Below are 102,262 nucleotides of genomic sequence, written 5' to 3'. Positions count from 1 at the left end.
GGACCCCAAAATAGCCCTTTTTCTGGCCGGGCGCCGCCCGCAGGACGGCTAATTTTGGGTGCTGGCTCCGCCGCAGGACATCGAATTGCAGAGTGCTGCAAAGCGAACCCACGCCCCGACCCCCCCCATCGTGCTCGCAGGGCGGGGGAAGCGGTATCTGCGGCTCTGCAGGACGTGTAATTGGGGCCGGGATCGCCAGTGATTAAGGGAAAAAAAAAAAAAAAAGGGAAAAAAAAAAGCAAAGCGCTGCTTGTATAAAGTCTGCACTGAGGACGCACGCAGGGAGGGACGCAACAGCGTGGCATTGAAAAACACGTACCGAAGTGGCTGCCAGAAGATGGGTTTTGTCCTGCTTTTTAATTAACGGCGGCTAAAGAAAGGAAGGAGCCGCGCTAAATTGAAGAAGAGCTGCACAAATTGGAGTTCTCCCGTGCCAGCTGTGCTGCGGAGCGCTCCCTGCCCGCAGTCCCAGGCGTAGCCCCGTGGATCCCCCCCAATTTCTCCAAAATTCAGCCCCAGCCCGCAGCGTTACTGCAGCCAAAGCGCTGCTATTTTGAGATCTCTCCTAGCGGACTTTGCTTCTAAGAGTTAAAGCACACTGACTGCTACGCAGTGAGAGCTGCCTGCAGGCACCCGTCCTCCCTTCTGAAAGAATCCAGGTTATCAAGGAACTATTTTACCATCTATTTAGTCTGGGACACTGGGGCTGTTACAGCCCCCCGTGGTCACAACCACCTCCCAGGAATGCAGCAGGCTGCGTTTGTGTGATCCATCAGTAGGACCAAGGCAATAGGAAACCCAACAAGGGCACGTTGTCCCCTGCATGCTGTCTCTTTCCTACTGAGCAGCAGCACCAGGGCGAAGATCATTCCAGAAACATCACAGGCAGAGGAGTTTGGCAAGGGTAATCCTGTATCCCAGTGATTTTCCACTGTTCAGAATCCAGGAGAGCAAGTGAGGACGGCATGGCTCTGCATCGGGCTGCTCTGGTTCCTGGCAACCCCCAGATGGGCAAGCAACCCTCTTATGAACACACAATTTCCCCACAATGGGTGTAACATCCCCTATGCTGAAGGAAATTCACTGCTGTATGCTTCTCTCCAATCCTGCTGTCCTGTTTTCTAACCAACAAGTGGATTGCATCAGCAACCCAGCAAGCCTACAATTGCACACAGCTGCCAGCCACCCCATTGCTGCCCATGGGCCTCCAGCAACACACAGCAGCACTCAGGTGAAGCCTAATTCAACAGACCCCATGAAATCCATCTGGCCAACTGTCTCACAGTCCTTGGATTACACCTTTGGAGTAAATTACACCATCTTGGAGTAAAACTGCAGCTTTTCTCTATTCACACGGGGAACTCTGTTGTCTTTAAGGTACACAGACAAGGAACCTTCAATTGCAGTCACCTTGTGCTATCTCCTTCCCAACACACTGTCATCTTACACATTTCTTTTATAGCAATAAACATCTGCTGAGCAAATAATATTTGTTCAGAGAGAGGAAAAAAACAACAACAAAGCACCACCAAAAACCAAACCGTCAAGAAAAGAGAGAACAAAACTCCATTCCTTGCTTTTCAGTGCATGGGGTGACTTCCCCATGCATCCACATCTGTAAACCCCCCAGTGCAACAGCTGGGACACGACACAGAGCAGGCAGGTGTGCTCAGTTCAGGCCATTCCAGGTCTCCTGAGGTTCCTCCAACACAGGCTTCAATTTTGTACTGGTAATAATCCCTAAAAAAGACAGAAAGACTCACCAGAGTGGTCAGGTAACCATCCAGCAGGAGACAAGAATCCCACACCTTTTCCATCTTATAAATGCTGGTTTTTATGGAAATAAGTTATTAAATGGGGCAAATAAAACAGCCGTGCTCTGTACCTCCCCACAGTCACCTTATTTGTACTCATGTGGTCAGGGGATGAGTACGACTCCAATTTCTTTTTAAAGAAAAGTGAATCAAATGTGTAACTTAAATTCTGGGCAAGCTCTTCACCCACTGGCTTACAGAGGACTTACATCTCCCTTCTTCCCCACTAAGTATGCACATTTCCCCCCTTTTCCCCAATAAAGATGCACAATTTCCCCTTCTTCACCTAGACAGGACTGTCACGTAGTTCAGACAACCTGAAAAACAACTCTCCCTCTCAGAACTTATTCACCAAAAGCTCCTTTCTGTCTCTAGTTAAGCATCTTGAGGAAGTTTTACATTAAGACTCATAGTTAAGAAAGCATTTACAAGATTAATCACCATTAATGATTCATTTAACAAGCTGCTGTAATATAAAGGTACAACAAGGGATTAAAAAGAAACACCAAACTGGAACTGTGCAGCTCCATATAAAACAGAGCACTCAATATGTTCTGTTCTGTGTAATACTTAGAAATCAGGAAATACAGGCAACAAGACAGGGCTTTTTATCAGGTGGGATAAGCTTCTGCTGAAGCAGTGTAAGAGAGGCACTGATAGTGCTATCTCTGCACACTACAGGTCAGCAGAATCTGCTGCTTTAACTGCTCTCACGCTGCCAGGCTGGTGAGCTGAGCAACACATTCCCTCTCAGTAACTGCAGTCCTATTGAATACATTTCAATCATTCAGCTGGAAATCCTATTCTTTCACATGGAAGTAACTCCAATCTCTGTGTGTTTCATAATAAACCAATCCTAAAAATACTGGAGTGCAGAACTTACTGGGAGTTGGTACAGCAGAAGGAAGGGATGCCATCCAAAGGGACCCCAACAAGTTTGAGAAATGGGCTGTGAGCTGTGCTTGTTCAGCCTGGAGAAGGTTGCAGGGAGACCTCATTGTGACCTGCCAATACTTAAAGGAACTCAGAAAAAAACATGGAGAGCATCTTTTGACTCAGTCTGATAGTGACAGGACAAGGGGGAATGGCTTTAAACTAGAAGAGGAGAGATGTGAGGAGGAAATTCTTTACACAGAGGGCGGTGAGGCCATGGCACTGGGGGTGCCCCATCCCTGGAGTTGCCTGTGGCCATGGATAAGCCCTGGGCTGCCTGAGCTGCTGGGGGGCACCCAGCCCATGGCAGGAGTGGAAGTGGATGGGCTTCAAGGCCCTTTCCAACACAACCATTCTGTGATTGCAAACCTGCAACTGCAATGGACAGTTAGATGACATGCTTCCTTGATGCCTTCTTTTCCCAGTGCACCTGTTCTTTTTCTCCCCCCCTGGAAACAAGGTCATCTTGTGCCTACTATCAAATTCAACTTCAAATTCAACCTCTCTGTTGACATATGATACATTTTCTTTTATCACTCTCCAGAACCTGTTGTGAAAGAGAGCTGTAGGATGCCTTAACCTATTGAAATCACAGTTGCTATGTAAGAACCAGAGCCATTACCACACCAGAGTTTGAACAGGACACCGTCGTTCATTTTAGGTGTCCTAAGACCTTCAGACTATTAATGATATCTACCAGAAAGCTGATATCTTCATGCTCGGGCTGTCTTGGAAAGTATCAATTTTCAGTCTGAACTAATTTTGTTTATCATTGCCCATTGAAAATACAGGCTGTGCTCTGTTCCACGCTTACCTTAAGCAATCAGTGTGTTCCACATTGTCAGATGGGTCAGATTCCTGAGCTGCTATTTTTCCTGTTGACACAGTAGCTACCATATAACCACAAAGGAGCTGACTCTTATCTCCTTTATTGTAATATAATCCATCTACTGTCTGAAAAACCTTGTGGAGGAAATTATGCAGAAAATCTAAAAAGAACTGAAAAGGGAAATGGTGATCCTGTGGTTAGGGCAGTAGTCTGGATCAGAAATAACTCAGAACTCTGTCCCCAGCTGTCATTTGCTTACATAATGTCAGTCTCTCAGTTTCACATCTGCAGAACACGGATATTTACTCATCTGACAGTAATACATTAAATTTATGCACACAGGCTGCTCAAGTAAACACCAAAGGAAACCTTTAGATAAATGATTCTGTTTTGCAACAATTCTTTTTTAATACGCTTCCTAATTTTAACACATCTGATGGAAAAAGTTATCTTCCTGGTAAAGGTATAAAGAAATTCTTACAGTGTGCAGAAGGGAGGCTGAGAGTTTTAAGCACTGAGATGAAAGCACCCCAGTATTTTATATGGAAAGCAAGCAGACAACTGTTCATCGCCTGGCATTGCAGGCTGGATTCCTGTTTGAGAGCAAAACTGGCAGCTATTTTGTAACATGCTTTCTCAGCCTTTCATTTTGCAAGCTCTCAGATATGCCAACACACAGTTGCAGAATTATTTTGCAGCTCACAATTCAGACAAGAACACACCATCCTTTAATTTTAACTCACAGATCCCACTCCAATGTGCAGCACATGTGAAGGACTGCCCATCACACTTACTGAGGCCACTGTCAGCTGTCCCTTGATTGTTACTCTCAGACAACAGGCAAAACAGAGCTAAGGCAATCTGAAGATGAAATTGCAAAATTAAGATGGTAAACATAAGCAGCACTTAGTCACAATACACTCAGTTACATTTGGGCTGCATAAGCAAGAAGTGTGGTGTAACCAACAATTACAGATCCTTACTGTTTGTCAGGTCAAGGTCACTGCAGGGCTGTCAGACGTTTGGTGGCCATGCTGCAGCATTCTCCTGACTTCACTTTGTGGACCTCTTATACTCCTTTTGCTAGCATCAGCTTTCACTTGAAATCTCAATGCAGAAACTGTAATAGGGGTTCAGGAGAAGCAGAGTCAGAACACTTTAGCTTCCTATATGCTCATCTCTCTTCTTTTAATCTGTTAAATAACTTTTCAGGTGGGGAAAACTCATAACTATGCTTTTCTACAGCTGCAGCTTTTGAACAGAGCAACAACCCTTTTTCATAACCTTCCCATCAAGATATTATACCATTGCTGCTTTCAAACAAACACACACCAAGCTCTCCAACATCATTTGACAACTGATCCTGGAGTTTAAGGTTGAAGAATGAAAGGTGCTGCATCACTAAGCCCCTCTTACCACATGGGCTGCAACCTCAACTGACATTAGCACCAAACCAGCTGCTGTACCTGCTAAGAGCATCAAATAATACGTTACCAATGGCAGCTGAAAGAATTAATTCAGACTTTTTGTAAAAATACAGTTACAAATTAAGTTTATTTTTCAAGCTTCAATCGTGTTAGGGGAGAAAAAAACTGAGACAGACTGCTTCTATTTGGAAAAGCTCAAATTGTCTTTGGAAACACTGCCTGCTGTTTGTTCCAGCTGAGCTATGGCAAACCTCAAGGGGACACAAAAACCTTTGTTCTTACAATGGTTTCCTTTCTAAACCTTCCAATCTAAGACACGAGAAAATGCAATTCACCTGCAGCTTACCCAAAGAACCTTCTGCTTTCTTACCAACAAGAATTCCTGTCAAATCATTATGCTCCTGCAATTTATAACAAGAATGGTGAAGTCCTCCCCAACGTGAGAAACCACCTGTATTACTCAGTGACACAATTTATCCCAGTATTTCTAATGAACTCAGTGTGTCTAGCAAGATTGTCTTTAGAGGTGATCATTTTAACAAAGTTAAATCTGAACAGACGATGCACATTTGCATCTTTAAACTGCATATTAGACTTTAGCTCTTGCACTTGATGCCTCTCCTTATCTTAGGAAAGTGCATTAATTCAACAGCATATCAGAAAATCAAACGACTTCACTTTCCATGAGAACTGGAGGGGTGTTTTCCCACCAGCTTTTATGTCTGGGTTCTGTACCCGGTCAATGGAGCTTGAAAGGCTTCAATGACCCTTTAGGAAACCAGACACCTAGCTCAGGAAAATGTAGATGTGCAGTTTATTGAAAAGACATCCTCTACTGATTACTGTCAGTGTGGTTACAAATGTCACCTTTGTGCAGAATCGAGATAAAAAATATCACAGAGCCACGCTGTTGTCATATGGGTTGATTAAAAAGAAAAAGTAACAACAGTGTTCAGAGTTCTCCAAGCAAAAGATAATAATTAACGTTAATAGATCACTTCAGCAAGGGACTTCTGCTCTGCCTCCACCTGGGCAGGTTTTTCAGGGTAGGGAATTCAAACACAAACCAAACCAAAGCAGCATTTCCTTTCTGGTGCAAAATATTCTATCAATTCTCCATTTCAGATCTGTTTGAAGTTCATATCATAAGGGTATTCTGCTGGAGTACGTGGTGTAGGGAAACAGCATGAAAATTGGGAGTGCAAGCATGTACCACACAAACCTACCTCCATGCCAAATGAAAAGGATGAAAGAACTATTTAGCAATATGACGAAACAGACTGTGAACACCTACACCCACTGCTGCACTCAGGGAAGCTCCATTTGACTACGTTTGTATACATAAATTCCCAGTACACAAAGAGGCCTGCACTGCAATAATGCACTTTGTTCACACATGGGCCATGACTGAGCACAAAGGCAATTCCCAATATCCAGAGAAATTTCATCAGAAGATGCATTTGCTGATTCCAATCTGTAAAAGCAGCAACAGATCAACGCAGCAGGAGGATTTCTTTGCAAAAAAAAAGAAAAGAAAAAAAAAGAAAAAAAAAGAGGACAGGCCAATTTTTAGAATGGAGAAAGAAAAAGAAAGCCTTCAAATCTTTATTCTCATTTGGAAAAGGCACAGCTCTGTCTGAATTTCTGAGAGCAGAGGGCGCCCTCTGTGATCCATAGGGAACTTCTGCACCACAATTAATGGGAACAGGTCAGCTCAGGCTGAAATTATTGTGGAGAGATGCTGAGTGAATATGAAATTTGAATCATGGCATCACTAACCTAACTCTCATCTCTCATTCAGTTTTATATCAGAAGTTTAAAAGCTGCACCATTCTCCTGTTGCTGCTAGGATAACCAGCTTTTATTACCAACACGTGAATGCTAATAACTTTAGTATCTACACAAAATGCTTGCCTTCCCATTGGATGTCTCTTTCCTTTGCAGTGGGTTTTAACTTTTCTGCCATGCCTTCAATACACCTACAATATACAGTAGTGTTCGTTCTCAGCTTAAATCCAAACATGAACTAATTTATGCCTTCTTTGGTCAGCAAGACAGTACTAATTAGTGCCAGGTTACTTCAAATTTCCTTCTCTGTTACTAAAGTTGAATTAAATTCCAGTTATGAAAATCCAAAATTTCCACCAAAAATGATCACATTTCATCCACGTTGACACAAACTCTGAAAACAAATGATCCTTCTTCCCTACCTGCACCCTTTAAAGAACAGATCCTTTGAGTTGATAGCAAAGAGCACTGTTCAAACAAAACACAACAAAACCAAATGGTGACAGAGGTGCAAAACTGTTTCAGGTACAAGCAGAACAGCCATTATGGTACAAGGCAGATTTATTTGATGGAAGCTGGAAAGTGATGAGCCACAGAGGGCTGTTTAAACCTTACCATGCATGTCAAAACTCGCACGGTGACACTTCTGCTTTCAAAGTTGAACTGAAGAAGAATGACACCATTTAAAAGTCATTAATTTTCACAGTACCTTTTTTCTACTTTGGAAATACTTAACTTTTACTACGTGGTCTAGAGAGGAATGGGATTTATCTGTTTTGGACTGATGAGCTTATAGCTAACGATGGTTATTTACAAGTGAGATGTTCCTCAGTAGCAGGTAAAAAAAAAATCCTTTTGAGTCACACATCATGGTGGTGGGTTTTCTTTTTTAATACTGCTGGTTAATAGAAATATGAAAGCATAAAACAATTACTGAAACATTTTACAACCCTGAGGTCAAGTCCCAAGAGAAAAGAAAAAAGAAGTTTGACATTATTTAGTGTTCTCCATCGCTGTATTTGCACATTGCTTATTCTTTTATTGTTTTCTCAAAGGCCTATGTACCCTGCAATTCATAATCAAACCAGAATGTGTCAATGCAACACTACAAGAATAGAAACAGCTCTGCACAAGAGACTCTCCACCTCCAAACAAAATGGTACTCAGCCCCATAATGGTCACACCGTAGGCTACTATAGTGCAAAGAAATAGGCAATCAGTAAATAAATTACAAAAATAGCAAGCTTTCCAGCTCAGGGAGAAACTTGGTCTTTCAGGTAACCTGTTTAAAACAGACTGAAAGTATCAAAGGGAAGCACTATCTTTAAACTGCATACTTGTGAGTTTTGCCTTCTCTCCAATAAACTGAAAATTGCTATTACATGCTCAAGAGATGCAACAGGGCAAAGGCAAAAATATCCAAAGGGATTGCAGTGCTGAGATACAACTAATCTCCCAGTGATAAGAGCCTACATTCAGCTCAAAGCACTCTTTCAAAAGCCCATAATTTGAGATGTGGTTGGGAACACAAGGTGGGTGACAGTAACTTTTGATGTGCACAGCAATACAAATTAGATCATCTACCAAGCATCCACGCTGTGTAAATAGGAGAGCCAATAACTCAGACAGGCAAGTCAATACAAAACAGATAATCACCACACCTTCATCTAGGAAGGTAAATGAGCCTGAGATAGTACACTGAATAAACAAGCCCACACAGCCAGTGCCCTTAGTAAGGAAAAGGCATTGTCTGCAGGACTAGCAGCTTTTAGAAAAGACACTGTCCTTTAAACAGCCAATCTCCAGATTGCAATATTAATTCTGTTCAATTCTTCCCCTTAAAAATGTAATTTCAAAAATTAAGTAAAAGTTCCCCTTAGGCTGTAGGATGCTTTGGAAAACTAATGGAGAAGTCAGTCTCACCTTCCAAAAACACTCAAATCAAACCTGAAGTTGGGGTTACTTGTCCTTGCTCTTCTTGAAGAAAGCACTTCAGTAACACAAACCAAGCTTATGTGCTAACCAAATGTAATAAAGCTCTACACAAAATATTATTCCCAGCTTGTTAACATGCAAAAAGTAGTAAACGCACTTGAATACATTCCTTAGTGTTGCACAAATTCTGTAGGTGTGCATACTTATGCAAATCAAAGCAGGAGTGAAAAGCCTCAGCAAACCTTACCCTTTAATTTCCAGACTTTTGTAACACCCACTTTCCTTTTTCGGTAAAAGATGTACTTTATAAAATCCCACATTGCAGCACTCCTAGACCAGTCTGTCAGCTTTCACTACGTCTGTCCCAGACAATGAGGAGAATCTGTTGACATTATGACAGACTGTGAAACTGGTTAGAAAGTTTAATCTTCTTCCACAGAAAGGGATTCCTAAGTTTGTTAAGTCTTGGAAGAAAAACAAAAGGGATCATTGCTATGAACTAAACACTAAAGGAAAAAAAAAGTGTTCCAAATTTCAGAATTCTGAATAGCAGCCTAATATGGTACATTTATTGAGAAGAAGATCATTTTGCAAAAACGGAATACAACTGATTTTTAGCATTTAAAAATCATTTAATAATGGGCCTGACCGTAAAATAGTGGCACAACAGAAATGTAGGGTGCAAACGTGACATGGAATGCATAGAACCTCTGGGGCGGACCAGCCACAGTAAATACAACAGTTGTCATCACGAGTGTAAATTCACTTTTGTTGGCTTTTTTTGCCTAGAAGATAAGAGAGTGTATATAAATACTGTAGAGAAAACATTTAAAAAACACATTGTTTTATTTTTCAGAAATGCTGGAAGGGGTTTCAGCTCAGTCAAAAACGAATAGGTTTGTTGGGCCAAAATTGCCCTTCCTGGTTCCTACAGTTTGCTATGCACGTTATGAAAAAAATATTAATGATTAGATGGTAGAAAATTGTGAAAAACATCAACTAAGGAACTAATTCTTGACAGACAGAGGACATAGTGTTTCAAAACACAGTGCTTAAAAGCATTAACTTCAAGGAAGTAACAGGAAGAAGAATTTCCACCATTTCTGCTGTCTTGAAGACTGAAAAAAATTACTCCCATCAGCCACAAAACCCCAGTTCATTAGTAAGCAGAATGGTATGTTAGACATCTGCCTAGAGGATCTCTGGATCTACAGTTTGGTGGGATTTAATTTAAAAAGCAGCTCAGAAGATACAAATTTTAAAGAAATGAGAACTTACAGTACGTTGCCTTGAGCATCTGTCTTCATTGAAGGTGGCAACAATGTACTAGATTGCATAATGCTGCTATACTTAGTTTTAGTTGAAGAGAAATACAAACCTGAAAAATTAATAACTACTTGATGGTTAAAACGTACATGTTTGGCATTCCAGCCCACCATCCCTGCACTACTTGTCATTTCCTCCTCATTGCCTCCCAGGATTATGGAACAGTGACATGCCTACAATTCAAAGCTTCCTATCCTACAACTGTAGAACTTAGATTTGCCAAACATGTGACTACAACTCCTAGAAATCATCCCATAATTTTATGCACAGTATATTTATGGGATGGAGCTTCCCATGGCACATACACTGCTGTCAGTGTTTTCTTAACAATGCAACTGAAACACCATTGTCTCATCCAAACTGCTCACTCTTACAATCAACCAGTCAGAAACACTGCATTTATGATTTCACTTAATTACCCTCTTCTAACTCCAGGAATTCCAAAAAGCAATCTGAAGAGCAGCATTTGATAGGATCCCCAGCTTAAAATCATACCATGAAAAGCCATTAAAACAGGCTCTCCTACATAAAGATGCTTGGTTGACTTGAAATACTCCCTCTCCAGCCCATTTCACAGCTGACTCCAGTTGAATTTAATGAAATCTGAGGAGGGAGAATACAGTATCTCAACATCCTTCTCCATAAACTCTTAACAGAAACCGTGGAAAGGGAAACTTAAGGTAGAAAAACAAAACAAAACAAAAAAAAACCCCACCAACCTACTAAAATAAATTACATAAAGTTCTGAAATCAACATCACTTTTGAGGCAACCTTTCCAGAGACCTCTTGGATTCCTTTCTTCTCTGAAGCACCTTTTGTTGTTTTAAGTTGTACGGTTGTAAGAATAACTTTAACTATAGAAGCTATATGCATCTTTTAAGAATCACATTTTGATGATTATAAAAATTTATCTATTATACAACATAGGTCCAGCTACACTGAAAAAATTACACCGCTTATTGAAATACATTTCATTTTAGAAACTGACTACTAAATAGGTCTATACAAAAAACTCTAAAATAATTTCTGTAGTAAAATAAAGAGTGTGTTAGGAGAGCTACACAAACAAGAAATTTTTTTGTCTTTCTTTATAATGCTCAAATATATCGTGATACGTGGCTGGATCACTCCATAGCCGGCACCAAAAGCTGAAAAGAATCCATTACGATACACAGTGATACAATTAATGCTCTGTATTAATCTCACAGCCTTTCCGATTAGTACAAAGAAAACCAGGCCTCTCTCCTCTTTGAGGAGAAGTCCAGGATATAAAAGCAAGCATACCTCATCAGCTGATATGAAATTATAAAATTCCACAAGTCTCAGTATCCGAAATTTATAAAAGTCACCAGGAAAACACAAGCAAATTGGGGTTAAGTCCTTTTGGTTCCCAGGTTCAAATGAGCACTGCTGATCCAAAACAGGATTTCCTTGTTTGCTAAATGATTCAAAGGAAAAATCGGGACCATCTGCTGGGGGCTATGAGAGAGACGAAAGTCCTCATCAACTAACCCTCTGCACTTCCATGAGGGCATGTTTCCATGTGCATAAAATGGGAAAATAGCTGGCAGGAAGCAAGGATGTTAGTGGTGCTGTGCTGAACTGTTTTTTTCTGCCAGGTGTCGCAAAAAGCTGTCCTCACTCTGACCCCTGTGATTTAAAGGCTCACTCTTAAAAAGAGCAGGAGGAGGGGGTAAATGGGGAACGGGGGGAACTGGAAGATGATGTGGATGGTGAGGATGAGGATGTAGGTGAAGATGTGAATACGGATGGGGAATGGGACGTGGAGGAAGTGTGCTCACTGGGTTCAGGTTGATTGGTGGGGTTGGGGCGGTGGGTGTGTTCACTACAGCAGGAACTGTGGTGGCAGAAGTTGTGGACAGTGGGATCTGGACAGCAGATGACACATTAACAGGGCTGGTAACACGGAAGCACTTCTCCTTGTGTGCCTTGAGCATGTTGGAGAAGCGAAATCGCTGGCCACACACATCACATGGGTAGGGCTTCTCCCCTGTGTGAGTTCGGCGATGTCTCTTCATGTTTGGGCGGCTGGTGAAGCTTTTCCCACAGATTTCACAGATAAAGGGCTTCTCTCCTGACAAACAGGGATATGGCAGTTGGTTAGACACTGAACATTTGCCTACACTTACTTCAGCATGCTTATACAAATTGTAGACTACAAAAGCTATTCTGACTGCTACCTTCAGCAAACAGATTCATCTGTTTCACAGAAGCCCCCAGTCTTTATGATACCCTCTCTCACCTTTGGATTATGATGGCCCAAGAGAGTCGTCCATAAGGCCTAACCTCTCAGTTCCCCAGGCAGTGAATCACAGGTTTATAAACGCTTCTTATCATTTAACAGGAAGCTATCCTATTACCATCTCTTTTCTGATTTTCTGTGTTGGGTCACAGCTTTGATCCCAAGTTCCAAGGGAGGGAATACAGGCAAAAGAGTAGGAATGTTTCTGTCCTGCAGGCACCTGTACTTTTCTCTGCTAAGTTCTTACCAGTGTGTGTCTTCATGTGCTCATCGAAGTACTGTTTCATATTGAAGTCTTTGCCACACCACTGGCACATGAACTGTTTGTGCCCGATGTGGATGCTCATGTGGGAACGCAGCTGATACTTGTACTGAAACCTCTCATCACAGTTCTGCAACAGAAGGACAGCAATCCAGATATTTCAGGCATCACACATCAGAAAGCAAGGCAATCAAAGGATAGCGCTCAAACATACTAAGTGAAGGAGGAAAGAATTCATCAATTAGCACAAATGCAGACCCTCATGTCCTACAAATGTTACTTAATGACAGAAGAATCTGGCCTGTACTAAAAGGTCTGCTGCCACAGCAGTCTTAGCAAGAAGCACGGAATGCTTTATTTGACATAGCTATTGGTAAAACTCTGGGAGAGACATAGTTATGGCACAGTTATGGCAACAGAAAAGTGCTTCTGTTCACTTAATATACCAGTTGGAGATTCTGAAGCTTTGCCAGCGTAGCTGTTGGATTACAGCATGCCTCCACTAGAGGACTCTGCTCACACAGCAAAACCAAAAGCAGTGCACTAAGGCTTGCGTTTCAGAAAGACAGATCGGTTTCCCAGCCATTATTTATTGGCATGAAGTAATTTGTTTTCCTACAAGGTCTGTGTGGCTGCAGTACTGCCATTACTATTTCACATGCTGCTGGAGTTTTTCTCCACTTTGTAGACAAGGCGAGGCACTGGACCTGACCTGGAAGCAGGAAGTGCTCTGCACCAGGGCCTGCCTCCATCATGTGATATCCACAAGCATCCCCATCACATGATCGAGACATTATCTGCACTAGACATATGACTGGCTAAGTCTATCCCATACAGACCTCCTTCCTGGGGTCAGGCAAAGAACTACAAATTACAAATACACATGAATGCATTACTGAGATCCTCCCTACTTCCAACTGGCGTTCAAATCCTGCTGTAGTATTTCTGTAGTGTTCTTGTTGAGAAAAACACGACAGCCAACCTTAAAAGCAAACCAAATACCTCTCAGTTTGAATTGCTGTTAGATGTGCTCTGCCTGCTCCCAAATGGAGAATAATTTCCCCCAAATTCTTGTGAAACTGCACCTCGTTTACAAGTCAGTCAGTTCTATTTTCACCCACCGACAGTGTTATTAATCTTACGTCTTAAGCCACCACATCTAAAAATACTCATATTTACAGGCTCACCTCACATCTGAAAGGCTTCTCTCCAGAATGCTGTAGGGAATGTACCTTGAGAGACATACTGCGTTTGAATGATTTCCCACAGGTTTCACATGTAAAAGGCATGTCCTTTGTGTGTGCTGCAACACAATAGTACGTTACAGATGGTCACTAAAATGCAAACAGTTCTTGAATCAAATTTCTTCTCCAGCACTGAGCAGGAAGATGATTAGTATTACACAGCTTACAAGAACATATACATATGCTACGTTACATTTTTTGATGTTAATATTACAGACTTGACCTTTTAGCTATGGATAATGCTTGGACAACTGAATTTGCCTTATTTTTTGTCTCCCCCAGACAATTTTGAATGACAAACAACGAAGACATTTTGGGGTAGAACCAACAGAAGCACTGATCAATAACTCACCAACCATATGTTTCCGCACATGGGCCATGGTGTAGAACTTCTTTTCACAAATCTCACAAGAGAATTTCTTTTCTGCGTATCCATGGACAATCTTGATATGCTCATGGAGGGACCAGAGTTTCTTGAAAGACTTATTACAGGAAACACACTGAATGAATAGGATAAATACAAGGAAGTTTACATTAGAAAGATTCAACTTGCAGAGTTAAACCATGTGTCTTCCTCTCATGTCGCAAAAGGAAACCCCAAAGAAGGCAAAATGCTGTGTACTGCCTCAGACTGCACTTCAGAATGCTTTCACTGTTTCACAGCTGAAACAAATGCACTAAGAAAAGCCTGCAATTTTAATTAAGCAGGATTAGAGAGGGTGTTAACACACTGCATTTTGGTGCTAGCCAAAGACGATGACAGCCTCGGTGCTTATTTCCAAAACACATACATAGCTGGATGCAGCCTCCAGGGAACAAAGCTGCACGCCCTAACAGAGACTACAACTTCACAGGCCCTGATGCTGCTGGTAATCTAAACCCCAAAATGGGAAGAAGCCAACAAAGGTGAAGGGACCTACCATCATCCAGCTATTAAGCCTTTCTGTCCACTTAACCTGGCTTTGGGAGCACTGTGACTCCTGAGATTGCAGATCTACTAACCCTTGAACTAGTCAAAGCACTCTCAGTCTTTTAGCTCTTTACAGAAGACACTTCCATCTTGCAATTATTCATCATGCAAAGAACCTGGCACACAGTTGGTACAGCATGTTGTCATTGCCATGTGTTACATTCTAACTCTTCACTTAGACACCTCAGTAGTGCTGAAGGTCTAAAATGACTACATGCAAACAGTATTTTAAATCTCTTCCCATAACTACTGTGAAACATCCATTAAGTCTGTGATGAGCAGGATGAACAGGCTTTTTTTATATGTGTTTTCTTCCCAACGGTTCTTGCTAAAGACTTCATAAAAATCCTTGCACAATTCTGAAAATTCCATAATAATCTGAGTTTTGAAACTTGACAGCAGCCATACATATGAGGATACCAAGTCAGTTTCATCTTTCAAGTGAAGAAGGAAGGAACTGTAGTTTGCTGGCTTTGATAGCTGTTGGGGTGTTCAGGGTTTCCAGTACATCAATTACCCTTCTCCCCCAAAGCTGGAACAGCTGAATGCTCTGCACTGAAGAACTAACAAATATCATGCCTTCTGTCAGCTTGAGGTGTTTCTTCTCTGCATCAAGCAAGTAATGCTGCTTCCACGGTACTCGAATCTCTGTAGGCCTGGAGAATCTGGTACAACACTCACCATGCTGACTGCAAGGAGATCCTTTACCTCAGAAAGTATCTACTTGGAGGCATGTCAGGAACAAAGTGCAGTGCAGGGGAGCTGGGGGGAGAACACAGAGTGGAACCGGACCCTAGAGAGCAAAGTAATGCTAAGAAATGATGAAAAAGCCTTTAAGGTTAAATGAGACCTTGAAGCTGTCAATCTACAATTTCACTGATGACCAGCAGCAATTCAGACCACTAACATTGGCATCTACTACACAGACTCTAAGATGACAGTGAAAATTCTGGGAAGGTGCTCAGTTTGAAAGGATAAAAACAGAAATTATCTGAAAAAAAACAAAAAGACATATTCCATCACTTAGATGAAAACTACAGGGAACAGTCAGTCATATTCATCACCTCTTACATAATGTAGCCATTTGCATTTAGATAATTGTATCTCCCTTGACATATTAAACCCTACATTAATGTAACACTTTCACATCCCTTTACTCCTTTTGCCAAGTGTAATAAAAACAAATTTGCAGGCAGCTGTGAAACGCATTCCAAATGTTAAGCCTAACAAAAATAACTGCTGAATATATACTTATAGCAAAATTGTGAAGATGTGTAGCAGTGCCTCCCCCACTAGGAATAACTAGGAAGCTTCCTGGAGCTGATTCTTCTGGCACTGGATATAGAACAATTTCTACAACTTCTTTTTCTATTCCTTTGGACAAAGGAATATGCAACCCCTCAAAGGCCCATGGTTGCATGGATTATGAGATGCTTCTCTGTTCTATGCTACACATTCAAACTACTCATGAATTCTTGTTTAAAATCAAAAGATTTTATGCTGTGAATGAGCCATCTGGATGATGGAGTATTCCTGCACCTTAAGTGCCCTGTGCCATACAAAACTTCGCAACAGTTTATTTCAAAAATTCCAAGAGCATACTGAGATATCTATGCATTTTACTAACTGTGCTCAAGACTCATTATATTATATATTCTTTCCTTCAGTCTTCCTCCTATGAGCTGAAACATAAGGAAAAATAGCACAGAGTTATACAGATCTGCATTTGAGTCGTAGAGCAAAGAGAAATTGCAACAAGTATTTCAACCCGTCTCCTACACAGTGGGAACTGAATAACAATTCAGTTTAGCACTTCAGCAAATAAACAAACTAAAAATGTTTTTGGTAAAACTCACTGGACAGACAAAAAAAACCTTGTTGCCCTACAGACTCCAGACATTTCAGCTGCACAGAAACTGAACCCAAGCTGCTTCACCCTGGCAGTGGAAGAATTTCAACTAGGCAACACCACGCCAAGTTTAACAAGGCAAAAAAGCACGTTCAAATCGCCAGATAAAACAACACTGCCCCCAGTTACATGAGAACACAGATGCCTATGAGCAAAGTACAAACCACAGATGAATAAGAAACTAAAACTCTTTCCACAACTTTAACTTTAAAATGGTTCTATTACAACACAGGCTTCCATTGTTGTATAAAATTATATGCTGCAAATCTTCTGGTGAGTAAGACTAGACATCTTTGTATTATCAGTAAGATTTACTTGCACTGAGAACAGGGCAGGCTCATGAACAGGTTTACTCACTGAATTCATGCATTTCCCTGTGAATACATGAGCTATATGCAATGCTGTAAGTTACTTATATATGATTATCTCAGTAGGATTTAAAGAAGTTACATTTTAACACAACTCCAAATCCTGACTTTGCTAGTTTCTTTCTCACCTGCTTGCCTCTCCAGTTTTGTAAAGCTTTCTGCTTATAATACCACTTATATAATTTCATTCTCCCCTGAAACCTTAGCTTCTAAACTTGAAAGCTAGTGATAGCTGCAGGTGCTCAGCACCTGAAGAAGTTGGCTCTACTCTGTCAAATGCACTTGTTTCCAGGCCAGTTACTCTAGAGTTTGACATTTGTTAAAGTGGCTTTGCATTTTCCCCAACATACAGTTAAATACTAGAGTAACTCTGCTAAATCAGACGACGCTTGCACACTTTGTTCCCTACCATTTACTTCTTTTGGAAGACACCAAGTGTTGATAAGCAGAGACAAGGCCTTGGTCAGAACCTGGTCTGCACAAAAGATTTCCCCCTCTGAAGTGTCCGCTAGCTGTATCCAGGGCACGACAGAAGGTATGGAAATCTGGCAAGCAGGTGAGCAAACCTACCTGGATATTTTTTTCACAGTCTGTTTGCTGGTGAAGGGACAGCTCACTTTCTAGAACAAATTTCTTCCCACATTTGTCGCAGATCTGCATGCGCCTGTGAGTGACGTTCATGTGCTTCTCCAGGTACCAGCGTGTGTTAAACACCCTGGGGCACTTCTCACAGGTTAAAGTCTCCTTCTCTTCACACTTTGATTTCTGCACAGGTGCCTTGGGCTCCTTTGCAGCTTTCTTCTTACGCTTGGGGGGCTCCACACTCTTTCTACGACCCCTTGTAGTTCTGGGTGATGGGGAAGTTGTGGCTGCTGCAGCAGATGCAGCTCTCCTTGTTCTCCTTTGTGCAACACTAACTTTTTCCACTCTTTTCTCTTTTTTCTTCTGCCTCTCATTTTCCTCATAATCATTACTGTCTTCAGTGGCCTCTTCCCCACTGTCACCCTCCTCTTCCTCACTGCTGGTCTTAAGAACAGCAGTCTCTTTGGACTGGGAGGGGACACCCTTCTCCCCTTTTGATACATTTAATGTTTGGTTGTTAAGGTTTACCTCTACTATAATCTGCTCCCTTTTGTAAGTCACTTCATCTTCCTCCTCTTCCTCCTCCTCAGAGTCGTCAGAGTTTTCTCTATCTTCTTTCACAGCCCGGACTTCTCCTACTGATCTGTTCTCCCTGAAATACGGCTGCTCCTCTCTTTCATGGAGATGTGGTTTGCTCATTTTGCTGTCCACCAACACTGGGTAAGGACTTCCTGACTCTCTCTTGTATACTTTGGTGGACAGATCGAGTTCCTGGCTGGCACCATGATAAAATGTGGGTGGCACTTGACCACGGCGACTGTCCTCTTGCGCCATACCTGCTACATGCACAGCACAGTTTTCAACCAACTGTTGGCAAGAATTGGCTGTTTGATTCATCTGGGGGGGCCTGATTCATTAAGCACCTTTAATCCCAGAAAACCAAGCAAGCAGCTTTAAATCAGGATGGGTTCTCATGACCGATGCCTGTTCCATCTACACAGAAGGAACAAACCAGGATTCTCTGCTGATGTTTAGCACGGATGTGTAGGTCACAGAACTCTGATATTATGGCAAGAGCAGAGCAGTAGTAATTATTCTTCTGAAGAAAGTTGCCAACGAACTGTTGAACATTTTATCTATAAGAGACAACAGAGAAGATAAGGTCAATTAAAAAAAAAAAAATCACTAAAATATTCACCAAATTCTTTTGAGTTTGTACAACTGAGGTAAAGCCCAGCGTATACCATCTATGAGCTGTATCTCTTGCAGGGGGGGGGACTGCCCTACAGCATTATCTCAAGCAAATGTGGGAGTCAGGCACAAATACACACACACACCTTCATGTGAGCCAGAACTAGAACTAGACTTGTGAGGATCTGAAATCAAAGCACACTATTAATTTCTAGATGAATGCTCTCCACCTGCCAAAGACCACGACCACTGCCTCAAAGCTGAGTCAATACGCTGACCTGTGTTTCTGCTGGACACTCTGGAGGACTGATGGTCCCAAGACAATGCACTATTCTACATGCCTCTTCATCAAAAGAGGTGTACACCTACATAGAAACACCTCTTCTTCATCAGAACCTCCACTGGAAAGCCCATTCTTACCCAGAAAGTGAGCATATAAAGTTTTTATACCAAACAACATTCCATTAGTGTAGATACGCATGAAGAATTTCAATGGAAACATTTTCAACTGGCAGCACTGACTCAGGTTAAGAACAGTGTGTCCCCTACTTGTTTCCACCTCAGAAATCCCTCACAACCTCTTGATTTAAGATACCTTATTCTTTTGTCTCACTCTCCCTTCCCCCAGCTATTTATTCCTCACTGCAGTAGCCAAGTGATATTACATTTGCCCATCTAAATTTCAGTTATGTTATCCAAGTTGGAATTTGACCAGGACACCATTACTTCCTCTTGCAAAAATTATCACGTGATCCCTAATGAATACAAGTAATCAAGCTCTCTCATTTATTTTTTACCAGGACAATTACATTTTAGTAGCACAGTAGTAACAATACCAAGCCAAGATTGTTGGTTGTATGGATCAAGTCAGAAATACATCAGGGCTGCTCACGCAAACAGGACTTGAAACTACAGGATGCAGAGGTTAATGAAGGAGAGACTGGGAGAGATCCCACGAGGAGATCATCACTTATGTTTTCTTTTAGGGACCTTCTCTAAGTATGAAGAAAACAGAATTCCCGTTATCAGGGCCTGAAAATCTCACTGAGTTTCATGTTAGAAACTTCAGGCAGCAGACAGGAATAAAACATTTACACTTGCAGACTCGTACTCTGATTTTTATTATTCTTGGTGCAGTAATGAAAAACAATCAATCTGAAGCACTAATACAGACATGAATTTTTATGATAAATTTCCTTCCACTTCATTCTCAGTTACCCACCACACAACAAATGCAGTAACTTCCTTCCAAACATGTTTTCACACAATTTTTTTATATATTGCACTTTTAAGCTTGCTGCTCCAACAAAAATTTCCCCCTTCAAAATGAATTTAACTGAACAGGAAATAAACCTACCAATGGTCTCAGTTGTTCAAATAATAAAAAACACTGAACCTTGCCCTAATCTTTGTGAAATAACACACTAGGGAAAGTGACTTACCAACAAGCAGTTACTTGATTACAAGCCTGCAGCTAGTTAAAAAGACTCCTGAACAGCTCTCACTATTTCCAAATGCACTCAGCAAGAACCCTGCAGGCAGACTCACAAGCACCCCAGCAGCAGGGTCTGCTCCTGATGCTCCTGCTCTCCCCTGCCCAGCAGGCTCCCAGTTGCAGCTTCCCAGCTGCAGAGGTGAGGGAGGAGGAGGAGAGCCAAGCCCAGCTGGGCCAGGAAATACGTGGAGATGGGGCTGTTAACTTTGGCTTGTGATCACAAGTAACGTTTGGATGGAAATGCTAGTAAATAACCAAATAAGCTGGCTGTGATTGCAAGCCAGAATTAACAATCCTATACCCAGGAAGGAGCTTAAAAGCAGTGGGCACGATGCAATCCACTGTTCAGCTTTTCTCTGACAACATTTAATAAATTATTCAGCTGCTCCCAAAAAATCACTATGTTGCATAGAAAACCACACCTGATTACTTCCTGGGCACATTAAGCATTTCTCACAAACTGCAGGAAGAGTTTGGGAAGGCTACCCAATTCTGCTGCTACACAGCCAGAAAAAGCAAAATCTCATAGTGAGAAGGAAGCTTTAACTTCAACCTCCCCCCATTAATGCTGAAATATTTGTCTGCCATCATTTCATCTGTGCCCATTTATGGCACATTCAATACAATACACCACTTTGTATGAACACGTTACCACTTCAAAAAACAGCTTTAAAAGAAGGGCAGATTACGAGTTATCAAAGCTTCTGGGTCTGAAAACCACTTCAGCCTGCAGGCACCTTAACCTACTTTCGCTTTCAGTGCACTGCTTGCCACCCTCGAGGGACCCACAACTTTCGAACAAAATTATTTAGCAGCCAAACAGCTGGTAAAGCAAAGCCCTCCTCATACATCAAACACAAACAATGCACTGTTGGGCAGCTGACAGTTCTGAGAGGCAGCAGTTCAAATACCGTGAAAAAATCCTGCAACAGAACTTGTTTTTTTGTTTTGTTTTTTTTTTTTTTTTCTAATCCCAAACATAAGAAACCTTACAGGGGGAATCCATTTCGTTTTCAAAGCTGCTGAACAGCTTGGGCTCACCGAATGAATTTCAGCCATACTACAAATGAGAGCAAAGAACATTCTCATTAAAACATAGATGGGATCATAGAATCATAGAATGGCCTGGGTTGCAAAGAACAACAAGGATCATCTGGTTCCAACCCCCTGCTATGTGCAGGGTCACCAACCAGCAGACCAGGCTGCCCAGAGCCACATCCAGCCTGGCCTTGAATGCCTGCAGGGATGGGGCATCCACAACCTCCTTGGGCAACCTGTTCCAGTGCCTCACCACCCTCAATCTAAAGCTTCAAAGTTGCTTTTTGGAGATTCAAGACATTAAAACAAACAAACAAAAAAAAGGAATGACCATTATGAGCACAGAACAAACTCAGGAGGCGCATGCAATGTTTGGTAATCGAAGATTGCATGAGAAATGTTTGCAAGCCTACCAATATCAAAGCTCACACCCAGAAAGAAAGCACACATACACACACATATACACACACATACACACGGGTGGAGGAAGCACTGTGTCTGTGGGAATAACACTTCACATAACGCTTCTGCTGCTTCTGAAGAAAAACACATTTCTTCATGCTCTCTGGACTAAAAATAGACCAGTTTCTAACAGAGAACACTGCCTGCCTCAACTTTGACTCAGCTGATGCCTTGAAATCAGTAAAGACCAAGTTCAATATTCAGAGGGGTTAATGAACTTAAATTACATGTCCTTTAGGGCAAAGGGAGGCCTCTGAAAGCAGCCAGCTTGAAGTCTGGGTATCTCAGATTTTAGTCTGATGTGCATTCAGGTTGTGTGATTTGTGTGCTGGCAAGCATCCACCAAAAGCAGACAGTGATGTAAAGAGAAATTACTGCTCATCCACCCTTTCTAAGTCAGTCAAGTGGTAGCACAGCCATTCTTGCATATCAAGGCTCCCTGGAAGCTCCTGACCCCTGCGTGGCCTACAGCTGTTTGCCTGAGGTCAGAAATAGGCTGCCAGCTCCACAGATGTACACTGAACTACTCATTCTTTCTGTCTGCACTGTTTCTGCTGGCTCCCAGAAGGGGGATGGAAAGGCTCTTTGGGGCACCCCACAACCAGCAACGATCCACTCTTTTAAGTACCAGTTTCACTGCTGCCCACCAAGTTATCAGTATTATATCTGAAAACTGGCAGACATAGGGCTAATTTATTTTGCTGCAGGTTGGCAAATCTAGGAGAAGTAATGCAGGCACATGGAGTGATGCATATACATGTAAAGATAGCACTGCATTGACTTATTACTTAGTTAACACCTGGAGGCTTCCCCACTCTTCCCAGATAGCTGTAAGGGCCAGAAAATCACTTCAAAAGATAGAAATCTATCCTTCAATTTACAAACCAACGTCATTCTGTGTCTGCATTAACAGTCTGAAGGTGTAAAAGATCCTGGATGTCCTTTGGTTGGTTGGAAGCTACGATCCAGCAGCACCATTGCAGCCTGGGGCAGCCAATGTTGCACACAGTCTGCAAGCACTGAAACAACCATGTGTATAAAATAAATCACTTATATTATACAAGATAATGTGCCAATTTCAAACTAGTCAAGTATTTGTTGAAGAAACTATTCTTGGAAGAGGTGCAAGGCAGCAATAGCAGGTTGGGGGGATTAAATGAACACAGCCCCAACATTATGCCATGCTGGGGATGTGTCACATGCTGACCACCACCCAAATTTCTAACTGAAACTAGAGAATCTGCTTCTCTGCTTCCTGTGGCTGTGTGTTAATTCAACAGGTAGGAATGCCCAGGACAGCTAAAAACTGAATTAAGAATACAGCAGAATAGCTCAACCCTTTCAAAATGGGAGAATTTTAAGTAAGAACATTTCCACACCTATTAATGACCTCATTTGGGCATAGAAGAAGTATGAGGATTGTTTTAAGACAGCATTAGTTGTGTTCAGTTTGAAAGGTAAGTGTAAATGTAGAAGTAAACCAGAGGTGATTTTCTGCTCAGCTTCTGTAAATATTTGTAGTAATCAGTGTTACCCATTAATCAATTTAATGCCACAAATTTCATCAGATGGCAAGACAGAGATACAAGAAAACGCATCAGCAAAATGAGTTTCTCTCTGAATTCTGAGTAGCACATTAACAAGAAATGACTATGGATGCAATGCTGAAGTAAAGGCTAGGAGTAAAATGCTCCTTGCACATTTCAATACATCAGCAATATCTCAGAGCACATGAAAAAAAAAAAAACTGCAATACAGCCACACAGTTTGAAGAACAGGTGCACGAAACAGAGCAGTGCACAGGCACAGCAATTCCCAGTTAATGGTAAAACACATCTGGTACAAGTTACATCGTGTCAGCAGAGGGTAATCAGGACTATAGGACAAGAGGGAATTATTTACATCGTCGTACAATCGCTCCTTTCTTGTGCATCTCAGCTGCTTTATATAAAAAAAATAAAAAGGAAACGTTCTTTACTTGTAAATCCTATCTCAAGACAGCACAGTGCTGCTGTTTCTACTCTGCCTTTGCCCACCTGAATTCAGAATAAAAGAAGAAATGCAACTGTCGGTTGCACCATCAGTGATACCCACCTAAGAGATGGCACCTGCCAACAGGTTTGAGACTGAGGAAAAGCTACAAAGGAAAGCAGAGATGAGCAATCCTTTCTGCTGAATCAGAACGTTAATTCTGCACTTTGGGATATATGGCTTAACGTGGAGAGAGGATGTTTGGAAGCAGCGTTCAAAAAGGAACTGCTGAGACTGTACTGTGAAAACAAAAATCATAACTCTCTTCACTTGAAGCAGATTTTCCCATCAACTCGTATGTAAGCTGAGATACAAAACATGTGCAGCACCGTGGTTTGCATTTTGGTGAAATTAAAGCTGTTCAGACATCATTAAAAAAAAAAAAAAAAAGAATCCAACAAAACACAACAGTGCTGGCAGTAACTGGAAATATTGCAGGGAGTCTTGGCAAGGAAACAAAAGACTGGAGAGTGAGTAAATAGTGCCCAGCTCTCCAAGCAGAGGTTGGGCACAAGTATGCTTGGCAGGATGGTATATGAAAGGCAGAGATGAAATACAACATCCAGTCTCATCTCCCACTTTTTGTTTTCTTTTCCCCAACTGTTCCTAAAATAATCTGTGATAGGTATCTCGCTAACTCAGCAGGCAACATATTTTCACTGTATGGAGCTGTCTTTTTACCTCTAAATATTTAACAACCTAATGGAAAAAAAAGAGGCAGTGTCTTTCCAATCTGAGGGAAATGCCTCCCATAATTCTATAATATCCCACAGTTAAAACACAACAGCGAGGATAAAAAACCTCCAGAATTATTCTGTTTCTGAAGATGAAATACTTTGGCTGTATCTAGAAATGTGCTTTGAAGGACAAAGGCTTTCGAAACCAGCGATTTTCACAATCTAGAATATTTTCAAGCATTATCTGCACAGAAAATAGTTGAAGAATTTGCCACTTCAGAACTCAGCAGCATTATAATTCCTCAGATTTTGCCACAAGCTGAAGGCTTTCTGCTGGGAAGGAACTACTTTGAAATAAATAGCCATGGATCTCAACATTGTTATCCTGAAAGATGTTCTGTAAAGCACAACCTACGTAAAAATTAAAAGCCTTAGCACTTCCTGCTGTCTTTAATATATCAAAATTAAACACTTATGGTAAGGAACTTCCTTGTATTCAAATCTATTCTGAGCAGTTTTATTTCTTTCAATGCAAAAAACAGAAAGCGAGATAAAAACAAAACCAGGTAGTTACTTAACCGTAGTCATTCACGTATACATGCCTAGCTTTCATGCTAATCACATTTCTGTAATAACTGTAATTATGGAAAGATTATCTGTCCTTTTGAATGTGTATATTCCTCAAAGTATGTGCCCAAATCCCCAGAACTGCCATGATACTGAAAGGCAATTGTTTCAGCCATTAGTCTGTCCTTTGTTCCAAACCACTCAGTTTTTGGCCTGGTTTTCTTCTTGTTCAGTAGCAGGATTCCTTTCTGCTTCAGAAATTCTCCCTTCCTCATTATCTGTTTGCATATCTTGAAAACTAATAAAAACTCCACGAACGTTTTAAACTGTTCATTTATTTTCGCAGATGCCCAGTGATGATATTACTTATTAAACAACACCGACAAGACTGCAAATTAATTGCCCTAACAATATAGGCTACACAGACTGGCATACGAAGTCTAATCCTCAAGATCTGTACTTTTTTTCCCCTAAGTTAACATTTTTCCTCCCAGAGGGTGAGGAGTGACAGAAGTGGCAGTAGATGTGCAGCTGTGCCTTTCAATGGAGATCAGTGGAGTGAACTTAAAAAAATATAATAGTAAACAGTCTGTCCACAAAGCAAAGTTGACAAGTATATCTTCCATCTGGACATATATTCTAAAGGAAAGGTGTTCTTCTTCAGTTTAAACTAACAGCAATAACTTGGTGAGAAATAATAAACCTTAAGGGATACCTGCACTCAGAATTAAACCCAGAACAGCTGTAACTCATAGCTTAGCGAGCCCTACAGGAGACATTTGCAGTGTGCAGAATGGAGAAGGCCATCCGCCTTCAACGGAACCGTTCTGTATGAAGCACATGAAAGCTCACAGACAGGTTCACTAACACTGCTGTTTGCCAACACGTTTTCTGTTCATCAGTCCATGCTGCACATCGCAGCACATCACGTCCTCCTGCATCATTCATCTTTCAGGGGAATGTTTAAAATGATTCCACCCCAGCTGGAAGCGTGATGTTACAATACACACTTTACAGAATCCCTGTTTAATTTACATTTATTAAAAAAAAAAGAAAAAACGAAAAAAAAAGAAGGAAAGCTTCACTTGCAGTCCACCAAAAATCTGCTAGATATTTTTGGCTGAGAGTTGTATGTGATGGGGAATAAAGGTTTCAACAGCAAAACCTTTAGCTTTGTGAAAGTATGAATTCGTTTTGTTCTTCTCACACCAGTGAAACATAAAAGTAAGATTTAAATCCTCTGTGTTCCCATTTTCTAACTTCCAGCAGCATTTTAACTACTGAATTGCCAAACACTACTCGAAGCTACTCTATTTGACCTCATACTTCATGCAGAGAAGTGTGTTCATGCAAGCAAAACGACCAGAACTGCCGTCCTGGAATGATTGCTGTGACATTTAGACAAGCTAGGGTAGACAAAAAAAATATGTCAGTATTAGAACTATACCACTGTATGTGCTTCTCCTTGCACAATGTCACAGTGTTCCTCTAAACACTGACTAACTGTTTGATACTGTATCTTATATTACCAATTACTGTCTTGTTTTGGGCTACTGAATCTGCTGAAACACGGTGCACTGTTTTAGATGCACAATGTAAATGTTTGGAAAACATACAGTCTTGCTTTTAAAATATTTATGTTACTTCAAGTACATTTAGCAACACACAATTTTATCAGTGTTCAACAAATGCTAACTGGGGAACAGAAATTCCTACTTGCATAAGCTCTACCTCTGCGAGCAGAAATGACATTAAGTGCTAAAGTTACCAGAGTTGGACATGGAGATAGAAAGCCTTCAACAAGCCTAGATTCACCTGAAGGTGTGATGGAAACACACAGTGCACCAAGAAGAACTCCATTTCAAGCTTCACATTTGGCAGGTGCAGCTCTCAAACATAAGTACTCCCTCCACTGATACAGCAGCTTTGCTTCCCAGTTCTTCCTCCACTTCCTTCTTCAGCCACCTACACCTTATCTCCACTCTGTGATAAATTTCCTTCTGGGTGAAGTGAGGACAATAATCAACTTAAGGTCAAAGTTACTTGGTTATTTTAATCTGATCTAAGTCTGTGTGACGGCCAGAGGAGACAGCACACTCTTTGCAGTTCTGTGCCAGCAGTGGCATTTTTATGGCTGCACAGAGAGATGTCTTGGGAAATCAGTCCAAAACATCATCATTCCTTGGGATTTGTTTTCAGCTGGACCAGTGAACCAGCTCACTCTGCACACACATGAATGCTACCATCTACTGCAAGATTTTGCTTCCTGAAACCACCCACTTGTTCCATAGGTGTGATCTGGCTTTCAATGCCCATAAAACAGCAAAGTAAGAAAACTAGAGGCACCACAACAACCTCAGGATGATGCTTAATAATTTATGCTGAAAAAATAATGCTTTTTCAAGAGCCTGTAGCAAACAGGACTTCTTTTCCAATGACTTTAGCCCTTGTGTAGCTCAAATTCTCACTTAAAAATGAATTCCAAGGCCTAGTGATGACAGGTTCACCAACAGAGATGCTGCCTTTACAGGAGCTAACAAGTTTCAGGGTGGTAACAATTAGAAGGGGCAGTAGAAAACACTGCAGTAAAGAAAGACAAGGAGAGCAGACACCAAACATGGGCACAGAAGATACAGAGTGAGTTTAGAATGATACAACTAGAAGCAAAGTGCAACAAGGTATGTGTTAAATGCCAGGAGAAAAGATGCCATTAAATTCAGTGCTTAGGTTTTCTCAGACTTTTAAACTGCAGAGTGCTGTATCACTCCAATAGATTTTGCCTGCAGTTAGGAAGTGTGAAATGAATGATTCAAGATATGCATGTTACAATAAAGCTAACTAGAGCTCCCCAGCAAACATATTTACTACTACATGACGTGGGTGATAAAGATGCACAAGGACACATTTCTGTCCCTGCTGAAGCCTTCTGAAATCACATCTCTGCATCACAACGTGTATTTTTGTGTCACTGATGTCACAGTGCACGTCATACCTCTTCCAACTTAAGTCCCTCAAAGTGATGTGCAGCCAAAATGTGAGATCTAAATGCAGAGTGTGTGATTTAACAGAGAAGGGATAGAACTTACTGCAGTGAGAAAGCATACGAAGATAAGGAATGGCAATATATCTGACCCCATAATTTCTATGAGAAATGCCTCAAATTTGCTAGCCTGTGAGGGAAAAAAATAATGAAAAATTATGAGAATGAAGAAAAGAGCTCCATCACTGTATGAAACAGTACAGTAGAAAGGACAGAACCAGAAAACCTATACAAGTGTGACTAGAAGAGCTGTTTCTTTAAAACATATACAGCTAAGAAGATCTCCATCAGTCAGAAATCATAAACACTGTTCAGCCAGTGTCCAAAAACATTAGTGCTAGTACCTACTACACATTAGGAGAAGCCTTATCCCTGCCATCACAGAATGGCCTGGGTTGAAAAGGACCACAAGGATCACCTGGTTCCAACCCCCTGCTGTGTGCGGCGTCACCAACCAGCAGCCCAGGCTGCCCAGAGCCACATCCAGCCTGGCCTTGAATGCCTGCAGGGATGGGGCATCCACAACCTCCTTGGGCAACCTGTTCCAGTGCCTCACCACCCTCTGGCTGAAAAACTTCCACCTAATATCCAACCTAAACCTCCCCTGTCTCAGTTTAAAACCATTCCCCCTTGTCCTATCACTATCCACCCTCATAAACAGCCATTCCCCTCCTGTTTATACGCTCCCTTCAAGTACTGGAAGGCCACAATGAGGTCTCCCTGCAGCCTTCTCTTCTAAAGAAGCCCATTTCCCTCAACCTTTCCTCATAGAAGAGGTGCTCCAGCCCTCTGATCATCAGATACCAGACACCAACAGCAACCAGGCCTTCAGTTAGAAATAGCTGCCTTCTACACCACAGTACACACTTATCACCATACGTAATTTGTATACACCCAGCACAGCTAAGAAATATTCTATAAATCCCCTTCCATCCCATTAGAACTAACAAAGTCGTCACGACTTCCAAAGAACTGTAAAGCTGAGAACAGATTTCCAGACCTCCATCAGACTTGTCAGCCACAGGAAAAGCAGTTCTGGTCCACATTCTGCACCTGCAAGATTCAACTGTGCTCCAACTCAAATATTTGCAACTTTCTGTGTACCAAATTCCCACCAAAGAATGCACATCGATCAATGGATGCTTGTCTGCAGATTCCCAACTGTAAAACTTTCTGCTTGTAAAAATAAATAAAATTAGGAAAGCTTCACAAGATTTACTTCTACACTACCCTACCAGGCCATCTGATTGCACAGTGGCACCACAAATATATATCTAAAATTCCAGCTGAAAAGCTTTCTGCTTGGTAATATTTAGTACCCGAGAAAGGATGGGATTGGCTTAACAGCTTTTGTCTCAAATGTCTCGATGTGGATCCTAGCAGTGATCTACCAGCTAGCAGGCCAGCTCTCTATTTCCATATTACATTTCTAAAATCACTTTTCCACGAAAAGAATCGGGTTTCAAAACTTAGATATACACAACGAGAGCATATAAGTGCTGGGAGCTGCTTAGCATAGCAAAACGTTTCTCTTGAGTGAAAACTACCAGTCTGAAACCTCCTCAGGGAAGGGTGTCTTAAAGTGTCAAGGAAACTCATGCAAGCTGCTTGCCTTAATGAGTTTAAGCTGCTGGCACCAGAGCTACTGCCAAAGTTTCACTCCCCATGCAATTGTTTTGCAGGAGGGAGGAGCAATTAAAAAAAAAAAATCATCAATTTAAATTCACTCAGAAAACTAAGTATTTGCAAAAGTAATTGGGAAATTATGTACTGGAAGTTTAGGTTATAGGTATGTTTTAAGTGAACTCGGAAAGTCTGTCCCTTGTGCTTCTAATAGTTACAGGACCACCATCAGTTTTAATTCAGAGCTATAAGCACAGTGCACCCACTTTCTGAAACACTGAAATGAAGATCCTTCAAAAACCTGAGAGATGATATGATTTTATTCACATATTTTTTTATTCTAAGGGTGTTCAAGCGATCTGTAACTTCAAGGCCAAATCATGCCTTTTGTTAAAATGTTCTGAAAGGCATCAAATGGTAACTTCTACACAAAACATCCCTATATGGTAACAGACAATAGTTCTTTGGATACAATAAAAGAAATACTGCAGAGTTTTTAAATTTGTAAGCCTAGCATTTACAGTGGAGATATTGAAGTTGGGCTTTTCAATCCACAAAAACAACAGGTTAAAATCTACAAACCCTTATGGAAAACATTGAAATAATTCAGCCATGCTTCCTCAGCTTGAAGAAGCTCAAAATATTATAGGGCAATGTCAATTGCAGACAGCATCTGCTACATTGATTTGCATTAATACTGAAAGTGCATGATAATAAAATGACTTCCACATAAGAATCCACAGTTTTTCTGCTTGCTGTGGGGGTCTCATCCTTCCCTGTACTATGAGATTCTGAAAAGACAGATAGCAAAGACAAAGCAAAACATAAAGTAAGAATGCTTAAAGGAACTGTTCACTCTTAAAATTTGCTTAATCTTCCATTTAGAAGGCAAAATCTTGCTGAAGGGGCTGTTTTTCTGCAGAATACATTCAAAGATCAGCTGTTACATACTGCAGGAATTTAACCAACAAAGAGAAGGTTATAAAACATCTTAATACAACAATAATCCACAGCATCAGGCTGAGGAGAACACATCAATCTTCTCAGTGGGTTCGCACTTTCTTCCAATTGTCTTTTTGTTTATGGAGTTAGAAAGAAGTTTATTCTTTGATAATGTTACGTTGTGCCACAGAAATAGGTCACGGATGACATGTAGTTTTGTAATCACTGTAAATATGCATATGTGCATCTCAGATATGCTGTTGGTACACCACTCTGCCATTAGGCACTGAGAAATACAGCACATGGTATCAAGACTGGAAGATGCAATCTTGTTTACTGAAAATATGGATTGAATGCAGTTGTCAACACTCAAAGGTCTCTTCGTAAGTAGTTCCTACAGGGATACCTTAAGCTCTAGGTTGGACTGCATGAGACAACTTCCAACCTCTAAGCAGTTCTTTGTGCACACAACAACTTCTTATCTTTAGATGAAATTGCACCTCTCAGTCTGAAATCTTCACGTTGTATTATTTTAGCAACGAGAGCAAAACCACAACATCCCAGTACCCTGCGCTCACAGGAGAACCTCACAGCTCTTTAAATTTAGCTCCTGTATACAACTAAACATTCATACCAAACTGCTAAAGAAATGAGGCTCCAAAAAATATCAGCCAAAGGTTTTCTGGAACAGTATTAAGAAATAATATGATCAACAATGTCCTTTAAGACAAATTAGTAAGTTTCTAATGACAAAATCTCTTTGATCACATAAATATGTGGAAGTTTGTTTCTTTATAAATGCTTTATAAACGAATGCTAAGCCACAAAATATTTTATCTTACCAAGTATCTGATCTATTACTACAACTAGATGCTGAAGTTCCCATGAATGCTAAACTCACCAAACACTGGATAGCATTATAAATAAAACCTCGAGTCTCAGGCAGACTATTACATGTAATTGCTTGGTTAGAAAAACAAAAAGCCTTCACGATTCGGCATTCCTCTTTCAAACACCAACTCACTGAAAGCGCTTTCAAAATCTCTATCCTTCAACTATAAATTTACACTGAGTTTCTATCTCAGCTTTATTATCAGTATCTACATTTGAGTGTTGGCTGCCTGGGGCAAGGACTGAGTTCGTACAGCACGCCAATCATACTGCAAAGTACTGGATTCATCTCTATAAAGCAAAAAGAATGCAGGTGGAAAGAGAGAGAAGAGATACCAATGATAGCAGCAAGTCCACGTAAAGGAAATAAATTATATGCAATAGTTCCCTTCTACCTAAGATTTTAAAACTGGTGTTTTTAGCCACGTAAGTTGCATAGACTTCTGCAACCATAGCACGCACGTTGTCCAGCTATTCCAACAGAAGGAGGGCACAACTCCTGCAGGTGAAGCTGCAGCCAGCGCAGTGACAGAGCAACCTGCACCTCCACAAATCGCTGCTCGCACCACAGCTCCTGCATTCAGTCCATACTCATTCCTACCACCGTTCTCTTGCTTCACACCGCATCCACCACCGCCAACACAGCGTGTGCCAGTTGCCATCCCCAGAACAATACACAGCTCCCCTGAAAAGACAAATCTCACGTTCCTCACACGTTTTCTGCGTACAGCACTTCCTCCTCCTTTCCCTTCCATCACTTCCACGGCACGGCGTGACAAAACTCAGCGACAACAACAGAACGCACCATTAAAAGAGAAACACGCCTCGAAGAATCCGTTCTTCACACTTGCGAGCCAAAAAAAAAAAAAAAAAAAGCTAAAAAGCAAACCAAAAAAGCGCGGCGACGCGCATCCTACAACCGACATCCCGAGAGCAGCGGGGAGAGGAAAAACACCACAGCAAAGAGCTGAGGGAGAAGAAAACCTTCCGTTTTCTCCCTACCTGCACCTACACAACAGCGGGCTTCCGCAGGAGCCGCCTCCTCACCTGACACCTCCAGGAAGGAGCGCGTTTCATCGCGATCAGAATCACAGCGGTGGGGGGCACACAAAGCCGGTTTTAGGGGCTGCCATCTCCCCTCCCTCCCCCCCCCCGCCCCTCCCAGCAGGTGGCAGCCCCCCAACCCCCCGCAATTCTTCACCCCTTCCCCCCCGCCTCTCACCGGTCCCTCAGGCGGTTCAGCCCCGCTCCCTCCGCCCCCCACCCGCGGTCGGGCCTAGCGCTGCCGCCAGGCCTGAGAGAAGGGGGAAGGGGAGCCGGGCCGGCCGGGCGGCCCGCATTCACTCACTCACTCCCTCACTCACTCACCCAGGCCGATCCCCTCAGGGCCGCCCCCGCCGCCTTCCATGCCGGGCGGCGAGAGGAGGAGGGGGGCACGGGCGAGGCGGCGGAGGGCGGGTGGAGGAGGCGAGGCGAGGCGAGGCGAGGCGAAGCGGGAGGGCGGAGGGCAGGGCGGCCGGGGCCGGCCCTCCCTCTCCTCCTTCCCTCCCCTCCCCTCCCCTCCGCTCGGCCCCCCTCAGCCGCCTCCGAGACGTTCCGAGCGATCGCCGCCTTCGGGCTGAGGGTTCGGCTTTACGCCGAAGGACGCGCTTCCCGCTCGGACTCGGCGGCTCGCCGTTCCTCTCCTCCTCCTCCTCCGCCGCCGCCGCCGCAGCGCTACGTGGCCGCCCGCAGCCAGTCTCGCGACTCCGCCGCGCGCACGCGCGGGCACGCGCCGAGGAGGTGGTTGCCGCGGGGGCGCGCGCGCGGGGGGGAGACACCCATAGGCTGAGGGGAGGGCGAGCGGCGCGAGGCGGCGCATGCGCGGCTGCCTCTCTTTCCTCTGGCCTCCCCCCCCCGCTTTCCTCTCTATTCAGCTTAGGCGGCGGAGGGGGCGCGGAGCGCAGGTGAGCGCACGTTGTGGGGGAGCTGTGCGCATGCGCGGCGGCCCGGCGGGGTTCAGGTGAGGCGCGCGCGCGGCGGAAGGAGGGGCCGAGCGGCGGCTGCTGCCCCCGGCCGCGCCGACCGTTATTCCGCTGAGGTAATAAAAGAGGCCGCCCTAATTGCAGTCAGCTGAGCTGGGCAAGCTGCGGCTTCGCTCCTGTCCACGCCTCCTTCCCTCGGGCACCTCGGTGGCTCTGCTGAAGGCGGGAGGGATGGAGGTAACGCTTCACTGCTGGAAGAGGCCGGGCGGGTCTCTGAGGGCCGCCCCTCAGGAGCCAGGTAAGGGGAGAGAAAACCCACCGGACCGAGGATCCTATCATTCCGTTAGAACAAAGCCCGGTTTCTTCTTGTTCTCAACCCTTCTCTTGTCTTTAAAACACTAATAACCGCTTAACTCTGGCCTGTGGTTTCTTGATTGCACCCACCCGCAGGGCCTGTGTGATGTGTGAGAGAGAGATGCGACGAGAAATGGATTTTGCTGGTGGAATTGGCAGCTCGGGGCAGGTATGGGGCTTGTGAAGGGCTGGGGGGGGTCGGTAGGGGGGTGGGGGTTTGAGGGGGGCTTTGTGTGGTGTGGGTCAGGGCCCACAGTGCTGAGCAGCAGTCCCACCTCCCCCAGGAAGCAGCAGTGCCTCCTCCATAGCCGTGAAAACCACTTCTGAGAGCTGTGTAGGAGGGGAGAGCACTGCTGTGGTTTAGGTTTGGCGGCAGCAAAAGGACGGGCGAGAGTGGCAGAAACAGGAAAAAGGGGCAGGGCACAGCCTTTTTGGTGGTGTTAGCTGCATCCAAAGACTTAAGGAATTTTGTGCTGCGTAGCTTTGACTCCCTCCTGCCTGATTTCAGACCCGTATCCCTTCCATAGCCCCCTCTTAAAATCATTTAGTCCCTTCCTTTACCTATGGTTTGTTTCCTTGTTTGCTGTAAACGGTCCCCAAATGGTGTAGGAATCTAATGTGATTTTTTTGGGGGGGAAACAAAAAGTCTTTTTGCCTACTGAAATGCTACCTGCTGGAATATTTGACCTGCTTTTTATTACTGCACATAAAACCCAGATTTCAGCTCCCTGTGGAGAGCAGGGATTGGGGCTCTCAAAGTTCACAATCAAATAAAAGGGACAGTGTGTGCTTGGGAAGCACCATGGTAAGATCAGAATGGTGTTTATAGAATCACAGATTGGCTTGGGTTGGAAAGAACCTTAAAGATCATCTAGTTCCAACTGCCTGCCAGCTTTCTTCTTTGCCCCAGCAACTCCTGCTGTGTGGGCATGGGAAAGGAGTAAAGCACAACATACTTTGCTCAGGCCAGCCCTGTTGGAGTTATTACTGCAGGCTCAGTTCAGAGCAGACCCCAGGCTGTTCTCATCTCTGCAGGGACTGTGTATAGCTGGGAGGGGAGAGGGTAGCTAAGGGAGACCCAGGTTTTGAGAGCATGTTGTTGCCCCTGCTCAGCCCCACACCTTTGTGCAATATAGCTCTTCATAAAGAGAGGCCATGTAATTAAATTTCAGACCTTGGAAAGGACAGGAAGAAAAGCTCTGGAGACTTTTTTCTTGACAGATGGATGAACAAGAAAACAATGGGTCGTAGAGATTTCAAATGTGAAATTCTATCAGAGGGATAACTATGTCCATTGCTTGCCAGTATCCCACTTGGCTCCAAAGGAGTGCAGGTGAGGAGTCAAGCCACCAGCTATTTCCATTTCTGTATAAAAGCACAGCCACTGCTAATGTCTCTTCGTGGGACAAAAGCAGGCAAGTACCTTGATAAGTTTTTTCTCCAGTGTGTGGGGAGAGCACTTAGTCTCTCAATTTGTTGTGCTGTACCCCCCTTCCCTGATGCTGTGCCTGTGGTAAAGAAGCCTGGCTTTTTTGAACCTGTGGCATGAAGTCCCCTTACCTTAAAATAGATCCTGGAAGATTGCAGAGGCTTTCCTGTAAAAGATGCTTTTTGACTTCAGTTTCACATAGTGATTTTGCTCTCTCCAAGAACAAATTGTACAGAGGTTAAAAGGAAATGTTAACTCCCTCTTTCTCAGCAGACACCTAGGACTCTGCAGAGGAAGGACTTGAAAAGATAAGGGACTGAGTGCAAGTATTCTTGGACTGTCAGACTTCCAACACCACAACAAAGCACTTGTCCTTATCTCTCTGCTTTGTCACTTCTGCATCTGTGTTGGGGAAGAGGCTGCTGCAGAGGAGACTGACTCTTCTAAGCCTTGCTGTGTGATTTGGCTCCTGAATGCCCAGGGCACCCTGCAGTTGCACACTTTCTTCCCTGGCTGTTTTATTAATGGAAGTTGACATCCTCATGCTGGCTCCCAGGGAGGGATCTGTCTGAGTCATTGGCTGTAACACAGCCCTTTTCCCACAAAGGGCTCCCTTCAGCTATTTACATCCCTCTCTTTGATCTATCTTTTGACATGAAAAGACATGTCAGCCAGGTAAAGGGAAACAAACAAAATGCAGGAACAGTCCCACATCTCTGCTTGCACATGATCCGTTCCCTAGCACACGCCTGCCTGACAGCCACAGATCCTTATCAGCCCTCTGATTTCCTTGCTATCATTTCTGTCTTTCCCTTCATGCTGTTGTTTAACTTCGAGAGGCATATATGTGCATCTTGTTCACTGCTCAGTAAGATGCTGTGGCACGTTTGCCTACTCTTTCTGGTATTTCCCTTCTATCTATAGTACAACTAGTATGGGAAATGCCCTCACACATCCTCCTCACTTCATGCAGTGCCAGGAACAGGTGATACAGATCTTCATTTCCTGCCTTAAACTGCTGCAGTGTTTCAGCAAGCAGCTGTTTGCAGCTCACTCCAGAAGTAGCAGCAATGCAACTGTAGGTGAATTCCTTTGTGGAAACCAGATCTTTCATTGCTTAGTAGCTTAAGATCTTTCAGAGTTAAAATAAATAAAAAGACTAAATATTATGCAAATTCAAATTAGATGCACCAGAACACAGTATCACACACCTGTGTTTTTTCTATAGGACTGGGTGTTCTAGAATTGCTGAGAAAGCAAATCTAATGGATAAGAATGTTGTTGAGATGCAGCTCTTTGGAGATGACTGCTAGTGCCAGGTGCAGAATAGTGTGGGAAGGAGAAAAATCGAACAGAGCTTAGTTCCTACCTTTATCAGCAGTTAATTTTCTTGTGGCATTGGCCAGCTTGTTGGGTTTGCACAGCTTGGTGCTCTTGGGCAATCTCTGAGCTGATTGGTCTGGTCATTTTATGTCTTCCAGGTAGTAAACTGGTGCTGGAGTGCTCTGGTAAAGGAGATGTCTGTCCGGTCCAGGGCATGCAGTCCCATTTAAGCTGTGCTGCTGCGGTGGCTCCATTGGTGAGGGTTCTCTACTCTACCCAAGCAGTGATAGCTCTCTGCTTCACCTGGACTTGTGCTATGGTAATTTCTGGGGAAACTCTCAGCAGCCAGTGAAACAGCCCTGATAGTGTTCTTTCTTCCTACAGCCAGCAGGGAGGTGGGCTGCCTTCCTTTTTCCTACTCACTGTTCCCACAGGTGAATCTTCATGGCTTGTGCTGTTTCAGGGCTGGCAGCAAGCATAGCAAGGTGATGTTTGACTGAGGCCTCCACATCATAACAGTTCTGCTTTGGGAAAAACCTGAAGTCAGCATTGAGGGCCTGGTGAGAATGCGGTTGCAAGTAGGATTCTTTCTCCTTCCCCAAAGGGGAAACGCCCTCAGGGTTAGATGTTGCTCAAGGATGCTGCAGTGAACAGGCATTGAGTGAGAAGCGAAACTTAAGCACAGACAGGAGCACTGATGTCTTGCTCTAACCCAACCACTTTCGTTTTGGAATAATACTTGAACTTCAGGTATTGTGCTATGTCTTGCAGGATTCAGGATCCTCTCAAGCAATGGGAAAGGAAGCAAAAGGGAAACAAAGGACTTTTCCTGCCAGCTCCTGTCACAGGAAGCCCTATGCTCAAAGGGAACCACCCCCTTGAGTGTTGGGCTTTGACACTGTATCAGCACAGAGAAGATCAGACAGAGGAAATTCCTGTTCCCACTCTCCCTTCTCCTTTGCTAGCTCAGTGTAAGGCCACAGTTAAAGATTATCTGTCTCCAAATAATGCAGTTAACACCCACTAGCACCTCTCTTCATACCCTTGGTTAGACCTTAAGAGCAGCAGGATGCAGAGTGGCCATACAGAGATTGAGTAAACTCCTGATTCCACACAGAACTACCTAGAAATTAAACCATATGTCTAAGCTTGCTGTTCAGACACTTGGTGCTATGACTGATACGTAAGCTTTAAGACTTGTGATGAAGTAATTAAGTGTGAGTATCACCTTACCAGGCTGTGGAGACACACTCTTTTGTCAAGAACACCTCTACTCTGATCAGCATAAACTTCCTACCAGAGCTATATGAGTGCAGGTCCATTATATGTTGAGAATGTATATAGTGAGAGAAAAAAAGTGGCTAAACTGTGGTCCTTTCCACTCACGTCCAATATTATAGCCCAGCTTCTTGTGTAAGAACACCTCTATGGGTTTGAAAATCACCCATTAAAAGCTGTGTTTGAGAGGAAACAATTGCTTCAATAGAGCAATATTTACTAGCTTTACAGAAGGAGCACAGTGAGACTCACCCCTATGAAAGTCATGTTGTGTTAATGTCTCTGGGATGGGTTTACCTTATTCAGGCTTAATCTTTGCTTCCTTCCTGTCCTTGCATCTGCTGTGTATTTTTAACCTATGGCTTCAGAAGCATCCTGCACACATTCTTCCCTAGCCTCCTCCTGCCCTTCCTGCCTCGCTTTGTCTACCTGCTTGGGGGACAGGAGCATATCTTGCAGCTGGCATCTCACACTGTTAATTTTCTGCACTGTCCCAGGCTTAGGCACAGTTATGGCCTGTCAAAGATTAGGTGTAACTCACTGCAAGTTTCTGATGCGGTCCAGAACAGCATTGTATGCAGATCTAGTGTAGGGAGTCTCAAATGCTGTGTTCATAGCAGCAATAGAGCTAAGCCTCAGAGGGGACCCTCTGCCCCCTGTGCTGCCTAGTGTCATGCAAGGAATTAATTAAACTAGCTGAGCTCCAGCCTGGCTTAGGCAATTATTCACTTCCTACCTACTTCCACAAGAGCTTCCCCCCATTCTCTGCATTTTGGGACAGGCTTTTTCTGCTTGATCCCCAGTACAAAAGAAGCAATAAGGAAACTCCTCCCTATTCCTTGTTCTAACCACTTCAGACATGCTGCCAGTTTGCTGCAGGGTACAAATTATCATAAACTCAGGGAGCTCCCTTACCTAGAGAGGTTTCAGCAGTTTTGGTATACTAGCAACTATCAGGGTAGATGCCCATTCCTCTGCAACAAGCATTCTGCAAAGTACAGCTGCTCCAGAGCACCTGTGTGTGGTTTCTTTTGCTCTCCTCTCAACTCAGGTAAGCTGGTTGTCTGTTAAATAGGAAGAGAGAGGGTGAACACAGAGGAAATCAAACAGTTTCCTGTTTGTTTATCATGAACAAAAGCTTGTTTGGCTGGTCTGCGTGTTGCTAGCGGGCTAACCCAGCTGCTGTGGTTAGTGCAAAGCTGAGCTCTTCCACTAGCATGAAAGGAAGTAGTAAAGCCAAGTCTCCAGGGGATGAGAGAGAAGAATCTCCCCCCACAAGCTGCTTTGGAAGTTTGCAGACAAGGCAGAGCAGGGTGGGCTGGGAGATTTCACTATGGATTGTAAGGCTTTGATGTGTGAAGGTAGCAACCAAATGCTGCTCTTTGGTCTAAAGCAGGAGATGCATTCTGGCACCTCTGCCAGCACAGAAGGTTGCATACAGGGCCCTGCAACAACCCCAGCATGTCTCTCATGTTGCTCACAAACAGCAGACCTTACCCAAAGCTGTCATTCCCCATAGCTTAGTTTTTGGGCCACTTTCAGATAATTACCAGTGATGAGTCTATGCTGCCATTACTGTAATTGCTATGGTGCCAAGTAACTATGGGGCTTTAGACTGAAAAAATGCCAATCTTTTACCAACACTGGGGTCTTCCAGTATGAATTGGACATACTAGTTGTCTGGATCCAAAATCTCAATTCTGTTTCCTAAGGTCAAGCTAAACAACTTCAACCCTGAAGTCATGCCTAGATGACTTTGTTACTTCTGCCCACCCTGTTAGTACTAAGCTAGGGAGAGCTTTTAGGATCAAAAGGAGCACAGGAGGAACAGCAGAAGGGCTGCAAGAGACGCACAACAAAGCAAAACCACCTTGGGACCAAGGTTAGAAGGTGACAGGCATTTGCACAGTTCAGTATTTTCTGTAGTTTAAATGGGATAAAAACTGGAGCTGGGACCAGAGATGCTCAATATAGTCAAACAGTCATCAGTTTTACTAGCACAGCCTGACACAGGGAATAAATACTTTTACCTGCTTTCCAGAACAGCACTGCCTGTCAGAAAGCTTGTATAAGCTTTTTTTTTTCCTCCCTTGTCTGAGCAGCGTGCTACTGTGTGTGAGCCTTTGTCCAGCTCTGCTCTGTGCATCCACTGCCCAAGCCAGGGGAACCTCCTCTCCGGGCAGGCTGAGGCACAGCTTGGTCCCCACCACCCTCCACCCTCCACGTGCACATAGCAGAATAGCTGCTGCCACCATCTGGTTGGAGAGCAGCATAGCTGCCGCCCCAATCCCCTCTTCAGTTTGCATTCGTTTTGCTTTCTGAGCACTATTTTTTAGAGTGCAAGCGTCACATCCACTAACCTTGGTGAAAGAACTAAAGCTACACAACAGGAGAAGTGGCAGGGAATAAATCAGGATGCAGCAAAAGCAGTGTCCAGCACGCACGTAAAAAGTTCTTCCTGCAGAAATATCTTTTCCTCCATGCTAGTGTTATCCCACTACCCACCATGTTAAGTGAATCTCTGCTTTGTCACCCCCAAACACCTTTGTCACCCCCAAACACAATCCACTGTCCCTCCAGCTGTCACTGTCATGATTCACAAATAGCAAAGCCACTACACAGCCCAGGTGTCCTCTTGCTCTTAGCTAACACTGAGAAAATACTGGCTTGACTGAAGAGCTAGTTCTCAGCTTCTGTTCCATAGTCCAAGAACCTGCAACTTTGTAACAGCCCACATTCAATCAGCCTAAAGGCACTGAACATTACAGCAACACCTGATACAAGCACCGTGGTGTTCTGAGTGTCACTGGGCCACTTCATTGTGCCCAGAAACAAACAGAAGAAAACCCCTTTATTCAAGCTTCCTGAGAAGTTGGCATTCTCAAACCTAGCTTAATTAATGGTCAATGAAGCCACTACTCTGGCAATACATGCGAGGCACACGTGTCTGTTCTGAAGCGCGTTCAGTTTTATTTAAGAATCCTGTATCAATTGAATTTTCATTTTCTCTGCTTTACCCAATCAGGAAAATGCAAGGATTTTTCTGCAAAGAACTGATCTGGCAGGTAAAGGTGATCAGGGTAGCTGTGGCTGCAGAGCCAGGTTCACTGTGGCAACTGGAGGAGTACAGACTGTCCAGAGGGCAAGTAGGTAATGTTGCGAGACCTTGAAAGCTGGTAAGCAATATCTTCAGCTGCCTCCAGCTTGCGTAGCTCAATTAAGCCATCACCTGCAGTGGCTAGTGAGTTGGCAATCAGCTCAGCTGCTTTGGAGTCTCCCTCAGCTGAGATGACAGCTGCTTTCTTCTGCTGCTCAGCCTGCAGGGGAACAAGATGAGAAGAAAAGTGAGCAGAAAAGAAAACTACTAAAGATACTACTGTCAAGTTCAAAGTATAAATTTCCCCTTCACCAGCCTACTGTTTCTTTCCTCCAGAAGACTTAAGAGAGCTAAAACAGGTGTTTTTATCTTAAAGCTGTATATATATACACATTTTTTTGCCTACTGTGGAGGAGAGGTTTAAAAATCAATTTGAAATTGTCTTATCTTAACATCCTGGAACAGCTACTCACCTAAGGGCACTCTTGGTGGATAGCTATCTAAGAAGATTTGAGAACTGTGAATTATACTAGCATTATGGTTCTGAGTGAGATCAGGTAAATGAAACATTCACCATGAGGTGAAATGACAGAGATACCAGGGACTGTTTTCAAGCCAAAGTTTCTCAGAAGGATAAAGTACCTTTTCCACAATGAACCTGGCTCGCTCTGCTTCTTGCTGGGCCACTTGCTTCATTTCAACTGCTTCAGTGAATTCCTTGCCAAAGGTCAGATGGGTCTGCAGGGCAGAAATCACAGTTCACAACAGCATTTACAGCGACACTGCTATCAACAGCACACCTCTAAGGCAGGAGGCATCCTGCCTTTATCAGAGAAGATGGAAAGCCAGTATCACAAAAAAAAAAAAAAAAAATTAAAAATGCAGTGTTACAAAAGCTAAGTCTAGCAAACTTTCCCTCCTTTTAAAAAAAGTCTCAAGGAAGACACCATAAACAGAGTTTCAATCCAGCAGGTGGGTCAACACAAATATCTTGAGAGAGATACCACGCTCTCCTACCATTTCTTGCTTAGAAATTAGGAGCCTGCAGTCTGCCAAGCAACCCTGTTCTCTTCATGCTCAACTGTGCACTGTTGTGCCCTCCCTGAGCTGTTCTGTACACATACAGACTATTGGGATGCTACAAGGGAAGTGTGAGTTTCCTTAAGTAGTGTATTCAGAAAAAAAAAAAAAGACTCAAAAAAAATCACAAAGCCACATTCCTGCAAATGCTTCCTGTGTGTTCAAAGCCAGATGAAAATGCTTATTTCCCTTTTCTCTAGACAGGATTTTGGAAGGAAATCCCAGAAGGGAGAGATGCATGCATAGATCAGTCTGCCAAAGATTTAATTTACAAAGCTTCTAGGGAGGAACGAGGGGAGTACTTACTCCCTGAATAGTCTTAAAAAAAAGATGCTATGTCTCAGAGTATTTGTGGAACAGCAGGCTTCTCTATAGCAATCTGCAGACATCATCACAAAATCATCTGCTTCTCATTTTAACTACACAAGCCCTTTAATAATGGAGTCTGTTGATAAGCTAGTGCAAGAATTTGCTCAAGGACATAGGAGGCCAGTGACACAACCAACTGCTTTGAACTGTAACCACTGTATCATGTGCAACTGCAGACAAACATGGTTCACATACACAAACTTTCATACCCCTTCCCTGATCCTCTGTCAATTTTCTTCCCTACTGCTCTTATTTGTGCAGAAAGAAAAACTGAAAGAGAACTCTTACCAAGGATACATCATCCAGAATGAGGCCAAAAGTTGCTGCTCTCTCTGTGAGGTCTTCACTCACTTGCCTGGAGACCAGTTCTCTTTGAGTGATCAATTCTCCAGCATCAAAGCGAGCCTGAAGTTGGGATAAACAACAGTGAGAGGAAAGCTCTCAGATGCTCTGCTTGTCACTCAATGAAAGTAAAGCCAAGTAGTTAGAATGACAGAGAAGCAATTAGCATAGCTGCAGTTTTAACTCCTCTGGATTGCCCGTTAGAGCTAAGGGGTAGAAAGAGAATCCTCATTTTGGAGCTTTACATTTTCCACAATTCAGCAGGTCCCATAAACGCTAAAACAAAAAAAAGGTGGTGGGTGGAGCCCAGCAGCATTCACACTGTTCTTACCACAACAGACTTGAGGATTTCAGTTGTGATGGAGGGCAGGACACGCTCATCGTAGTCCTCTCCAATGCTTGTGAAAATGCGGGGTAACTGCGCAGTCACGGGTCTGAACAGGATACGCAGTGTGATGTTCACATTCTGTAGATCTGCAGAAACAGTCACAGATTTAGCAGCAAACCTCATGAGGAGGAGATATCCTAAAGTTGTCCTTTTCAGAGGAAAGCAAAATAAGACAAACGTTCAGATTTCTAAGAAAGGAAAGGTTTTTAGTATTTTTTTCACCAAGGACTGCTTTTGACCTAGGGATCCAAATCCTCCTTACAGATTAAATTTAAGCTTCAGTTTGTTTGTAACTCAGGGAATTACTGACCCTACCGCAAACAGAAATTTTTTATTCAAGGGACAAGTATCAAACTATTCCTGACTGCTAAAATGGACTCTACACACACAGAATCTCCATGTTCAGAAAAGGAAACCCTCATGCCTATAGTCCTCTTCAGCAGGTTAATACATAATAAAGGTCTTGACTGTGGGAAAGCTTTTTCTCATGCCTCTGTTCACCCAGCTGCAAAGCAGCAAAAGAGTGAGACACACACAGCACATCAGAGAGCCCAGATCTTGTAGAGCTGCCCATCCAAAAACTCACCTTTGCTGCCAGTGATGACAGGTATGTTACGTGGGCGAGAACGGCAGTCAAAAATGATTGGTTTCTGTACCCAGGGGATGAGGAAGTGAGTGCCTTCTCCTACCACTGTGTCCTGGACCCCACGGAATCGATCAAAGATAACAGCTCTGTGTCCTGCATCAACTGGAAAATAAAACAACATCGTTTCAGTAGTGTCACAAGTTATGCCTGCACAGCACCAAAACCTCCATAGAAACAGTCTGTGGGAGTTAATTAAGGCCTTTTGCACCGTGAAACTGGTGAAGATATTTATATTCTTAGGAGGAACAGATCAAAAGAGAATACTCATCCATAACCCTTGACCACTCAGTTTGCTCACAAGAGACAGTTTTCTTGAGAAAAGTCTGCAGTCCTCCTCCTTACGCAATGCATGAGGTACAAAACAGCCCTGAAAGGCTTCATGGCTGTTTTCCCCAGACACCATTAGCAACAAAAGTACAGAGCAACCAAGAGCCTAGCAAAAGGGATATAAAGAGAACTGGAAGCGCTCAGCCTGTCCCACTCACCATTGTATAGAGCAGAATTGACAACTCCACCTGCAACAGCCAGCCCCAGGCCAAACTTCCCAATGCTTTCAAACACCTTGGCGGCCATTTCACACGTGCAGTTCTAGCCCCTTTAAGAAACACCTCCTGCAAAAATCCACGACTTCTGTAAAACTACACGAAACAAGAAAGCCAGGCAGCCCTGCACGTGTGTACCTACAGACCTGAGAAGTAAAGAAGTAACCCTCCTCCAAAGAACCCGCCCTGCAATGGGAGCATTCATCACAGCAGCTCTTTCTCTCCCCCTCAGCAGCCACACAGGCCTCCTTTCCCCTCCTCCCCCCCACCACACTGCTCATCCCTGAGCTCCGAGCCCAAAGCCCCGCAGTTCTCCCCAGCTCCCCCCATCCCCCTCGAGTAACCCCACACCCCGAACCCACTTTAAGCTCCTCTCACGTCCCCGTTGTCCCCGCCGCCCTCCTCCCATCCACGCTCTCCGAGGCCGCTGACTCCCAGGACAGACGCCTGGTGGGTGGAGGTCCCGCTCCTACCCGCAGCGCAGCTCCAACGATCCGAGACCCTCCGCCCCTTCCCACCCCGCTCTCCTCCCGCAGCGCCCCTGACCTCCACATGAATCCGCGGCCGCCCGCCCTACCGCGCCTGCGTGCTACGTCAAGACGCCCGCTCCCCATTGGTCCACGCTTCCTCGCGGCATTCTGGGACGTGTAGTTTTTCTTTGCCTTTTCACCTGGCGGGCGGGACACAACTCCCAGCAAGCTCCGCGGCGGCCCGCTTTCTGAGCAAGACTGCTTCCCATTGGCTGTTTCTCCCGCTGCCCGCTGCTGCCGCCCGCTGACAGAAATGAGGTACTGCGGCCTGAGGGAGCGGGGCCAGTCAAAGTGGTGGAGGGGCCTCGAAGCCTCCAAGGGCAACTCAACGTGCTCTGATACACTAGAGGTCTCCTAGAGTTCCTCAGCGTGCTCCAGGGTGCCCTAGAGTACTTCAAGGGCACCTCACTGAACCCTAGAGCACGCTAGAAGCCTCCCTAAGTTCCCCAGTGTGTTCCAGGGTGCTCTAGAGGCACCAAGGACTCCCAGCGTTTCTTTATTTCTCTTGGTCTTTTAAAAGAGAGAGAAAAAAAACTTTACAGGAGGACCAGCCCTGTCAACCTTGTGTCTGACCGCAGTAGCACCACCTATATGACAGGTGTATTAAACGGATGCTTTGAGTTCTAGTTTAGGTGCTGCCTGATGCATTCTAGATGGAAAAATAGCAGAATTTTTTACTCAAGAGCTGAGGTTTTTCTTACCTCTATCCTACTTAAGGGGAGTACCAAAGCACCAGAACAGCTGAAGAAAACCTCTGAACCTTTCTTCAAAACATGCTTCCTGAACTGGCAACAAGCAAAGGGCTGTGAGTGTGGAGCATTGTCCCTCACTGTGTCATCTGCTGGGATCACGCAGAAATAGTGAAGCTTCCTCCCTGGGGCAGCTCTCAGACAGCAATTCCGAAGCCTGGCAGCCCCAGGGAGAGGATAGGGAATGACAACCAGAGTGAATAAGGATTTGGGAGAGCACTCACTGCTTAAGAGAGACTGTTCCCTTTGAGGCGCAATGCTGTTTTATTTAGCTGTTAGCTTTTGCTGCTGACATTGGTGAAATGGCCCTTAGTGCTGTACACAGGCGGTGCTGGGTTCGTTCTGCTTGTGGTGGAGGTCTGGGAGTCTCTTGGTCCTCACCATTGTTGCATGTACTGTACAGCCTAAAGATGCAAAGGGAAATTACTTTGTCTCTTCTGTACCACAGCGCTGCATGATGTTCTGCTCTGTTTCCTGTACGTGTGAAACGCTCAAGGAGTCATTTTGCACGATTCACACTAAGCCTACAGGAAGAAATTACCAACCATCTCCTCAACGATCTAAGCACAAAATAAAACAGTAACACCACAAATCTAAACGTGTCCTGCGTGGCTCTCACGTGCGTTCCAGCTTTTTCAGGAGCTCCTTACCGAGAAGCGGTTGGGCAGCTTGGCACTAGGGTTCGAAGCATGATGACACGGGCAGCAGCAGCGGCCGGGCTGAGGCTCTGTGACAGGAACGAAGCAGCCCTGAGCCGGGCTGGGGCCGGCTCTCAGCCCCTCTTTTCACCCCGGGACCGCGGGGCCGCTTTCTGCTCACCGGGCTGCAAGGCCTGCGTCGCGCCGCTATCGGTGCCGTGCCTGGTATCCATCCTGGAGCCACCCGCAGCCTGCAAAGCACAGACGGGGCGATGAGATCCATCCCAACGCCGCGCCCCCGGCCCCGCCCCGGCCCTACACGCACCCGTAGGAGCGCGGCCCTGCGCCGCTCCAGCGCCGCCTGTCTGCGCCTCGCCTCCCAGTGGAAGGCCGACATGGCGGCGGCACGCGTCGCCTAGCAACGGGCACTTCCTGCGCCCCGAGCGCCCACCGCCTGCGCTGATTGGCTCCGGAGCGAGCCGCTCTAGCACACCCACATCCTCTCTATGATTAGCCCGACTTCCGGTGCCTCCCGGATGCGGAAGTGGCTCCGGGTATGCGGGGGAAGCTATGGCGGATCTAGCGGCTTTAGAGGAGCTCGCCAAGCTCGAGTACTTGTCGCTGGTCTCCAAAGTCTGCACCGAGCTCGACAACCACCTGGGCATTAACGACAAGGACCTGGGTGAGTGAGGCGGGGCGGCAGCTGCGGGGGGCGGGCGGTTGTAGCCGGGCCTGACGGCCATAACGCCTTTAGCGTAGGGCCTTTGGAACTCAGAAAAAAACAAAAAAAGCCTTCCGAAGAAACATTGTGACGAAATTTGATGTGAACTCCTAGAAGGGGAAGGCGCTGCCCTGTAGATAGATGGATCTAGCTAGGCACTGCCCTCGCGCTGTTTGATTGACTTTGTGCTCTTTCTTTGTAGCCGAATTTGTGATCAATCTCGCCGAGAAAAACACCACGTTTGACACGTTTAAAGCTGTTCTCCAAAAGAATGGGGCTGAGTTCACTGTAAGTGAGATCTGAATGCTTTTTGTGTATTCCTTTGTCCTGATTTATCAGAGAGGTGTGGGGATTGGCTGCTGATTTTTTTCAACTGCAGAGCTATGCAATATTCAGCTTTTCTGTTTTCTTTGCTCTCTTGTTTACCCCTCTATTGTGGTTTGTAATAATGAACAAAAGTAATGCTATCACTTCTTAGATCTAAGCTTTCCATTTCCTTTTCTAGGATTCCCTTATTAGTAACTTGCTGCGCCTCATACAGACAATGCGGCCTCCATCAAAACCATCCACAAGTAAAGGTGAGTGAAGTCTTTTCCCTTTCATCAGTTCAGTAAAAAGAAACAAAAATAACAAAACTACTCTCAAATCCTTTGCAGTTTTTGTCTGTATTTATAGAGACAATAGATATTTGTCTGTATTTATACGGAGCAATATACTTTAGTATTCTAAAATCTATAAGATCTGTATTAACCTTTGTATTCGGCTGAAACTTCATGTTTAATTTCAGAAAGGCTGAGCAGAAATCATTTTGACTCTTTCTTGTTTGTTTGTTTTATTAATCTCCCAATCAGAGGCCGTTGTCAAACCCAAGTCGGAAAAGGAAAGGTTGAAGGAATTATTTCCAGCCCTTTGCAGGCCAGACAATCCCAGCGTTAGGGTAAGGTTATGATTTCAGTTTTCTTTCAAGAGTGTGCAAAAACACAGTTTGTGGCTTTTTTGATGTCTCTGTTTATTTCAAGTTTCACATTAGAGTTTGTATCTCCAGCCAAAGCATGAATAAGAGCAGACTGAGAAATAAAACATAAAAGAGCCCAAAGGCTGATATTATTGAATGTAGTCATCACGAACTGTTACAAACAGTTGCTTCTACAAACTTACATTTTGTAACTCAATAATAATTTGAGGTGTTGGGATGAAGCTATCTTTCATGTAAAAGCAGAATTGGCACACTATTGTGGCAAAATAAGAATAACTTTGTTACGCTTTTCATCTGTTCTTATCATATATTCTGATTTTTTTTTTTTAATAACTTGTATTCTTTTAATTTGTACTCTTTCTGAATAGAAATGCATGAGATAATTTTTTCTGTAGGTGAATTAGATTTTTTTTCTCAGCTGTTTTATAGAATGATTCTCTGTTCTTGTAGAATATGCTGGATGAAGATGATGTGAAAGTGGCAGCTGATGCACTTAAAGAACTTGAAGCTCTGATGCCTAGTGCAGACAGGCAAGGCAAACAAAGGAACAGTGAACACCGGTGTGTTTTTAATTCATCTTTAAGGGAATGGATATTGGCAGTTAATATTGCCTGCTTGCTCTGTGGAATTTCAGTGTGAATATATTTTCTTTTGTTTGTTAAGGGCAAAGAAAAAGAGGAGGAGCCGGAGCAGGGACAGGAAACGAAGGCACAGATCTCGCTCTAGGTCTCGTTCCAGGACTCGGGATAGGAACAGGGGTAAATCTAGATACTACTCAAGGAGCAGGAGCAGGAGTCCAAGTAGGGACCGTAGGGATCGAGACAAGTATGTTGAGAAGAGCAATGAGAGATGGAGAGACAAGCATGTCGACCGTCCACCACCTGAGGAGCCTTCCATTGGAGACATTTACAATGGCAAAGTCACCAGTATAATGCAGTTTGGGTGCTTTGTGCAGCTGGAAGGTCTGAGGTATGTTATAATAATTGCAACAAATCTGGTACTGTTCTGTCTCTGCTTTTTTCTGCTGGTGTCTTTAAGAAGTTACAGTGCTACAAAAAGGTACACTGAGTTTTATTGCTAAAATGAAGTTCTGTTTCAGAAAAATAAGGTAGACAGAGGAGAATGTTAACTATTTTTACAAAAAACAGTTTACGAACATACACAGACAATCAGTTGACAACAAAATATTTTAATCCAGACTCTGAATGATCTGAAGGACCATCTGAGTAATAACGTTCAGCATCTCATATTGCTGTGTTTCACCTACAGGAAGCGTTGGGAGGGCTTGGTCCACATCTCAGAGCTTCGAAGAGAAGGACGTGTTGCCAACGTTGCTGATGTTGTGAGCAAAGGTCAAAGAGTAAAGGTCAAAGTGTTATCCTTTACTGGATCCAAAACCAGCCTGAGCATGAAGGTATGGAATTGTCACATCCCACTGGATGTGGAATCCATTCTGTGGTGCTTAGTGTAGAAGTTTTGGGATGCTAAGATGTTTAAAGATTGCATTTCTTTTTGTTATCTTGCTAGTGAATACTAACATGTAACTCCTCAAGTTAGGGAACTGTAACTCGTTTTTTAAGTAACCTGTTATCTCATATTCATTTTCTTTAGTTCTTTTGTGTGTTTCTGATGTAATAGTCCAAACAGTTTTTTTGATTTGACACTCACCTGAGCGACTGATGAAACTTCAAGCAGTTGCTATACTTGTCTAGATGGAACACAGGTAGAGCTGTCTAATTAATCTATCTGATGTAGGATGTTGATCAAGACACTGGAGAAGACTTAAATCCAAATCGGAGGAGAAATTTGGTTGGAGAAACCAATGAAGAAACTTCTATGAGAAACCCAGACAGACCCAGTCACCTGTCCTTGGTGAATGCCCCGGAGGTGGAGGATGATACCTTGGAACGGAAACGGCTCACCCGAATTTCAGACCCAGAGAAATGGGAAATAAAGCAGGTACCTAGTTTAATTTATGCTTTGACTCTAAGTATAGAGTCTGCTGTTTTCTCATGGGACTTTTTGGCCAGCTGTATCATGCTTATGCTATGCAGAGTAACAGAAAGACTGTTCTGAGGCTTGATGACGTGGGGAGATGTGTCCAGAATGTGAGAATGTCCTGAACAAAGGAATGGTCCTTTGCTTTGAAATCAGAACATTCCTTTATTCCTGGCTTGCAAGTCTGACAGTATCATTAGAACTGAGACCTCATGGGTGTAAGCTGTTTTTGTTCATGGGGATAAATTCATGTTTTATTCATTCTCTTACTAGATGATTGCTGCTAACGTGCTTTCTAAGGAAGAGTTTCCTGACTTTGATGAGGAGACTGGGATTCTTCCTAAAGTTGATGATGAAGAAGGTAGGTTTCTAAGTAGTCTTATGCTTCTTAATTCCTTATGTTTCTGGACATAAAGTATCACATTTCTGCTGTGAAAAGAATATGAAACGTATTACAATTTTCAAACATTTAGAACTTTCTATTAAAATTACCACTTCTTGATTTTAGATGAAGATCTTGAGATTGAGTTAGTTGAAGAGGAACCACCATTCCTTCGAGGTCATACTAAACAGAGCATGGATATGAGTCCTATAAAAATAGTAAAGGTAAGAAGAGATCTTTAGGATTAAATACAGTACTCTTTATTTAATTGATTTAATTGGGAGCACTTGAAATTTTAATTTTTTCTCTTGCTTTTCAGAATCCAGATGGTTCGTTGTCCCAGGCTGCAATGATGCAGAGTGCTTTAGCTAAAGAAAGAAGGGAACTTAAACAAGCCCAAAGAGAAGCAGAGATGGATTCTATCCCCATGGGACTCAACACACATTGGGTGGATCCTCTCCCTGATGGTATGCCTGAACACATCTAAATGTGAACCGTGCATTTTTTGTGGCAGTTGAGGATGCATTACTAAACAGCAAGATGGATGGTGAACAATTTTATTTTGTTTTTAGCCTGGAAATTGATGTAATAGAGGGGGTAGACCTACAGGAACTTTGAAAGTGCATAAACACACAAGAAAAATATAGAAGGTGTGGATGATGAAGCGATAGGAGCTTAAATGTATAATGAAATTGTTTCTTTTTTAGTGGATGGAAGACAAATAGCTGCAAATATGCGAGGTATTGGGATGATGCCCAATGATATCCCAGAGTGGAAGAAACATGCGTTTGGTGGCAATAAAGCCTCTTATGGTAAGAAGACACAGCTTTCTATCATTGAGCAGAGAGAAAGTCTCCCAATCTTCAGACTGAAGGAGCAGCTGATACAAGTAAGACTCTTGAAATGATGTTTGAACAAGCAGTAATTTGATACAAATGTTGTTTTAGCTTGTTAGTCGGTGAATAACCATTTGATAAGCAGAGCTGTAGCTCAGAGTAATTATTTTTATTTACAAATATATATGTTAGTAAAGCAAAATTAAAACTAAAATCACATGGGAAAACAGATTTGTCAGCTGTGTGGTTGAGAAGTTTGCAAACTCTTTCAGTAAGAGTATATCACTTTTGGTCTGGGTCAGCTGGAGCAAGAAAAGTAGGTTTTCAGTCTAGTCCGTGTTTATTTTTGCTTGTTCTCATTTTTGAAGTTGTTAATATATGTATTTTTAATGATCTTTTCTAGGCTGTGCACGACAACCAGATTCTGATTGTTATTGGAGAGACAGGATCTGGGAAAACAACACAGATAACCCAATACCTGGCGGAGGCAGGGTATACATCAAGAGGAAAGATTGGATGCACTCAGCCTCGCAGAGTGGCTGCAATGTCTGTTGCGAAGAGAGTGTCAGAAGAATTTGGTTGCTGTTTGGGGCAAGAGGTGAATTTCAGAGTTGAACAATGTGCCAGAATAATCATGAAGAAAAGCAGGAGGAAATCAATAGTGGAGCTGTTTTGGGTTTTTTTTGCTAATGTACATGTGTGTGTTCCATTGTAAGCTGTAAAATTGGCTGGCAGAATAATCAAACTAAGAACTAATGGTGGTAATTATTTCTTTTGGGTGCAGATTCAGTTTTAATGTAAAAATGGTGTGTTTTCTATTCAACTCTTCCTGTTAGGTTGGCTACACCATTCGATTTGAAGACTGTACTAGCCCTGAAACTGTCATCAAGTACATGACAGATGGTATGTTACTGAGAGAGTGCTTGATAGATCCTGATCTGACTCAGTATGCCATTATTATGCTGGATGAAGCCCATGAGAGGACAATTCACACAGATGTGCTCTTTGGACTCCTGAAGAAGGTAATGTCATATCTGATTTTTATTGCTCTGATGTCCTCTGTGTGCTATACACAGGTAGGAGCCCAATGGGAAAGGAAAGGCCACACAGATTAATTTCACTTCAGTACTGAGTTTCCTAAGAAGCAAAGCTATGTTCCTAATAATTTGTAGTCCGCATTTTTCTCTGTGTGAAGATAAAGCAAGCAAAATTCAACAGAAACAAAAAGCTTCAGCTCTTCAAGGCGCTCTTAATATTGGATGAGCAGAGGAACGCTATTGTGTTGCTCTTCATTCTCTGACCAAAGCTTTCTGTGATGGATGCTGCTAAGGAAGGTTTGAAATGTGACCTCAGTGGCTGATTATTTGAAAATCTCAATGCTAGAATGAGCCACCCAATTATTTGTCAAATTGCCTGAGACAGCTGGTCACATTTCTTTCTTAAATACGAAATATTTCTTTGACTGAAGTCAACTGCTGTATGTTAGTTGTCTCAAAGACAATAAATGACCTGAGAACTTTCTTTTCTGCCACAGACAGTGCAGAAACGGCAGGATATGAAGTTGATAGTGACGTCGGCAACACTGGATGCTGTGAAGTTCTCTCAGTATTTCTATGAGGCTCCAATCTTCACAATTCCTGGCAGAACATATCCAGTCGAAATTCTGTACACAAAAGAGCCAGAGACAGATTATTTGGATGCTAGTCTGATTACAGTAATGCAGATCCACTTAACCGAACCACCAGGTGAGTGGAGAGTCATGATGTATGGATGGTGAGTCTGGTTGATAGGAGGAACTGTAGCCTATGAGCAATATCTTTCTGTCTCGTTGAATGTAATTGGTAACAGGAGCAGAACAGAGCCCTTGGCACTATTGTCTGTTGTTTGCAAATACAGTAAATAAAATGTTAAAGATGTTGGGTGAAAGATTAAAGTGTGTTGCTTCTGGCTGAGGGAGCTAGCAAAAGTGGGGCTCTCTGCTTCAAATGGAAAGGTGTCCTATGGAAATGTGGTAATACAGGAGTTGTACTAAGCATAGTTGATTCTATGCATATTTTACTTCCTTTGTAGGCGATATTTTGGTGTTTCTAACTGGCCAGGAGGAGATTGACACAGCCTGTGAGATCCTTTATGAAAGGATGAAATCTCTGGGACCTGATGTTCCAGAGCTGATTATCCTCCCGGTATATTCAGCCTTACCCAGCGAAATGCAAACCAGGATCTTCGACCCAGCCCCACCAGGAAGCAGAAAGGTAATTTCAGCTAAGTATGACTTCATTTTCTCCTGGTATATTTTAATAGTTGGGTATATTACAGTGCTGATCATACTTATTTTAGTATTTCCGATCCTTATAGTCACTATTTCAAACAAAGGGAAGTACTTTTGGAGAAAAGGTGGCTTTTACATAGCATGGAGAATGTTTTTGGTTCCATATATGCCTATACAAAGTGGTTACTGAAACAAGCTGTTGTTTGTAGGTTGTTATTGCCACTAACATTGCTGAGACATCGCTTACTATTGATGGAATATATTATGTAGTCGATCCTGGCTTTGTGAAACAGAAGGTATACAACTCCAAGACTGGGATTGACCAGCTGGTTGTTACACCAATCTCACAGGTAGGCATTCTGCACTCAATGCTTTTATTTCCTGCTGTTAACATGCATTTAAATGGTATGGAATCCAAGCACATGAAAGTAAAGCAAGATAAAACTGCATTTTTGAAAACTCCTTGAGATTCTTTGTGGCCATGCTAAGGAAAATGTAACTTTTCTGGGATGTATTGGAAATCTTTTTTTTCTATTGCAACAAATAAAATGGTGAATAATTATTTTATTTCACATTTTTTAATGGTACCTGTTTACACCTGTTTGCTGACATGCCTTTTTGCCTTTAGGCTCAAGCAAAGCAGCGAGCAGGAAGAGCTGGGAGAACAGGACCTGGGAAATGCTATAGGCTGTACACAGAGCGTGCTTATCGAGATGAAATGCTAACAACCAACGTGCCTGAAATCCAGAGAACAAATTTAGCCAGTACAGTACTCTCCCTCAAGGTGGGTATTTCTTTGACTTTCAGCAAATCAGCCTGATCATAAACTTTTCAGTGAATTAGATTCTGTCTCAACCCTGGTGGTTCAGTCAGTTGAAGTTAGTGTTTTGTTTTGATGCTTATGTATCACTGGCTGGAGTTTGGTGTCTTCCTTCTCCTCCATGTTGTAACTTGCCTCTTCTCCACTCCATCTGCTTAGGCTATGGGCATCAATGATTTGCTGTCCTTTGACTTTATGGATGCTCCCCCAATGGAAACTCTCATCACTGCCATGGAGCAGCTGTACACTCTGGGAGCTCTGGATGATGAGGGATTACTCACTCGACTTGGGCGCAGGGTAGGCTAAATGAAATACTTCTTGGTGCTGTCTGGATTGCCAGTATTTAGAGGGTGACATGGAGCAGTTGTTCTGTATTTTCTGCTTTTTAAGGATCAGCTGTTATTTTTGCTTATTCGTAAGGTTACTTATATGAATATCTGAAATAATTTCCTGTAAGTGTTGAGATATCCTTGTGAGTGTGTGTATAGACAAATAATTTAATGTTGAATATAATTATTCTGGGTAATACACACAGTTTTGATGAGAAAGCTTAGGAGAAAGAGCTTTTCTCTATTCCACTGAGGGAACTCAAGATTTTTTTAAGGCTTTTCAGGGTACTCTGAAACAATTCTTTTGCAGATGGCAGAATTCCCCTTGGAACCCATGTTGTGTAAAATGTTGATCATGTCTGTACATCTGGGATGCAGTGAGGAAATGTTGACAATAGTCTCCATGCTGTCTGTTCAGAATGTGTTCTACAGGCCAAAGGTAAGGATTGCTGCTGAGAGGAAGCACTATTACAATATGAATGTGTTTTGCCTTAGGTCTTAGGGAGTGAGATATCTGCCAAAACAAACCTGTTGGTTCATGCATTGCATATCTGATACCTTTTTTGGACACTGTAGCTGGGGGGATGCTAGTAGTTTCTTTGCAGGTGGGAAGATGGAAGTTACAAGTCTTTTTCTTTTCCCAGTAAATACGTATAATCCTAAACCAAGTCAGCTTTAGCTCTGCAGATCAGAATGGCTTTGTCATTTTCACACATATGGAATGTATTTCTTCAGGACAAGCCACTGATGATTGCTTTTAAGTCAGCAAGCAGCAGGCTGTGCTGTGGTAGGATTCCTTTGCAGCAGACTCCTCTTGAAACCATTGGTTCTTTGTTAGGATGGCCTGCTGCAACTTAGACCAAAATGAAGTTAACTATGTAATACAGTGTCTAATTAATGATTGATGAGCAGATTGGACAAGTGGGGAGGGGTTGGAAGAGCAGCAGGGTCAAAGCCACTGCTTCAGTACCTCTGCTAAGATGTAAGTGATGGATGCATACTTTCTGTGTTAGGATAAACAAGCACTTGCTGATCAGAAGAAAGCCAAGTTCCATCAGACAGAAGGTGACCACCTCACTCTGCTGGCTGTGTACAATTCCTGGAAGAACAATAAGTTTTCCAATCCTTGGTGCTATGAAAACTTTATCCAAGCCCGCTCCTTACGCAGGGCACAGGACATCCGCAAGCAGATGTTGGGCATTATGGACAGGTGAGCATCTCCAGAGGAACAGCTACTGACTTGGTAGTGTTCTTATACTATAGTAACTGAATAAAATTTATTAATCTGATGATAGTGGCTCCACTTGGATATGGAGAATTCTGATTTTTTTTTTCTTTTTTCTCCTTAACTCTTTTCTGGCAGGCACAAACTGGATGTGGTGTCCTGTGGCAAGGCAACAGTTCGAGTCCAGAAGGCCATTTGCAGTGGTTTCTTCCGAAATGCAGCAAAGAAGGATCCTCAGGAGGGTTATCGAACGCTCATTGATCAACAAGTAGTCTATATTCACCCATCCAGTGCTCTCTTCAACAGGCAGCCAGAATGGTAAGGTGTCATAGTTTTGGTTTTTTTTCTTGTCTAATGGATGTAAGAAAAAGGATATCATGTAATTTCCTGTTTCAGTTCAAACTCCGTAACTTAAAAGCCTGTTGTGTGCACTATTTGTAGTATACAAATCGAGGTGTAGGCTTCTGACTTTCTGCAGTGACTGGAGTGAGAGAAGTTTCATATCTGCTTTTGGCTCTTTCTACTGCTAGAATTTGTGCCTCTGCAGGCATGAGGGCTTTGTTTAGAACCAAAGCTGGGACTGAATTAGTGGTAGTTCTGTGTTTCTGTTTGTGGAATTGAGATTTGTGGAATGTTAAGAGAATGAGTTGTTTTGGACTGAATGGAACATTTCTATGCTGAAGAGGTAGGAGAGGAAAAAGAAATGTTTCTTCTGGAGGGTTCTTTTGGAGTGTTGTGTTGGACAAGGGAAGAATCAGAGATGCAGTGCAGCCCTTGACGTGCCTCTTTTTTATTTTTTTGAGATCTCAATATCCCCAATTCCTGTCTCTTTTCACAGGGTGGTGTATCACGAACTGGTGCTGACCACTAAGGAATACATGCGTGAAGTGACAACCATTGATCCCCGCTGGCTGGTGGAATTTGCACCAGCATTCTTCAAGGTTTCAGATCCAACCAAACTGAGCAAACAGAAGAAGCAGCAGAGGCTTGAACCTCTGTACAACCGCTACGAGGAGCCCAACGCCTGGAGAATATCGCGTGCGTTCCGACGCCGATAACCTCCCTGCCCTCCTCCAAAAACAGACTGCTTTTCTATGTGATTTTTAGACTGCTGTGTCCAAAAGCAAATCCAAAAGCAAGTGTCCTTTCTTTTAGAACGCTTGCAATTGGAGTTTACTTACAAAGTTGACAGGAAAGAGGTGTTTTCAGAGAAAAAGCACAAGGGGGCGGTGCTTGCTTATGTCAGCTGCTCTTCAGATTTCTACAGCAGTGTGACAAATGTCCTCTGTATTGCATCACTTCAAAAACGGTCCTTGAAACACTTTTTGAGTCATTCCCATTTTTTTTTTCTTTTCTTTTTTTAGAGACAAAACCTTAAGGCTCAGAAATCTGAGCAGAGCAACAACAATAAAAAGGCAGTGGTTAAGAAATAGCTGCTAACCAACCTCACTGTTTGGAATGACCAGATTTATTTCTTTACTCTGCTAAGGGACTTATTTCAACTTACACTCTCAGACAGTGGCTGTTTTGAGGGAGCTGCTTATTCTGCATTTTTCCTGTTCACTTTTTGTCCCTTCTGCAATGAGCTATTTAGTATCTATGGCTTTGGAATAATGCAGGAAAGATCCCTTGAAACTCAGCTAGAATGTCTGTTACACTTGGATAATGGCACAGGTCAGACTGCAAGTCTTATCCTTCCTCACCATCTCCTATGTGCTGAAGGCTAGTATATCAAATGATAATTAACCACATCCACTCTGTAGCACGGCTCTGTCTATGAGCATAAGTGGTTGCAGATGTTTGGACTTTCTCTACAATGTGTCATGTGTTTTATTTCCACTTACAATGCTTGGTGACATCACAACTGTTGGTTTTTCAATAGAATATTCTCTTACAGCTGAAATGTCTGTAAAACACGGTGTAACAGTTCCCTGTTTAAGAGCAGATCTGACTGCCCAGTGTGCACTATGTCATGCTGGAGGTATCTGTAAATTGTTTTATTTTTTTTTTCTGTTGCAAACAGATGAAACTTATTTGGTGCCATAGATGGAGATCTCCAACTTTTTTGTTTGCTAAGGTTGTTTAAATGAGTAGAAAGAACTTGGCTGGTTGTTCTGTACCCAGCCACCAAGAAATATGCTTTAATCTGAAAGGAGATGTGTTGTATCTATGTACAAAAGTGGACAGGGTTGTTGTATATACTGTTTTATTATGTTATATAAATACCCTGAGCTCTTCCCTGCTGTTACATCTTTACAGAGCTAAATAGAATTAGAAACTTTGTACATTTGGAGGCTGTTTATTTTCCTTGTGTCACTGTGCAGATACAGTTGTCTAATCCTCTTCTGAGCCATTTTCCTTCTGCCCGCTGGCAGAGAACAAGCTTAGCAGTGAATTAGCTACAAGTAAAGGGGGAAAGGATACAGGGAGTGAATAACTCACAAATAAACTGAAGGGTTGCAATGAGTGCCATTCCCCAATGGTTGGCAAGCAGACTTATTTGCCTCCAGCTTGTGCTAGTGAGCTGCATCAAGCTATGGTTGGTTTATATATATGTGTATATATTATATATGTTTTTATATCTTATTTTGTATGTCTTATTTCTTCCTGGAAGTCCAACCTTTTGCCCTTTATGCAAGAAAGATAAATGTGATTTTTACAGCCGCCCTCACACGTGCTCCATCTGCTATAGTAACTACTTTAGCCTCATTAATGGGCTTGTTACCAGAGCCAGTGTGACAGCAAAGTGCTCCTTATACAACAGGGGCTTTGTTTGTAGTAATTCAGTTTCCATGAGCTTTCTGTGACAATTGCAGAGGGCTGTGATGTCGACCCATTAGCACTTGTGTGGAATTTTTCATTTATGAATGTATTGTTCTCTTCAAGCCAGCTGGGAATACAGTGAGTACCCATTTTTTTAGCACACGTGTTTTGTGTGTGCATTTTCTGTCACCTGCATAAATCCTTGGGCTGGTGTCTCTGTGCTGGAGCTGCGTTGTGCTGCTTGGTCTGGGCTGAAAATGGTGCTGGAGCTCGTGGAGCTGCTTGGCCAGCAGTCTGTGTTCAGGAGGGAAAGGAGGGAATCCTTGAATGCAGAAAAGTTTCTCTTCTCTTTTTGAAACAACGGTTCCCTTTGGCCAGAATAAAAGCAAAGAGGTGGAAAAGAATTGGATCCTGGTGGCTTCTGGCTGTTTTGGAAGTGTTACCATTCATTTCTACCACCAAGTTCTGCCTCACTGCCAGTGTCTGAAAACTCTGCTGATGGAAATCCATTGTCAGATTGGTGCACCTGAGCAGAGCCAGCAAGGGGAAGAGGAGCTGCTGGGTGACAAGGTGATATTGAGCAGTGCTGAGGGCCACAGCTGCCAACTCTGTCCTCTGTGTGTCTACTGGAGCCCTGGGGTCCTCCTGCAGTGAGCTGCCTCTGAGCATGGATGTGTGACCTTCACTACAAATCCAGGGAAACCTCTCAAGGATCAGAGCTGGGCAGAGCACCCAGAGCCCCTGCAGCACCAATGGTAAATACAGGCATTGCTCAGCTGTGCTCAGATGTGCATCCTTGCACTGCTTTCTTTCATAATTTTCATAATTTCTATGTTGTGCATTAATGCAAATGCTTCAAAACTGTACCTGCTGGCCTGTTTATGTAGTTGGTCTTTTTGGTTTTGCTTTTTTTTTGTTGTTGTTGTTCCCTCTTTAGTAACTCACGTTTAATTCATTTGTACTGGGATCTTTGAACTACACTGGGCTTTTGGATAGGCAAAAATCAGTTTGGTTGGGGCTCTGTCAAGTGCTGGGATGTCCCTGCCTGACCCTGTGGGCTCTGTCTGTCTCTGCCTGATGGAATGAAGGCAGAAAGAGCAGCAGAAAGAGCAGTGCACCCTAAACTCCCATGGAGCTCACTCAGAGAAATGGAAACAGGTGCCATGGAGCTGAGCCAGAACATGAGAGGCACTTCAGGTGCCATTAACTGCTCCAGCTAACGAGCTGCTATTGTGGATGGCACCTGTTACTGTGATTCAAGGAGGAGGGGGAGATGTGCAGAGGAGGCATTGTGGGGCTGAGGAATTGAGCAGAGCAAATCTCTTGAGTGTATCTGCAAGCTCAATGCCTGCATCCTTTTCAGGAGTGTTACATCTCCAGAAAACACTGCAGGGATTTGGGTGTCCTGCTGTTACACACCATGGGTGAGCACAACCCCGGGGCACTAACATGGCATGCACTGCTCAGCATTCTGTCTGCTGCTCCTGGGACAAGACCTGCACCAAAGCAGTGGAGCAGTGGAGCAGCTGGATCAGGGAGAGATGTTTGCATTGTGTTAATAATCCCTCTCCCAGTCAGGTGAGATTTGCTGTCGCTTTTCTTCATTCTCACCATTCAGCCTTATGGAATCCAGTAGTAGAATATTTCCTGCACCAACCTCCGTTCAGAAAATCCTATAGATGTGGTCTCAAGAGAGTTCAGCTCCACTTGGCAACCTGTTAAGGCTCATTCCTTTGTCCCAGACAGCACACACTTAAGGGTACATCTGGGACATGCTGTAATGTTGCACGTTAATTATTTACTATGACCAGAAAGGAACTTTGCATTGTGTTCTGTGTGAGAGATTTACAGCACATCCTGCTGGGCTCTGGGCTGTTGCTGGAGGCAGAGGGACAGTAAGGCCGTGGCAACAGGAGCAACCCATTGAACAGACATGCTAGAAAAAAGTAAAATTGGAAAGAAATGAGTGCTGAGGGTTTATTTCCTGCTGCTCCCAAAGCACCATCGTATCCTGAGGAATAAGCCAGTAGGATAAATCTTAAATAGGGTGAGGAAACAATAGTAGAAAGTGTGAGAATATCAGGTGTACTTGCATCCAGGTGGCAGAGCATCGTCATGAGCAGAAATTGCCCCTGGGGGCTTTTCCATGAAGAGCAATGGTGTGAGTTATGTCCTTTCTCCTTATCCTACCCACCAAGCATGTAGAAGAGCTGGTCTGGAAATTTATAGGGGGAAGGGACAGCGCTGTGCAGGAGCACTGTCTGCACAACCCCTTGCACCCATGGATGTGCCACAAGGATCCAGCTTGGAGAAAGGCAGCGCTGCTGGCTGCAACTGTGGGCATTTGGGTTTCTGAGTGCTGGAAACTCCCACGAAGGGTGGGATGGGGTTGGCACCTCCAGGAGCAGCACAAGGAGTGGTGGCACTTGGCACCCCAGCAGCCTTGGCCTGGCTGAACTGGAACTGCAGAGTGCATTCATTAGCTCCCACTGTCTGATGTGGGTGGGTATTATAAATCTCTGCCTTTAGAGGTCACCCCCCCCCCCCCCTCAATTATGAGAACCTGATCTTGCTGATTCCCAGAACTGCTCCCTGCAGCATTGATCCGTGCACTGACAACTCCGAGTGAAAGATGGGGCTGCAATGTCATCCGACTGATAATCAGCTCCCTCCTCCTTTCTGGAATGAAGTTTGAATGGGCTCAAGGGTAACTCAAAGAACTTCAGAAAGCAAATTGCTTTGGGCATCCTGCAGCTTTGAGGCATAGAGTCAAAACAAGTTGGTGGAACAGCCAGGGGCTAAAAGGAAGGGGCAGCAGCCAAAGACATAGACCAATTTATTAATTATAGTATTTTTTTTTACACTCATAAATAGTAAAGGCAGATTATACCAACAGCAGGGTCCCCCTTTGCCATCAGTATGGGACAGCGGAGGCACTCGGTAGAGTGGGATGAGGCAGCAAGACTGGGAGCCCAGGGCTGAGCAGGGGAAGGCAGCAGCAGAAGGGGGTTCCTCCTGTGCCCCCCCATGAGGGGCTGCTGTCAGCCCTGCAGGACTGAAGCACAGAGGGAATGGGTCTTTCAGTCAAGGAGGAAAGAGGCTGTTTTGGTGCAGATTCACCACGCTGCTCCTCACCCCACTGGGCACTGGATTGGAGCAGCTGATTAAGAAGCTCAGCACCTCTTCATGGGGATGTGGTGCCCACTGTTAATTTTCACTATTGTGGAAAAACAGTTAAAATGCTGCTTTGGGCTGCAGGTATATCTGCCTTTCCCCCACTTCAGACTTTCCTTCAAAGAGGTAAATGCATACAGAGGTTAGGTCTAAATTCAGACAGTAAAAGCTCAGATTTAAGTTATTCTAAAGAGCATTTTCATAATCTCTCCCCCCTCCCTCTCATGTTCTTTTTACACCTCAGATGATTTTCTAGCCAAGCCCATGAGCCTCCAAAGATCCTAGAGATGGTCCTAGCCCTTGTCTAGGTTGAAACAACCACACCACACTGCTGCACAGGTGGCAGAGGCAATGACATTGATTTGACTCACACCCAGCATAGCACATCAGGCAGCTCTGTGGTTGCCCTGTGCTGATTTCAGTGTCACACACACTGAGAGTGCTCTCACTCTGCCCCACATCTTCAGCTGCACAGCTCAGAAATACGTAGCAGCCCTGGCATGAGGTGCTGCAGGCGAGGAGGTGGCAATGCAGGAGCATGCACATACAAGATAGGTACTTCTCAGTGCCAACAGAGCAGTTCAGGGGGAGGCATTTGGTCTGAAGCCACATGGCACAGCTCTGCTGGGCAGAAGGGAAGGTTGGCCCTGAGGAGGTGAATCTGCACAGGTCTGGGCTGCTTTTGGCTGAGGGCCAAGGGATCAGCACTGGAGGAACACAGCCAGCAGCAGCTGTAGCATCTCCAGCTGTGAGAAGAAGCTGAGCAGGATGGCATCATCTCTGCCGAGGGGAAGGATGTTGTAGGTGGGCTCCTGCTGGAGGCAGCAACCACCAGTGATGCTGGGAAGCCACAGCTGCCCTGCTCAGGTGATGACTTCACACTGAGGAGTGGTTCCATCCTGCCATCTATGGGGTCAGCACCCAGCAGCCCCATTAACCCCTTGCTGGCTATCCATCCACACATCAACCTGAACCCTTCTCCTGCCCACAGCAGGTATCATAGTTCCGTGCAGCCCCAGGCTGGCCTGGGAAAACACTTATACAGCTTGGATACTAACCAGACATCTCCTTATATACACGAGCAGGGTGGCACACAGCTCCAGCAGCTCTAATAGTTGTAACCTTTGCCATAGAGCTGCGGGGGGAGGCTCCCAAGGTCAGGCAGGTAAGCAGTGCTCTCATCCAGGTGGGAAAGAGGCACTGTGTCCTCCTCACTGATCTGTCGCTCCAGTTCTGCCTTCAGGGCCGGCCTCTGGTTGTCAGGGAAGGCCAGAGAGAACAGAGCCTCAGGCTCACACACGAACTTGTAGACATAACGTTCCCCTGCCACCTGTAGGGAGAGAGAGAGAGCAGAGGATGCTGCCAACCACCTCATTGCCCAGCATGGTGTCACACACACAGTTATCCCCTCCAATATCCTGGATGTGGGAGAGAACATCCCCACCATGCAGGGCCAAGCCACAGGCAGTGGATCTCTCTTTCAGCTGATCGTACACCTTTGCAGCTGCCTAAATTCAAGTTCTTCTTACTACTGATATGCAGGAAAATAATACAGAGAGAAGCCATAATTTCTTTATGTCATTCCTGGCTTCAGCTCCTTTGCACCATCCTCATTTAGCTGCTGCACAGAGCGGATAAGGAGTGAGTAGATCAGCCCAAGGACGTGGTGCACCTGCAGGGCTTCCTGATTCTCCTAACAGGACCATCACTTGTGCCACAAAAGCTCCAGCTCTGTTTATGGTGGTGGATAGTGATAGGACAAGGGGGATGGTTTTAAAGTGAGACAGGGGAGGTTTAGGTTGGATATGAGGAGGAAGTTTTTCATGCAGAGGGTGGTGAGGCACTGGAACAGGTTGCCCAAGGAGGCTGTGGATGCCCCATCCCTGCAGGCATCCAAGGCCAGGCTGGATGTGGCTCTGTTCAGCCTGGTCTGCTGGTTGGTGACCTGCACACAGCAGGGGGTTGGAACTACATAAGCATTGTGGTCCTTTTCAACCCAGGCCATTCTGTGATTCTCTGATTCTTTGCAAACTCACCTTCTGCATGATGCCTTTCTCATAATAGTAGCGAAGAGAGCGGCTCAGCTTGTCGTAGTTCATGGCTGGCCGGTTCTTCTGGATGCCCCACAGCCTGGCGACCTGCAGGATAAAACCGCAGAGCACGTGAGCAGCTGTGAACAGAGAACACCACCCATCTGATCATCACAGTCCATATAGAAACATTTACAGCATTTGAGGAGGAGGCTCAAACGATAGCACGGGCTCAGCAGTTCCAATTGCCTCCAGGCCATTAAGAACAGTGAAAACGTGGCACTGAGATGTGGTTGGTGGGCACAGTGGGGGTGGGCTGAGGTTGGACTTGGGGGTCTCAGAGGTCAGCAGCTGTTCCCCCTGAACATGCAGAAAAACGAGAGGGCTTCACCTCTTCTGGCTCAATCAGCTTGAACTCCATCCCTCTTCCAGTCCAGGCAATGAAGTGGGAGTTGGTGGGATCATCCAATAGAGCCACAAGGAACTGCCAAAGCTGGAGAGATCCCCTCCGCTGGTAGGGGGGGCCCTCCCGGTACCCTCCAACCTCCTGCTTGATGTCACCTGCTGAGAGGGACAAACAAAGTGCTTCTGAGGATAAAACACAGCTGCAAAGAGAGCACATCCCATAAAAACGTACCCAGAATATTTCAGTTCACGTTAACAAAGGGGCAAATTCACCAGCAGCTCTTCTAGAAGCTCTGATGCGCTTCCCAGTGAAGATACAATCATTAGAACGTGCTGCTAAAGATGCTCAGGAAATGGGGTGCCAAAGAGTTGCTCATGAATCACAGCGAATGCACTATGAGCAACGCAGGCAGTGGCCAAGCCATGAGCACAGAGGCTGGATAATCCCATTTAAAAGAAGTTATTCTTCCTCTAACCTTCAAATTTTTCTGGAACAACGCAGACATCGTCAGCAAAGGGCCTCATCTGCTTGTCATAGCTGCAGCCTGGAAGGGGAAAGAAGGCACAAAGGAGTCAGATGCAGAAAGGGCAGCACAAGCACAAGCTTTCAGCAGCACCCACTTGGTGCAGGTGACAGACAGACCCCTTCTTACAGCCCAGCTAACCCAGTACAGCTTTATCTTCACCACATTTTGTACCAGTTGATCTCTATGGTGCTACCTGGTTCCCTCCAGAACACATCAGGTTCAGTTTGCACATCTCCTCTCCCTTATCTGAAGCTTAGTATAAGATGACCATGCACTTCGGTGCTGTTTTCACAGGTGAGGAGACATTATGGTTTTTTCAGTATGAAAAAACTATGCACAGAGAGCAGTCAACATTCAGGTGCTGATATGCAGTGTCTTCCCATTGAAATAGAGCCAACACGAAGGCAAAAAACAATCAGAGTCCAAAATCAAGCAGAAAGTCTTCTTCAGATCTGGATGCCAAAATTAATACCCTCTCTATCTTGTTTCTGCATCCTGCATCTTCTGTATCAAACCCCCCCTGGATGGGGAGCTGTGATGGGAGCTCTGGGTGAATGCAGCCCACGTCCTTCATACTCTCATGTAAAACCATCAGTGCCCACAGACATTTTGCTGATGCTGAGGGCAGAAGGCTGTTCTGAGCCGACAGACTCTGCGTTATTACAATCATAAACCAGTCTCAAAGAAAAGGTTTTCTGGGTTTGCCCATTTTCTCCTCCATCTGCCCAGCAAGGCCCAGTGAAAGCATGGTATCAGCAGGGGCACAGCATTCCCTGCTCCCACGAGAGCTTTTGGTGATGGATTTATATCTGCTAAGAAGGAATAAATTCCAAACCTTCATTAAAACACAGGGAAAGCAGAAGGAACATTCCCTCTAGAACAGCACACAGGGTGAGCACTGTCAGGGCAGCACATCTTCAGACAGAAACAAATAAGATTTTTCCCTTGTGGAAAATGAGAATTATCCAATTGCTCTGGCACGTAGAAAGCTATTTTCAGAACCATGAACTTGATTTCTGTTGGTGACCCTCTGAGGTCTCTGCTGTTTGCTCTGCCTTGCCCTGCTCCTATGGGAAGCAGCAGGTGGAGGCTGACACAGATCTGCACTGAGATCTGTGCTTTGGCCATGGGACAGGCCAGGTTGGGGGCAGCCAATCTGCTTTAGTGGCAAGCTTTTAGCTCAGATCATCAGCAGGTTTCACTCACACAACACAGGGTTTTGCTGCAGGGAGCAGCACTCAGGTTTCCAGCAGCCAACAGCAGCTGTGGGTACAAGGCAGCAGTAGAAGGTGATTCCAGCATCTCCATTTTGTGAATGAAATCCCTCTGCCTCCATTCAGAGCAGAGGAACGGGGCCAGGAGGGCACAGAGTGTGACCCCATAATGCCACCCCATAGCATTATCCCATAGGGTCACCTCATAGCACTACCCCATAACACTGCCCCATAACATCATCAGGTTGTACAATGCAAACCCTGCATCCCGAGCAGCTCAGGGTCATCTGTGCTGCAGAGACCTGAGGTGGATGTTCTGTACTGGCTCTGAGATATTGGATGCCTTCCTCTCTGCTCTTAATGGTAGAAGGTTTTTGGTATCATTCCATCCACGCTGATCTCACATCTCTCCCTCTCTGCTTCCTGCCAGCCTCCACCTCTCCCTCAAGAGGGAAACTCCCCTTGAAGCTGGGAACATCTTTTCCCTCTCCTCCATTTCTAATGCCTTCGATGGGAAACTTCAGCACCCAGTGTTGGAGTTCCCTGCACAGGGCTCTCCAACATATTAATTCATCTGGTTAGGGTCTTCTATGCAGGCACTGCTATGGTCTCCAAACGCCTTCTGAAGGAAGTGAATAGCAGAAGTCTTGAGATTCCTCCTAGATCCTGTTTTTGATTGCCTCTTATTACCAAGGAGATAGACAAAAAAAGAGCTAAAGGGGAGGAAAAAAGGTCCTTTTAACACAGTGCACGGCTGCAAGGAGCTGAAAGGAAGTTTATCTGCTTGTGTCTGTTGCTGCACTTGTTTGCACTTTTGCACAGATGTGTAACCCAGATCACAGACCTGGGCAGCACAGAGAAGCAGCTCCTATAATTCCTTGGCATTGGGGCAAACAGTTCCTTTGGCTGTATGCTTCCATTTGAATCATTTCTTGTTCTATGGCAGTGGCAATGCATTGCTACCAAGATACAAGAGAAGCTTGTAGAGCAGAAAATGAAGCAGAGAGATGAGCCCCAACTCCACTTTCTCTGCCAGTCCTTTGGCAGAGCCAAGCTCCTGCCTTCAGGGACTCCAAGCTCCTGCCCTTGGAATCCAACCAGAATGATCAGCATTACCTGACCAGATAAAAATATATCTAAGAATGCAAGATTCTTGTCCAAACCTCCCAAATGCACTGGGCTGGGCAGGAGCCCAAGTGGTTTTTAGAGACTGTGGCCAAGAAGCTGGTTTTGGTTCCATTAATGCAAATGAAATCAGTGGTGCTTATTAATGCAGTGATCCAGTCTGGCTGAAATGAAGTATGGCATTGCACGACCATTTCCCAGGTTTTTAATTACCTACAAACACAGGGTTCCTTTCTCATGCTTTATAGATTCAGTTTGTGATGAATGTGATCCCAGATGCCCACGTTGCCCTGGGAAAACCGCAGGGTTGGGGAATAGAAATCTGGTTCAGACCTCAGCAGAGAGCATGGGATTAATGATGAGCACAAGCTTGCAGTTTCTGGAGCAGCTTCACCAGAAAGGAATGGGCAGGAGAGCACTTTTCAAGTCAGAACGGGCTTCTCATCCTGTCAAAACCAGCTGTTGTCCAAAGGCACTCAGCTTCAGCATGAGGCAAGGAAGAACGTTTGACCTCCAGGGCTGCCAAAACAGGCTTAAGAATAAACCAAGTTTTTCTAGGTTAATCAAGGAATTGCAAAGCCTCCTCCAAAGGCTGCTTATTCTCTTGTAAAACAAGATGCATGCCTTGAATCTAGTCTGAGTGGGGTTATCTTCACCTTTGAGCTCCTATATCTAGTTTTCCACCTATCAGAAATTCCTTCCTATAACACAATACAGAAAGCGAATACCCTGACCTCCTCTTTGAACCCCAAGCAGCCAGAACTGCTTGCATCCCCCACTACTCAGCCACCTTCCCAGCTCCTGAAGATGCAACAAAGCACGATTGGAAAGGCCAGAACCCACCAAGGATGGATTTTCACCCACGGACTTGGCTCACCCATAGCAATGGGACAGTCAGAAGGAGCTCCCACCTGAGTCATACATGTAGTCCACCTGCTCCTGCTTGATGACCACAGCTGCTGGGTACTGGCAGCTGCTGCCTGCCTGCTCATACCGAGGGTCGTGGAACTCCTGCTTGAAACCCTGTGGGGGGAACTGAAGGCATTGCTCAGATATGGGGCGCTGGTAGGCGATGGGAGCATCCCGAGCCATGGCCTGGGAGGAGGGGAAGGAGCGGCACATCTCCACGGGTGGCTGGTAGGCAGAGCTGCAAGAGAAGAGAGTGTGTGGGATGCTTTCCTACATGCTTCTGAGGTGGTGTTGGGCTGCTCAAGGGGACAAAGGGCCCCGTTCTGCTTGTTGTGTGGGCTGGAGGAGCTGCATGCAGAGGTGGGGCAGGGAGTTGACCCTATAGTGGGTATTTACAATGACAACAACACAGCCCAACGTTTGCAACAACTGATGAGCTTCATGTCAGACTTCCCTTCAAACCCCTGACAGCAGCTGTGGATTCAAGGTGCTTTAGGCTGGGGGGATTGCTGGAAGCTGAGCACTTGGGGCTGGATCATAGAATGGTTGTATTGGAAAAGATCCTAAAAATATCTGGTTCCACTCCCCCTGCCATGGGCTGGGTGCCCCCCAGCAGCTCAGACACCCAGGGCCCATCCATGGCCAAGGGCACCTCCAGGGAAGGGCACCTCCTGCACCTCACTGCCCTCTGGGTTAAGAATTTTCTCCCTCTTTTAGTTTAAAGGCATTCTCCTGTTTATAAACCCCTCTCAAGTACAAGGTGGCTGCAATGAGGTCTCCCCCAGAGCCTTCTCTTCTCCCTCAACCTTTCTCCATAGCAGAGGTGCTGTAAGCTCTGAGCATCTTTGTGGCCTCCTCTGAACCCCTCCCTCTACATCTTTGTTTCTCTGGGGGTCCCAAAAGAGCAGAGCAGAGGGGCATGGTCTCCTCCCTGCCCTGCTGACACAGCCATCTCTCCTTCCCAAACCCAAACAGACAGACCCAACCAATGGCTGCTACAGCTCACCTGTTTTCAATGAGGTATCCACAGCTGGACGTTGGGTGGGGTGGCACTGGAGGGGTCAGGAAGTTCCTGTCCTGTCTGGGGAACTGCTGGAGCTGTGACTGGATTGGGGTTCCTGGGTCAGGGGATTTGATCCCAACCGGTCTGGGTTGATCATAGGCACTGGGAGAGTCAAACAGATATTGGAGCATTACAATCCTATGATTATAATGCACTCAGCATTGCTCCCATCAGCACTGGGGAGGAAGAAAAATGCCAACCCTGATCTCCCCGTGGCTCTAAGCTATGCCATGCACTAGAAATAGTGACCCCTCTGTGATCCATGCTGCAGATCCACACCACGCTGCCCTCCCCCAGGTCAGGTCGTGGCAATAAGATCTCATCAGATAACACAGCAGCACCCAGATTCCCAACAGCCCCCACCCCTCCCTGCGTTACCTGGCGTAAAGGCACTGCTCTCCATTGTGGTATTGGAATGGCTGCTTGTGGTTGCAGGACAGCGTGGGGTCCGAGGAGGGACTCTGTGGCTCCTTTTTAATCTTTGCAGGAGGACTGTGAAAAGCTACTGAGGGGGAGAGGTGGGAAAAATTAAGCTGAAACTTCTCTCATTTATGGAGAAAGTCCTGAGGGGTTGCATGCAGGAATCCTATTTTTTTAAATACATGAAAGCAAAGCTTTGGTTTGCATCACCAGGCAAAACTCTCTTCTGTTGGCATACTTGTTAAACATGTCTTATGGGTAGCATTACCACATAACACTGCATTAATTTATAATGCAATAATACGATGCCACACTGAGGATTTCCTGATTGTATGGTTTGTCCTGCATAAAAATAAGTGTGAGGCTTCTGTAGACAATGAACCGAGGGCTTTCCCTGGGAAAATACTATTACAGATTGCATCCTATTACATACATTGGCATCCTATTGCAGGCAGTCACCAGGATAACACTCACAAAAAGCATTTCCAGAAGCACAACCAACTCAGAACTGGAGGTCCTGTTCTAGAAGAGCTGCATCACTGCTCACACAGAGCAAACAGCAGAACTTGGCTTCAGGTCCCTGTTTTCACCAAACCCACCTCCAAGCTGGAAGAGCAGCTTGCAGGTCCTCTCTGCAGCCTCCTTCCTAGCCTGTAACAGGAGGAATATTTCTGGGCTGGTTAAGGTTTCATGAATAACAAGTGTGGGTTGCAGTTCACAGTGTCAGGATGTGGGTAGCGTTACTTCTTGTGCTTAATTAAATCCAGCAGGGAACTCAACTTCCTTCACCCATTCCTCTGGAAATCTCACCCTGCCTTAGGGATGTGGTGAGCATCTTTTGTACATGGGCTCTGCTTCTGCTGGTAGGAGGCTATGGCACTTAGGCAGGAAGGAAGAGTAACCCCAAAGAAATGCCCAGCTCTGTTTGTACAAACAAGGGAGAGATCAGTCTCCCAAACGAGGGCTGAGCCCTTCCCAAGGCTTGCTGCAGTCCCTTTGCCAGTTTCCTCCCACCTCTTTGAGGTGACACAACCCTGCTTGCGAGGAGTGGGATGTCCAGAGCTGTGATTACAGTTTGAAGGATGAAAGATCACATCCTGAGCCACGAATAACTCACTTTGCTGGGTTTGTTTCTGCACTAACCTATGCCATAGGAGCACCAGCTGTGCCTCGCTGCAAGCCTGGCAATTCCTAAGTGCCCCAGCAAGCTGCTAACAAGAGGGTTGGGGAAGGGGCTGCTGCTTCTTTCCCTCAATACACGATGTTCTGACCACTTCTTACTGCTAGCACTTCCCCCACCCTGCTCCAGAATTAGATCTCTGCAAGAAGGGGGAAAAAAATAGCCCACCAGTCTGGCTCTGTTTGCCTGCCTTTGGATTCAGATCACTCCAGGAAAGCCTGTCTTCACCCTTTGCATCGTGCCAGCACCCAGAGGGACCCAAGCAGCCTGACAGAATCAGAGTAAATAAATACATCCACCAGAGAGCAGAGCCTCAAACTGCTTTCGGCTCCCTGAGGATAAGGGGCTCCCGTGGGCAGCCCTGAGCTGCTCTTCCCAATGCACAACGTAAAGGGATAGACAGAACCCATCTAAAAACACTGATGTGTTGGCTGAGCCTGCAGGGAAAAAAACAAAAACAAAAAACAAGACACAAATAGAAATGCTCTGCCCAGTACACTGAGCTCCATTGAAACCTCAAGCAGTAAAATGTGCTGGGAGCAGCCCACTCCTTCTGGCCCCTGCTAGCTGGAACAGGCTATCGCATTACAACTGGCTCATTCATTGAGATAGAAACATGGGACCGGCCCTCCTCTCAGTTCTAGGTCAAAGAGAGGAAGAAACAAGCTGCATGACTCAGAAAGCACGTCCAGAGCCAAGTCGGGAAGGAAGGAGGAGGAGAAAAACCACTCGGAGGAGCGTTTCGTTTCGGTTTTCATGGGGAAAACTGCCCCAAGCAGAGAGGAACAGAGATGGGATAACAGCACAGCTGACTGCAGTGGCTGTAAATGAATATTTACATCCTGCCCAGAGGATGGAGTGACTGCTGTGCCATTGGCATTTGGGCAGGAGAAGAGCAGGAATTGCTGCACAGCCATGGGCAGAAGCTCCCAGCCCTATGCAGGACCTGCATAGTGCTCTGCAGGATGGATGCTTTGCACACTCTGGTGCAAACAGGGTCATTTTCAGCACGTGTTTTCAGTTCCTAAGGGCAGGATGAGCTCAGGTGGGTGAGCAGAGTCCCAGAGCATTCCCCCTTAGGACATGCAACACCCAGAATTCCACACACAGCCTTACTCCTTCCAGTCTGGGATGAACAACAGCACAAATTCTTCCTTTGATTATTGTATTAATGCACTAAGCTCTTCAGGATGCCTTATCATTCACACGTGCACCACCTAAAAACACACCCACTGAATCAGCTCAGCATAAGGTTTGGTAGCTGCGAGCACACAGACATCCCTGCATTGTATGAATGGGAACACTGGGGCTTCGTTGTCACTGTCACAACAAAGCAGGACTGAGCAGAGCAATTCAGCCTCCATATCTGTGTCACATCTGCAGAGTCCTTTGGGGGTAAATGGATCCTGGAAACGTATCCAACCCTTCTCCCTTGAGGTGCACAGCCGCCCCGCGCCACTTACGGTTTTCTGAATGGAAGTCAGGCACAAATTGCTCATCACTGTCTGGAACCTGAGCTGCCAGGGGGAGGGGAAAGAGAGAGAGAGAGAGGAGAATTAGATTTGGTACTTTGTATGGTGTAATTAGCAGTAAGGTAGAAATGATTCTATGCTGGAATGACCTGAGCCTTCTGTGGGGAGGCACTTTAGAGCTGCTGCCCTTTGGTATTGATGAATCCAGCTCCGCTGCACACAGAGCTATGCTTCAGCATCCTATCCCTTCCTTGGGAGTAAAAAGGGTGACAGCAAGTTTACTAGCTCCAGGTTCACTTTTCCCAACCAACATCACACGTGGGATCTTTTTTTTTTATAGCATTTAGCAAAGGAAACTCTCTGACCAGCTGGTGGATTTGGAAAGGCTGTGCCAAAGCAGCAAGGAAAGCACGAATCTCCTACATCTCTGTATAGAAAGGATCCTTCCAGCAGCTCCAGCAGCAGGGGATAGCTGGTAGCAGGATAGATCACTTGTAAATGGGCAGGAAGACAACACTTAGGAGGAAAATAACAATACCTGGAAGAAGATATTGCTGAACAACTCCAGCATCTCACTAACAGCACAAAGTCCAGACTTAACGTCTCCCTCAGCCAACATGAAGAGCCTCATGGCAAAAATTCAGCACACAATAGAGGAAGGAGTTTGATTGCAAGGTGCTCAAGTGGGTCTTTGGCAGATTAACATTAAAAATAATCAAATGCTTTCATAGTCCATAGTGCTACTGTACACTGTTTTGACACCAGAATGCTGGTGCTGCTTTGTTTGTTGTAGTTACCAGCTCTTGTGATTTCACAGCCGTCAGCCACACGTCCTCCTGCACTTCCTGCATCTCCCATTTGCCAAGAGCAGCATTCCTAACTTCACCCTTGCACATCCATGCAGGGAACAATTCCTTCCAACGTTCCAAGCACCAACACTGCTGAGCCCCATCCTTGGTGATGGGTGTGCTCTGCTTCCTTCAGCCCACATCCCACAGCCCTCACTGCACAGCAGGAATCATCTTGGGGAGAACCTTCACCACAGCACACGACTGTTGCAATAATATTTTATAACTTCCAGCTATTACTTTTATGTCCCTTTAACTGCAGGGAAGGGAAAGCTTGCAGCTTAAGTCACAAAACCACTTACAGAATATACTGCTGGTTCACTGCAGACCTTGCTCTGGATATTGCGGCGTGAATACAAGTCTGCACTTAGCTCTAAAGCAATGCAGTCAGAGTAAAGGGAGATGAGGAATGGAAGCCCACTAATCTCGGTCATGTGAAGCCAAGATAGACAAGACATGCCAAAAATAAACCTCAGGGAATAATCCCAGGCTAACAATGGGCAGCGGATTAGAGTGGAACTAGCTGAGCTCTTCTCACTGCAATCACTGCTCCTTAAAATAACCAGTGTGACAGCTAACGGGAACCTTAAGTCACAAAAGGAGGGGAACAGAAGCAAACCTGCCCAATTAATGGTAGGAACCACCTTCAGAAAGTGATTTAGAAATAATACAATCACAGCCTCTGAGCCGAGGTTGGGTTTCTCAGCTTAGTGTGCATCGCTTTGCTGACAGCTTCATTCCAAGATCTGCACTGTCACCATCTGCCAGCGTCACATCAGCACATTCTGACAGATTCTGGATGTGGATGAGCTGTGTAAAACCTTCCTCTTTTCTGAAAGCATGCAGTAGTTTTTATCACAGGGCATTTTCTCACACGTGTTTCTCTTGCATTCAGCCTGGAGGTTTAATCTGATAACAAGGATAAAGGGGACAGAAGATCTGCTTGCTAACAGACAGCAACAAAACAGCCTTCAACAGATTTTTGTTCTCCACTTCTACTGTAACCTCTCAGAAATAATCCATTGCACAAAGACACGTCCGGAGCCTTCCTTTAATGGCTCTTATTTCTGGGCTCTACCCTCTCATTTCATTTTGTCCCCGTTAAAATCTTGTCTTCTCAGCTCTGAAGATTCATTAGTAATTTCAAGGATAGTCTGCATGTCCATCAAAAATAAAAGTCATTACATTTTATGAGGCACTGAGCGCTGCAGGCACTGCACTTTTTGTGACTGCAGCATAAAATTAGGTAATAGGAAACCCAGAGCCCCCATCCTCAGCTGTGGGATCTCAACAAGATGTTGGGATGCTCTGCCACTCAGCTGCACCCAGCAGAAGATGGAGAGCACAGCACATCATTGCTGAGTGCGTTGTGAGGAATAATTCATAGAAAGCAGCAAAGTGTTTGAAGTTATGGGAGCGAAAGGCATTTTAAAGCTTTGGAGTATTCATACTTACAAAGAGAGTGAGAAGGGGGGAATTTCATCTGATAGGATGCGAAGAGGAGAGCTGTTAGCACAACCCAAAGTTCCTTCCATCCTCAGGGCTATTAAGGAGTTCTTCCTCCATACAGAAGGAACTCAGTAGGAATCATAACATCATGCTGCTACTTTTCCTCTAAGGTTTGCATTATAGGTAATGAAACACAATGTCTGTTCCCTTTTTCCATCCACTGCTATGAGACCTCAATGCAACCTCCCTTCCACCCGAGGCACTGACTATGGAATATCTGCAGAGTGGGAATGAATTCACACAAATGGACACCAATTCTTTGGATTAATATTCAAAAAATACTATCAAGCATCAGAAAACTCAAAATTGAAAGACTGCTGGGATCTGACTCTGATATAAACACCTCAACGGAGAAATCAGTCCCAAGCAAGCATGCATCTCCATCAGATCCAACAGACAGCCAGTGATTAATACCTACATTCCTGCTCCAAATTAGCAGTGTTTCAACCCCAGAACAGCCTCAGTTAATTCCTATTGTACCCTTAAATCCTCACTGAACTCTGCCTACTCCAAGTTGAAAAGAATACAAAGATATTTCATTTCTTTACTTAGCAACTATTTAACTATTGAGAACCGATATCACAGAAAGCACTCTCCTATTTCCTTAAGGAAACCTTTTCAGTTCCTCTACAAAACAAATTATTTAAAGCACTGAAATTAGAGCAAATTCACATTGCTTAGAACCGTTTTCACTTGGAATTAATGGCATTCCCCAGCACTTGAGGTTTTCTCTTCTTTGAAGCCAAGAGAGAAAGCAGTTTAGATATTAATGTAGGAAGATGAACTCCATGACGGTACTTGCAGAGAATTATTTTCCGAAAGAAAAAGCCTTTGGAAAAGCACCTCGGCTCCCATACTAAAATAACAGTTCATTGTTTGTTCAAGAAAATAGAAATGTTTTGGTAACTAACAAAGATCAGCGACAAATTAGCATAAAATCAAACCGGTTACAAGTAGAGGCTGAAACAAAAATTGTAACCAGGAAAACGGGCTGGCGGCCAAGTTCCATTCATAAGCAAATACCCAGCACAATGGTGTGATTCATGCTTCTTCATTTACACAGCGCAGAGGTTGGCAAGCCTGAAAAAAATCCTCAATGTTTGGAGCTGGGCAAACAAAGCAAAGGAACAGTACAAACACCAAAAAGACAAAGAAGCGAAAGACGAAGAAACCAAAACAGAGCGAGGGGAAGGAGCCTACCTTCTGTCAGCCAAGTCTCCTGGAACTGGCTCAAGTCCTGGAAGAGGTCTGCACGAAAAGCGAGAGGTTTCTTCAGTGGAGCTCTGGGGAGGGACAGCGGGATGCTCCAGCGGGGAGATGCCGGGCGGGACGGGGAGGTGGGGGCGGAGGCACAGGGGGAGGACCTGATCCCTGCCCAGAGCCTTCCCCAGCCTTCCCCTCCAGCCCCCCCCCCACCCTTACCTTCCGAATCCTGCGCCGGCAGCAAGCCCGGCTCCATGGGACTCTTCCCAGCGCTCGTCGGAGTCCGGCACCCGGAGCCCGCATGGCCCGGCGGCGGCTGCGGGAGGAGCGGATCAGCGCGGGACTCCGAGAGGAGGCTGCCCCGACCCTGAGCCCCATCCCACGCCCGGTAGAGCCACCACTCACCTGGGGGAAAGTGAATGGCACCTGCTGGTCCACGTACCCCTTCATCCCGCCGCCCGGGCGCTACCTCCGCGGCCGCGGAGCTGCCGGCTCTCGGAGCGCACCTGGGGGAAGCACAGAGGAAGGCTACCAGCGGGCCGGCAACAGCTGCCGAGGGCGGGGGCTACAAGCGGGGCACCCCCCACCGGATAGAGGAATAGAGGGCTGGAAGAACCGGGACTCCAGGGGAGCTCCGAGCCGCTCCTAGAACTTCAGCAAGCGAACGGGACGGAACTCCCCGACCCCAAGAACGAGCCTCCCCCGGTCCCAGGACGAATCCCCGACTCTCCGGCCCCGCGTCTCACCCGGTGGCGGCTCCCGGCCCATGCGGAGCCCCGCGCAGCCCCGCCCGCGCGGCCGTTCAGGCCGTTGAGCGCCCGGGGGCGGCCTCCCATTGGCGCATCGCCGCCTTCACGAGCTCAGCTCCCCGCTCCTTTGTTTCATTGACTTCGTGAATGAAGCCCTGAGCTGGGGCGCGTCCGCCAATCGCAGCTGGCTGAAGGGAAAGTAGGCGTGGCTTTATCCTTCTGGACCAATCAGAGCGCGGCGCTCTGGTGTTCATTCAAGGACGGAGCGCCCATTCATAAAAAAACTCTGGAAGTTCATTCATGAAAGGTTGCAAAGGAGCTCGAACCGCGCCGACCGAGCACGCTCAGCCTGCGCTTTCAGCCTCCTACCCAGAGCGGCACACGACAGGGCCTGCCAGTTCTCACCCACACTGCAGTCATTTTCTAACAGTCTTTAGAAGGTTATTTTCAGCCCCGTTCCGGGGAAGTTCTTCAAGTTCCAACAAGATTTGGAAAAAATTTCACTCGTGCATCTGGAGTTAGAATAATTAAAGCCTTAGCAACCAAACCCTCGCTGCACAGGAAGGGACGAGAGCACAAATTACTCTTAATACTATATAGAAACTGTACATCTTCATGTTTTCTCTACAGCCAATGCAATCAGCAGAACATGCTTAGGATGGAAAAGTATTTAGTTCAAATGTGTTTTAATCTTTCTGCTGGAAAAAAGGCAGCTCCAGCATTACCAGGAACCCACTCAGTCAGGAACACAGCCCAAAATGTAGTTTTAACCTGTTCATGGGAGCAAAACAAGAACATGCTAACTTATACCACATCCCCACATATTACAAACATGTGGTTAAATGCAGCTCTAGGAATTAACTTCCTCTGGCTTGAGAAGGCCACTGAAGCATAGGAGTCCATCTTCTGACTTTTCAGTTTTGCTGAATTCGATTCTATTTGCGCGTTTTGTAGCAATTTGTTCAAGCAGTTAACTTCAATCTAAGCTCTTGGAAAGCTGCAAGAGAATACGTCCCCCATTTAGATTGTTGTTAAGCAATTCATACATTAAGTGTCCTGCAAAGTCTACGAGACACCAGATACCCCTGCTTTGCTTTGCACTTTCTGCTATACAGGTCACTGCAAAATAGCTTTTTGACTCTTGGTTATTAATGCTGCATTTCCTGGTTAAGATATAATGGAACCTTTGTTATTTCAGATCTGATTTCAACATATGGCTGTGCTCTGAACCGGATGGGATTTTCCACTGTTATATTTGTTTGCTTTATGATGTTCTAATTTCCCATCCAGCAGGCAATGTCAGAACTGGCAGAGGCCTTTTGTCTCTGCATGGTTGTCTTTCTCCCTTCCCCATCTCTATAACACAAAAATAACCTTTCCAGCTTTCTTTCTGTCAAGTCCATAGGTGCAGAGACACATTTAGAACACAGCATGAGCAGACCTGCAGTTTAATAAAAATAAACAGCTGGGTGAAAAGCTCAGGTTTCGTACCATCAGGGTTGAGTTCAGCCATGGGTGGGGAGGTTATGAATAAGGTGCTGAGTCTACTCTTTAGCTGTTGATATTAGCCTTAAGTTGATGCAATATCTGAGAGAACGCAGATCCTGACCCAGGAAACACTTCTGAGTGGTTTTGTGTCTTTCTAAATCAGCTTCATGAATGTCCCAGCTCTGTGAATTGCTGCTGTTCCTGCAGCCTTTTGCTTTTGCTCTTCTGGTCATGGAAGTCTGAGTCCTTTTGTTTTGCAAACTGGAACATAAAAACGAGCTAGAAGGAATCCAAGGAATAATGTCACCTGATTTCCAAGAGGGATGCTTGGCAGCGTCCCCATCATAACTCAGTCTGAGACAGAACATGAAATAAAGGCTGTGCTGAAGGAAGTCCAAAAGCAAAGCTGGCATAACGGGTCTGTATTCCTAGAAAAAGGGTGGAGCTGATTGGCAGACACAGGTGACTGACCAAGGTTTGAAGTGCAGTGTGTGCTTCCTTGCTGGGAAGTTCTTTCTCAAGCACAAATGTTTCAGTTGCAGGGATGACTTTGTTTTTTCTGCAACATGCAAGAATGGGCACATGAGTTCACTCATCTGAATGTCACGTCTCAATTTCATGGTGTTATATGGGAGCAATTCAGCAGGAGGATTCCACTAACCATAGAGATTTGCTTATGAGCATTGCTATGCCTCACTTATTTAGGTGACTTCTATAGTGTCTCAATGTACGTGGAAGCATCTGGGCAGGTTTCTCTCATTCTTGGGGTGGTTTTACACACAACACAGAATCTGGAGACAGCACTTTCAGGTCTTCTGAACAAAATGTCCCTGTTAAGTATTCATGCCAGCTACTTTTTATAATGTTCAGAGTGAGAGAAGACAGCTCAGGCACTTTGTCTGCAGGAAGGAAGCAATTAAATTATTAGCACTTTGAGAAATTAAATGATATAACTTATGGCAGAATAAGTTTAGCAAAGCGTTATAATGTAAGAAAACAATTAAAAAGAGTTATATAAGGTTGGGTGGCTTCTTTATTGTGATAGAGTGGGCAGCTAATTGATTGTCATCTCCCTATAATGTACCAGAGCGGTTGTGACAGCAAATAGAGAAACCTGTGCTCAGGATCTATGGAGATGGATTGTAGAGAAAGGGGAAAGTGAGCAGCAAGCAATCTGTGTCCCTCTTTTCCTTCTCCTTGTATCCTGTGGGAAATGAAATAGAGGATTTCCTCGTCCTCTTTTCCAGCTCTCAAAATCAGGTGTTGCAAAGTCGCACCCAGCCCCTCCTCTTACAGCAATGCAGGAAGCAGAAATGCTTCAGAATTGAATCCCCCGAAATGAGACATGCACAGAAGGTGCTTTTGCAGCTCTGGTGGTGATGCTGGTTTCGTCTGCTGGGGGATGACTGGAGCTGCTGGAGCACAGTGCCATGCGTGGCAAGTGGGAGACTGTCAGCAGCTGAAATGGGTAAGGACAAAAGCAACTGAGCTAGTAAGGAGGTAAAGGAGGTGCTGATCATTAGCAAGCACTCAATTAAGGCAGGAGAGGAGCACAGACTTCACTGGTGGCTGCACAGAGCTGGGGTAGCACAGCAGACACACAGCTGTTAGGTACCAGCAACTCGCCCCATTACAGCTGAAGTAACCACCAATAAAACCTAATCAATGAAATCCCTTTTAAGCTGGTTGGATCAGTGACCCAGAAAATAGCTCCCCTGCAGAAAAGGAAATGATAGTCTATAAAGTGAGAAGTCAATGGGAAAAATCTATTAAAGCGACTGAGCTATCAGGAGACCTTTGGTGTTAACTGAAACCTTTTGGAAAGAAGCCACAAAACTTGCAGCAGACTTTTAACCCTCCAGATCCTGTGGTGGCAGAGGAGCCATCTGTCCTGCTGCAGTCCAGTAGAGGGCAACACAGACAGCCCGGCTCCCAAATGCTCTCACGTTGGTGGGGCAGTGCTTGTAGGATGGAAGGGATGCAGAGGGAGCACTGGGCAGTGGGGTCAGGCATTCAGATTGCAGTGAGATCCTGCAGAGGTTGGTTCTCCTTGCAGGGCTCTGAGCTCGTTTTCCTGCAGCACACCTGGAATTCTCAGCCAGTTTCTGTGTGCTGACGTTGGTTGACAGCCCAGCAATCAGCACAGCATCCTCAGCTTGGGGTGGTAAGGAGGATGAATGTAGTGGATCTAAAAGAGTATAACAAAGTAAAGGGTCTCTTGGCAACTTAATTTAACACGACTCACAAAACTACAGTGGATAAAAGATGTGTATATGTTTGATTTCTCATTGAAGTCTTCTTCTGGTCCCAAAATCTTCTCTCCTTTGAGTGGCTATGGACTGCAGTGATTGTTTGTCAAGGCTGGAAGATAGAAAGCAAAATCTCTGCTTTCTACTGCCCCTTCTCATGGAACTGCACTCTTATGTCAGAAAGTAACCAGGGATCCAACAGATGTGAGGGTATGGTTAAATCACAACAAAAATGGGAAATACATCTTGAAAGACATAGACCTCCTGAAAATCTAATGATTCAGATTATGGCATGCATTGAGTTCCAGCTAAGCTTAGTTTGGCTCAGTGAAGCTGCAAAGTACTTTGCAGAAAGGTTGAGATCATCCACCATCCCCATTTACTATGTACAAATGAGGAGAAATTCAGTGATGCAAAGTAAGTTGGGGAAATGCATTATCCAGAGCTGTACTGTGATCAGTTCTCAGACTTGATTCTTGCACATGATATGCAGTAAGGAGGCCAGCACATCTAGGTGGAAGCAGAAATATCAGATCTGCTTCCATGTATTCAATTTAAAACCTATTGGAAGTGCTATAGCAAATCTACCCCCCCCCCCCCCCCCCAGACATTCAGCCCTTTTGTTGTCTCCTTACTTGGTACCTCTGACTTTCCTTCCTTTCTGCTTGGGTTTAATAAAAAATAAAGGCTTTTAAACACTAGGAGACGGTGAAAAACCTTTTGAAAAGCAGGAAGAAAATCCATAGAATTACAATGTGAGAAAACATTTTCTAAAGCAGCTTCACTGGGACTGGGATGTCGTAGAGCTGCAGGAGCTGAGGTTCCTGTCTGCCTGCAGTAAGAGTGATATTAAAACTCCACTTTCTGAAAGAGGCTCCCACTTTATCAGATTTTACCTTGTTTTCTTTATAAACTGTTTAGTCCTGGTGCTTGGCCAAGCTTCCTACTTGCCAGCAAGACTCCAGTGCTCGGAGAGGGGAAGAAGTGAGTCATCCCCTTACAGCACTCCATGTTTTCTGAATGGAGCCCTATGGGACCTGCCTTGTTCTTTGCCAGCCAAACTGGCATGTGGTGCACTGCAAGTCTAAATATACACAAATACAACATGCTTTATATGAAATTCGTTTTAAATTCGCCTTTCCAAAGCTGTTTTGATTCAGTAAGTGGTGTTAAATTCTTTTTGAAGGCTCAGACGAAAAGGAGGGGGAACAATTTTTTTGGCTTTAGGAGGATTTCACTTAAGATGGGTGTGGGTTTGGTGGTGCCTGAGAAATGCTGCCAGCTCACCCACCTCTCATGGAGCAGCAGTAGCCTTGAGCATGCCAGCATGGGCACATCTCAGATGTTCAGCCCAGCAGAGCCAAGACTCAGAGCTGTTCTGGCTCTCTCCTGCTTTACAGCACCTGTGATGGTCTGAAAAGTGGTGTTTAAGGATGAGTGGGCTGTGAAACCCAAGTGTCCGAGAGTCAGTCTTTGTGTCTTGTGATGAAGGTGTAAGATTTAGAGCAGGGAATTCCAAAATCCATGCAGAAGTCCCTGGATCCCAGGAGTGCCAGCAACCCACGTGTGCCCTCTCTCCCCATGGAGGAGCAGAGGGAGCTGAACTGTGCTCTTTCCAATGCCTGTGTGCTAAGAAACATTTCCAGTCCTTCCCCCTGGGCACAAATGTGGTGTACCAGGAAAGATGTTGTGTTACAGAAAGGCTCTGCTTGGGCTGCTGCTCGTTCCTGTTCTGTGCTCCATTTCCCATCTCTAAGATGGTAAGGCACGAGTCACCCCAACTCATTTCCCCTTCATTACAGAGAGGGACCTTCATGCTTTTCTGTGGAGGTGCCCCTTCCAGCAAACCCCATGCATTGCAGATCCCCCTACATAAAGACAACCCCCCGTGGCTCCTCCTGTTTACTCCAGCAAAGAATGAAGTGATTAATGGGACCAGAACATCTCTTTCCTCCCCAGGATCCACAGAGAGGCACAGCTGAATAAATACCCCATGTTATTGTGGGCTGCTTGGCTGGGGGTTAAACTACAGGTAGCCAAGAGCGCTGCCAAATGTATTTATTGCCACATTCTGCAACCAGTAACAATCCCACAGATGAGAGAGGGTCAGGAAGGTTTATAGGGATGAAGTGACATTCCCAACTTCCCTGTGCTGGGGTGCTCTGGGCGTGGGATGGGGGATGGCTGGATGGGATGCCCTTCTGTTATCCCAGCAAGTGTGATTAGATAAGGTCTAACACACCCGTATCTCCCTCAGTGCAGACTCTTACAGTGATTTTCTGCTCTTACACAGCGTTTTGCGCCCATCTGAAGTGATAATCCATTTTGCCTAAGAAGTTCTGCAGGTTTGGGGTTCATAACCCTATGGAAAGGAACCCTAAGAAAAGACCCTGTTAGGGCAGAGGCAGTGAAGGGTTAATACACTCTGCACTTAGCCAATATCTGAAGACGATTGGGTTCAATCAGAAGCACAGATGCTCTTCTGTATCCCCGTGAATACGGTGGTTACAGGAACACCAGACCTCAGCTCCATATCCCACAAGGTTTTAGGTTTTTCCTAACAGAGCTGCCCCAGATTAATACAAGACTGTCTGTGTGACACCTCTCAGCCAAAAGGAATGAGACGTGTGCTCTGGAAGGAGCAGAAGGGAAGTTTGGTCTCAGTCTCTGTTAGTGCTTTTACTGCCCGTGTGTTGTTTCATCTGAATGCCAGAGACAAAAAAAAAAAAAAAAAAAAGGGAGATTAAATAAAGAAGGACGAAAGCAAAGCAATGAAAAGGGAACAAACCCAAATCTTCAGGGTGTGGATAGTGATAGTGCTTAGGTTTCAGAGCAGCCACAGCACACTATCAGGAGACGACTGCTTCCTCTCCAGCTGATTGCCTCCCAATGGTTTCATGCTCAACAGAGTGCATAGAGTGCACAATGGGTGCGTGTAGCTGGCAGTCTTGCACACTGAACATCAAATCACTGCCATTTGTAGCTGCAATGTGCTGCATTTGCTGAGATGAGGTGCTTGTAGGGTTGGCTGTGGGGCTCCAATTCCCAGCTGGGCTTTCCAAGCTGGTTGAGACATCTCTTGGTATTGGAGGTCTCCAGTTTGCATTTGTCAGTGGTTGCATTGGGCTCAAATGGCTGCATTGCATGCAGTGAAGAATGGGACACAGAGTTAGGAATGGAAGAATGGAGAAGAGGTGTAACTGGGAAGGGAAACACCAGTGCTATACATATATATATATAAAGGAAATCAGAATAAAGTGGAATCAATTCATCATCTTGCTATACGTGTTTAACCTCTGAAGGGAGTCTGAGCGCCTTGGGTTTGAAAATAGAGCAGCTTTTCTGTGCTCCTTTTCTCAAGCCCACAGAGAAAACAAGGCTGTAGATTAAGGATGAGGAGCAGGAGCACAGGGAACTCACTGCAGGATCCTAAAGAGAGGGCTGCACTGCACAGCAATCTTGGGATCAAGCTCAAGGTTCCTGAGTGATGGAAAACACATTTGACAGGGCTGCTCTGGGAGCTTGTTGCTAACGGGAGCCAGCTGGGGAGCACAAACAGAGGCACTGCAACCAGCCCAAATCCCACCTTCCTCTGAAACTTCCAAACCTCTTTTTTCCTGTCGGATTCCAGACAGATGAAATTTTCCTGGCGTGGACCCACTGCTGGCAGCATCTCGGAATCGTGATAAGTCAGAACCCGTGGGCTGATTGACAGTCTGGGAAGAGAAGGTGAAGGCTCTGCAGCCCAGATCTGGCCTCATCTGCCCCCATTCCGCCTCCTCTTTCAGGTCTCTCTGTGCTATTTCTCATTTTCTGGAAATCCCAACTTGAATTTGATTCCGAAGCTCGGTTGATACTGTTGTTTGTATGATAGTGTCAGGAGTGAGCGCATTCCTCGGATCATAAATCATCTCCACCTGACCCCAATTAATTGCAGACCCTGCGTTTCATTGCTCTCAGCTCTTGGTAGTCATAACAAATGAGGTCATTGTGTCAGTGAGACACCACAGCCGACACCACAGGGAAAGTCATGGGGGACCCCGATCCCGTTGTGAGAGGGAATGGGCCATATCCTCCCATTGCTTCCTAAAGAAGAGCCACAGGCTGACTGGCAGCAGAGTTAAAATGTATATACATATCATTAATAAGGATGGCTGAAAAGCATTTCTCCAAGTTTTATTTGTATTTTGGAATAGATAGAATGAGAATCCGAGGCAGCTAGGTGACACATCTTGCATGGAATGATCCAGTGGCACGTGACCAAGCAATGGTGCAGCAGGAAATTCCAGACAATTTTTTTATAACTCAGTGTTTTCACTGTTGTTTTATCAATGCCATTTATCTTGCTTGTTTATTATTGTCATAAAAGCACAGTAATGGTGCAATGATGGCGAACAGTCGGAAATTCCATCCCTGCAGAAGGGCAATTGGTTCCCTTCTTGATGGCCCACCAGCAAGAGCAATTGCCTTGAAACCTCAGAAGCCTTCTCCTTAAAAGGTCTGTGTGATAAGAGGAAGAGATGCTCTAAATTGCCATTGGGAATGACCTGCCATTTAGCCCTGTTGTGTACCGCTGTCTACTCCTGGATGGTGTAACATCATTTTTTATCTGTGAAAACTCAAAGTGTTCAATGCGATGAGCTCATCCTATTTCTTGGCATCACCTCATCTCGATTCTGGCACAGACAGAATGAAATTTCAGCAGAGAAGACAGTAATAAGAGAGGTCATTTTTCTCCTAAAAATAATGCTAGTCAAGCTACCCCTAAAAAACTAAAGGAAAGTGAAAATTCCAGCCAAGTTTCACATTTGAAGCTGTGTACAGATTCCAAATGCAGCATTATTACCCTTGTGTTTTCCAAATGGTGAGTTATATTCTTCAGATATGTAAAAGGCAGTGAAGAAAGGGTGGCTGTTTTTCTCAATGCTGACATGCTGATCTCCAAAGGATGACTTTGTGCCTTACAATCCGTGCCCCATACCTTCAGCTTCATCCTCAGCTTCAGGTGCAGTTTTCTGCCCTCCTGCTCTCTCTGCTTATTGCTTGTGCCGTGGAGAAGCTATGACAATAATAATTAATAATAGAAAGGAATGGTTGTGTACCATCAGTAGTGAGATGCCGTGGGTTAGGCTGATCTCAAATACAAGTAGAGTTGCTCCTTGTATTGCCATCACCTCTACTATTGCCATCCACATCATGCTGCTCATCTACCATGTTGGGTCTCCAGAAGTCCTGGTTCCATTCCCAGTGCTCTTCCACCATCTCATAGTTGGAGGGTGGCACCTGGGGACTGCTTTGTTCTTGAAGTTATCTATTTAAGTTGGAGCTTTGCACTGTTCCAAGCAGACCTGGAGCTCAGCTGAAGCCTTGTGGTAACACCAAACCCACAACACCAAACCCAATGGGTACCATCAGGACACTTTCTGCTCTTTGTTTCCATGATGGCTGTCTCTGACTTAATGAACACTCTACCAGGACTGGGCAGCTTTTTCCAACAAATCTTGCAGAAGCACAAGAGCAGGAAGATTTTGCTTCTTGCAGTAGAATAACTTTTTCCATGCTTCCTTGTCTAGCCTTGGAACGGTTGGAAATGTCTTCTCAGTGTGTGCATTAAAGACTTCCTGCCTGGAGTGTGCAAAGGACTCTGAGCATTCACAGGATATTAAACAGATTCGTAATGGAACCCAACAGTATAAACATGTCTTCAGTGCAGACAGGAATGCCTCAACCCCTTACGTCGTGTAATGTAAAACATACCCCAGTTGTCTGTCTTCTCTTCTGCAAATAAACAGGGGGAGAGATGTGTTTAAAGCGTTTTCCTGCGAGACAGATAATTTCTCATCTCGCTCTTTCATTCTCTTCTGAAAATATATTTCTTAAGGTGAAACTTTATAGAACTTTATAGCTTTGCTATAACTCAATCCAGTTACATTAGGGCTGTTGGAGCGGCTTGGTATGAGTCTGTTTTGTTGGCTCTATTAAATGAGAGGCCTTATTTTACAACTTTTGTCATTTTTCTTAGTGGAAGATGCAAGATAGAGTATAGGGTATGTACAAATGTTGGGAAATACTGAAACGAATGCAGGCCTGTGACTTAGAGTCTATGCTAACTTGGAGAGTGAAAGGAGGATATGGTCCTTTCCTGATGTCTCTTCCATCTTCAGCTTCAGTATAGCACTGCTGGGCTGATGCTCAGCTGCTGACAAACTGCCACGAGGAGGAAATGCTGTGTGTGTGGCAGTACAACTGTGGGGCATTGGTGTCTTCCAATGAATCAAACCCTAAAAGCTGCCAGACAGCCTCAGTACCAATTCAGGTGTTCTCTGTTTCTTACACTAACCCAAGAGCTGCAGTGTGACAGAAGGAGGCTGGAAAAACTTCTATTTTTTTTTTTTCTTTAAAAAGGAAAGATTGAAACATGACTCAATGCTCCGTGGTATGAAGTCACCACTCTCTCTGTTACTCACTCCCATTATCTCTTTGCAATCTGTTCCCAACGGGGCTTCCGGGCAACCAGCTGCTGACCCTTGTGTAAAAGTTATTAAAACAATAATAATAATAATAAAAATTACAGTATAGAGGGAGGGTAGAAGTCTGGTGGTGGATGAACACCCTTCCTTTGTGCAGAAATTAAAACAATGCAGCATTGTGCAAGGGAAGGATGGGGATAGGAGGGCTCTGCAGACACCTGCCCCAAACAGAGCTGCAATGGAAACTGCCCTGTTGTAACTCACAAATATGGGCTGAAAGGTAATAGCTCAGTGCTGGGATTGTTTTACAGCCACGCCAGGCGAGCTCCACTCAGACAGAAGCCCTTCTACTGTAATCACTGAAAGAAAATGGATTTCCTGTCTATCTGCTTAGAAGGGCTGCATAGATCCAGTGTTCAGGTCCGGTCTCTAACACAGACATATAGTATTTCTTGAAGGGGCAGTGCACCATCCCAGGGGAAGAGGATTACCCAAAATACAAGATAGTGGCTGATGAAACTCAATAGGAGCACTGCTAGAGAAGGGGAAGAAAGCAGAACAGCAGAAAAAGTGGTGCGTCTGCTTCATAAGCTGCCCTGATCCAGTGTGTGCTGGGTTCCCTGCATTGGGAATTGGGCTGGATGCAGAATTTGGAAGCTTTGCTCATGTACATTATGACCCACTCAATGTCTCCGACTGTAAAGTGATTGCTATTATGATTTGTGAGTTTTCCAGACAGTGCAAACGAAGGCTTTGGTTTTTTAGTCACACAGGGGCTGTGAGGTGTGGTTTAAGGGCTCTCCTCATCATCTCTGATGGGGGGAGCTGGAAGAGAATCCCGCTCTCACACAACTGCTGGGCATCCCACGTGTGGTTGGAATCAGAATTGTCTTTGTGTCCCCGAGTGGGAAGGAGGGAGTCACTTCTTGGGGGCTGGCAGGGATGTGAAGGACTGCTGGAAGTTGCTTGGGAGCTCAGGAGTGGGGAGAGGGGACAGAGTGCTTTGGGTACCAATAGCAGTGTGGCAAAGGGGGTTGGGTGCAGCTCTGGCCACTCCAAAGACCTCTGCTTTCCTGCTGATAATGGTGGTTTTCTCCTCAAAAAACTCTTTGCTGTCGAATGTGAGAACTTTGTTTCCAATCCTCTTCCCATGAAGGTGAACACAGTGCTCACAACCTAAGTGAGGGCTTTAGATGTCACCAGCCCAGTGCATTCAAATGCTCAAAGGCACTCATGGACATGGTTCAGTGTGCATGGTGGTGGCAGTGGGTTGATGGTTGGCCTTGATGATTTCACTGGTCATTCCCAACCTTAACAACCCTATATCGTGCAAATGTCATGCTGCATGAGACTGGGCAGCTCTAGAGATGTGTAAGAAGTAGTTGAGCTTCTAGGGCTTGCATTCAGACCATATATTTCTGTGTTAAATGCTCAGAACTCTGATGCTTCTGCCCCAGCTCTCTGGCCTGATGCTGATGTTTCCAGCTGAGTGTTTCTGCAGCCTCCCCAGAAACGTGGTTCTCTGCCATCTGGTGCGTGTTAACCTTTGCACTCCTTAGCAAAACATTAGGCTTTGCTGGTCATATGATAAGGTGTATCCAGTGAAAAAAGAGAAATGGCAAGCTAGATTTTTCACATTACATCAATGGAGATTTGTTGCTTCTACAGTGCAGCAGCATCTCAGCAGAGGTTAATGCCACGGTGCGACTCCTCTACACCCAGGAAGTAATGGATTTAAATGGTAATAGAAGTGAAAAACATAAAATGAATGGGAGAAGCCAAGCTCAAGACTTGGCTTCACGGGTTGGGAGGAAAGAGCTTCTAAATTCAAAAGAATCCACGCAATTGCTGTTGTGATTGGTGAGAAGGAGATGCCAGCTATGAGAGCTGCAGGGCGATGCTCTCACATGGCTCTACCACTACACATCCATGTATCTATATACATAAAGTCATATATACCCCCTGCAATGAGCCCCTTGGAGGAGCTGGAGAAGACATCACATCTTTTTTGCATGACAAACAGCCAATTCAAACACCTTTGCTGCTGTGCTGCGTGGCTCTTCTCCCACATCTTTTGCCTTTTGTGCTGTCAGGGAGAAGTCCAAGCAGGTGGTTTAAGAAAACATTAGCAAGGATATGTCACAGCCTTAAAAAAGTGTTTGAAGGGAAACGGAGCTGTTGCTTCCAATTTTTCACTTTGCTGCCTCCATGATGAAATACAGCCATCTCCACTTAAGTAATACCTTATGGAAAAGGAAGTGTCGTGTTTTTATTGGATGCCTTTTATGACCAGCCTCGGTGAAAAGTGCAGTTGTGAGCAAGTCTGCGCTCCTCCAGCCTTTCACCAGCTTGTAATCCCACAGAGGAGGGCTCCTTCCAGGCAGCCAGATTTGCAGCAGTGGGAGGTGTGGGGCAGGGAGAGCTGCTCCATGTACTGCAGTGATTTCCAAAGGCTGATGCCACTGTTTGCACTCTGAGAGCATTTCACTTGGTCAAGTTTCCACTGAGGCTGGGCTGCTCATTGGATGCAACCAAGTTCACATCTAGCTGCAATGCCCTGAAGGGCTTCACAGGGATGTGATAAACCAGGAGGAATTTCCCCACCAAGGTTCTAACTCTTGGACAGCAGCTCAGGTCACAGCAGTGATTTTGGGATGTGTGGGATGGATGGGAGCTTGCTGAGGGTCCTGCCTGCTGGAGGGCTGTTTGGGTGGTTGTGCTCAGTGCTTGGAGGGCGTTGTTTAAAATGCAATGGTTTCAATCCATCAGTGACCAATAGAAATGTTTTTTGTGTTTTTTTTTTCCCCAGTTCAAAACAAAAATAACTAATGCTGTCAGTCTCTGGCTGCTGCTTTGCTGCTTCTGGTGATTCGTGTGAGGGTTTACTCTGTCTGCCTCAAATGCCAAAGCATTTGGAGTGTTTAAAGATGACCTTTATTGCTAAGTTCTGAGAGCCCTTGGAGGGTTACCAGCTGAAGCCAGCAGGAAAGCTGCTATTGAAGATCATCATTTGATAGCACAGTCATCTCATTGCTGGGCACAGCCAGGATCGGCTCTGCTGACTGCTAATTACTGCTAGCTGCAAATCTACTTAATAACACCAATGACTCTTGTAAAGCTTCCCTGACACACCTGGTTGAATGGTGCACTGCATCACCTCCTTGGGAAAACTGAAATGTCTGACACTATTTCAACCTGAAAGGATTTGGTGGTCAGAGGTTTTGATGCCCCATTGCAAAGCAGCTGGGTTGCAGATGAGCAGATGGTTCGGGGTGAGAACTGCTCAACACAGCACAAGATCTGGGCTGTAGTTATGGGTCAGTACCCAGAGAGATCCCACTGGGTCACTCCTGTGTCAATTAGGTTGCTATACACTTCTGTTAGCAGCTACCGTGAAAGGGAAGATTTACTATTATTGAATAATGACTCTGGACCAGGAGCTGCTGTTGGTTTGTTGGTCACCAAGAGCCCCCAAGTTTTCATCCCCAAATAAGCAGCTCACAAACTTCCAGATCCCAGTGGGCGCTGCATGGGGTTGGATTAAGAGCTCATAAGGAAAAGAGAAACCCAATTCCAGCTCTGGGTGTCCAAAGAATGGATCAGGTGTTGGGGTAGTACTGGAGTTATCCACTAAAACAGCTCTTTGATAATTTGTTTTATCATGCAGATATGCAGTTTTACATCCAGCATATCTGCAGACCAGGTTAAAACCCAACAAGAATGCATTGCAGTGAGGTGGGATGAAGATTTTCCAACTGTGCCATAGCTGCAAATAATGGTTACTTTTCAAATATTTGGGAATACTGAAACTTGTGTTTAATAGCCATTCTATGACATGCCAGTGTAGAGTTCTGTTTAAAATATGGTAAAGTTGCATTAGAATACATTAAACAAAAGGGCAGAAGATATGGGAACAGACACTGCTTTCCTAAAACGTAATCATTAGCTATATTACAGGTTTGGGTTGAAAGAGGACCAGTGTGCAAGGGAAGGAGTGTTCAGTTCTGGCTGCTGTGGTCGTCCTATGCTAGAAAGCTGCTTTTATGCACTTCTTATGCTTTGAAATTGGCTTTAAAGTGTCCTGGGATGTCAGACAGTTTTAGAGGTGGAGATGATAACATATGGAAGCAAACCAGAATGATAGAAATGGACCAGAAGGATAGAAATGAGGCGTGGGCTGTTTGGTAAGGGCTGCTTTGAGTGTGGATGTGAGGAGAAAATAGTTCTCGGGAAGAGAGGCTGGGTATTGGCACAGCTGCCCAGGGTGTAGGGTGTTCCCATCCCTGGACGTGTTCCTTCCCATGTGGGGATGTGGCACTTGGGGACACAGTGGGCAGGGTGGGATGGGTTGGGGTTGGACTTGGGGATCTGAGAGGTTTATTCCAACCTCATTGATTCTCAGAGCCCAAGTCCAAGTGAAGGATGAGCGGAAGTGACCAGGGAAAGGCTGGAGGTGAACAGAGCTGTGTAATCACCCTCTGGTCTCTTTCTAACTGATAACTCGTATTTTCTGAGCATTTGGGAGCCTGAACAGTATTACTCCTGGTATATATACAGTGGTTTTTATCTTTTTTTTTTTGTGTGTCTCCTTTTTGTGAAGGTAGCCCTATGGCAGTAAGACAGTTCCATTCACACAAAGCTCAAAGTCCTGCTCTCCTTTGCCTTATTTTGTGCTTTCCATTTTCCTCCGCCGGCTCCGGCACTGCACACCTCTCAGTCCGTGCCCCACAGGGCCACCATATGGGGCTGCAGTGTCCTTCTGCAGCGTCACACCCTCTCCAAGCATCTCTTTATGGCACTACTCGGAGCTGGGGGATGTGGTGGAGTCAGCATCCTCTGCATCAGGCTCAGGGGGGGACACTGGTTGCCCACCCTTAACGCGTTTCCACTTCATCCTTCTGTTCTGGAACCACACTTTGACCTGGAGGATGAAAAGGACACAATGAGTTATTGCTGCCAGCAGGCTGATACCTGTGTGTCAATAGATGTATTTTGTGGAATTGTAGAGAAAAAAAATGGAAGGAAGCTCCCAGTTTTAAGTGCTCTCTACCCAATGAAGGTGCTGCAGGCAGATTTTCAGAGACCAGCAAGGGTAGCACAGTGTTTTGCCTGGAATCCATCAGCTATACATGGCAATCCAACAGGCACAGTGCACCCAAATGCCTTCTGACAACCACTCCATCCAGTCTGATCCATCAGGATTTTTAATTGGCTTCACTTAATTGAGCAATTCCTACTCTACCCACCAAGCTTTGATAAGGAAACTCTGAATGAGGTCACAGTGACAAGACAAATTTTTGCACCCATAGAACTGTGCTTTTTTCTTCCCTCATCACCACACAATGCTGCCTGGCCCAGGAATAGCACATGTATCAAACGAGTCATTCCAATAAGCTCATGATAAATGGAGGCTGGTTGCATCCAGATTCCATCTGTAAGCCTTGTACAAATGGGTGGTGGCAAACAACAGCTCAGGAGGTGTCTCAAATGGCTTTTTTTGTTTGTTTGTTGTTAGAGAAGCAGAATTCCAGATATTAACTGCTTACAGAGACTTTTAGCAAATGTCTTTTAAAAGAATGTGGAGGTTTCATGTTAAAATCAGAGAATCACGAGGTTGGAAAAGACCACTAAGATCACCAAGTCCAGCAATCAACCCAACACTACCCACAAAACAATGCCCTGCAGAGGAATATACCTCTGTGCCACTGCAGAAGCACAGCCTGGAGTGTTACAGCATTAGGGAGAAACAGCAGGGGATGGGGTTTGAGTACCTGTCTCTCGGTGAGGTCCAGGTTCACGGCGATCTCGTATCTCCTGAGCCTTGTCAGGTAATTGTGATGGGCAAATTCTGCCTCCAGCTCCCTCAGCTGCTCCTTGGTGAATGCTGTCCTCTCCTTCCGCGACCTGCTGCTGCCTTCTGCCTTGCTGCTGGAGGGCTGGCTTTCTAAGAGGCAAGCAGGCGTGCAATGTGCAGTTACATTGACCTGTGTGAATGTGTGCCCTACAGAGATGTCAAATCTTGTTGTGTCCCCTTGAGCTCAGCACTGTCAGCCTTTGCTTCGAGGGGTAAAGTTGGGATGGGGTGCATCTCTTGAACTGCAAAAGCAAGGGCTGAAGTGAGCAGCAGGAGGAAGGAAGCTCTCACTGCATCCACTCTGCACTCTCAATAGTTGCCTTCCCTGTGCCTTTCAGTCCATGCATGCACATTGCTGCTCCCCTGATTTTGGCTGCAGACTGAAGGTAAAGGGAGCAGTTTGCTGTGAGCACAGCGTGTGATGCAGTACGAGTGCATGGTGCAGGGAGAAGGGAAGGTTGCTGAGTGAGAAGCCTAGGCTGGCATTTAGCCTGGGTATATTGGGAGGGGGGAGAGCATGGGAAAGTGAGCAATGCTGGGGAAGTGGCATTTCCTGACTCAGCACTCAGTCCTGCAGGCTGAGCAGAAACCATTGGGCAAATGGCACTGAGGGTGTCACTGCTCTTCATCTCCAAACAATGTGAATCATCTGAAATAGGCTCTGGGAACAGAGCAGGCAGTGCCCCACTTGGTGTTGTAAGGGGATGTATGGCACAGAGCCTTACGGTTAGCTGGCAAACTGCCTTAGGGAAGATGCAAGGACCACACAGTGCAGGATTTGGGCATTGCAGAGGGTGCTCCTATCCCTCAGAGCAGCTTAAGCTCAAGCATGGGGGTCACCAATAGTAACGCAGGATGTTTGGTCATTGCAGTGATCCACAGCCTGGTGGAGGCACCTGGAGTTTGCTATTCTGCAAACCACTGTCAGTGCAGTTTTTCCCTCAGCAGAAGGCGTAATAAAAATCTGAAGTATCTGCATAACGTTGCTTTCTCTCCCTAGCAAAGAGTTTGAGGGCAGATTTATTGCAAATCAAGTAGTAAGATGGATTTTGCCGTCACACGGGGCGTAAAATCCTGAAAGCTCTTGGGAACGTTGGCCAAGTGAAGTGACTTCATGGGGAGCTGATTCGTTTGGCAGCTGATGACAAAGTAATAACCAGAAGTAACTTCAGTGGGCACCTCGTGGAGTGGAGCACATCGGGTGGTGACAGATGGAGCTCTGCCCCCAGATCACTTTAAATTGCTGAGGGACTTCCCTATGCTTTTCTTGCTCAGGTTTTCAGTTGCTACCTGCCCTCATGTGCTGCTTTCTATACCATTGTGGATGTTAATGGGACTTGCAAGCATGGAGCACCCTCTTTATCCAATGTCATGACTGAGCAAAATCATCTGAATCACTATTTTATTATATATATAATATATATATATAATATAACATATATAATTACACTAGTGCCTATTTCTTGCTGCCTTATCCTTCAGCTCATGCCTTATTCTTCAGCTATACATATGGATGAAGTTGGGGTATCCAAACTGCCTGTCTGCAGTTGGCCATTCTCAACAACGTTCAAGGTAAAATCGGAGGGAGGCGTTTCTTTAGGCTCAACCTCCACCCAGTGGGCATCCCAAAACTTTCAGTGCTTAGTTCTTAAAGGCTAATTTGGTTTAGGATTAGGGCTTGGAGTTTACTTACTGCTTGAGCGGTATTGCTAGGTCTTCACTTGGTAGTAAATGAAAGATGTATTAAACCCAAAGTCACTACAACACCTTCCAGCCTCTTTAATGCTGTAATTACAAAGGGGGTTTTTATAAATGATTTGCTAAACTGTGCAGCATTGAATAGAGGGGTGAATGCTGACGGCTGTGGCCCCCAAAGCTCCCCCAAAGTCAACTGACATCTTGAGGTCACTGCTGTGCCTGGGACACCAGGGCTGAAAATGGCATCTAAATAATGGACGCTGGTGGAAGTAGAGAAGGGGATGTGTGTGCTCACACGTGAGGTCTTACTGCAGATACCCCCATTGTTATCCCAAAGCGAAGCCTTTCTGTAGCTGCACGGAATCTATCAGTGCTTTAAAGAAAGTTTTAAGGATTTAAGAGCATTTTGATCTTTTCTACGTCTGAGAAACGTTTCCATGTCTTGGCTCTCAAATCATAAAATGGGGATGCTGGAAAATATCCCCTACTTCTCAACACTCCGCGTTTGCAAATGAATACTGTAGCAAATATATGCATGTAAGCATCTGAATCTTAACAGCTTCCTTAGGAGAAAGCAATGTTATGCATATTTCACATATCTGGAGAGTTGAAATAGTAACAAACCAGATGTCATCTGTCTGAAATTCTTGAACGCTGTTCCGCAGGAAGAAGGTGTTTTGTTGGCAAGGATGGCACAATGAAAACTGTGATTGTTTTCCACATTGCTGGGCATTGTACTGGTGGGCAGTTCAAAACCTCAGAGTGGCATTCCCAACTGACACGGGCAGCTGGTGGGATCTTAGCCCTTTGATCCCCATTCTGTCACCCTTGGACAGCAGCAGGGCAGTAGAGTGGAACTGCCATCCTAGGGCTCTGAGCACAGCGTGGCACAGAATTGGCACTCTGCTGCTGCCTAAAGGGACGGGTTCAGCTAATAAGGAGCAAAACCCAAACGCCAAAGGTCATCAAGGGACAAGCAACTTCATTTTCCACTGAGATATTGTATAGTTTTACTCAATCAAGAATTACATAATATTTTCCCCATCCACCCACCCATCCATCCATCCATCCACCCATCCATCCATCCATCCATCCACCCATCCACCCATCCATCCATCCACTCACCCATCTACCCATCCATCCACCCATCCATTTTTCTCCAGTAGCTTTACTCCCACTCCTAGAGGTGCTCTCCCCATCCCACCCCACACCCCCATTTCCACTCCACCTACCTGACTGCTCCTTTTTCCTTTTGGATGCCTTTCTCTCCGTCTCCATCACGTTGTTTACCGGCACCTCGAAATCTTCGCTTACACCCACTGCTGTGCTCACGAGGTTGGGACTCTCTGTATCCCCAGAGGCCAACGCCAGCCCTGGGCTCAGCAGTCTCCGGGCCTCTGTTGTTACTTGCTGCCACTCAGAGTGGGGACGGAAGACTGGGGGCTGCTCCTCGGGTGGGACGCAGTGGGCAGCGCTCAGCAAGCAGGAGGCTGAGAATTCGGAATAAGCAGCAAAATCCGCCTTGGGGTGGAAGGAAAAAGGGGCCGGGGGGCAGTGACCCAACCCTGGGGTTGTAGGGACGTCGGAACCCCGCAGGCATCCCCAGAGTGGGGCTGGGGGTTGGGGGCTGCGCATGCAGCTGCCGCCGGTGGGGTCCATCCTCGTCCCGCGCTCGTCACTTGGGTTCCTCAAGCAGGAGAGGAGAGGAGGGGAAATGTTTCCAAATTTGACAGCCCAGATTTCCTCCCTAAGCGACACTTTGGCTGGGGGGTTTGTGAGGTTGGAGGTTTGTTAGTTGGAAAACTCTTCTTGAGATCTTCATTGTCCCAAATGGATGGAGGAGGAGGAGGAGGAGGAGATCGCCCCAAACGGGGTCTCGAGGCTGATGCTGGAGTCCTTGTGAAGTGCTGGACATGAGGGAAACACTTTTTAAATACTGTGTTGGGGAGAGAGTGACAACTTTGTGAAGTGAAATGTGAGAGAGGGGAGGGAGGGGTTAACGTACACACACCCGCTCCCTCCAACCAAAGCAAAGCAGCACCTATTAATCATCCGAAACCTTATATGCACATCTAATGGGATTTGCAGATGGAGACTTTTAAAGAAACAATGTCTGTATTTTTTTCTTTTTTTTTTTTCCCCCCAAAAAAGGTGGTTAGGGGAGGGGAGGAGGGAGGGGGGGGGGGGGAAGAGCAGCACACACGCACAAAAAAAAAGGGCTTTAATGTTTCCCTGTGACACTATGAAGTTATTTTTATTGCACTGTTAACAAAATTCCCCGAGTCTTGGGGTTGGAAAAAGCCTTAATACGGAATTCAACAGATGCCAGAATCCAAGAAGCAAAGTGGGAAATAAAAGTAAGAGAGTGCTTCACTGATTATTTACGATTTAAGGCCAGGCTGTAATATATTTTTTAGGTGACCTGTGTGCACGTGCACAGTTTTGAGGGATTTCTGTTCTTTCAGCTTTCTAACACTTGTATTTGCTGATGGTTACTGCTGGTGGCAGTTATTCTTTCTCTATCCTACTTTCCAGGGAGTTCTCCGTATGCCACTCCTTCTTACAAGGAAATCTGCCTTTGTGCCAATGCGAGACGTGTTTTTCATCTTTTGTTGAAAGTTTTATGGTTCTCCTTAACAGAAAGCAGATTCGCAGACCCCAGATCTGCTGCTGCTGCATGGGTGTTAGCAGGGAATCTGCTCTCCATCCCTTTGACACAGAGAGGTGGCACCTGGGAACACCCCAAATATCACTGCAGAGCTGCACTGGGGTTACTGCAACTGTTTGTGTGTTTTTAGGGGTGATTTATACAGCCATGTGTGCTGTGTTTCTGTAATCTGCTTGCGACCTTCTCCGTTGCTTTGCTATGCCTCTCTATAGGTACATTTCTTTCCCCTTCTGCCACCATTTGGGCTGGGTTTGTGCTCTCATAGTCACAGAGGGATTTACCAGATGGGTACAGAGCCTCCATTTTTCTTTTTCTTCTTCTTTTTCTTCTTCTTTTTCTTCTTCTTTTTCTTTTTCTTTTTCTTTTTCTTTTTCTTTTTCTTTTTCTTTTTCTTTTTCTTTTTCTTTTTCTTTTTCTTTTTCTTTTTCTTCTTCTTTTTCTTCTTCTTTTTCTTCTTCTTTTTCTTCTTCTTTTTCTTCTTCTTTTTCTTTTTCTTTTTCTTCTTCTTTTTCTTCTTCTTTTTCTTCTTCTTTTTCTTTTTCTTCTTCTTTTTCTTCTTCTTTTTCTTCTTCTTTTTCTTTTTCTTTTTCTTTTTCTTTTTCTTTTTCTTTTTCTTTTTCTTTTTCTTTTTCTTTTTCTTTTTCTTTTTCTTTTTCTTTTTCTTTTTCTTTTTCTTTTTCTTTTTCTTTTTCTTTTTCTTTTTCTTTTTCTTTTTCTTTTCCTTTCCCTTTCCCTTTCCCTTTCCCTTTCCCTTTCCCTTTCCCTTTCCCTTTCCCTTTCCATTTTCTTTTTTCTTTTTCCCATGGCTTTAAGTGCTGCTTTTATTTGGCTTCTGTATAATTCAGTGCTGTGACATTTAAAGGAATCAAATGGAAGGAGAGGTGTGCTCATCCCAATCCCTGCTGGGTTATAACTTGGGCTTTTCCAAGCAATCAGGTGGACTTAGCCCAGATCTTTCTGATCAAGAACATCACCTTTTACCTTCACATTAATGTGACTTTCTTGCAAAATGCCAAACAAAATTCATCCTCCAGGAAGGGCTCTCCTGCATAATTCAATCTGTTCAGAGAGCAAACAATTCAAACACGTTTCCCACTGCCTGGCAGGAAGAAAGAGCACAGATTGCTCTGTCTGGAAGGCCAGGTGGCAAAGGATGTGTGGATATTTTGGGCACCAGCAGGATCCAGGCCAGAGCCTGGAGTGGTTTTGCCAGTGCAGAATATTTCACTTGTGTTCACCCACCAAAGTCATGCTGGGTAGTAGAGATTTGCATGAGCTCAAGCCTAGGTCTGTGTTTTCCAACCCTACTCCCAATTCCAGCTAATTAAACATCTACTTCTCACTTATGTCCGTGCTGTATTTTGAGGGAAATAGAAGGGAAGGGAGGGTTATCAGTCGATGTATTGTTCCTTTTACCCAGGAGAAGGTTCATGTTCCCATGCAGGGAACCTGACCGCCACGCACGGTTCGGTTCTCGTGCATCACTTTGCGCTCCCAGTTAAACCATTCGGATCCCATTTTCCCCACAGATCTCTCTCTGTTGTTGTTCCTCTGACTTCAGATGTGGGAAAAGGAGACGGCAGACCCTCCCCAAATGTGGGAACCCCCTGGTCTTGCATTACCCCAGCACTCCCTGCAGCTGCTGCTGTCACTCAGTGACCCAGCGGGGGCTTGTTTGCCCTCTACATCTTCCTGACACTTCATTCCTGAAGGAAGCAAAAAAACAACAGCCCTCCCCTCTTCCCAGAGCCCATTTGTTGGATGAGGCAGCCACCTTTAACCTCCACAGAGTCAACATCTCTTCTGCCAGACCCCAGGCTGGGCGGGAAATATGGGATGGATGGATGCAATAGGCTTCAAACCCACTGCAGCAAGAAGCTCAGAAATAGAGGTGAAGAACAAATCTGGGCCAGCTGAGGCTGCTGTATCAGCAAAGACCCACAATAGATGCACTGGTGCTGATGTGAGATTGTGCTTGTTGGCATGACAGATGCTCCATGTTCAATATTCCATTCTGCCACGCAAAAGACTCCAAGGAAAGATTGTTGTTGACTCTTTGCTCTCATATGTCTGCTTTTGTGAGTCTGTGAAACTGCAACACCACGTGCAGGGACTGGGGAGAAGAAGGGCTCCCATCATGAGGCTGGGCCTGGCCTGAGTCTTGCCTCATTATCTGGGTGGTTTTGGGGGGGTCAAAAGATTGCAAAACTGGGTCCTAGCACCAAGAAGCTCTGAAGTGCATTTTCAGATGCATTTTGTAGCTATTGGGTCAGAGTTCTTATTCTCGCTTGGCAGAAATAAGCTTTGAGGTGCTGGAGTGTGTCCAGAGAAGGACATTGAAGCTGTGAAGGGTCTGGAGCACAAATCTTGTGAGGAGAGGCTGAAGGAACTGGGATGGTTCAGCTGGGAGAAGAGAAGGCACAGGGGGAGACCTGATGGCTCTCTACAATGCCCTGAAAGGGGGTCGAATTGAGAGGGGGGTCTGCCTCTGCTCCCACGTAACAGAGATAGAATGGGAGGTGATGGCTTCGTGTTGCACCAGGGGAGGCTCAGGTTGGATATTAGGAACAATTTCTTCTCATAAAGAGTTGTGTGAGCCACTGGCACAGCTGCCCAGGGGGGTGGTGGAGTCCCTGTCCCTGGAGGTGTTCAAGAACCACGTGGTTGTGGAACTGAGGGATGCAGTAGTGAGCAAGGTGGGATGAGTTGGGATCTATGCTAGGGATCTACATTAGGATATATCTACATAAGATCTTCAGGTTCAGTATCAGACTCATACATCTGTAAGAACAGTAACCACTGTGTGTACTGAAAGCTGCTGTCCCAATTTATTGGAGTTGTTGGCTTGCAGGTATTGAGGATGGAGTTGTCTGCCCCACCGTGCATAAAGATGGTGGATGGAGAAATGCCAGAGTGGGCAAGTGAGTGGTAAGCAAAGGAGTAAACACACAGAGAGATGGAGCACGAGCAGGAAGGAGGGGGAACAGGGTCCTGGAGGGCTCCACTCCACCTGCAAGGGGCTGGGGCTGAGCTGGAGAGGAAATGCCAAGCCCAGAGATGGGCTCTCTGGGTCCATCTGTCAATTTAATAGTTTTCTCAGCATCCTGAAGGAATAAAAGAACAGAAAAAGTGTAAAGCTTGGGCTAATCGAGGCAGTGAACCTGGGAGGGAAAGATGATCTCCTTGAAATGAAAGCTAAAGAGCTGTGTGGTTAAAGAGCTGTATTAAAAGACATTAGGTATTGGACAAAACGTCAGGAAACATTAACTTGCGTTTTGCTGTAATCCCCTATGGCAAATTAGTCTGGTTTAAAAGGCCTGGATTTGCAGGAAACCAGTATGAGGGTTTTTATGGTTTTCGGGGAGGAAATGGAGAGAGAAAGGCTGTGTTACCTCAAAAAAAGCAGTGGTTTGTCACGGTGGTATCAGCTGCTTGATAGATTTGTCTCTCCAAACTTCTAGGAAGGGGATTGCTGTCTGTTTGTAGGGAGAGCTCGTGCAGAAATGATGTGATTTGGGGGAAATTATGCTGGAGAAGAGGCCCCAAACATCTTCTCAGACTGAAGTATAATGCCTACCCTGGGTTACATGGCCATTCATGCTTTAAGCCTGGGAGAATTTTGTCCAGAAAGCACAGTAAAAGAAGTTTAAATTATATATATATATATATATATAATATATAATATAACATAAATATATATATAATCCTATCACCTATTGTTCATCACATTATCATCCTAACATCATCCTCACGCTTCAGCTGCAAAATCAGCAAGCAGATTCAAGCAGGTTCCTATTGCACCTCCTGAGCTTTGATGCAAACACTCCCAATTGCTTCTGCACACAAAGGCGACTGGAGGGGAACAGGAATGAGCATTTCCTCATCCAGCACATAGGCTGAGAGCAGTGAGTGAGAGCTGTTCACATCCAAGCAATGTTTTGTTAAGCAAAGCACAGGATTTGTGAAGATGTCCATCCCAGAGGTTGATGCTGGAGCTGCATCTCTGCCCAACACAGGCTGTGCAATGGCAGGGAGTATTGAGACTGGGTGATCTCGTGCTTGATACATTAATTAACCTGATGGTCTCTTTGCTATGGTGCTCTTAAAAGCGTTATCTCAGGGGCAATCTTATGAAAATATTTCAGTTGGCACTGATTTAATGACTCAAGCTTTTACCCTCCACCTCCTATTTCTGCTGTTCTGTTCCAAACAGTTGACTTAAAAAAAAAAAAAATGAAGGGAGAAAGGATGGAGCTCCGTTACTGTGTTCATTTGGAAGCTTTGCTGTCTCCTCTTCCTTCCTATTGCTTTCTTTGGGACTCCAGCAATGGAAATAGTGAGAGCAGCATCACATTTGTTACCTATTTGGCCTCAGTTGTGCTCAGCCATTTGCAAGCTGCATCTGACTGCATGCACTCATCATTTTCATACCTCCAAAGGGATTGGCAGATCTTCTGTTTGTTGCATTTGCCCCTTTCCTTTCTTCCAAAGCACTTGCACACTTCTCGCTTCTCAGCCTCCTTAATTTCCTACAAACACAAGAAGTGCAGGTGATAAAAAGCTCAGTCTGAATAAAGCACTTTTCAGAAGAGCTCCTAATTTTCACCTCTTTCTCTTTTTTTCCCTTATTCTTTCTCTTTTCTTCCTCATTTTTTTCTCTCTTTTCTTTTCCTTTTCTTCTCCCCCCCCCACTTATTTTCCCCCATCTTTTTTTCCTCCTTCTTTTCTCTTTTTTCTTTTTTCTCTTTCTACTTTTTTCCCCTTCTTCTTTTTCCCCATCTTCTTTTCTTCTCATTCTTTTCCCCATCTTTCCCCCTTCTTTTTTTTCCCCAATTCTTCTTTTATATCTCCTTCTTTTTTTCTCTCCTTCCTTTGTCCTCCTCTTTTGTCTCTCCTTTTCTCTCCTTCATCTTTTTCCCTCTCCTCTTCTTTTTATTCCTCTTTTTTTTTCCCCTCTTCCTTTTTCCTCTTCTTTTTTTTCCTCTTCCTTTCTTTCCCTCTTTTTCTCTTCCTACTTCAATCTTCAACTTCTATCCTACTGTTGCCTTTTCACTTTTCCTCTGTAGCTTTTCCTGTTTTTGCCCCCTGAACGTGGATTCCCAGTGGCTCTGTGGGCTGCAGCCCTGGTTGCTCACCCCAGGCCCTGAGCAGAGCCCCTAAGACTTTTCCCTGCCATTCTCCTTCCTTTCCCCTTTCCCATTCTGTCTGTCTCACCCCACAGCTGGCACTGCTACCCCCAGGATTCTAATTTAATGCTAATGTTTCTCTTAGCACTAAGTCAATATTTCCGGTATTAATTAAACCTGCTGGCTTCACAGGAGGAAAAAAAAAAAAAAATGAAACTGTTTCAG

General features: G+C 44.9%; 5 protein-coding genes and 2 long non-coding RNA genes across 20 annotated transcripts; 2 read left to right on the top strand and 5 right to left on the bottom strand.

Annotated features, from left to right (window-relative positions):
• Positions 1-5,784: 5,784 nt before the first annotated feature.
• On the bottom strand, positions 5,785-33,392 carry ZNF652 (zinc finger protein 652). 2 transcript variants are annotated; one of them, XM_090125110.1, is made up of 7 exons: positions 32,977-33,392; positions 32,414-32,454; positions 17,640-18,787; positions 14,175-14,322; positions 13,766-13,881; positions 12,564-12,708; positions 5,785-12,148 (listed from the first exon to the last, which is right to left on the bottom strand). In XM_090125110.1, exons 3-7 carry the CDS (start codon positions 18,546-18,548, stop codon positions 11,637-11,639), a joined length of 1,830 nt encoding a protein of 609 aa, XP_089981236.1. In that variant the 5' UTR covers positions 18,549-18,787; positions 32,414-32,454; positions 32,977-33,392; the 3' UTR covers positions 5,785-11,636. The 2 variants fall into 2 exon arrangements, with proteins under 2 accessions (XP_089981236.1, XP_031456670.1); XM_031600810.2 differs by lacking the exon at positions 32,414-32,454.
• A 32-nt stretch (positions 33,393-33,424) lies between these two features.
• Positions 33,425-41,688, top strand: LOC149914977 (uncharacterized). 8 transcript variants are annotated; one of them, XR_016460008.1, is made up of 5 exons: positions 33,425-33,554; positions 33,717-33,870; positions 34,023-34,095; positions 36,837-36,997; positions 37,450-38,488. It is a non-coding gene; the product is annotated as an uncharacterized LOC149914977 (long non-coding RNA). The 8 variants fall into 8 exon arrangements; XR_016460005.1 differs by having other exon boundaries at positions 33,425-33,610; XR_016460004.1 differs by lacking the exon at positions 33,425-33,554 and adding an exon at positions 41,519-41,688 and having other exon boundaries at positions 33,619-33,870; positions 37,450-41,412.
• On the bottom strand, positions 40,905-45,116 carry PHB1 (prohibitin 1). 3 transcript variants are annotated; one of them, XM_031600811.2, is made up of 7 exons: positions 44,967-45,116; positions 44,364-44,489; positions 43,819-43,980; positions 43,176-43,318; positions 42,791-42,907; positions 41,696-41,791; positions 40,905-41,273 (listed from the first exon to the last, which is right to left on the bottom strand). In XM_031600811.2, exons 2-7 carry the CDS (start codon positions 44,449-44,451, stop codon positions 41,061-41,063), a joined length of 819 nt encoding a protein of 272 aa, XP_031456671.1. In that variant the 5' UTR covers positions 44,452-44,489; positions 44,967-45,116; the 3' UTR covers positions 40,905-41,060. The 3 variants fall into 3 exon arrangements, with proteins under 3 accessions (XP_031456671.1, XP_031456673.1, XP_031456672.1); XM_031600813.2 differs by lacking the exon at positions 44,967-45,116 and adding an exon at positions 44,894-44,966; XM_031600812.2 differs by lacking the exon at positions 44,967-45,116 and adding an exon at positions 44,783-44,921.
• An 823-nt stretch (positions 45,117-45,939) lies between these two features.
• Positions 45,940-46,802, bottom strand: LOC149914976 (uncharacterized). Its single transcript, XR_016460003.1, has 4 exons — positions 46,663-46,802; positions 46,519-46,588; positions 46,350-46,426; positions 45,940-46,103 (listed from the first exon to the last, which is right to left on the bottom strand). It is a non-coding gene; the product is annotated as an uncharacterized LOC149914976 (long non-coding RNA).
• Positions 46,803-46,821: 19 nt separating this feature from the next.
• Positions 46,822-59,047, top strand: DHX8 (DEAH-box helicase 8). The gene is made up of 23 exons (XM_031600809.2): positions 46,822-47,019; positions 47,261-47,346; positions 47,564-47,636; positions 47,910-47,995; positions 48,485-48,594; positions 48,698-49,003; positions 49,304-49,448; positions 49,790-49,993; positions 50,306-50,393; positions 50,541-50,638; positions 50,734-50,881; positions 51,122-51,303; positions 51,654-51,848; positions 52,087-52,272; positions 52,785-52,995; positions 53,321-53,502; positions 53,729-53,869; positions 54,148-54,303; positions 54,499-54,636; positions 54,979-55,107; positions 55,682-55,878; positions 56,032-56,211; positions 56,732-59,047. The coding sequence occupies exons 1-23, from the start codon at positions 46,908-46,910 to the stop codon at positions 56,949-56,951; spliced, it is 3,573 nt and encodes a 1,190-aa protein (XP_031456669.2). The 5' UTR covers positions 46,822-46,907; the 3' UTR covers positions 56,952-59,047.
• A 2,428-nt stretch (positions 59,048-61,475) lies between these two features.
• Positions 61,476-76,599, bottom strand: ETV4 (ETS variant transcription factor 4). Of its 4 annotated transcripts, none has more exons than XM_031600815.2 (12): positions 76,482-76,599; positions 76,141-76,241; positions 75,955-76,051; positions 75,733-75,780; positions 72,167-72,220; positions 69,482-69,608; positions 69,047-69,205; positions 68,043-68,278; positions 64,742-64,810; positions 64,252-64,424; positions 63,867-63,968; positions 61,476-63,160 (listed from the first exon to the last, which is right to left on the bottom strand). In XM_031600815.2, the coding sequence occupies exons 2-12, from the start codon at positions 76,183-76,185 to the stop codon at positions 62,939-62,941; spliced, it is 1,332 nt and encodes a 443-aa protein (XP_031456675.1). In that variant the 5' UTR covers positions 76,186-76,241; positions 76,482-76,599; the 3' UTR covers positions 61,476-62,938. The 4 variants fall into 4 exon arrangements, with proteins under 4 accessions (XP_031456675.1, XP_031456676.1, XP_031456677.1 ...); XM_031600816.2 differs by having other exon boundaries at positions 64,252-64,421; XM_031600817.2 differs by having other exon boundaries at positions 69,482-69,605.
• A 14,866-nt stretch (positions 76,600-91,465) lies between these two features.
• On the bottom strand, positions 91,466-96,014 carry MEOX1 (mesenchyme homeobox 1). Its single transcript, XM_031600537.2, has 3 exons — positions 95,476-96,014; positions 92,463-92,635; positions 91,466-91,612 (listed from the first exon to the last, which is right to left on the bottom strand). The coding sequence occupies exons 1-3, from the start codon at positions 95,900-95,902 to the stop codon at positions 91,490-91,492; spliced, it is 723 nt and encodes a 240-aa protein (XP_031456397.2). The 5' UTR covers positions 95,903-96,014; the 3' UTR covers positions 91,466-91,489.
• Between the last annotated feature and the right edge of the window lie 6,248 nt (positions 96,015-102,262).

Source organism: Phasianus colchicus, chromosome 26 (genome assembly GCF_987193195.1).
Source record: "Phasianus colchicus chromosome 26, bPhaCol1.hap1.1, whole genome shotgun sequence".
Classification (NCBI taxonomy): domain Eukaryota; kingdom Metazoa; phylum Chordata; class Aves; order Galliformes; family Phasianidae; genus Phasianus; species Phasianus colchicus.
The sequence above is the reverse complement of the archived record's forward strand: the minus strand, read 5'-3'. Positions and strand labels throughout refer to the sequence as shown.

Coding starts and splice junctions, on each gene's coding strand:
- ZNF652 (XM_090125110.1), bottom strand. CDS start 18,548: ATGAATCAAACAGCCAATTCTTGCCAACAGTTGGTTGAAAACTGTGCT. Junction 13,882..14,174: donor TGTGCGGAAACATATGGTTG/GTGAGTTATTGA, acceptor ATTGTGTTGCAG/CACACACAAAGGACATGCCT. Junction 12,709..13,765: donor AGAAGCCTTTCAGATGTGAG/GTGAGCCTGTAA, acceptor CTTCTGTTGCAG/AACTGTGATGAGAGGTTTCA.
- PHB1 (XM_031600811.2), bottom strand. CDS start 44,451: ATGGCCGCCAAGGTGTTTGAAAGCATTGGGAAGTTTGGCCTGGGGCTG. Junction 43,319..43,818: donor TGTCATCACTGGCAGCAAAG/GTGAGTTTTTGG, acceptor CTGTTTCTGCAG/ATCTACAGAATGTGAACATC. Junction 41,792..42,790: donor TTCTGGATGATGTATCCTTG/GTAAGAGTTCTC, acceptor TCTGCCCTGCAG/ACCCATCTGACCTTTGGCAA.
- DHX8 (XM_031600809.2), top strand. CDS start 46,908: ATGGCGGATCTAGCGGCTTTAGAGGAGCTCGCCAAGCTCGAGTACTTG. Junction 53,870..54,147: donor TTGTTACACCAATCTCACAG/GTAGGCATTCTG, acceptor TTTTGCCTTTAG/GCTCAAGCAAAGCAGCGAGC. Junction 55,879..56,031: donor ATGTTGGGCATTATGGACAG/GTGAGCATCTCC, acceptor CTTTTCTGGCAG/GCACAAACTGGATGTGGTGT.
- ETV4 (XM_031600815.2), bottom strand. CDS start 76,185: ATGAAGGGGTACGTGGACCAGCAGGTGCCATTCACTTTCCCCCAG. Junction 68,279..69,046: donor GGATACCTCATTGAAAACAG/GTGAGCTGTAGC, acceptor CTTCTCTTGCAG/CTCTGCCTACCAGCCACCCG. Junction 64,811..68,042: donor GGACTACATGTATGACTCAG/GTGGGAGCTCCT, acceptor TTCCCCTTCCAG/GCTGCAGCTATGACAAGCAG.
- MEOX1 (XM_031600537.2), bottom strand. CDS start 95,902: ATGGACCCCACCGGCGGCAGCTGCATGCGCAGCCCCCAACCCCCAGCC. Junction 92,636..95,475: donor AAGGAAAAAGGAGCAGTCAG/GTAGGTGGAGTG, acceptor CTTGCCTCTTAG/AAAGCCAGCCCTCCAGCAGC. Junction 91,613..92,462: donor TGGACCTCACCGAGAGACAG/GTACTCAAACCC, acceptor TTCATCCTCCAG/GTCAAAGTGTGGTTCCAGAA.